General features: G+C 43.2%; 5 protein-coding genes and 1 long non-coding RNA gene across 10 annotated transcripts; 1 reads left to right on the top strand and 5 right to left on the bottom strand.

The window, feature by feature from the left end:
- Window positions 1–10,114: 10,114 nt before the first annotated feature.
- Window positions 10,115–45,929, bottom strand: LOC123997149 (epidermal growth factor receptor substrate 15-like 1). The gene is given in 25 exon segments (XM_046301242.1): window positions 10,115–13,118; window positions 13,723–13,865; window positions 16,436–16,644; window positions 28,604–28,697; window positions 28,914–29,068; window positions 30,693–30,765; window positions 30,877–31,034; window positions 31,658–31,714; window positions 32,194–32,299; window positions 34,401–34,565; window positions 35,981–36,178; window positions 37,490–37,651; window positions 37,841–37,913; window positions 40,362–40,450; window positions 42,062–42,091; window positions 42,093–42,219; window positions 42,301–42,458; window positions 42,573–42,818; window positions 42,982–43,167; window positions 43,353–43,415; window positions 43,611–43,733; window positions 43,853–43,900; window positions 44,430–44,519; window positions 44,701–44,742; window positions 45,856–45,929. Coding segments are annotated over 25 exon segments (2,859 nt in total). The 5' UTR covers window positions 45,883–45,929; the 3' UTR covers window positions 10,115–13,081.
- A 2,372-nt stretch (window positions 45,930–48,301) lies between these two features.
- LOC123997150 (UV excision repair protein RAD23 homolog B-like) lies at window positions 48,302–58,722 on the bottom strand. The gene is made up of 10 exons (XM_046301243.1): window positions 58,465–58,722; window positions 56,849–56,930; window positions 56,646–56,725; window positions 56,000–56,391; window positions 55,862–55,908; window positions 55,631–55,758; window positions 55,123–55,312; window positions 49,194–49,423; window positions 48,836–48,982; window positions 48,302–48,707 (listed from the first exon to the last, which is right to left on the bottom strand). The coding sequence occupies exons 1-10, from the start codon at window positions 58,531–58,533 to the stop codon at window positions 48,594–48,596; spliced, it is 1,479 nt and encodes a 492-aa protein (XP_046157199.1). The 5' UTR covers window positions 58,534–58,722; the 3' UTR covers window positions 48,302–48,593.
- A 588-nt stretch (window positions 58,723–59,310) lies between these two features.
- On the bottom strand, window positions 59,311–63,638 carry LOC123997151 (calreticulin-like). The gene is made up of 9 exons (XM_046301244.1): window positions 63,442–63,638; window positions 62,585–62,686; window positions 62,088–62,291; window positions 61,747–61,841; window positions 61,436–61,645; window positions 60,987–61,100; window positions 60,603–60,746; window positions 60,431–60,523; window positions 59,311–60,287 (listed from the first exon to the last, which is right to left on the bottom strand). Exons 1-9 carry the CDS (start codon window positions 63,626–63,628, stop codon window positions 60,090–60,092), a joined length of 1,347 nt encoding a protein of 448 aa, XP_046157200.1. The 5' UTR covers window positions 63,629–63,638; the 3' UTR covers window positions 59,311–60,089.
- Window positions 63,639–64,624: 986 nt separating this feature from the next.
- LOC123997193 lies at window positions 64,625–68,018 on the top strand. Of its 2 annotated transcripts, XR_006832099.1 has the most exons (4): window positions 64,625–65,196; window positions 66,100–66,762; window positions 66,842–67,209; window positions 67,375–68,018. It is a non-coding gene; the product is annotated as an uncharacterized LOC123997193 (long non-coding RNA). The 2 variants fall into 2 exon arrangements; XR_006832098.1 differs by lacking the exon at window positions 66,100–66,762.
- A 5,688-nt stretch (window positions 68,019–73,706) lies between these two features.
- On the bottom strand, window positions 73,707–88,713 carry LOC123997366 (calcium homeostasis endoplasmic reticulum protein-like). Of its 3 annotated transcripts, none has more exons than XM_046301511.1 (18): window positions 88,538–88,713; window positions 84,582–84,755; window positions 84,276–84,314; window positions 83,416–83,579; window positions 83,023–83,160; window positions 82,644–82,795; window positions 82,340–82,451; window positions 80,224–80,313; window positions 79,798–79,993; window positions 79,372–79,532; window positions 77,146–77,602; window positions 76,680–76,930; window positions 76,424–76,557; window positions 76,252–76,338; window positions 75,771–75,908; window positions 75,412–75,567; window positions 74,904–75,184; window positions 73,707–74,769 (listed from the first exon to the last, which is right to left on the bottom strand). In XM_046301511.1, exons 1-18 carry the CDS (start codon window positions 88,560–88,562, stop codon window positions 74,732–74,734), a joined length of 2,793 nt encoding a protein of 930 aa, XP_046157467.1. In that variant the 5' UTR covers window positions 88,563–88,713; the 3' UTR covers window positions 73,707–74,731. The 3 variants fall into 3 exon arrangements, with proteins under 3 accessions (XP_046157467.1, XP_046157466.1, XP_046157468.1); XM_046301510.1 differs by having other exon boundaries at window positions 76,680–76,936; XM_046301512.1 differs by lacking the exon at window positions 84,276–84,314 and having other exon boundaries at window positions 76,680–76,936.
- An 8,487-nt stretch (window positions 88,714–97,200) lies between these two features.
- On the bottom strand, window positions 97,201–107,847 carry LOC123996402 (retinal homeobox protein Rx1-like). 2 transcript variants are annotated; one of them, XM_046299790.1, is made up of 4 exons: window positions 107,543–107,847; window positions 105,353–105,747; window positions 102,045–102,298; window positions 97,201–100,815 (listed from the first exon to the last, which is right to left on the bottom strand). In XM_046299790.1, exons 2-4 carry the CDS (start codon window positions 105,624–105,626, stop codon window positions 100,375–100,377), a joined length of 969 nt encoding a protein of 322 aa, XP_046155746.1. In that variant the 5' UTR covers window positions 105,627–105,747; window positions 107,543–107,847; the 3' UTR covers window positions 97,201–100,374. The 2 variants fall into 2 exon arrangements, with proteins under 2 accessions (XP_046155746.1, XP_046155745.1); XM_046299789.1 differs by having other exon boundaries at window positions 102,045–102,307.
- Window positions 107,848–132,295: the final 24,448 nt, after the last annotated feature.

The following is a 132,295-nucleotide window of genomic DNA, read 5'->3' on the forward strand; positions in this document are numbered from 1 at the left end:
AAAAAGGGGGGTGTGGTGCCACTATTTGCCTGGTGAAAACACTTGTGTTGAAATATGCTGCTAGTGACAACATGACTATATGTGCAACCTTTCTGCTCATAAAATGTCAAGTGCTTGCTAAGAAAACATGTCAGTTCAGTCACTCTCTTGGTAAAAGTAAATGTCAACACTAGTAAATACCCGAAAAAGAACGCACAAATATGGATACAAACACTGAAGGGACAATTTGTGAGGCGATCATATCTTCAATAAGTCTCCATGACCCATTTTCCTTCATTTCCACACTACCATTAACATAAGGTAAATAAAAACGTACCTAGGAATTTCCTGTTATTTCATACGGACACAGTTAACATTCCGAACACAGGACTTGCTTAGGTTTCAAGTAATATGTCCAAAAATGTAGTCTGTCGACGGAGAATTATTTTCACACTTGCAGCTGTATCCTTGAAATATAGACGACTGTAATTCACTGCACATTTTACTGCCTGGTGTTGCTTTTTGGCAGGTCTGGCGTTTGGGGGACCATCAATGAGCATCTTGTCTGGAGCTTCAGATGTAGTATTTAGTAGTTTGAGGGAGTCTTAATTCAAAAGGTCAGGAAGTATAAACCAACACACCTGGGGGGGTAAATAAAGTCTATGAACCTTTTGTTTGTTTATGTAGATTTACTGTACATACTGGTACTAGATCATAGCAGACTGCGGTTGACATGAAACAGCAACCATTGGAGTCATATTTAAGGCTATTATTATTTATTATGGATCCCCATTAGCTGTTGCCAAGGCAGCAGCTACTCTTCCTGGGGTCCAGCAAAATTAAGGCAGTTTATACCATTTTAAAAACGTTACAATACATCCACAGATTTCACAACACACTGTGTGCCCCTACTCTACTACTACCACAGATCTACAGTACAAAATCCATGTGTACGTCTATATATAGTGCGTATGTATCATCAAATCAAATCAACGTTTATTTGTCACGTGTGCCGAATACAACAGGTGTAGGTAGACCTTACAGTGAAATGCTTACTTACAGGCTCTAACCAATAGTGCGGAGGAAAAAAAGTATGTGTGTGTGTGTGTGTGTAGGTAAGTAAAGAAATAAAACAACATTATGTATGTGTATTTATGTGTCTGTGACTATGTTTGTGTCCCCACTGTTCCATAAGGTGTATTTTTATCTGTTATTTAAATTAAACTTTACTACTTGCATCAGTTACTTGATGTGAAATGAGTCCCATGTAGTCATGGCTCTATGTAGTACTGTGCACCTCCCATAGTCTGTTCTGGACTTGGGGACTGTGACGAGACCTCTGGTGGCATGTCTTGTGGGGTATTCATCAGTGTCCGAGCTGTGTGCCAGTAGTTCAAACAAACACCTTGGTCGATTCAACATGTCAATACCTCTCATAAATACAAGTAGTAATGAAGTCTATCTCTCCTCCACTTTGAGCCAGGAGAGATTGACATGCAAATTATTAATGTTAGCTCTCTGTGTACATCCAAGGGCCAGCCGTGCTGCCCTGTTCTGAACCAATTGCAATTTTCCCAAGTCTATTTTTGTGGCACCTGACTAACTTATTCCTTGCCATCTACTCTGAAACTAACTGCAGATTTTTGTTACGTGTTAAGGGTCATTTCAGTCACTGTAGTAGCTGGCATATATAGTGCTGAGTCATCCGCATACATTTACTCAAAGCCAGTGGTATGTCCTTAGTAAAGATTGAAGAAAGCAAGGGGCCTAGACAGCTGCCATGGGGAATTCCTGATTGTACCTGAATTATGTTGGAGAGGCCTCCATTAAAGAACACCCTCTGTGTTCTGTTAGACAGGTAACTCTTTATCCACAATTTAGCACGGGGTGTAAAGCCATAACACATACATTTTTCCAGCAGCAGACTATGATCGATAATGTCAAAAACTGCACCGAAGTCTAACAAAACAGCCCCTAGAATATTTTTATGATCAATTTCTCTCAACCAATCATCAGTCATTTGTGTATGTGCTGTGCTTGTTGAATGTCTTTGCCTATAAGCGTGCTGAAAGTTTGTTGTCAATTTGTTTACAGTAAAATAGTATTGTATCTGGTCAAACACCTTTTTTTCCAAAAGTTTACTAAGGCTTGGTAACAGGCTGATTGGTCGGCTATTTGAGACAGTAAAGTTGTTGAAATTATTCTTAGGTAGCGGAATGACTTTTGCTTTCCTCCAAGCTTTGGGGCACACACTTTCTAGTACACTTAATTTGAATATTTTTTAAATATTTTAATTTCATCTTTATTTAACCAGGTAGGCAAGTTGAGAACAAGTTCTCATTTACAATTGTGACCTGGCCAAGATAAAGCAAAGCAGTTTGACACATACAACAACACAGAGTTACACATGGAGTAAAACAAACATACAGTCAATAATACAGTAGAAAAATAAGTCTATATACAATGTAAGCAAATGAGGTGAGATAAGGGAGGTAAAGGCAAAAAAAGGCCATGGTGGCGAAGTAAATACAATATAGCAAGTAAAACACTGGAATGGTAGATTTGCAGTGGAAGAATGTGCAAAGTAGAGATATAAATAATGGGGTGCAAAGGAGCAAAGTAAATAAATAAATACAGTAGAGGGAGAGGTAGGTGTTTGAGCTAAATTATAGATGGGCTATATACAGGTGCTGTAACCTGTGAGCTGCTCTGACAGCTGGTGCTTAAAGCTAGTGAGGGAGATAAGTGTTTCCAGTTTCAGAGATTTTTGTAGTTCATTCCAGTCATTGGCAGCAGAGAACTGGAAGGAGAGGCTGCCAAAGGAAGAATTGGTTTTGGGGGTGACCAGATATGAAGATATGGCAAATATGAGTGGCAATATCGTCCGATTGTCACGCCCTGGCCTTAGTTATCTTTGTTTTCTTTATTATTTTGGTTAGGCCAGGGTGTGATATGGGTGATTTATGTGTTTTGTCTTGTCTAGGGGTTTTTGTAGATTTATGGGGTTGTGTTCAGTTTAGGTGTCTAGGTAAGTCTATGGTTGCCTAGATTGGTTCTCAATCAGAGGCAGGTGTTTATTGTTGTTTCTGATTGGGAACCATATTTAGGCAGCCATATTCTTTGGGTATTTTGTGGGTGATTGTTTCCTGTCTTTGTGTTTTATGCACCAGTTAGGACTGTTACGGTTTTCACGTTTATTGTTTTGTAGTTTGTTCATGTTTGAGTTTTCTTATTAAAGAACCATGAACTATAACCACGCTGCGTTTTGGTCCGCCTCTCCTTCCCAGGAAGAAAGCAGTGACAAAATCACCCACCACAACAGGACCAAGCGGCGTGGTGACAGGCAGCGGCAGGAGGAGCAGCGATGTCAGGATTATTGGACTTGGGAGCAGAATCTGGAAAATACGACTTGGGAAGAGATAGACAGGTGGGCGGTCGACCCAGGGAGAGAGTGCCGGAGCCCGCCTGGAATTCGCTGGAGCAGTGCGAGGAGGGTTATAGGAGAATGGAGTTGGAGAAACGAGCACGGCGGCGCGGTAGGAAGCCCGAGAGTCAGCCCCTAAAATGTATTGGGGGGAGGGGAAGTATGGCGAAGCCAGGTAGGAGACCTGCACCAACTTCCTGTGCTTACCGGAGAGCGAGAGAGACCGGGCAGGCACCGTGTTATGCTGTGGAGCGCACGGTGTCCCCAGTGCGGGTGCATAGCCCGGTGCGGTACATACCAGCTCCTCGTATCGGCCGGGCTAGAGTGGGCATCGAGCCAAGTGCCATGAAACCGGCTCTACGCATCTGGTCTCCAGTGCGTCTCCTTGGGCCGGCATACATGGCACCAGCCTTACGCATGGTGTCTCCGGTTCGCCTGCACAGCCAAGTGCGGGCTATTCCACCTCGCCGCACTGGCAAGGTGACCGGTAAGGTTGGGCAGGCTCGGTGCTCAAGAGCTCCAGTGCGCCTGCATGGTCCGGTCTATCCAGTGCAACCTCCACGCACCATCCCTCCGGTGGCAGCCCCCCGCACCAGGCTTCCTGTGCGTGTCCAGAGTCCAGTATTCCCTGTTCCTCCTCCCCCCACTCGACCTGAGGTGCGTGTCCTCGGCCCAGTACCACCAGCGCCGGCACCACGCACCAGGCCTTACAGTGTGCCTCGTCTGTCCAGAGCCGCCAGAGTCTCCCGTCTGTCCAGAGCCGCCAGAGTCTCCCGTCTGTCCAGAGACGCTAGAGTCTCCCGTCTGTCCAGAGCCGCTAGAGTCTCCCATCTGTCCAGAGCTGCCAGAGTCTCCCGTCTGTCCAGAGCCGCCAGAGTCTCCCATCTGTCCAGAGCCGCCAGAGTCTCCCGTCTGTCCAGAGCCGCCAGAGTCTCCCGTCTTTACAGAGCCGCCAGAGTCTCCCGTTTGTCCAGAGCCGCCAGAGTCTCCCGTCTGTCCAGAGCCGCTAGAGTCTCCCGTCTGTCCAGAGCCGCTAGAGTCTCCCGTCTGTCCAGAGCCGCCAGAGTCTCCCGTCTGTCATGAGCCGCCAGAGTCTCCCGTCTGTCATGGAGCCGCCAGAGCCGCCGGTCAGCATGATGCCGCCAGAGCCGCCAGTCAGCCGGGATCATCCAGAGCCAGCCGCCGGTCAGCCAGGATCTTCCAGAGCCGCCGTTCAGCCAGGATCCGCCAGAGCCGCCGGTCAGCCAGGATCCGCCAGAGCCGCCAGTCAGCCAGGATCCGTCAGAGCCGCCGGTCAGCCAGGATCCGCCAGAGCCGCCGGTCAGCCAGGATCTGCCAGAGCGAGGGTCACCACTCAAAGGACGCTAAAAAAGCGGACAAAGACTATGGTGGAGTGGGGTCCACGTCCCGTGCCAAAGCCGCCACCGTGGACAGAAGCCCACCCAAACACTCCCCTATGGGTTTAGGTGTGCGGCCAGGAGTCCGCACCTTTGGGGGGGTACTGTCACGCCCTGGCATTAGTTATCTTTGTTTTCTTTATTATTTTGGTTAGGCCAGGGTGTGATATGGGTGATTTATGTGTTTTTCACTTGTCTAGGGGTTTTTGTAGATTAATGGGGTTGTGTTCAGTTTAAGGTGTCTAGGTAAGTCTATGGTTGCCTAGATTGGTTCTCAATCAGAGGCAGGTGTTTATTGTTGTTTCTGATTGGGAACCATATTTAGGCAGCCATATTCTTTGGGTATTTTGTGGGTGATTGTTTCCTGTCTTTGTGTTTTATGCACCAGTTAGGACTGTTACGGTTTTCACGTTTATTGTTTTGTAGTTTGTTCATGTTTGAGTTTTCTTATTAAAGAACCATGAACTATAACCACGCTGCGTTTTGGTCCGCCTCTTCATCCCAGGAAGAAAGCCGTGACACCGATATTATCCTCATTAATTTTCCATCCAAGTTGTCAGACCCCGGTGGCTTGTCATTGTTGATAGACAATAATAATTTGTTGACCTCTTCCACACTCACTTTACGGAATTCGAAATGACAATGCTTGTCTTTCATAATTTGGTCAGATAGACTTGGATGTGTAGTGTCGGCGTTTGTTGCTGGCATGTCATGCTTAAGTTTGCTAGTCTTACAAATGAAAAAATCATAGTAGTAGTTGGCAATATCAGTTGGTCTTGTGATGAATGAGCCATCTGATTCAATGAGTGATGGACCAGAGTTTGCCCTTTTTACCAAAATGTAATTTAAGATGCTACAAAGCTTTTTACTATTATTCTTTATGTCATTTATCTTTGTTTCATAGTGTAGTTTCTTCTTCTTTTTATTCAGTTTAGTCACATGAATTCTCAATTTACAATACGTTTGCCAATCGGTTGTGCAGCCAGACTTATTTGCCATTCCTATTGCCTCATCCCTCTCAACCATACCATTTTTCAATTCCTCATCAATCCACGGGGATTTAACCGTTTTTACAGTCATTTTCTTAATGGTTGTATGTTTTATAAGTAACTGGAATTGTTATGCAGGTGAATGAGGACCCAAAAGCGACTTAACGGAAAACAGAGTCTTTATTCCAGTCTTAAACAAAAGCGATAATCCTGGATATTATCTAGGTAAATGCAAAAACAGGAAAACTGAAATCCACTCGTCAGTAGAGAGGAACGACTGGAGACGCGACCACAGACTGCAGGTCGCTTCGGGAAGGCACCGGCCGTAGCTGACATTGACACCTGCTCACACGCAGCATCTGAAGAAGGTAAAAACACGACAGGGCGGAACAAGGACACAGAACAGCGAACATCAAACAAGGATCCGACAAGGACAGAAGCGGAAAACAGAGGGAGAAATAGGGACTCTAATCAGAGGGCAAAATAGGGGACAGGTATGAAAGAGTAAATGAGGTAGTTAGGAGAATGAGGAACAGCTGGGAGCAGGAACGGAACGATAGAGAGAGAGAGAGAGAGAAGGAGAGAGGGAGGGGGAGAGAGAGGGATAGAAAGAGGGAAAGAACCTAATAAGACCAGCAGGGGGAAACGAACAGAAGGGGAAGCACAAGGACAAGACATGACAATATATGACAAAACATGACAGTACCCCCCCACTCACCGAGCGCCTCCTGGCGCACTCGAGGAGGAACCCTGGCGGCAACGGAGGAAATCATAGATCAACAAACGGTCCAGCACGTCCCGAGAAAGAACCCAACTCCTCTCCTCAGGACCGTAACGGGAGACGATGAAAAAAAAAAAAATAATAATAAAAAGATGGAATCTAGGGCTATTACTCTTATAAAAATGAGACACGGGTAGAGAACTGTAAGCGTTAGAGCAATCAGGACCAAACAGGCCAGGAGAGTAACAACTAGGGACAGACTGAGACACAGCAAGGCTAAGACCAGGAACAGGAGAGAGGCGGTGGCTGTGGACAGACTGAGACACAGCAAGTGCAGAAGCAGAACCAGGAGAGATGCGGTGGCAGGGGACAGACTGAGACACAGCAAGGGCAGGAGAGATGCGGTGGCTGGGGACAGACTGAGACCCAGCAAGACCAGGAGCAGAAGCAGAAAAAAAGTTACCAGACTTATTCTGCGCGCAGTCCGAACAAGCAGCCACGAAACGGCGCGTGTCACGCTCCTGAGTAGGCCACCAAAACCGCTGGCGAATAGAAGCAAGCGTACCCGAACGCCGGGGTGGCCAGCTAACTTGGCAGAGTGAGCCCACTGAAGAACAGCCAGACGAGTAGAGACAGGAACGAAAAGAAGGTTACTAGGACAAGCGCGCGGCGACGGAGTGTGAGTGAGTGCTTGCTTGACCTGTCTCTCAATTCCCCAGACATTCAACCCAACAACACGCCCCTCAGGGAGAATCCCCTCGGGATCGGTAGACGCTACAGAAGAACTGAAGAGACGGGATAAAGCATGAGGCTTGGTGTTCTTAGTACCCGGGCGATAAGAAATCACGAACTCGAAACGAGCGAAAAACAACGCCCAACGAGCTTGACGCGCATTGAGTCGTTTGGCAGAACGGATGTACTCAAGGTTCTTTTGGTCAGTCCAAACGACAAAAGGAACAGTCGCCCCCTCCAACCACTGTCGCCATTCGCCTAAGGCTAAACGGATGGCGAGCAGTTCGCGGTTAGCCACATCATAGTTACGTTCCGACGGCGACAGGCGATGAGAAAAATACGCGCAAGGGTGGACCCCATCGTCAGTATGGGAGCGCTGGGACAGAATGGCTCCCACGCCCACCCCCGACGCGTCTACCTCGACAATGAACTGTTTAGTGACGTCAGGTGCAACAAGGATAGGAGCGGATGCAAAACGCTTCTTGAGGAGATCAGTACAACAATCATACGACCGGTGAGGAGGGAGGGAGGTGGCTCTAGACCGACTGAAGACCGTGCGCAGATCATGATATTCCTCCGGCCCTCCTGTCAAATCACCAGGTTCCTCCTGTGAAGAGGGAGCAGAAGAAACAGGAGGAATAGCAGACATTAAACACTTCACATGACAAGAAACGTTCCAGGATAGGATAGAATTACTAGACCAATTAATAGAAGGATTATGACATACTAGCCAGGGATGACCCAAAACAACAGGTGTAAAAGGTGAACGAAAAATCAAAAAGAAATGGTCTCACTATGGTTACCAGATACTGTGAGGGTTAAAGGTAGTGTTTCACATAATATACTGGGGAGAGGACTACCATCCAAGACGAACATGACCGTGGGCTCCCCTAACTGTCTGAGAGGAATGTCATGTTCCCGAGCCCAGGCTTCGTTCATAAAACAGCCCTCCGCCCCAGAGTCTATTAATGCACTGCAGGAAGCTGCCGATCCGGTCCAGCGTAGATGGACCGGCAAGGTAGTACAGGTACTTGACGGAGAGGACAGTGTAGTAGCGCTTATCAGTCGCCCTCCGCTTACTGATGAGCTCTGGCCTTTAACTGGACATGAAATGACAAAATGACCAGCGGAACCGCAATAGAGACAGAGGCGGTTGGTGATTCTCCGTTCCCTCTCCTTAGTCGAGATGCGAATACCCCCCAGCTGCATGGGCTCAACACCTGAGTCAGTGGGGAAAGATGGTAGTGTCGGGGAGAGGGGGGACACAGTTAACGCGAGCTCTCTTCTATGAGCTCGGTGACGAAGATCTACCCGTCGTTCAATGCGAATAGCGAGTTCAATCAAAGAATCCACGCTGGATGGAACCTCCCGGGAGAGAATCTCATCCTTAACCTTAGCGTGGAGTCCCTCCAGAAAACGAGCGAGCAACGCCTGGAAGACAGGGACCAGGAAGCTTCTTTCCCAAAAACAGAACGATCAAAAACCCGTATCATCTCCTCTTTAAAGTTCAGATAATCGTTAGTACACTCAGCCCTTGCCTCCCAGATAGCTGTGCCCCACTCCCGAGCCCGACCAGTAAGGAGTGATATGACGTAGGCGATCCGAGCTCTCTCTCTTGAGTATGTGTTGGGCTGGAGAGAGAACACAATATCACACTGGGTGAGAAAGGAGCGGCACTCAGTGGGCTGCCCAGAGTAACATGGTGGGTTATTAACCCTAGGTTCCGGAGACTCGGAAGACCAGGAAGTAGCTGGTGGCACGAGACGAAGACTCTGAAACTGTCCTGAGAGGTCGGAGACCTGAGCGGCCAGGGTCTCAACGGCATGACGAGCAGCAGACAATTCCTGCTCGTGTCTGCCGAGCATCGCTCCCTGGAACTCGACAGTAGAGTAGAGAATCCGTAGTCGCTGGGTCCATTCTTGGTCGGATCCTTCTGTTATGCAGGTGAATGAGGACCCAAAAGCGACTTAACGGAAAACAGAGTCTTTATTCCAGTCTTAAACAAAAGCGATAATCCTGGATATTATCTAGGTAAATGCAAAAACAGGAAAACTGAAATCCACTCGTCAGTAGAGAGGAACGACTGGAGACGCGACCACAGACTGCAGGTCGCTTCGGGAAGGCACCGGCCGTAGCTGACATTGACACCTGCTCACACGCAGCATCTGAAGAAGGTAAAAACACGACAGGGCGGAACAAGGACACAGAACAGCGAACATCAAACAAGGATCCGACAAGGACAGAAGCAGAAAACAGAGGGAGAAATAGGGACTCTAATCAGAGGGCAAAATAGGGGACAGGTGTGAAAGAGTAAATGAGGTAGTTAGGAGAATGAGGAACAGCTGGGAGCAGGAACTGAACGATAGAGAGAGAGAGAGAGAGAGGGAGAGAGGGAGGGGGAGAGAGAGGGATAGAAAGAGGGAAAGAACCTAATAAGACCAGCAGGGGGAAACGAACAGAAGGGGAAGCACAAGGACAAGACATGACAATATATGACAAAACATGACAGAAATAAGCAATTTCATAAATGTGTCAAGTGCAGCATCTCTTTGCTCCTCATTACACACCATGGACCAACAAAGATTCAACAACATAGGAATCACTACACTTGCAGCACTGATGGAATCCTTAAGATTCATACTAAAGAAAAAACACAATTTCCACTGCCTGTATGCTATGTATACCGGTTCAAATGAACACAAAGGAGATTTTAAACACAGCCTAGACAGACAGGGGTTTGTGCATTTGTATTAAGACTATGAATCATATGATATAATCTATAAAACATGTGAAATTAAATGTGATGTCCTAATATAAGTACAAAAGCCAAATCAATGGAATTAAGAGAAAAAAAACACAAACCCGAGACCTATCAATTTAACTGAAATGTTTATTCTAGTAAACAATGACCATGTACAGGGGATTAGCATTTCAAATAAATCCAAGCGTCTGTATTTTTGCATATATCCTGTTTCAAGTTACACACATTTTTCCACTTCTCATGAAACAAATATAACAGACATAATATACAGTTTGTGTACATCTTATACAATGCAGAAAGACAGCTGGATTATTTCTTATTTTCATCTATAGAGGGACAGTCAAAGGCAGGCCAAATGGAAAAGGAATGCACCAAGCTTTAGAAGTCAGATCAGTTGTCAGAAAACCAGAAAACCAAAAGAAAAGCCCTCTACAATCTGTTTGACTTGTACAATAGATATACAGGCCTCTGCATGTATCCCTATACACATGATCAAACTCGAACACCCGAACAACGAGAAAATAAGAAATTAAATCTATTGCACAATGGTGGTATCAAAGACAAAATACAGCATGAGTGGTAAGTACGTAGAGAACACTAGGTAGTGGATGAGAGAACACTTGGGCCCTGTTTCAATACTCTCAAAATGCATCCTTCCATCCTGCCTCCCTTCTGTAGCTCAGTTGGTAGAGCATGGCGCTTGTAACGCCAGGGTAGTGGGTTCGATCCCCGGGACCACCCATACGTAGAATGTATGCACACATGACTGTAAGTCGCTTTGGATAAAAGCGTCTGCTAAATGGCATATATTATTATTATTATTATTAATCTGACATGATTAGATGGGTGGTTGGGATACATCATGGAACCCTTTCTTTCACCGATCAATGATAACTTCAAAGAATGGAGTAAGAAAGGATGGATGGATGTTTAAGGTATAAAAGGGGCATGAAGTGACCAATGAACAGAGAGCTGTGGCCTGGTCTACGGCCAACCAAGCACACTCACTGTGGATTTCCCCTAACCCGAGGACACATTACAGGGGTTCTGACACAGAGCATTCTGGGTAAGGGCGGGAGTGTTGGCATTCCAAGCTTCGGGCGTCTGACCTGCGATTAAAACACCACAGGTTTCCTCAGCTATAAACAGCAGCCCGATTAAAGGTCAGATCTGTACCAGAACAGGTTCTTCTCATAGAAAATTATTACACTGTTGTAACCACTACAGCAAAGAAGTTTGATATGTAAACATAAACAAATAAATATCAGGGAGAGATGGTTGCAATTTCCACCTAGTGGCAGTGTTAATGGTCCATACCGCAGAATTGTAACTTAAATCATGTCCTTCCCCAACCCAAAGGACAACGTAGCTTTAATAATACATTTTCACAACATATGGCTCAGGATAGGTCTTTTCACTCAGGCTACTCCAATAGTAGGGGACAACAATGGCATTACATGGAAGCTTATTAAAGGTAATGGACACATGTACAGTAGGACACATATAGTTCAATACAACAGGAGAACATAAAACAAAGGGGAAATGAGTGCAACTGTCATTTTCATATGAGCTACTATTATCATCATCTCTATTCAGTTCAATTCAAAGCTTAAAGGGCAATTCTGCCACTTTTCAACCTCATATTCATTATGACCAGCACCATTGTCTACATATGTGAAAAGGACGCGTTTCTATGATCTGTGGTTAAAAAGATAAGAAGAAAGGTCCTAAAAAAAGCTTCTCTGTAGTTAGGTTTCCATCCAATTAGCGACCGATTTTAATGCGAATACTCAAAAATCTGCATAAAGAAAATATGCGCATTTTCCCACTAGGGGTGTGTTTCCACCAAACGGACTTGTTGTGGTCACATAAAATGTCATTTTTCGTTTTAAGTGTACTGAATAAAAATCTAAAGTTGAATGTGTTTCCATCGCAATTTTCAACTCTTCAGTTTTGTCACAAAAACTGTTGCGTTCCATAGCACATTTTCCCACTCTGGTCTTGGCCCGCGAGCTCTTGGCCCGCGAGATCACCGTGGCGTGCACTTTCACCACCCTGCGAAGTTCATCGTGACTTATTTCATCTGTAGTGCCGTTTTTACACATGTAAACACTGTTGATAATGAAAATGAGATTGAAAAGTGGTGGAATTGCCCTTTGAGTTTGAAAGTGAAGTAAGAACCACAGGTTTAATGTGCTAGGCAGTACCATCAGCAAGAAAATCAAGTAAAAGTAAAATAGTAAAATAAAATAAAAGTTGTAACAAACTATGACACACTGTAACGCAAACCGTTGAATATTCACGTTATAGCTGTGAAACTTACGTGACCTAATGAATTTGCATATCATTGATGGTTAGCCCGAAGAAAACCACAGGCCATTCCTTACTTTCTTTGACCTCTCTGCAGGTTTATCCATTTTTGCAGTTCTTACACCTAGAATTGTAATTAACAATATTGTTTCAGTCCTTTAACAAATACTACATCAAATAATAAAATAACACTTACCACATAATTAAATTAAATAACAATCGTACAAATCTGCAATTAAACCCTCTATAATAAAACATAGTAAAAATTTAAAGAATTTCCCTCATCTAGTCTTTTTTTGTGGTTGTTTGATGTAAATCACAGCCTTTTGAACTTACTTAAACTGTCAGAAGAGGCACAACTAAGTATCCATTCCTTCTCCCTATGTTCGCTGAAGAAGCACTGAAATATTGTAAAAAACAATGCATCTACTATCTCACACTCGGCGAGAAAGAAAATATATCTGTACAATTTGTTCTGGTCCAAGCAGATCTCTCTCTCACACAACACTTGCAGTAACCAGTCAAGGAAGCCTCCAGCACTCCTCCCATGGCTCACCACATTCACATAATAAACCAATACTAAAATAATATCTCGATCTTCAAAAGCATCCCGCCATAACCTTTAGCTATTCCCTTCTTCACATCTGTCAGGGCTCTAGTCGGTCAAGTGAGGGGATCCATGCTCCCTCACCAGACAGACACATATTCTGCTCACCTTTACATGTTAAGCCAGCCTCTATAGTGCATTTAAAGAGCGCATCACCTCCTTCACAAACCATGGGCCATCATCCGTTCCCCTCCACACCTATCAATTAAAAAGAGTAAGAGAGATTGTGATTGCTGGCTCCCACCCTCCACTCCAACCTCCCACCGTAAAGTAACATCCAGTTCCGTTTCCACATAGGGTCCAGGCCGACCCCAAAAGTTCTGTTTTGCTATTGTTTTGCTTTGAGAGTTTGTCAGTCTGAGGAATGTGTATCTGTGTGTGCGTATCAGGTGGCGTGTGTATGTGTGTTGTAGCGGTGGTCTGTGTCTGCATGCGTATGTCTGTGTGTGTGGTTGAGGAAGCGGTCATGTCTTGGGCACATCGGCCCTGAGGGAAATGGCCAGCTATGTGTGATTCACAGTGTGTGGGGTACGGTTTGTGAGTTGTATACGAATGTGTTATGCATGTGTGTGTGTGTGTGTGTGTGTGTGTGTGTGTGTGTGTGTGTGTGTGTGTGTGTGTGTGTGTGTGTGTGTGTGTGTGTGTGTGTGTGTGTGTGTGTGTGTGTGTGTGTGTGTGTGTGTGTGTGTGTGTGTGTGAGTGTCTGAACTAGTAACGCTAGTAAGAGTTTGTCTATGTGTGCGTTTGTCTATTTGTGCATATCTCTATGTATGTGTGTCTGTGTGTGTCCAGTCCAGGTCACCCGTGGGACATCTCGGCCTTGCTGAGAGCGATGGCGAGCTCTAAGTCCTCTTGCTCCTGCTGCCGGAGCCTCCTCAGCCGCTCCCGCTCCGCTCGCTCACTCTCTCGCTTCGCCCACTCCAGTTGCTGGGCCTCATTTCCAAACTGCAGAGAGAAGAGGAGAGGAGGCATTTCATCCGTCACACCATGTCCAAAACACATATTAGGAGGTGTTTTGCCAGAGTATTAGATTTCAATGAACCTTATCCTGTACATTAAGAGTAAACTTCCATTTCTGCCTGGCTACCGTAAGAGGACATAGATGACTGTAGTTTACTATTATATAACTAAATCATGTACATTCACAAAAGCATCAACACACACACAAAATATACCCACTACACAGACAATCTAACTGCCCCTATCCCTATCGGTACTTTAATGTTCAATTTATGTATGTTCTGCTGTTGAAGGAAAGGTGCTTCTTTTTTGTTAAACCTGAGTGGTTGTGCTCCGAGCCTAAAGTACGTGAGCGAAATACAAAAACAAAGCACTTTTCAATTTGACCGCGTTATTAAACATTCTTACCTTAACTTTTTCTGGCCCTGCGAGAGAAAAATGAATTACAAAACACCAAACAAACAATTCACTAATCGTGTATCACACCATCCATTTTACACCGAGCACATTACGAAACAGCATCACCACAAGATACAACTAACTATGAGAAGGCGACATGGAGGACCATTTCAGTTCGTTTCCCAAATGAAAATGAACGAGCAACTAAAAGCATATTTGAACAACATGCAAAGACGACATGTAGAGAGAAAATGGGAAGGACAGAAATGACCATTTTTGATTCTCTGTTAAAGTGATAGTATGAGATCTGACCTAAGTCAAGTATAGCGAGGAACTCTCCCATGCATATCAGAATGCACACACATTCTAAGATACTGCTTTGCCATCCTTAGATCTGATTCAAATGTCAGGGTCAAATGAGGCCATTCAATTCTTGGAATCATGCTGACCAAAATAAATATGGAACAGAGTCCATTGAGGCATTTAATAGCTATATTTGTTTCCTTGAAATATTTATAATTCAATTCAGGGTCCAAGTTCATCTGGTATTTTTCTAGATAATATCCTCAATGTGGAACATAATACCTCTTTAGTTGAAATAAAGTATGAGCAGTGGACTCTGTTAAAATAGATTTGGCAACTTTGGGAGTAGTTGTGGTCCTTCTGTAGCTCAGTTGGTAGAGCATGGCGCTTGTAACGCCAGGGTAGTGGGTTCGATCCCCGGGACCACCCATACGTAGAATGTATGCACACATGACTGTAAGTCGCTTTGGATAAAAGCGTCTGCTAAATGGCATATATTATTATTATTATATATTATTTGGTACAAGTCCGAGATGGTAAAGCAGGATCTATGCTACCGATGTCATGCGGCAGACCAACACTAAACAGATTGAGCAAACTAAGCCTAAAGAAAAGACAAAACACTGATACACACTAATACTCTATCTAAACACTAGTAGGACATACATGACTGAAACACAACATAGACCTGAAGGGTAAGAACTCAGGACTGAGAGCTGAGTAGTGATACTACTGCTTCCCGTGTCAACAGATCCCACAGCCAGACCAGTGGCTTGGAGCTGTCAGTCACTAAACCACACAGGATGGGCTCCCCTTTACGGCCTAGCCTGGCCTTGGGTATGCACAGATTGAGTGACTGGCTGACCGCCTTACTGAGTGGCTGACTGTCTGACTGGCTGACTGACTGATGCCGGGAGCTGAGATGGAAAAGGTCAATATTCAGATAAGAAGATCCTGAATACATCCTGGATTATAGCTACACTGTGTGAGACACCCATTGGTTGGTTTAGACAGACAGCCCAGGCCATAGCACCGCACTGGCTGGATTATTCAACCCTAACCTTAAAGTGCCGACTGGCTAGTTGAATAATACTTCACACTGCCAGAATCCACTTATTGGACTGCTAGAGGTGATGGAAATAATTACTTCTCATTTGTGCTTGTTTTGGGAAGCCTCTAGCATTCTACACAACAACAACCCCCATGGCAAAATATAGATATAGATTTTTTTGAAACCACAAAAAGGGCCGACACCCTTTCCTGCACGAGCACCGGGGACCACTTCTGCAATGCAGCTCTGCACTTTACTGCACAATACCGAATGCATTGTAGGTGGTGTGCAACCAACTACAAAGCATAGGTTGAGAACCCCCCCCCCAACCAAAATCATTGCACAGTATAGATAAGTGAGTCTTGTGGAACCTTTGACAGGCTTACACTCAGAAAACAGCTAGACGGCAAAAAAGTGTGGGAGTTCAGTTCATCCTCTTAGATATGAGGTAGGGTTGGATCACACAATTAATTCAAGTGATGATCAGATGATCATGAACAGCAGTTATTGCTAGCGATTATGCCATAAGTCAACAGTTAGCCTACATGGTGGTTAATTTGCCATGGGTCTGAGCAGGAAGATGCCTGGCTCTGGTCTTTGTGTGGATTGATGGTGGGTCATTGATTAACATAGATGTCTGCACAGTGAAGGGAGGCCAGGACACAGAAAGATGAGTTGATAAACAGCCAGGGCCTCCGCTCTAGATCCTTCAGTTAACATTGTGGGAACTTAAGCAGAGGTATTGGCTAGGTATATAAAGACTGGTCTGGACAGAGACAGAGTATCACTGAGCTCAACTTACAGAACTGAAGTCTGCAAAACCCAAGGAACAGTCTTTAGAGGCTTTACTTGAGGCAGATGGAGCAAAAGGATCTTTGCCACTAAACGGGTCTCCGAGCCCCTTTTTACTCTGAAAGGGGTCGATGCCGTCACTGCCAAACGGCTGGAAGGGGTCGCAGGGCTTGGTCGAGTCGCCCGATCCTCCAGGCATGTTGACGGGGGTGCTTTTACCTAAGGACATTAAGACAGTAAGGACAGTCATTTCCCCTGCAGAAGAGACCACAGTGTGTGTGGTTATGAAGTCAAATACAATTATTAGGTGATGGTTTGATCACTTTCACCACGGAAATTTGACATTTTTCCTTATCAACGTTTGCTCGCAACAGCCTTCCAACCCCCACAAATGCTGCCCCCCCCCACCCAACACACACTTCTCGTCTCACGAGAATTAGAGCATTCTATTATGAAAAGCTTTGAAAACCACAGCAGTTTCAGCTACACTCGTGGTGCACCAAAACCACACGCAGCTCAACTTAAACAAAATATAGAGCACACAAACAATACAGATACAAAAGTGTGCTGAAACAACATGCCAGCATGGTATGAATTAAACACGCATTTAATGACATGGGCCAATATACTGCATAAAGCCCATATCAAAAAAATGGCTAGAGCTATTTTCTCTTTTATGTTGGGTTTTATGGTGAGCAGATGGGTAGAGTTCATGCCCACTTAACCAACACAGGATTCAGTTCACAAGTTCATCAGATCTCTCCTCAGTGGGTGATTTTAGAGTTTTTGTCAGGCCGAGATGCTACATGCCTAGGGCCAGGAGTTTTTAATGACCACATGACCTGCCCAAGAACAACTAACTATGGCCCAGAGTTATACCTGTTTGTCAGGAAAAACTCCTGGCCTTAGTTATGCCAACTCATTGTATTCTCTATCTTAATTTCCACATCGCTTAAATACCTAAATTATTTAACTGAACCGTGACTACTCTAAAATAAGCCCATGTTAACATGGTAGAGATGTTTCCAAGCTGTTTCTCTGTAGGCCTGTCATTGCTGGCAGAGTCTGTGGGCCGTGGGAATGTAGTACTTACTGGTTGTTGTTGCTTCTGAAGGTGTTAACCACGTTGTCAATCGAGCTGTTATTTATACCAGGCCTGCCAAGGTTAGCAGTTCACAGGCCCACTGAACAGCCAGGCAATCAGTTTCTCTCTTTCAGTAAATGGCACAAACTCTGCACCACAAACCGTCAGCTCCACCCTGCTCCAAAATACCAGCACATTATCAATGCTGTCTATCAATGTGATGCACAAGGCACATCTCAGAGCCCCACAAATAACGATTATTATATTAATCTCACAACATATATCGTATGTCCTATTCATGATTGACTGTATCTCGCAGCACAAATTTAAAGTATTGATATGTAATGAATTCAGAAACTACCTAGAAAAACAAGAGATATCTACATCAAACTATCATTCTATGTCGTGACCTTTCACTTGTTGCAAATTCTGCTCAACACCTCTAATTTGGATACATAAACCCAGGTGTGAAAGCAGTTTAGATATGGCATTGGCCAGGGCACAGAGTGTGACCAGAGTCGGGCAAGAGGTCGCCAGAGAAGCCACACTGCTCACCCGAGTGTGTGCACACAGTGGAAACAGAGGAAGTGGGGAAGGGTGGAGCTGAGAACATTGGGCGATCTGGTGTCAGCATGGCCAACCACAGATCATCTGTGTATTCCTGGGGCATGTTGCTCTGTGTTCTCACTGCAGCCTGGCATCAGGGCTGAGCTCTCAAGCAACAGTCATACAGTCATACAGTCCTACTCATCTAACACTAATCTCAGGCAAGGATTTTACAGATAGGGGATGATTAGCGACAATTCATTATTATTATATATATATTTTTTAAATCTAATGGATCAAAGTCGCGACTACTATGCTATAATGTGTACAGTGTACCTAGGCTACAGTGAAATTACACTGCATCTTGCATACATGGTTTAACCATAAAGCAGGGCACCTTTAATAATAATAGGTGGTGAAATCTTGATTAGCGTGGCCCATTCGACTTCCTTTGTGAGGTTTAAATGGTGAAATAAGACTTTCACTCAGTAACTTTATGGCTAAAAAGCACATTGAGTCGCTTCTATGTGGAGCAGAGTTACCGCATAGGCAACTGCAAAACAGTTCTGTTGATTCAATCTTCAAAAGGAGAATGAAAAGGACACTTGTTTGGCAGAGATGATGAACGTATCTGTACCCATGAAGTGCTTTTCCTGTTTACAACCTAGTAGAGCTCACGGTGGAGAAAAAAAGGGGTTTTCAGGCCAGTCAAAAACAATGTTTCTGAGCTGCAGTGAGCATTGCTGTTTGATCTATGACGAGCATATTCTACTTTTATCATGCAGAGGTAAGAAGGCAACACCAGCTGAGTTGAGGCTTCAAAGATTATACAGGTCCCTTACAACAGCTTCTAGTGAATTATGTTCTAACAGTCAGAAGATACAGTATTCAGACCCCTTTTTCCACATTTTGTTACGTTACAGCCTTATTATAAGATGGATTAAATACAACGTTTTCGTCATCAATCTAGACACAATAACCCATAATGACAAGGCAACAACAGGTTTTTAGAAATGTTTGCAAATGTATTACAAATAAAAAACTGAAATACCTTATTTACATAATTATTCAGACCCTTTGCTATGAGACTTGAAATTCAGCTCAGGTGTATCCTGTTTCCATTAATCATCCTTGAGATGTTTCTAAAACTTGATTGGAGTCCACCTGTGGTAAATTAAATTGATTGAACATGATTTGGAAAGGCACACAACTGTCTATATAAGGTCCCACAGTTGGCAGTGCATGTCAGCGCAAAAACCAAGCAATAAAGTCGAAGGAATTGTCCGTAGAGCTCCGAGACAGGATTGTGTCGAGGCACAGATCTGGGGAAGGGTACCAAAAACCTTCTGCAGAACACAGTAACCTCCATCATTCTTAAATGGAAGAAGTTTGGAACCACCAAGACTCTTCCTAGAGCTGGCCGCCCAAGAACCCGATGGTCACTCTGACAGAGCTCCAGAGTTTCTGTGTGGAGATGGGAGAACCTTCCAGAAGGACAACCATCTCCGCAGCACTCCACCAATCAGGCCTTCATGGTAGAACGGCCAGGCGGAAGCCACTCCTCAGTAACAGGCACATGACAGCCCGCTTGGAGTTTGCCAAATAGCACCTGAAGGACTCTCAGACCATGCAAAGCAAGATTCTCTGGTCTGATGAAACCAAGATGGGATGTTTTTTAGCGGCAAGGACTGAGAGACTAGTCAAGATTGAGGGAAAGATGAACGGAACAGAAAGTACAGAGAGATCCTTGAGGAAAACCTGATCCAGAGCGCACGGGACCTCGGACTGGGGCGAAGGTTCACCTTCCAACAGGACAACGACCCTAAGCACACAGCCAAGACAACACGGGAGTGTCCTTGAGTGGCCCAGCCAGAGCCCGGACATGAACCTGATCGAACATCTCTGGAGAGACCTGAAAATAGCTGTGCAGCGATGCTCCCCATCCAACCTGACAGAGTTTGAGAGGATCTGCAGAGAAAAATGAGATTAACTCCCCAATAACAGGTGTGTCAAGCTTGTGGCGTTATACCCAAGAAGACTCAAGGCTATATTCGCTGCCAAAGGTGCTTCAACAAAGTACTGAGTAAAGGGTCTGAATACTTATGTAAATGTCATATACTTGTTTTTGCATTGTCATTATGGGGTACTGTGTTTAGACTAGAGGTTGACCAGTTAATGGCTGATTAATCAGGGCCGATTTCAAGTTTTCATAACAATCGGAAATCTTTTTTTTTTACACCTTTATTTAACTAAGCAAGTCAGTTACGAACACATTCTTATTTTCAATTAAGGCCTAGGAACGGTGGGTTAACCTGTTGAGTGTAGGGGGCAGTATTTTGATGTTTGGATGAAAAACGTACCCAAATGAAACTGCCTATTTCTCAGGCCCAGAGGCTAGAATATGCATATACTTGTCAGATTATGATAGAAAACACTCTAAAGTTTCCAAAACTGTCAAAAGATTGTCTGTGAGTATAACAGAACTGATATTGCAGGCAAAAACATGAGGAAAATCCAACTACGAAGTGCCTCTTATTTTGAAACCTCCCTGTTCCATTGCATGCCTTCCCTCCATTTAAAGGGATATCAACCAGATTCCTTTCCCTATTGCTTCTACATGGTGTGAACAGTCTTTAGACATAGTTTCAGCTTTATATTCTGAAAAATGAGCGAGAACGATCATATCGCGTCAGTGGATGGCTGGGTGCCAGCAGAGTTTTGCATGCGCCAACAGCTTGGAGCAGACATTTTCTCTCTGTCTCCTATTGAAAAAGCTATGGTCCGGTTGAAATATTATCGATCATTTATTGTAAAAACAACCTGAAGATTGATTATAAAAAACGTTTGACATGTTTCTACGAACTTTACGGATACTATTTGGAATTTTTGTCTGCCCCGTCGTGACCGCTCGAGCCTGTGGATTACTGAACATAACGCAAGGCATTTTGGATATAAAAATAATCTTTATGGAACAAAAGGAACCTTTATTGTGTAACTGGGAGTCTCATGAATGCAAACATCCGAAGATCATCAAAGGTAAGCAATTTATTTTATTGCTTTTCTGACTTTCGTGACCAATCTACTTTGCTGCTTGCTGTTTGTAATGTTTTGTCTGATGAGAGAGATATCCTTACATAAACGCTTGGTTTGCTTTCACCGTAAAGCTTTTTTGAAATCTGACACGCCAGGTGGATTAACAACAAGCTTAGCTGTGTTTTGCTATATTGCACTTGTGATTTCATGAAAATGTAATATTGTTAGTAATTTAATTTGAATTTGGCGCTCTGCAACTCAGCGGATGTTGACGAAAATGATTCCGCTAACGGAATGGGTGCGCCAAGAAGTTAACTGCCTTGTTCAGGGGCAGAACGACAGATTTTTACATTGTCAGCTTGGGGATTTGTTTTTGCAACCTTTTGGTTACTAGTCTAACGGTCTAACCACCTGCCTTACATTGCACTAAACGAGGTGCCTGCATGGCAGGCTGACTACCTGTTATGCGAGGGCAGCAAGAAGCCAAGGTAAGTTGCTAGCTAGCATTAAACTTATCTTATAAAAACAATCAATCTTAACATAATCACTAGTTAACTACACATGGTTGATATTACTAGTTTATCTAGCATGTCCTGTGTTGCATATAATCGATGCGGTGCCTGTTAATTTCTCATCGAATTACAGCCTACTTAGCCAAACGGGTGATGATTTAGCACTGTCGTTGCACCAAACCTAACCATAAACATCAATGCCTTTCTTTAAAATCAATACACAAGTATATATTTTTAAACCTGCATATTTAGTTAATATTGCCTGTCAACATGAATTTCTTATAATTAGGGAAATTGTGTCACTTCTCTTGCGTTCCGTGCAAGCAGTCAGGGTATATGCAGCAGTTTGGGCCGCCTGGCTCGTTGCGAACTATGTGAAGTCCATTTATTCCTAACAAAGGCCGTAATTAATTTGCCAGAATTGTACATAATTATTACATAACATTGAAGGTTGTACAATCTAACAGCTATATTTAGACTTAGGGATGCCACCCATTAGATAAAATACGGAACGGTTCCGTATTTCACTGAAAGAATAAACGTTTTGTTTTCGAAATGATAATTTCCGGATTCGACCATATCAATGACCAAAGGCTCGTATTTCTGTGTGTTATTATGTTATAATTAAGTCTATGATTTGATATTTGATAGAGCAATCTGACTGAGCGATGGTAGGCAGCAGCAGGCTCGTAAGCATTCATTCAAACAGCACTTTAGTGAATTTGCCAGCAGCTCTTCGCAATGCTTCAAGCATTGAGCTGTTTATGACTTCAAGCCTATGAACTCCCGAAATTAGGCTGGTGTAACCAATGTGTAATGGCAGGCAAGTTAGCGGGGTGCACGCTAATTGCGTTTCAATCGGTGACGTCACTCACTCTGAGACTTGGAGTAGTTGTTCCCCTTGCTCTGCAAGGGCCGCGGCTTTTGTGGAGCGATGGGTAACGATGCTTCGAGGGTGGCTGTTGTTGATGTGTTCCTGGTTCAAGCCCAGGTAGAGGCGAGGAGAGGGACGGAAGCTATACTGTTACACTGGCAATACTAAAGTGCCTATAAGAACATCCAATGGTCAAAGGTATATGAAATACAAGTGGTATGGAGAGAAATAGTCATATAATTCCTATAATAACCAAAACTTCTTACTTGGGAATATTGAAAACTCATGTTAAAAGGAACCACAAGCTTTCATATGTTCTCATGTTCTGAGCAAGGAACTTAAACGCTAGTTTTTTACATGACACATATTGCACTTTTACTTTCTTCTCCAACACTTTGCGTTTGCATTATTTAAACCAAATTGAACATGTTTCATTATTTATTTGAGGCTAAATTGATTTCATTGATGTATTATATTAAGGTAATAGAAAAGTGTTCCTTCAGTATTGTTGTAATTGTCATTATTACGAAAGTATTTTATTTTAATTTTAAATCGGCCGATTAATCGGTATCTGATTTTTTTGTACTCCAATAACCGGTATCGGCGTTGAAAAATCATAATCGGTCGACCTCTAGTGTAGACTGATGAGGGGAAAAACTATTTAATCTGTTTTAGAATAAGGTTGTAACGAAACAAATGTGGAAAAAGTCAAGGGGCCTGAAAACTTTCAGAATGCACTGTGTGTGATGATAAGCCATGCCATGCATACTCACAACGTTCTTCTGTGTGTTTTACTAGAAGAACAAAACAAAAGAGGGGAACACTTACAGTGAGGTGACAAAGATCACAGAGGGGGAAAGACAAAGGGATAGTAAACCATTACAATTCTATAACACAGATGTCGGATCATAATTTGATCACTCATTTGTTGCTGAGAATTTTCCTGCACAACAGGAAATACAAACTTGTAGTGTATTTGAGTTAAAAAAATATTCTAACGTTTTTAATTCCCACTTAGAAATTTCAGACTTGATTTGCCCTAACGGAAAATGTATCAACCAGTACAAAAATGTAAATGAAAGGGGAATGGAAACACTTCTGGAAGTTAAGCTGAGCAAAGTGATGTATTCAATCCACTAATAACAAACATGCTTGAACATAGAAACATCTCTATTTTAAAGTAATTTGATCTGAACAATGTTTATTAGAGGTATGGGTAGCTCCATCTTGAATTGCCATAGTAACGACCGTTACTAGAAGTGAGCAAACTGAGTTTTGTCATGGAGACAAAGTGAATGCTGCCACCGGGAGGCCAAAACGAGGCAAGGTAACTAGCTAGCCTACTTGATTTAACTCTTCTCTTGTCTTTTTGATGTAAATGTTTTCATTGATAAGTGTACAAAATAAAATAGAATAGCATTTATCATTTGGTATGAGCTAGACCTAGCTAAAACAAACTGGCTAGGGATTCGAATTAGCTAGCCAGCCAGGCAGAAGAGAGGGCTGCTGCAGGAGCTAGGATCCCCATATAGCTAGGTAGCTACAGTAATTATTAGCTAGCTAGCTAACTACATAGCTAGGTATCTTTGATATATTATGAGTCTTTATATCTGTGATAGCTATGATTCCTAAAAATAGAAAGCCTTCTGGCTGTTGATTGCAAGAATGAATGTACCTAAGCCTGAAGCCTAACCCCATAGCTAGCTTTAATAACCTTTTGCTCAGACTGGTAGTGGGCTTGGTAAATTATCTGGGTTCTTTGCTACTTACAGGCATGCATTATAATATTATTTCAGTTATTTGACATTTTCTCAAATGTGAGTGGAAACCTTTGGATAATAAGATATTACTTTGTCACCTTGCAAGCCGATTGATAACTTGTACAATTCCCTTCCAGTCATATCACCCTTTTTTATTTGCAGAAGGTTCATCGCTACTTGGGGAAGACAAGGACAAAGAGGATGACATTGAAATGGAGGAGCCAGGGGAAGTTGGAGCCACCACGTGATGCTGCTGCCTCTCAACCCAGCGTTTTGACTGGACGGTAACTGTCAATTATGTATTACTGTTATGTACTAATAGGCCTATAAATGAGATATTTTAAATACTCTCCCTCTCTCTGTCTCTGTTTGCAGGACACTGTGGTGGACTGTCAGTGCTCAGACCTTTTTGAGAAGATTGTCACCTGTGCACCAGGCAGTCAATAGCTGCCACCACAGTGGCTGCAAACACGGCTGCGGGGAAATCACACCATCATCCTCACATGACACAGAAACTCAGCAAAAAAAGAAGTGTCCTCTCATTGTCAACTGCGTTTATTTCCAACAAACTTAACATGTGTAAATATTTGTATGAACATAACAAGATTCAACACCTGAGACAAAAACTGAACGAGTTCCACAGACATGTGACTAACAGAAATGGAATAATGTGTCCCTGTACAAAGAGGGGGACAAAATCAAAAGTAACAGTCAGTATCTGGTGTGGCCACCAGCTGCATTAAGTACTGCAGTGCATCTCCTCCTCGTGGACTGCACCAGATTTGACAGTTCTTGCTGTGAGATGTTACCCCACACTTCCACCAAGGCAAATGCAAATTCCCGGACATTTCTGAGGGGAATGGCCCTAACCCTCAGACCAAACAGGTCCCAAACGTGCTCAATTGGATTGAGGTCTGAGCTCTTCGCTGGCCATGCTAGAAAACTGAAATCCCTGTCTTGCAGGAAATCACGCACAGGACCAGCAGTATGGCTGGTGGCATTGTCATGCTGGAGGGTCATGTCAGGATGAGGCTGCAGGAAGGGTACCACATGAGGGAGGAGATTGCCTGCAATGACGACAAGCTCAGTCCGATGATGCTGTGACACACCACCCCAGACCATGACGGACCCTCCACCTTCAAAACGATCCCGCTCCAGAGTACAGGCCTCGGTGTAATGCTCATTCCTTCGACGATAAACACGAATCTGACCATAACCCCTGGTGAAACAAAACCGCGACTAGTCAGTGAAGAGCACTTTTTGCCAGTCCTGTCTGGTCCAGCAACGGTGGATTTGTCCAAAAATGGTTTACAGACAGATTTCACTTATAATTCACAGTATCACAATTCCAGTGGGTCAGACGTTTACATACATTAACTTGACTGTGCCTTTAAACAGCTTGGAAAATTACATACAATTATGTCATGGCTTTCGAAGCTTCTGATAGGCTAATTGACATCATTTGAGTCAATTGGAGGTGTGCACCTGTGGATGTATTTCAAGGGTCTCCTTAAAACTCAGTGCCTCTTTGCTTGACATCATGGGAAAATCAAAAGAAATCAGCAAAGACATCATTTTTTGTGTAGATCTCCACAAGTCTGGTTCATCCTTGGGAGCAATTTCCAAACGCCTGAAGGTACCACTTTCATCTGTGCAAACAATAGTATGCAAGTATAAACACCATGGGACCACACAGCCGTCATACCGCTCAGAAAGGAGACTCGTTCTGTCTCCTAGAGATGAATGTACTTTGGTGCGAAAAGTGCAAATCAATCCCAGACAACAGCAAAGGACCCTGTGAAGATTCTGGAGGAGAATTATCTAAATCCACAGTAAAACGAGTCCTATATTGACATAACCTGAAAGGCCGCTCAGCAAGGAAGAAGCCACTGCTCCAAAACCGCCATAAAAAAGCCAGACTATGGTTCGCAACTGCACATGGGGACAAAGATCATACTTTTTGGAGAAATGTCCTCTGATCTGATGAAACAAAAATAGAACTGTTTGGCCATTAACGACCATTGTTATGTATGGAGTAAAAAGGGGGTGGCTTGCAAGCCGAAGAACACCATCCCAACCGTGAAGCACGGGAGTGGCAGCATCATGTTGTAGGGGTGCTTTGCAGCAGGAGGGACTGGTGCACGTCACAAAATAGATGGCATCACAAGGAAGGACAATTATGTGGATACATAGAAGCAACATCTCAAGACATCAATCAGGGAGTTAAAGCTTGGTCGCAAATGGGTCTTCCAAATGGACAATGACCCCAAGCATACTTCCAAAGTTGTGGCAAAATGGCTTAAGGACAACAAGGACAAGGTATTGGAATTGCCATCACAAAGCCCTGGCCTCAATCCTATAGAACATTTGTTGGCAGAACTGAAAAAGTGTGTGTGAGCAAGGAGGCCTACAAACCTGACTCAGTTACACCAGCTCTGTCAGGAAGAATGGGCCAAAATTCACCCAACTTATTGTGGGAAGCTTGTGGAAGGCTACCCAAAACATTTGATCCAAGTTAAACAATTTAAAGGCAATGCTACCAAATACTAATTGAGTGTTGTAAACTTCTGACCTACTGGGAATGTGATGAAAGAAATAAAAGCTGAAATAAATCATTTGCTCCACTATAATTCTGACATTTCACATTCTTAAAATAAAGTGGTGATCCTAAATAGCCCTAAAACAAGGAATTTTTACTAGGATTAAATGTAAGGAATTGAGTTTAAACAGAGTTTAAATGTATTTGGCTAAAGTGTAGGTAAACCTCTGACTTCAACTGTAAGTACTAGTAATGGGTCTCTATGTCCTCACCAAGTAGATCAGAGTGTCACTGGTCATTTCCCCTTCCTTGCATCCTTTTAATTGGTTCCTATCCTGACTCTTTGTGTATTAGGCTATAGGCCTAGTGGAATGTGAGAGTATGATGTAACTTGCACCTTTTTCAGGCTTGAATGAGACAATGTATTATCCTAACCTTATTCTTTCAATAAAGTTATTGATTTATTGATAATATATATCTTCTGCATGTCTTTCCTTAAAAATGTAAGACTAAATGCTATTTGTAATATGTTTTTGTGCATATATGTGTTTAATATACTATCCAGATGAGAACGTGGCCGATCACAGAACATTCCATAGAATTCTAGAAAAATACTAGTGACTAAAATGGCTGTAACTCATTCACAGTAAAAGGTTTTACTATTCTGATCTCAGATGATCAATCCTTATAAAATAAGCAAAACTCAATATGCTCTAAGTTGTTCTCTATCTTCATTAGGAAGTTGTGTAAATGGCAGTTGTTTGAGAAAAATGTCACGTTTACACCCACCCCCCCACTCCGGCGCTCAACATCGCCAGCTGTCTCATCATTACGCACACCTGCCACCATCATTACGTGCACCTGTGCCTCATGACACGCACCTGGACTCCATCACCTTCCTGATTACCTCCCCTGTATCTGTCACTCTCCTTGGTTCTTTCCTCAGGCGTTATTGACTCTGTTCCTGTTTATATGTTTCATGTCTGTACACTATTCGTGTTTAAATTTACTCCCTGAACTTGCTTCCCGATTCTTAGAATACAAGTGACAAAAAAAAAACATTTATGATACACATCTTCACAGGTGTTTTTTCTTGACTGATTACGATTTGATTGATTGATGTGGTTCTATTGAATGAGATATCATTTGAAAGGGTCATTTCTTATCTTTCAAAATATGTACCATGTTTTCATACATGTATATGGTTTGAAACGTGCAAAGTATGCTCATTAATGTGTGCAGAGGCATTCGTCTCAGTAAATTCAGAAATTCTAAAACTCTCCCACCGATGATGCAACAATGCCAATATGGCGAGTTACAGTTAGCCGTTGTTCTAAAGCCTAGTGTTTCCATTCCCTTTCATTATAATTCACATAATATTATTATTTTTTTTTTTTGCTGCAGGATTATTATTCTGATTTAGCAAACTGGCTCAAATTAAAATCCTACATCTGTAAAATGAAATGGACCTATATTGCAAAGAGTAATGCTGCTACACTAATTCATGTAAAATAGTAAATTAATCTATATGATGACATGGCACAGTGAAAGTGGTAGCTGAATCACCCAGTGGTGCAGGGCGTTGTATTATTCATAGTGAAACCTAGGTTGGTGGCATTATATGTCCTTGGTTAACCCACTACCTCCCCCTCATAAAAAAAGATCCTTTCCCTCTCTCTGTTTCTCGTTCTCTGTCTCTCTGTGGCACAACAATTCTCTTTGTCTCTCTCTCTCTCTCTCTCTCTTTTCTTGTACAATCACTCTCCATCTCTATTCTCCCACTTACTCCCCCCCTCCACTTCTCCCTGTTTTCCCTCAGGCCTTACTCACCACTGGGTGGTTTGGGTCTGGGTGGAATGCTCTTCTTGGGCGGCAGAGCTGGGCCGTCCTGCTTCCTACTGAAGGGGTCGTCTACGAACCCAGACTGGAGAGGGGGAGGAAAGGACGGCGGGAGAGAGAGGGAGAGACAGACAGACATTTCACAACTGTCAAGTGCCAACTCATAACAAGACTGATGTATGTGCATTGAAGACGATGAATCAGGAAATTAGTAAAAATACACAAACGGTTCTTTGTGCACCCCTGGGTAGGAAAATTAACAAATAGATGCTATACAGTTCATAGTCCTTGGTAGAAGTACCTGTTGGTATTCTGGAAAGCCTCCTCTTCCTTCCATCGGGTCTCTGACCTTTGCCATTTGGCTGAAGTCTGCGAACCCACTGTTACTGCCAAATGAGCTGTTACTGCTTCCAAAGGCAGTACTGCTTCCAAAGGGGTCGAGCGTGCCAAAGAGATCTGAGAAAATGTCAACATGAAACATTCAAGGATGTGTAGGTTATCGAGAACAAATACACAAATATTCAAAAGGATTCTCCATGATACATGACTGATATGAGCTGTGCTTCCGGAGTCATTGGGGTGGCAGGGTAGCCTAGTGGTTAGAGAGTTGGACTAGGAACCGGAAGGTTGCAAGTTCAAACCCCCGAGCTGACAAGGTACTAATCTGTTGTTCTGCCCCTGAAGAGGCAGTTAACCCACTGTTCCTAGGCCGTCATTGAAAATAAGAATTTGTTCTTAACTGACTTGCCTGGTTAAATGAAGGTAAAATTAAATTGCTCAAAGTTTGACTCCTGAGTGTATATAAACCCTTTACAGTTTCAGTCAAGAAAAAGGAGAAGCTTGAAAATAGGCTAGATAAAATGAGCTGGTGAAAAAAAAGAGAGAATTTGAAGTAGTTGGCATGACACCTTTTCACTCAGCTCATAATTGATCCTACAACATGTTTACATGTACATTGTTTTTACATTTAATCTTTATTTAACTAGGCAAGTCAGTTAAGAACCAATTCTACCCTGGCCAACGCTGGGCCAATTGTGCGCTGCCCTATGGGACTCCCAATCACATCTGGATGTGATACAGCCTGGAATCGAACCAGGGACTGTAGTGACACCTCTTGCACTGAGATGCAGTGCCTTAGACCGCTGCGCCACTCGGGAGCCCAAACATCCTGCCACAGTCAACCCAGTGTTCTAGCATGGCTATGGGACTTCAACACTGCATGGCGTAATGTGTTTATATGGACTACAGCAATTTCCTAGGGAAAATAAAGAGAGGACTTTCTTGTGCAAACCAGTAGAAATGAAGAGTTGATTGAGAGTGGGACGTACACACTTACAGTTGCAGGTTGCCCTGTCCAAGGCCTCTCTAGGCTACAGTATTTCCACCCTTACACAGTTGCAGATTACCCTGTCCAAGGCCTCTCTAAGCTACAGTACTTACTAACTTACACAGTTAAAGATTGCTTTGTCCAAGGCCTCTCTAGGCTATTTCAGATGCCACAAGCCATCCTCTGGGCCCAAGCCACAATGCATCTCCTGTTTTCACTGGGACTGTTTCAAGTGAATTTTAAGTGATCCATGTGCTGCTTAGAATGGGAACCTTCGTAAAATATATATATATAACATCACACAAGAACCTCAACTGTTTCCCAATCTTAAAACCATTCAGGGCCATTATTTGACCCATCTTATCCATACAAATTCTATCTGAGGCATTGATGTCTTTGAAAACTGACATTTGTTAACCACCACACTTTCCTGGCATTATGGGAGATATTTTTTTTTACTGAGGTCTACACTAAAAATGTGAGAAAAACAAGGATTCAATGATTGAAAATGGATGATATTACATGGGAACTCTTTTCACAGCTATTTGACACCTGCTCACCAGCCCACAGGCCTATAGGCCGATATAGTCAAGACAGCAGGCTTGAGCAAAAAGGTGTGAAAAGAAAACAAATGCATTGTGCAACTGAAACAACCTATTCTCTCTGAATACAAAAATCAGACTTTTACAAGTCATGCCTGAGAAAAGGGAGATGGGGGGTAGAAGAATAGGAGAAAGACATCTGAGCAAGTACCTGGTCCTGGGCCTCTGATGGGTTTTGGGCTAATGGATACGAAAGGGTCTGCACTGGTTGTAAAGTGACTTGTCTTCAAGAACAAGCAGAAAGAAACAGTTACATACATATACACCCATATATAAACTGAGTTTAATATAAATATATACAAACACATTCCAAGGGTCAGAAAGTGCCACAGTACCTTGGTGGGGAGCGTGGCACTTTTACTGAAGGGGTCGGGGGTGCTGAAGGGGTCTGCCTTGACGGTGGTCTTCCTGAAGAAGTCTTCCGACGTAGCTTTGAAGGGGTCCGTCTCTTTGAATGGGTCCCCCCCAAAGGGGTCTGGATGGTGAGAGAGATCTAGGACAGCTCAGTGTAGCAGGCTGTGGATCAGACTTGACCTTCCCTTCACATAGGCTAGTCTGACGGTACCCTATCCTTCGCACAGGGACGCGATGTGAATTAGGTTCACTGTGGACTGGGGCATCCGGACCGTAAGCCATGTAGTAGCTGAGATAATGCGAGTGCAATTTGGTTAACCTCTTCAGTAGGAATCATATCACCCAGTTAGTCACTATGTTCAATGTTCATTCCCCTTATGACAGTTCCATTTATTGTTGGTAAGGAAACTGTTAGGAAACAATGCATATTCTTTTAATCAGTTTTAAAAACGCTGGGTGTTCCAACTGTCCGTGGCTTTGCTATTGTCAACATTGAGAATGTAGGCATTCTCCATTGCGCCAGACAAATGCAAGAACTCAATCACCATTAAGATAAACATTCAACAGCCAGCAAATATTTTCTATGGAATGTATGTCGTATATTACAAAGAGAGAGAAGTGGGACGTTGAAGCAAGCCCGGTTGGACCCTGTTTTTCAAAGTTCCAGAATGTCATCAACTTAACAGGAGGATGACATTGTATGGAAGTCCATGTATTTGTTTAATTGTGTATGGCTCTTTCTGGTTATGAATAAATAAATACCTGCAGGCGCTGGGACTGATGGCTGCTTTGCAAAAGGGTCGTTTTGGAAGGGGTCACCTACAGGAGAGGAGTTGAGATGAGGGATGAGGGGGAGAAGACAATCAGAGGCTATGGCACAGAGGACAACAGCTAAAACGTTGGAAGGGGGAATCTAAACACAGAAGGATAAAAAACAAATTATAGAGCACACTTAAGGAAAACAAAGGCAGAACTGCAAAAACAACGTCTTAGCCAAGCTACAGAGGAGTCCACATTGCTTCTGGTGAAACTACAAATCATGTCGGGATAGGGAGGATGAGAGCCCTGTGGGAACATTTGAGTGAGGAGGAGAGGAAACTCAAGCAGGACTATCTGAGGAGAGGACAGAGGGATAACGGGGAGAGATGAGCGATTGCAGAGGTCGCTGAAAGAGAAGGAGAGGAAAGGGAGAGAGTGAGAGGAAAGGGAGAGAGTGAGAGGAAAGGGAGAGTGAGAGGAAAGGGAGAGAAGGAGAGGAAAGGGAGAGAGTGAGAGGAAAGGGAGAGGAGAATCGGCACCTTTGAACGGGTCTGTCTTGAAGGGGTCTTCGGAGTGGAAGGGGTCTGTGTGCATCTCCTGAGGGACGCTACAGAACCCAGATGTCTTCACCTTAAATGGGTCCTCCTGAGAATGGGAGAAAAACACATCTGTCTGTTTGGTTCTGGAGAGCCTTGGTTTATTTACACTTACAACTGTGACACCATCTCCAACCATTTTCCCCTCAGACAGGCATTAAGGAGAAAAACCAACGCACGCCGACTCGATTGTTTATTCAGTCGGCCGATAAGTCTCGCCGAGCTGTCAAACACGACAGCTATCGAATCAAAATACTTCATATTTCAATAAGGGCCCACTCAGGTTCAAGTGGAGGAATGTGAGTTAAACAACACTAACAGAGACCTCGACGAGAGAGGAATGTGAGCCTGAAGAAAAGCCTCCACTGTTGCTGCTTCCAGACTTGACCAGACCAGAGAGCGCCCGGGGCTTGAGTTTCACTTTAATAACACAAAGGGAATTTTCATTCTTCTGCAATTTGCCCATTCTGTGTTTGCTGCGCCCCACTGCACTCAGCTGGTCCCAATGAAAAAAGCCCCCAGAGTCCGTAGGAAACAACCATCTGTTAGGCCCCACATTCTTCAGGGTCTCTGGTTTCTCTAGAAAACCTGCCTTCACGTGCCAGGCGAGCCCTGGCTATGAAAACGCTAACTTGTTATGTTTCATTAGCAGGACTTCTCCTCGTTTCAATAAGAGGCCTGACCGTGATCCCTGTGTTCACTCCGCCATGACATCCAACGCCGCCCAGAATTAGGGCCAAGAATAAGCGCTAAGTGTCCGAGCCCTTTCAAAACGCACAGGTAATAAAGCTTAAGACGGAACAACAAAGAGGGCTGCCAGGTAAAATAACAGAGTATTTAAGCAGAGATAATCACATTAAACAAGATATAACCAAACTATGGGATTAATATAAACCACTTAAGATGCTGCATGCCCCGGACCCGCTCGTTTGAACGAAACATTTCTGACACTAAACTAGGGAAGTGATACCTCTTTTCTTTACAGGCAAAGGTTTAGCATATGCCACATATCTTTTCTCTTTATCTGACCATCTCCGGTGACACACAGGTCAATTTCACACCCAGGCCAGCAGCCGACAATGACTCATCATGTTACCATGATCTGCAGATGTGGCTGAAATGAACTACACCTTCGCTGCCATCCGTTGTTCAAGTCCAAATGTACCAGATGTGTTCAGTAGAGTCCTGCCTTTCTAGGTTGAACCAGGTCTCCACTAGACACCAAGCATTCAACCTCGATTGACCACTTTTATATACACCACGTGGGCAGTAGTATGTGGACACCCCTTCAAAATGACTGGATTTGGCTATTTCAGCCACACTCATTACTGACAGGTGTATAAAATCGAGCACACAGGCATTCAATCTCCATAGACAAACATTGGCAGTAGAATGGCCCGTACTGAAAAGCTCAGTGATGTTCAACGTGGCACGTCATAGGATGCTACCTTCACAACAAGTCAGTTCGTCAAATTTAGACCCTGCTAGAGCTGCCCCGGTCAACTAGAAGAGCTGTTATTATGAAGTGGAAACGTCTAGGAGCAACAACGGCTCAGCCGCGGAAATGGTAGGCCACACAAGCTCACAAAACGGGACTGCCGAGTGCTGAAGCGAGCAACGGGTAAACGTCCTCTGTCCTCGGTTGCAACACTACCGAGTTCCAAACTTCCTCTGGAAGCAACGTCAACACCAGGACTGTCCGTCGGGAGCTTCATGAAATGGGTTTCCATGGCCGAGCAGCCGCACACAAGCCTAAGATCATCGGGCGCAATGCCAAGCGTGGTGTAGAGCTTGCCGCCATTGGGCCCTGACCTCAACCCCATCTAACTCCTTTGGGATGAATTGGAACGCTGACTGCGAGCCAGGCCTAATGGACCAACATCGGTGCCCGACCTCACTAATGTTCTGGTGGCCGAATGGAAGTCCCAGCAGCAATGTTACAACATCTAGTGGAAAGCCTTCTCAGAAGAGTGGAGGCTGTTATAGCAGCAAAGGGGGAACAAACTCCATATTAATGCCCATGATTTTGGAATGAGATGTTCGACATACTTTTGGCCACGCAGTGTATTACCTCTACATGCTCAGGAAAAACTCTGGGTCGTAGTTACAGGGCCCAGAGTTCAACCTCCTGAGCAATGTGGTCTCCTCACCATGGCTCCGAAACCTCCATTCTCGCGGTCGTGGAATCCCTCGCTCATGTCAGCCAGGTTGGTCATGCTGCCTCCGTGGGTCCCGTTCAGGTTGCTGTTGTACTGCTCAATGCTCTTAGTCATCTCCTGCTGGCTGTCCTGGATCTGAGACAGCTTACTGCGAGCCTGGAGGAACAGAGCAGCACAGCACAGTAGGTTAATGTAGGGTTTCATTCAACACAGAGGATGTTAGGGCTGTTAAGGGGAACAACCGTTATATGTGAACGCATGTGTTTACACATCAGATTGTGATGACTTTCATGTGAATGTGTCTTTGAGAGATTCCATCAAAATGAGCCACCCTCCCAAAAGGATCTCTTTCCGTTCAATATAGTGGCCGAATAGCTTTCCTAAGGAACGGAGAGTGAGTGCATATTATTGCAGGTGATCGCCGAGGAAATGATCAACCGGCGTGGCTCTACGACCACTCAATGGCCTTTTGACCGCGGTGTTTCTTAAGATAGAACGCACGGCTCCGACAAGGCCTGAATGGGACCAGTCATTTGGGAAGAGAAACCCTCTCACACTATGGCCTCGTGCAGGGCACCCTGGGAGGAGAGTCTCAGCGCAGGCGTCACATGGTTCCGTTCACATTGCAGTGGCTACAGCTGATTGCGGGTATTCCCCATAGCTCCTCACAGATGGTGGTCTTGGACTACAATACTGTAATCTCAGTATGGTTTGAATTCAATGAGAGAAGAGTGATGAATGAGGATATTAGTGAACATGATTTGGCGCTGCAGGTTATGGAAGTAGCTAGGCGCTGCTATTTGTTCATAATGAGAGTAGATCGGAATGGATTTTCTCTCACGTACCTCAACGTAACGTCTCTCACTTACACCCCCCCCCCCTATAAAAGAGAACACAGCCATCTATGTCTCAGCATCCTTTCTCAGGGTGATGTGAGAGTGTGATGTGAGATCGGAGGTGTGGGCTGTGGATGATTAGTGTGGTGCAGAAAGCGGAGGTAGTACATTTGACACTGAAACTGCCACACCCAAATTTGACGGAGGGCGGATATCTCCAGATGAGGGGTTAACGATGACGACATGCACTTTAAAAACAACTTCACTAGAATTTCACTAAAAATGTATTAAGTACTTCTTCATTTCCCAGTCTGTGCTGAATATCTCCCAGAAGAGAAGACCAAGCACATATTGAATCTGGTCATTTTCATCAATTTGTGACACAAAAACTCCCCCTGGTGGTCACACTAGGAAGTGTCTTGCAACAGGTCCTGTCACATCCCAGACACATTAGCCTGATTCACACTCACAATAGGACAAAACTGAGCCATGCTGAGCTGAATTGGGCTGGCTTGGTTATGCATCCACCATAGCTGTGCTGGAACCATGCTGGAATGGACAATGTGACAATAAAATATCAAATGCCAGGATAGCTCGGGTTGGCCTTATAGCGTGAATCAGATGTGATGAGTCGCTGTACCTAACCCTAACCGCAACAGGTGTCTGGGACTTCTGCATATCTGACTGGGGGCATGTCTGTTGCCTCTCCTCTCCCTCTACCTGGTTCTCTCTCACCTGGTTGATCTCGTCCTGGGTGGCTTTGAGGGACTTGATGATGGTCTCCAGTTGGAACTTGCCAGCCGTTAGGCTCTGTTCCAGCTGGCTCTCCTCCAGCTGCAGCTGGTTCAGGTCTGCCTTGGCTCGACTCAGCTCCTCTTCTTGGCTGTGCAGGTCAGTCTCCTGGGAGTGGATCTGATTCTGCAGGGATGAAATCTGGGGTAGAGAAAGAGATTGACAGCAAGAGACAGTGGGGGGGGGTGGGAGAAAGTGGAGGATGAATGCGATGCCTACCAGATTGATAGTGTAGGCTGTAGGGCTGTAACGGTACAACACATAAACATATGTAACAGTAGGCCTACAGCCTATGTCTACACTGCATTGAAGGCTATGCCTCTTGAGTAAATCTGAGCTGAATTCTTTCTCTCGGGCTATTCCGTTCAAACAAATGGATGCAAACATTGCAATCAAAATTCAACTCCTAATCGGGGCACTTCAAACTGTTCTTTTGTGAGGTCGAAGCCCGGGAACTACCACTGAACAAAAATAGAACCGCAACATGCAACCATTTCATAGATTTGACTGAGTTACAGTTCATATAATGAAATCAGTCAATAGAAATAAATAAATGAGGCTCTGATCTATGGATTTCACGTGACTGGGCAGGGGCACAGCCATGGGTGGGTCTGGGAGGGTATAGGCCAACCCACTGGGGAGCCTGGCCCAGCCAACCAGAATGTTTTTTATATTTTTGATTCAGAATAGTTCTGTACGATGGCGATAAACCAGAATTGGAGGATCCTCTATCTTCCGTTTGGGAACGTTATGGCTTCCCTGTAGATTCCAACAACGGCGGTGGACAGAGAGTTGTGGATCAAACATTAACGGTATGATGCCACGCTCAATGACAATAGCCTACGCAGCTGCCAACATCTCAAATACGTTGACACGTTCACATCGACATCGTCCCAGTATGCCGTAACGAGCAGGAGACGCTAAGCTAACACGACGACGTCTCCCCTCTGCATTCGGGCCGAAGAAATTACAAGAGCGGAAGCTCGGCTACGTTGATATTTTGTACAGTCTTTGGTTTCTATGTGCCCATTCTCTGTGGTTGATGATAGTTGGTTTCAGGCAGCGCCTTGTGAAAGTCCTCAAGCCGCGTTTACGAACTTCCCTCTTGCACCCTTTTCAGCAAACAGCAAACAGGTAGCAGCCGCTCTATATGAGCAAGCCAAAGGCCAAGTTTCAAATGAATGTCGCGCTTACTAATTAACAGTGACATCACCCCATCACACACTTCTCCCACATGCTGACCTCTTGATGTCACCTACTAAGGAAATGGCCTCTATAACAGCATTTTCGGCAGTTAAATCCAACAACAAAACATTATTTATCAAAAGCAATCTATTCCTGTGTTTTTTTTAACTCTATAATTTTTCTACAAGCACGATCGCTATATTGCTTCCATGATTACTACCAGACCACTGTCAAACTCCTCTGCTTCCCATTATCCCTTATTCTCACCATTTGGGACTCCTCATTGCACTTGATCCGGACGTCGTTGAGCATGTCCTCCAGCTTGGCCTTCTGCTGGTCCATCTCCTCCAGCCGCTCCTGGGCCTCCTGCTTCTGGGCCTCCAGCTCCTGCAAGCTGCACGTCTCTCTGTCCAGGTCGTTCTGCATCTCCTGACGAACACGCAGACACACATGTAATCAGCACAACAATGACAATCTGGGAAAAGAGAAGGGAACTCTGGACACGGTGCTGCACAACCTCGTTCCATTTGGAGTAGCAGTATACGGCATTAAAAAACACATGGTGTGTCAAAAACCCCCAATTCCCTTTTTTCATGAGGAAATGGTACGCCTGCTGACCTGCACCTCCGAGGACTTGTGTCTGATGGCCTCCTCTGTCTCTCTGATGTCCTGCTCCAAGGTATACTTCTCCCTGAGAGAGAGGGAAACACCCCCCCCCCCATCAACACACAGCGCCACAGGGGAGAAAAAGCCAGCCGCCCCCCTCCTCCTCCACCTCCCTCTCCTCTTCCTCACCCCTCTCTCCCTCAAGACACAAAATGACGACAAAAGAAAAAGGACAGACTGGGACAGCCAAGAGAGGGTTACCTGAGGGCACTCCAGTGTGTAAAAGCAAGAGTGCTGACGCAGCATGAAGAGTAAGTGGTGAAAACAAAAGATTGATCAAATACACACATTTTTAAAAAAGGGTTGGAGTGGGGGATGAGGCGGGATGAGGTTGAGAGGGAAGGACTCATCCACACCCGGCTGTTACCATTCTTCTCCTTTTGAAATGTCAATTTGATCACCTACTCTACTGTGTTCCACATGGAGTATCTACTAGTGTTGCACGGTATACCGGTACCACGGTAATATCACGGTACAAAAACGCCACGATACTTATGCAAAACGTTTTAGAACCCCGTTTCGTATGAGCCTATCATTTCTCGGCCATACAGATCTAAAGAACCCGCTTGTGCCTGTTATAAAATGTTTATAAAGTCAGTTTGGTTGACAAATTCTGTTTAAAAAAATGCAAGTGTAACCGATGTGAAATGGCTAGCTAGTTAGCGGTGGTGCAAGTGTAACCGATGTGAAATGGCTAGCTAGTTAGCGGTGGTGCAAGTGTAACCGATGTGAAATGGCTAGCTAGTTAGCGGAGGTGCGCGCTAATAGCGTTTCATCCGGTGACGTCACTCGCTCTGAGACCTTGAAGTAGTGGTTCCCCTTGCTCTGCAAGGGCTGCGGATTTTATGGAGCGATGGGTAACGATGCTTCGTGGGTGTCAGTTGTTGATGTGTGCAGAGGGTCCCTGGTTCGAGGCCAGGTTGGGGCGAGGAGAGGGACGGAAGCTATACCGTTACACAAGCAACAGCAACTAGTCTCTTGTATGCGCAGGTTCAATAACGTCTACTTCACATTCATGTGAAGGTCACGTGTGGCAACTGTAATCAGCCAGCCTCAACCCCTTCCAGCCATCACTCACCTGCTTCTCTGCATCCACTCTCCCTGCACATCTGTTCCTCCATCAGTTTTTTTAAATATCATTTTGGCGTGGTGGCGAGCAGGGATGCAGCTCAAACGCTTCAAAAAGAATATGACTCATATTACTAAAGCTACCTCTTTTTCCATCCACTGCGATAGGGCGAGCATTTGATATCATTTCACAGGCAGAGAGTGTGTGAGGGAGAGACAGACAGAGAGTGTGTGAGGGAGAGAGGGAGAGTGTGTGAGGGAGAGACAGACAGAGAATGTGTGAGGGAGAGAGGGAGAGTGCGTGAGGGAGGGAGAGTGTGAGGGAGACCGAGTGTGTGTTAGGGAGACAGAGAGTGTGTGAAGGAAACAGAGAGTGTGTGAGGGAGGGAGAGTGTGTGAGGGAGGGAGAGAGTGTGAGGGAGAGAGGGAGAGTGTGTAAGAGAAAGAGAGAGTGTATGAGGGAGACAGAGTGTGTGTGTGAGGGAGACAGAGAGTGTGTGAGGGAGGGAGAGAATGTGTGAGGGAGAGAGTGTGTGTGTGAGGGAGGGAGTGTGTATGTGAGGGAGGGAGGGAGGGAGTGAGGGAGTGAGGGAGGGAGGGAGGGAGGGAGGGAGGGAGGGAGGGAGGGAGGGAGGGAGGGAGGGAGGGAGGGAGGGAGGGAGGGAGGGAGGGAGGGAGGGAGGGAGGGAGGGAGGGAGGGAGAGTGTGTATGCGTGTTAGCTGAAGAGTAAAGGTTTCATGCAGTGTTTTTCCCTTACTGACACAATGACATGCAGATCATTATGCATGTATATCCCTTCCTCCCAGTCCTCCAGCCAAATCACAGTCAGGCCTTTATGAAGTGTGAATATCCATGACAGGTTTTTTGTATAGAACATGCACATAATGTTTGGAAAACGGGGCCGGGGGCGAACCGGACGCTAGGACACTGGCGTGGTACCGCAATACTACCGTGATACAGTACTTGGCCTGCAATCGTATCGTTAGTAAAATGACTGGCATCATGACGAACCTAATATCTATACTGTGCCTGTTTCAAATGGAATGCTTACTTTAATCTGTTTAGTAGATAGTCGATTTATTTATAGAGTATAGTTGCTCTGTTTATTCCATTTAGGTTAAACTATTGCTAAAACTGCACTGACTTAATCAAGTTGTTGAGTGATGATTGACGAACAAGGAAATGAAAGGTGGAACTCATACAGGGTGATATAAGCTAGAAAAAGTTGACAAAGAAAAATGACTAGACATCTGGAAAACCACATCCTTTAAGACTCTCTGTGATATTGTGTGTTTTAATATTCTGGATTTGCGGCATCTTTGTCAGTAGCACAAACAACAGTGAATAAGTTCAACCAAAACCATCTTGTGATCACTTTGAAAGAAAATTTGTGTTGTGAATCACCTCTGCAGCTGAGCGATCTCTTGACTGATGTCGTCCAGCTCCTTGATTCCAGTGAACTCTGACCCTGACCCCACAGAACTGGAGCTGTCCTGTGGATGAACAGACAGAAAGAGAAAGTGAGCCCCTTTCTTCAGCTGACCTGAGAGAGAGCCAGAGTTGCCACGACACCAAACCATCCAGACCAAACCATGGTAAAGAGACGGAGACAACAGGGAAGGAAGCACCACAGAGGAACAGGTGACAGGGCGAGGGTGAAAAAGGCCTGAGGGGAGTTGTTCACCGCCGCCACGGTCAGAAAACTCAGGAGGTCAAGTCACACCACCGTTCACAGTCACTGGGTTCTCACAAATGCTTTGCATCTCTTTGAGATTCTGTCTAGCGAGCCATCGAAAGCATTTGTCGGGTTTTTTCGCCAGTTACCTACCCAGAACTTGAACATTATTTGCTGTTACAGAGATATAACCCAGAAAGCGACATTCAGCAGCATTTAGGTTTGGGTAAAGAAGAAAACAGTGTGCGGTAAGCTCTTGGTGGGGTCTAAGCACCAGACTAGAGCAGGACAGCAGCAATCAACGAGGTTTAGGAGCCTCCAAAACACACAAAGCACATCACTTCATAGAGCTCCAGGTTGCAAACCACATACAAACCACGTAAATATACTTTCATACCAAATCAATCAATGAATAGTTATTGTCCATCAAGAAGGTACTCTCTCCACAGCACAATACTTTGTTATCAGAGTGTCTCAGATAGTAGGATCTTAATTTGATAATCATCCTGCAGCAACAGGAATTGTGAATTATTATGTGGATTATAATTATTGTACCTTTTTTGTAGGGGTCGATACATTTCTCGTTAAGGCCGAGATTCCACAGTGGAAATCACAAGGTTCAGAAGCCTTTTTACTGCGTTTTAAATGTCCTGCATTGCAGGAAAGTTCTCCTGCAACAGGGTGATGATCAAATGAAGATCCTACAACTGTATTGTCCCTTCCATCTTTCAAACCAAGCACCTGTAAGCAGGACCATTGGGAATTCAGACGCATTTTCAACAAGCTAAACATGGGACTCACCCGCCTCATCTCAGACAGAGCGGCCACCTCAGAGCCCACGGGAGTCATGTACCCAGACATACTCTGTGGATAGAGACAAGGGGATGAAGAGCTACTACTGAACACAAGAATGATTCCTAGCCATGAGATACACTGAGTGTCAATCCCAGACATTAACACACGATTAGATCTCCCTAAACTGTCATTTGTCTCAAAGTGTATGAACAGAAAGGAAGTTGTACTCTATATTTGCTCCCAACAATTGAACAGGTAAACCTGATAACCGCCATCACAAAGTGGAAATACAAGCACTTTAAGTGTGTCTGCGCACGAAAGTAGAAAGTGTGTGTGTGTGTTTTCTTACATTATCAGGACCAAAATGTTCCGACAAGGTAGAAAAACAATAATAATCCGTGTTCTGTATTTGTTTGAATGTTAGGTTAGGCTTAATGGTTAGGTTTAGGGTTAAGATTAGTGTCAGGGGATTTTTTTTTTTTTATTAGGTTAAGGGAAAATAGGATTTGGAATGGAACTAAATGTTTATTCCCCCTAAAAGTTTTGAAAATTCATATAAAAGCTCTGTGTGTGTGTGTGTTCTTGAACATGTGTGTGGTGCGTGCATGCGTACATGGGAGGGAGTGGTACACACTGGCACGGGAGTGCCCCTCTCTGAAGGGGGGGATCATGTCAGGGGTCAGGGCCTGAGGAGGGTCCATGCCTTTGCTGACTTTCTGCTGGATGAAGTGCATGGCCAGAGCAAACTGCTCCCGCGTCAGCATCCCCATCTGCCTGGTGTCTGCCAGGGCCCTGGACACACAATAACAACAACATGAGTAATACAGTCAACTTCAGTCAGGGAATCAGGTGGCATCAGTCAGTCTCTCCTACCATATGTGTGCCAGTAAATTCTGGGGAAGCCCTGAGTGCATGAAGATGTCCTTGACTTCCATGCCGCTGACAAAGCCATCTACATCCAAGTCTGTCTTCAGGAAGATGTCATCATAGCGCCCTCTGTCTGTCACCGGGACTACCCAGTTCACTGAGTGCTGACGTTCACGGGGAGGGAAATGACATATGTTAAAACACATTACACACTAACAAGTTAAGAGATTGCTTTGTCGCCAATCAAGACAGCTTGCTCAACGTATGTGTGTGTTTACCTGTGCAGATTTTAGAGAATATTTGGGGGAGAGACTCCCGGCGCTGTTGAGGGAGTTCATGCTACCGTGGGAAGGCGTGGAGCGCAGGCTGTCCTTGGGGGAAGGGGGGCTGGCGGGCAACATGGGCACCATGCCAGGAAGGGAGCCCACCAATGACTTCTTTCTCTTGTTTGGAGGGATGAGAGAGGAGGGGAGAACAGAGGGGACCGGTTCCTTCTCCAAGGCCCGGTAGACCAGGTGCATGGCCTGGAGAACAGAAGGCAAAAGATGGGGATGGAAGTTACACTTATTACTAGTGATAAAGAGGCGGTACGATCTCATACACAGGCAAATATGAGCTGTGAAACATTTGTTTATTCAGATCTATTCATTCCACAATCATTCCACGATTTACTGGCGTAAACCTTACCACCGCAAATTCATCTCGATCCAGATGTCCATCCTTATCAATGTCACTGAGATCCCAAACCTTTCCTAACACGTCCAGAGGTAGTTTTGAGTTGGTTAGAACTGGTTTTACTTTGTCACCAGAGAGGAGTCCACTGACTGGTGCAAGGCTTTCAAATATGCCGTCGAATTTGCCCTTTTCTTCAGGCTGGAATAGGAAATGAACCAAAAATAACAATAAGCCATTGACAAGCAAAGGTAAACTCATGATTCTCTGAATTCTGTTCTGTGTTTTTGCACAATAAAATACAATTGTTCTAATATACAAAAACTCATTTTAGTATGCTCTCATCAAACAAACACATAGTCCAGGGTGATTTCTACATGACTCACCCTCACAGCCCAGTGGGGTTCACTAGAGACGGATGATGTGCTGAGAGATGGGCTGCTAGTGTCCTTCTGTACCCCAACAACCAAATAAACAACCTTCAACTTTAACACCTTACTTCACAATCTCCCAACCAAACATATCAATCAAATCCAATCAAATGCTACTGGTCCCATACACATGTTCAGCAGATGTTATTGAGGGTGTAGCTAAATGCTTGTGTTCCTAGCATAAATCCCCTCATCCTAAAACTATCGTGAAACCTGTGTGTAGTGAGGATTGTACTCACAAATTTGGGGGGGAGGGATAGTGAGGTTCAAACTCGAGAGGCTGACGTCTTGTCCGCTCTGTGCACAGGCCACCAACCGCAGAGCTACATAGAACCCCTATAAGAGAAGACGGGACAATGGCATTGTTTATGGGTGTACAAATAGCAGCTCAATTCCCCTCAAGGGTCCCAGTATCAAAGGCGTCGCACACATAGAGGAAATGATTCATTTTCTACCCGTTTGTCCAAGAACCCTTTCCCATCTGGGTCTGCCAAATCCCAGATCTGAGGGGAGACAAAACACAAACAAGAGGATTAGGCCTAACTTAGAAAACATCAGGTAAAGCCTCAATGTGCAATAATCATTAGGGAAAGTGTACAAAGGAAATAACAAGCAATCTGCATAAAATTCCCTTTGAACCAGCTGCATAAATGTGGATCAGTGCAGAGCTAGAATGACAAACAAAAGGTAACAATACAACATCTGGATACAAACGGAGCTGAAACAACTGCACTCCCCAAAGGTTCTGATATATAAAAGACATTGATCTGATCAGACCAGGCAATGACGTAAGATGTGGACATCTATTCCAGTAATATTCCTCTGGGGCTACTGAATGAGGCAATGCGCGCATGTATGTCGACGGTCGTATTACTCCTCGATGACATAGACAACTCTAATAAACATGATTTCCTGCTGGTCACTGTCGGCTGCTTTCAGAGCAGTTTATCAGTCTAAAGTGTCAGAGACTGTTCCCTTGGGTATGCCGCTGCCCAAAGCTTTCAGTGGCCAGCAGCACCACACAGTACCTACCTTTCCCAACGTGACATCAGGAAGACCCGATTTCTTCAGGAACAACGCAGCTTCCGTGGGCCCTACTCTCCCCGTGTTTCCTGGGTCCACCTTGCAAAACCCACACAGCAAATCAAACTGTTAACATGTTTCTATCTACACCTCCACTGTGCTGTTGAATGCGTTTAGTGTTGTCTAATGCAGCCATTGAACAATAAAGAAGTTCAATTCTCCTCAATCTATGTTGATATGACTAGCCTATGTAATAACCAAACTATAACATGTGTTTTACCTGTCTATAAAGGTTCTCGTACACAGGGTTCCCACTTGACAGCTGATTGGGGGAAAGGTTTTTCAGATTAGTCATATCATTTCAAATAGCTGCTGGTAACCATTGTCTTGAGTCAAATAGCGTGACACACCCCACAAAACCTATTACTGACATCTGGACTTCCCCTTTAAAAATCCACTTAAGGGTTTATCACAACCAAAAGTCAGAGAGGGATTTCCTGTCCCATGTCATCAAATATTAATGTCATCTAAAGGCTTTAAATCTTTTGAGTACCTTTTGAGGAGCTCTTTAAAGCATAATGTAACTTGTAAGTTGGCAAAAGGCCTATCTATGTCATTAGATGAAAAACTAGAAGCATCATGTAGCTAATGTGATTGAACCAAAATTGGTCCTCTGTGACTCCTGGTGCAAACTCTTGAGATTGTGATTCCCAAAATTGGCTGAAACAACACATAGCTTGTGTTCTGAAAAACGATCTACAAGTTAGGACAATACATTGCGGCATCTTACTGAAGCAAAAAAACAGCCAATGTAGCCAGCACCGTAAACAGATAACCTGATCAGTCATCATCCATCATCCATCATCACATAACCACGTTATACCCTAGCCACCTGGTTTCACTACTCACTAACGTTACACACCTATCGCCTTTTAGTACATTCTTATATAGCTACAATGGTATTACATGAACTGTTCGTGTGACTGTGTTATTACACTGATGCCCTAGTAGTCAGACCGTTTAGCTAGCTAGTTTTGTTTAGCACTACCGTTACAATACGTTGGTCTTTCCTGGTTGCATAACTCTTGCGCCTTTGTCTTGTGTCAAAATTGAAATGTTAATTAAAAATTCCTATAATTATATTTCATCTAACGATCATTAGCTAGCTAGCTAACTTGTTCATTTTGCAAGTAAGCTAGCGGTAGCTAGCCCACTAGCCAGCTGGCTAGTCAACCGTACTATCTGCCAGCTTATCGTTACTGATAAGGCCTTGTCCCATCCAGCTAATACTCTAGTAGCAAGCTAGCTAAACACCCCCTTCTTCCTTTCAAATTAGATTAAAAGCACACCACTAAAAACTGCAGCTCATTCATCGGCATGCACAACAGCTTGACTGAATGTCCTCCGCATATTTACTTAATTCCTGTTACATTACCTGGGTGAGAGATGCGAGTGCAGCCATCTTCCCTGTTGCTGCGGGAACGCACACAGTACACCCTCCAGCTCGTAGACAACACCACCACCTAGTGGACACGCTTGCGACGTGCAAGGCCCTGATGAACGACGTGAATTAATTGACATGACAGTCTCATTCAATGTGTGGAAATTGTCATATTGTTTCCAGACACAAGGCCTTTTGTAATCAATGACACAATTTTAAAGCTCTGTAAAAAGCTATTTATTTGACATAACGCTGAAATAATAACCTTAAATAAACCTTCAAGTGGTGCATTTAAGTCTAAAACCCTTTTGCTTTATTGTAGTTTCAAAGAAAACAAAACAAAAAAACTAAAACTTAGATGCTGAAATCATCACTCCTGTCGTTCCACAGCATGCCATAGCTCAGCTAGAGCCTCTGTTATACACTCATGCAATTATCCAACCCTACATATCTCAGAGCAACAGTCTTCACATTAAAGTGCTTCCTTTTGCAAAAGCATAAATCAACTCCACGTACAGTCAGAAACTTTGCTGGGTCAATCTTTCCCATCTACACACAAGAGAAAAATGAAAAGCCAAGGCCAGTTTTGTGGGATGTTTACTTGTTTTCTTTTGGCTTACAGGACTTCCAGGACTTACCTTCACTCTAGCACCTTTTATGAGATGGGTGTTTACTTTTGATAGGCAACGTAAATCCTATAGCACTCATCTATGCAAAAACAAAAATACATATCGACTAACGATAGACCTTTGAAAGCTGTACATGACTTTGCACAAACAAACAATTACTCTTCAACAAAATGAGACAAACCACGGGTCATGAAAGAGCAATTACATGGTTAAAAAACTTGCAGCATGATTTCTTTTGATATAATACATTAAGGATCAGGGGCCATCAAAACACACACACAAAAAGTGTCCAGAGAGAGCAGAATCTTGTTATATGCTTAAAGTGATGACATGGCTCAATTGACTTTCAGCTTCAACTAGCCTTCAACTGTTGAGCAATGATATCGGGAAAAAAGAGAAAACAAAAACAATGTGGCTAAAACTTCCTTTTGTAAAATCATTTGGTACCTTACAGTGAAAATACACTGGGGCACATCTGGAACCAAATCCAGTATTCCCTACCATCTACCATGTCTCATTTTACAGTGTTATAATATTTTAATACGATGACACATCAATCACAGAACATCCTTCTCTTCTACAAAGAAATGTTCCCTTTGTAACAGTCAAATACAGTCAAAAGTGACAAAGCAACTCTCCAACATTAATAGGACACTTCATTGGCAAAATATCCCAAACATATTGGAAAGGTTGGACAGTAATGATCAGCTGAAAGAAATAAGAAGCGTTGTGGAGACAAATAATAAAACAAACGGAGTGGCTGCGGATTCTGGACCCCTCTTCCCAACAGCTAAAGGTCCCGAAGCTTCTGCACATTCTCTACTTTACGTACAGTCTCCGCTCTACTCATAGAGAACAGGCTACTCTCTGCTCTGGTGAACCAACGGGGCTTTATTACTAAAGTTAGATCAAAGCTGAATCGAAGTCTGCAACGTCACATAATGATAGTGTTCAACATAACAGGACCAAATATAATAGCATAGTATAACGTTACTGTAAGACAACAACAACAACAAAAACACCTAATTCCGTATGAGATTTTAAGATGATTGTGTGAAGGGTTGGACTTTTCTCTCATGTGGCCAAAACACAAGTGTGCTCCACTAGGCATAATATTTGCTTTGATTGAAACTAAGTACCGTCTGCTCTAAAATTCAATCACTCTACATAATTCTAAACAACACTGTAGGCTATTTCTAAACAACACTGTAGGCTATTTCTAAACAACACTGTAGGCTATTTCTAAACAACACTGTAGGCTATTTCTAAACAACACGGTATAAGAAGATCTAAATGCATGTCCCCATGAAACTGATTGAGATCACAAGGTTGGTATGCAGATTGTGCATGGGCATTTCACCGGTAAAAATGAAAGAATTATCATTCACGATGGACAGTGAGAAAGGTGAAGGGGGAGGGGGGGGGTTCTGTATTAGAAGAGCAGAGACTGTGAGTAGAGTAGAGAATCACACACATGCGCAGAAGCTTCGGGACCTTTAGCTGTCAGAACGGAGGGTCGAGAAATGTCGGATTCGCAGCCTCGGGCCTAGAAAACAAACAATACATTTGAGTTCCGTGGCCATTTTGCTGGTTTTGTCATTTTATCACAGGACACTCAAGTATATGGTGAGGGCAAGCTGCCCACTGTAACTCTATAGATGGACACGGCACAAGGAGCAGGTATAGCAGCAGTGAGAGAGAGAGAGAGAGAGAGAGAGAGAGAGAGAGATGGACAGAGAGAGAGAGAGAGGAGAGAGCAGAGAGAGAGAGAGAGAGAGAGAGAGAGAGAGAGAGAGAGAGAGAGAGAGAGAGAGAGAGAGAGAGAGAGAGAGAGAGAGAGAGAGAGAGAGAGAGAGAGAGAGAGAGAGAGAGAGAGAGAGAGAGAGAGAGAGAGAGAGAGAGCCCATGGAGATCTAACACTCAGAATGGAGAAGGCCTAGCTGACAGTAACAACACATCACGTCTTTGTCCAATGAAAAGCATCCGGGAAGACCAGTCACTTTGGGAAACTTTTTCCACTCCTTCCTTCAAAAGCACATTCTGGAGCACTATTATTCATTCTCTAGCCCTCCATTCTTCCCCTTCATGCCAAGGCAGGCACGTTCACTCGTCATCAAATGTTTGTTGGAGCAGAAAATTGGCAGCTAGATTCTCGTTCTTCTCACATGCAAAATATGCTTGAATGACAAGTCCCTCTGGAAATCCCAAGGCTTTCAACTGTAACGAAAACACATTGGCAACAGTCAGCTCAGAAACACATAACCAATAACACACAGGGAGCATACCAATAGATAACGTAATATTTCATGAGTTAAATCATAATTAGTAACCATAAATACTCCTACCCTCTCGATGGCCTCCTTCTCTTGTGGGGTGACCTGGATGTAGTTAGTCTGTGGCGCCCCCTGGGCCTCAGCGCCCTCCTCTACCATCTCTCCTCCTTGAGGCTCATTCAGCATCTGCACAAACCTCTCCTGGTGCTGGGTAATTTGCTGCAAAGAAAGAACATCTCCCTACTAACCCTTACGAATAGAAATAGGATTTCCTTTTTAGTAGGCTAAAACAAAACAGAATCTAAACCACAGAATATCCCCAGCCTTCCATCAGTCCAGCTTGTGTCTGGAAAGCTAAGCTGATAAGCAGGGCTACGTGGATGGAGAGAGACAGCATGCAGACACTGGGATGTCCGGTCTCCCCACTAACCTGCAGCAACTGGGGGTTATCTCTGCCCAGCTGCTGGAGCAGGGCAGGAAGAAGAGTTGGGTTCTGCTGGATGATCTGTCTCATCTGCTGGAATTGTGGCTGGTTCCTCAGGAACTCCAGAGGGTTCCCACCCCCAGTACCTCCACCAGTAAGCCCACCAGTAAGCCCACCAGTTAGCCCACCGGTCAGCACACCAGACGAGGGGGGCTGCTGGGTTGAAGACACTGCGCCTGTTCCAAAACAAGAATGGGCACAAAGTTCAAAAACTTCTATGAAACAGAGTAATGAGCAGCCTAGGGTGGTAGATTGACGAGTGCTGCATTTTCCAAACTAAACTGACCAAGACACACCTCGAACAACACATAACACCATACATAATTCTGCCTAAAAACAATGAAAACGTATATATGGTGCCTTCAGAAAGTATTCATACCCCTTGACATTTCCCCCAAAATTGTGTTACAGCCTGAATTCAAAATGGAGTACTTTTTGTTTTACCCATCTATATATAATACCCCATAATTACAAAGTAAAAACATATTTTTAGACATTTATGCAAATGCATTGAAAATGAAATAGAGAAATATCTAACTTTGCATAAGTATTCACACCTCTGAGTCAATTCGTTGTAGAATTACCTTTGGCAGCGGTTACAACTGTGAGTTTTTCTAGGTAAGTCTCTAAGCGCTTTCCACACCTAGATTGTGAAACATTTGCCCATTATTATTTTCAAAATTCTTCCAGCTCTGTCAAATTGGTTGTTGATCATTGCTAGACAACCATTTTCAGGTCTTGCCATAGAATCACTTCTGTGAGCAGGCCTTTCTAATCGACCTGGCCCGGGTATCCTGGAAGGATATTGACCTCATCCCGTCAGTTGAGGATGCCTGGTCATTCTTTAAAAGTAACTTCCTCACCATTTTAGATAAGCATGCTCCGTTCAAAAAATGCAGAACTAAGAACAGATATAGCCCTTGGTTCACTCCAGACCTGACTGCCCTCGACCAGCACAAAAACATCCTGTGGGGGACTGCAATAGCATCGAATAGTCCCTGCAATTAGGCAACTGTTCAGGGAAGTCAGGAACCAATACACGCAGTCAGTCAGGAAAGCAAAGGCCAGCATCTTCAGGCAGAAATTTGCATCCTGTAGCTCTAACTCCAAAAAGTTCTGGGACACTGTGAAGTCCATGGAGAACAAGAGCACCTCCTCCCAGCTGCCCACTGCACTGAGGCTAGGTAACACGGTCACCACCGATAAATCCATGATTATCGAAAACTTCAACAAGCATTTCTCAACGGCTGGCCATGCCTTCCTCCTGGCTGCTCCAACCTCGGCCAACAGCTCCCCCCCCCCCCCCCCGCAGCTACTCGCCCAAGCCTCTCCAGGTTCCCCTTTACCCAAATCCAGATAGCAGATGTTCTGAAAGAGCTGCATAACCTGGACCCGTACAAATCAGCTGGGCTTGACAATCTGGACCCTCTATTTCTGAAACTATCCGCCGCCATTGTCAAAACCCCTATTACCAGCCTGTTCAACCTCTCTTTCATATCGTCTGAGATCCCCAAGGATAGAAAAGCTGCCGCAGTCATCCCCCTCTTCAAAGGGGGAGACACCCTGGACCCAAACTGTTACAGACCTATATCCATCCTGCCCTGCCTATATAAGGTCTTCGAAAGCCAAGTCAACAAACAGGTCAATGACCGTCTCGAATCCCACCGTACCTTCTCCGCTGTGCAATCTGGTTGCCGAGCCGGTCACAGGTGCACCTCAGCCATGCTCAAGGTACTAAACGATATCATAACCGCCATCTATAAAAGACAGTACTGTGCAGCCGTCTTCATCGACCTTGCCAAGGCTTCAATCACCACCTTCCGGAGACACCTGAAACCCCACCTCTTTAAGGAATACCTAGGATAGGATAAGTAATCCCTCTCACCCCCCCTTTTAGATGCACTATTGTAAAGTGACTGTTCCACTGGATGTCATAAGGCGAATGCACCAATTTGTAAGTCGCTCTGGATAAGAGCGTCTGCTAAATGACTTAAATGTAAATGTAAATGTAAATGCTTTCGACTCTGTCAATCACCATATTCTTATCGGCAGACTCAGTAGCCTCGGTTTTTCTGATGACTGCCTTGCTTGGTTCACCAACTACTTTTCAGACAGAGTTCAGTGTGTCAAATCGGAGGGCATGCTGTCCGGTCCTCTGGCAGTCTCTATGGGGGTGCCACAGGGTTCAATTCTCGGGCCGACTCTTTTCTCTGTATATATCAATGATGTTGCTCTTGCTGCGGGCGATTCCCTGATCCACCTCTACGCAGATGACACCATTCTGTATACTTCCGGCCCGTCCTTGAACACTGTGCTATCTAACCTCCAAACGAGCTTCAATGCCATACAACACTCCTTCGTGGCCTCCAACTGCTCTTAAACGCTAGTAAAAACAAATGCATGCTTTTCAACCGTTCGCTGCCTGCACCCGCACGCCCGACTAGCATCACCACCCTGGATGGTTCCGACCTAAAATATGTGGACATCTATAAGTACCTAGGTGTCTGGCTAGACTGTAAACTCTCCATCCAGCATCACATCAAACATCTCCAATCGAAAATCAAATCTAGAGTCGGCTTTCTATTCCGCAACAAAGCCTCCTTCACTCACGCCGCCAAACTTACCCTAATAAAACTGACTATCCTACCGACCGTCGACTTCGGCAATGTCATCTACAAAATAGATCCAACACTCTACTCAGCAAACGAGATGCAGTTTATCACAATGCCATCCGTTTTGTTACTAAAGCACCTTATACCATCCACCACTGCGACCTGTATGCACTAGTCGGCTGGCCCTCGCTACCTATTCGTCGCCACACCCACTGGCTCCAGGTCATCTACAAGTCCCTGCTAGGTAAAGCTCCGCCTTATCTCAGTTCACTGGTCATAATGGCAACACCCACCCGTAGCACGCGCTCCAGCAGGTGTATCTCACTGATCATCCCTGAAGCCAACACCTCATTTGGCCGCCTTTCGTTCCAGTTCTCTGCTGCCTGTGACTGGAACGAATTGCAAAAATCGCTGAAGTTGGAGACTTTTATCTCCCTCACCAATTTCAAACATCTGCTATCTGAGCAGCTAACCGTTCGCTGCAGCTGTACATAGTCTATCGGTAAATAGCCCACCCAATTTTACCTACCTCATCCCCATACTGTTTTTATTTATTTACTTTTCTGCTCTTTTGCACACCAATATCTCTACCTGTACATGACCATCTGATCATTTATCACTCCAGTGTTAATCTGCAAAATTGTAATTATTTGCACACAATGTATACACAATAGACTCTTTCTTTCTACTGTGTTATTGACTTGTTAATTGTTTACTCCATGTGTAACTCAGTGTTGTCTGTTCACACTGCTATGCTTTATCTTGGCCAGGTCGCAGTTGCAAATGAGAACTTGTTCTCAACTAGCCTACCTGGTTAAATAAAGGTGAAATAAATCAAATAAACATTTGAAAAAATGTCAAGTTGATTTAAGTCAAAACTCAGCAACTCAGGAACATTCACTTTGTTATCGGTAAGCAACTCCAATGTAGATTTGGCCTTGTGTTTTAGGTTATTATGCTGCTTAAAGATGCATTCAACTCCCAGTGTATGGTGGAAAGCGGATCGAACCAGGTTTTACTCTAGGATTTTTCATGTGCTTAGCTCGATTCCATTTATTTTTTATCCTGAAAAACTCCCGAGTCCTTAACGATTACAAGCATACCCATAACATGATGCAGCCACCACTATGCTCTAAAATATGGAGTGGCTACTCAGTAATGTGTTGTATTGGATTTGCCCCAAACAAAACATGTATTCAGGACAAAATGTTAATTGCTTAGCCACATTTCTTGCAGTATTACTTCAGTGCCTTGTTTTGTAATATTTTGCATGTTTTGTAATATTTATGTACTGTACAATCTTCCTTCTTTTTACTCTGTCAATTAGGTTAGATTGTGGAGTAACTACAATGTTTTCGATCCATCCTCAGTTTTCTCCTATCACAGCCATTAAACTCTGTAACTGTTTTAAAGTCACCATTGGCCACATGGTGAAATCCCTGAGTGTTTTCCTTCCTCTCCGGCAACTAGGTAAGGGAGGACACCTGTAACTTTGTAGTGACTGGGTGTATTGATACACCATCCAAAGTGTAATTAATAACCACCATACTCAAAGGGATATTCAATGTCTGCTTTAAAAAAAATAAAAAAAGTTTTATCCATCTACCTATAGGTGCCCTTCCTTGCAAGGCATTGGAAAAACTCCCTGGTCTTTGTGGTTGAATCTTTGTTTGAAATTTGATTGAGAGACCTTATAGATAATGTGTAGTCAATCAGAAATCATGTTAAACACTATTACTGCACACAGAGTGAGTCCATCCAACTTATTTTGTGACTTGTTAAGCAAATTTTTACTCCTGAGCTTATTTAAGTTTGCCAATACAAAGGCGATAAATACTTATTGACTCAAGCCATTTCAACTTTTCATTTGTAATAAATTAGTAAACATTTTTAAAAATCTACCCCTTTTTCTCCCCAATTTTGTGGTATCCAATTGGTAGTTAGAGTCCTGTCTCATCGCTGCAACTCCCGTACGGCCTCGGGAGAGATAAAGGTCGAAAGCTGTGTGTCCTCCGAAACAGAACCCAACCAAGCCGCACTGCTTCTTGACACAATGTCCACTTAACCCGGAAGCCAGCCGCACCAATGTGTCGGAGGAAAAACTGTACACCTGGCGACCGTGTCAGCGGGCACTGCACCCGGCCCAGCACAGGAGTCGCTAGACTAGACTAACAGTGAAATGCTTACTTGTAGCCTACAAACTGGAGACCATATTCATGAAAAAGTTATGGGACAGACCTTTTTTTTACATCATGCATGTCTCGGATCAAATAGCCTAAATGGTGCCCTATCAAAAAAATGGGGGGGGGGGATTTGAACATTACTTTGAATGGTAGCCCTTTCCTGCAGTCAATGACCAAAAGTGCCCTCTTTGGTCTCATGGGTGGAATATTATTCAGATTTTTCATAATTTTATCATTAATAAATAATTACTGTAATTTTATCATTAATAAATAATTACTGTTTTTTACGACAAAGGTTTTGCTATATTTCAGTCTTCTGTGATGTATATAAAGTGTAATATCGGGATGCAAACTCAAAATGTAATACATTTCAACTCTATATCTGACATGGTACAGGTGTCTTATCTTTTTAAGCCCATAACCATATGTGTGAGGTGAATACTTTTGTTTCAAAGTCGATTTGTTTACGACTACCGAGAAACACTCTGTATGACCCTGATTTTCGCCCCCTGCAGTAAAAGGTTAACAAACACCACATCCTAAAAACAGATCAGGTCAAAATAAAATGGACAATATGGAATAAAATGAAGCTATTCACGACTGCAGTCCGAGAGTTTCACTCTGTGGGCTAAATTGTAACGAATCAGTCATTTCAACTGTAGGCCTATTCGTCAATTGTTTGACGAGCTGATCATAGCGAAGAAAATACTTCTGCGTTTCCCTCTGTGTAAAGTGCAAAATAACTCCTGATAAACTTGGATAGATGATATGCTGATCTTAAATAGACAATATTATGGGTTTTTAATAAGCGTTGATCAGGAATCAGGACTAGGCTAAATAAAGTAAATGCTGTTTTACAAACGGTACGACATGGATGGGCTTTCAGAAAATTGCATTGTGGGCCGACACCGTAAGCTACACTATTCTATTTTTGCGGGGAAAGGAGGGCATCACCTCTTTTGTATCGCCTAAGGCGGCAGAACAGCCAGGACTCGGGCATGGCAGTGTGTGTCCAGAGAAATGATTGGTTGGTATGAGAGCGACATAGGCCTGGTAAAAGTGGGGGGGGGGGGGTCTCACTGGTGGCTGCTGGTGGGGGCTGGGCTATATCTGTGGCTGGATCAGGAGCTGGAGCAGAGGCTGGAGCAGAGGCTGGAGCAGAGGCTGGAGCAGAGGCTGGGGCAGGAACTGGGGCAGTGGGATTGAGGTTGGCCAGAACTCTGTGTTGGAGCGCTTCCACTGGCTGAAGATCAGCTTCGGACGGAATCCCCTGGAGGATGTGGAGAGAAGAATTGATGATCCCTCAGGAAAATGAAGTAATACTAATGAAGTGCATTTATATTGCTCTTTTGCAAGTGATCAAAGAGCTTCTCATTGTAAGGCACATAGATGGATAAACATACCGTGAACTGTGTACAGCTTTGGGACTGAAAATCCTTTTGTATTATGTGTGCATACTGCTTTCAGATTGTCAGTACTGGCAGAGTCTGGCACTGAGTTTTCAAATGTAACATTGGAATTGTCTCCACTGCTTACAGGTAATAATACACTAATTTACCATTAAATCACTGATAGGATAGAAATTCACCATTAGCAGGTACTCCACGGCTCTGTCTGGGTTGTTGTAACTGGCTCGCAGCGCTGCAATAACCTGCTCCCTTTCATATCCCATAGACATGATTTCAGACACCAGATTCTCATACGCTTGTCCTGTCACTGGCTCGCAGCGAGAAAGGGGAATAGGATACAGGGTCATAAATCAACGGGAAGACGAAGCATGATATTGTGATGTGAAAGATTAGACTAGTCTCTTCATTACCCAGTATCGATGCTGCTTCTTCCAAGAGACTTAAGTCATCAACTAGGCTGTTGAGAGAAAAAAACATAGATTAAAACAGACACAGTTATGAACAGAAAATATGGTAGCCATCCAAAATATGTTATCATATGTCAATACCTAGAGGAGGAGAGGGCTGGCGTAGTGGCGAGGGGCAGTTCGGGGTGCTCCCCGTGAGGCTTGTCCTCTGAGGGTGAGACAGGGACGGGGCATGCTGCTGCGGCAGGAGCTGGGGCTGCATTGGCCCCCAGAGCTTCAGGGGGAATAGAAGCAGGGGCTGGTGCAGGGGATGGGGGTGTGGAGGGCTCCACTGATTTTGTGGGGTTTGAGGCAGGGGCGGGTGTGGGTGTAGGGGAGAGGGTTGAGTTCTCCATGGGGGCAGGAGAAGTAGAACAGGTAATGTCTGACAGGGACAGCCCAGAAACAACAGGAGGTGCAGGGGCGGGAGCAGGGCTAGAGGCTGGGGCTGGGGTTGCCTGAGGAGAAATCTGTTGAGGAGCTGGAGGTTTGGGCTGTAGGGAGACAATAGAAAGGACTGCCCAGAGATGACCACAGTGACGACAAACAACTATCTCATCTTTAGATAATACAAATGATAAACTCTTGCTTCTACTATCATTAACGATGTAATGACAGTATTATTATCACATTAATGGCTGTCCTGTTTGTCCTTTATTCAAGTTTTACTATAAAGGAATCATTTCCATATTATCCTCACATATGAATGGTTACCAACCAATTCAGTAAAACAGTGTTGAAATCTTACCTTTGTAACCATGACAACCACAAAGTTTTTCTCATCAATTTTGTAGTCTTTTAAAGGTATGTCATCATTCAAGATTTTGCCTATAATAACCCAACAAGAAGAACCTGTTAAAATAAATATATAGGCTACAACATTCCAGATGTGTCGGATTGATAGTCAAGATTACTCCAACAATGCAGTTAGAGATAAGATGCCTCGCTTACCTGCATAGATGAGCTTTTGCCCTGCGGATGGATAGCCAACCTTCCCTTTCTCAACCTCAATCTTCTCCTTCAGGGCTTTTACCTGCCAATAACAGAATGACAGAATGACAAGCTGTTAAACAGGACTAGAGATAGAGCCCATTTAGTTGTATCTCTATGGGCAGGACATTCTGACCATCTCTCCGGAACGTAACATGGTGACACATGATATGTCTCATCTCAGTCATAAAGCAGAATCCTTGAGGATTATGGGATTTGGAGTGAAAAAAATTGTCATTCACATTCAGTCATTACTTCACCTTGCTGTGAGTTCGTTCGAGGAAGTATACAGATACACTTATAGACAGATGCATTTCAATCGATCTACATTCCCTTATGTGATAAGCCATTATTAATGTATTTTTAAAGTTGACACTCACTACACGAGTTAATGATACAGTAATAAACGTTCCCGTTTTAAAACGGAGCTGTGGAGTTGCTAACCACAGTGTTGTTGCCAGTAATGTAACCAGTCAATCAGCACTATAGGCCCAGAGAAAGAGTTTATAAAACAGATATCATAGCTTGTGCACAGTCATACTTAAGGCCTTTAGTGGGCACTTTCAGTACTACTATTTACATCTAAAGGTTACACTAATGCAGCGTTGCTCAATTCTGGTCCCGTGGACCCTCGGGGTATGCAGGCTTTTGTTCAAGACCTGTGCTAATGCTAACACACCCGATTAAACAAATCAGGGTCTTGCTAATCAGGTATATGTAGCTACACCTTTTTACCAGGTGAGTTGACAGGGAAAGCATTCTCGTTGACAGCAGTACTATAGTAGAACGCAACTCTTAAGGTAGAACCCTAGAGGTTACTGCTATGTGAGGTATTCTGGTAGTTGCCTTCTAAAGGGGAAACATCACCTGTAAATTAAGCCAGATATATAGAGCAGATGAATATGCAAAGCAGACTGTGTTGACACTAGAAAAGTATTGAAAACAGCAATCAGTCATTATATGGTGTAATTATCTTTTTTTTTAAATATAAATTGTAATAATCGATAGCCCACTAATAGGGTATGGCGTTATTTCTATAGAGAACATGAATAGTTGTAATGTAGATGATATCAAATGCATATTTTTATTCATTATTACTATCATTATTATTCTAATATTATTATTATAAGTCTACTCATTTTCATTTGCTGTTATTGCTAGAGGGGGGTAATTTAACAGCCTCTTTTATACAAAACACAAATTCGATGTAGGCCTAAAGTGTATAAACAAATACACACATTTGTCATAACAAATGTACAGAACGCCCCCCTCCACCCAATTCCTACAGTCCAGAAAAAGGGGTACACGAGTGCGCCTCCGTGGTACCTATACCAGGCTCGTGAAATCTTGCATCGTCATTCACGAGGATACAGCCAAGTAATCTCTCAAGCGCAACGAAAATCGCGATTTGACACCAACACCCAACAGTTACAATGTAAACAAGGAAAACATGATATAAAATAGCACCCCCCTCTCCTGATTAGATCGCATTGGCCAAGGCCCTGGTTGCTCCAAGCCCCTCTCCCCCGGCCTCAAGCGTATTTACCAGTCACTAACTTCCACTACTCAGTACTCACGGTTAGTTCTGGATCTATTTCGATTTTAAACGTTTGCTGCTGAAGAGTCTTCAACGTTATGGACAACATCTTCAAGACGATTCCCGATAATTGCCAGGTGCTTCTATAACCGTGTTCACACCCGTTTCTGTACCGTTGCTTTTTCCACAGTAGCCTACCTAGTTCTGTGACTCAGCTATCTCGCTGTATTGGTTGTGTTGTAGTGTAGTCAGACGCCATCTACTTGCGGCCTGAGACAAGACATACTGCTAGGGGCTAGGGGGTATACTGTACCTCGTGGATCTAAATTCATCGATGGCACGTCATGTCATGGTTTACCCAATATCAAATGCCGTCTAGTCTCACCTCTTAAAACAAAATGAGTTAGTAAATTATTTTGGGGGATTTAAAAAAGCATTTAAAACAAGTGACAAATATTCATTCATAAAAGTATCAGTCAAGGAATTGTAAACTTATAATGGAAACAAAGAGTTATATGTTGAGTAATGTCAAAATTGCATGCATTTAAGTATCCGTGTATGGATCGTCCCAGAATACAGTTTAGGCGAAAAGGCCCATCGCCTTCGGAGTGTCCTCAGGATGGGAAAACACACCCAAGCATGGTCAAGAGTGTCTCTACTCATGTAAATGTTGTTCTACTGTGTCAACTTTGATTTGCCTTAGTAGTATCTCAGCCTTCAAGGTAACTGTCCAGATCAGCATCGCAAGACACGTTTAGAGACTTCCACTTCGATATTGTTTGACAGCGTGTCTACGGTAGGTCTTCAACCCCATTTTAGAAATGCTAAGACCAACCCATATCACAAAATCAGGAGCTAACTTTACTAGAAATACTTAACAGTACTATTGAAAGAAAAAGCTTCATTTATTTACTGAAACTCAAAAGACAGTGTGCCATGGGGACAGTCGCATGTTTTGAAAGAAAAAAAAAGAAAGACAGTCACAGTTTAGATCCTTAAGTCTCATACAGTCACTCTGCAGCTGCCATACAACTAAAGCAAGGCCTGTGGGGCAACATGTACAACACAGAGCATGGGAATGGTTGGACATACAGAGGATGATTGTGGGAATAAATTAAACAGATGTTAATAATAATAATAATGTATAGTACAGTAATGCATACAACTGTATAAAAATAAATCATTTAGAGAAAAATTATAAAGAAACAGCAACTGATATGCCCCTGATTTGTTTCCCAACATAGACAACATCTGGTAAGATTGATGACAAATATGGGGAAATAATCATTTTCTTTGACACTGAAGGGATGAACTGATGGTAGCTGATGATAAAAGCAAGGGAGCCGGTGGCAGCAGCACCTAGAGCAACTGTAGGACACATGGACATGATAGACCACATTCTGAACAAAGGGGAAAATATCTTAAATTAAACTGACAGAAACTAAAAACTTCAACCCAGTTCTTCAACCCTCAACTCTTTCAAAAAAAAGTGGACCTCTTAAAAAAGGCAAACATTGCCTGCCCCTTTCCCACCCCTACACCTGAAAAATAGGTTTTCACAGGAGTGCCAAGTCCATAGGGTATTACTCAATGTGATGATGCACAGCAGTCACTCCATCGGCGAGGAGATCGGGCAGGACAGACACGTCCTCTATCCGTTTTCATTTACAACTCGTCCTTGTCCTTCTTGGGATCTTCCCCTTCCTCCTCTTCCGTTGGGCTGTCATCGTCATCATCCTCTGGCTCATCATCCTCATCTTCATCCCCCTCATCATCAGCAGTGTCCTTCTTGCTCTTCTCCTCCTCCTCTCTTGCTTTCCTCTCCTCCTCCTCCAGTGCATCCTTCATTTTCTTTTCTGGTGCCTGTTTTGCAAAGGAAAATGGGTCATTGAGAGAGAGAGTGCTGTGGGACTGGTATATTTTTGTCTTACATTTTAAAATTATATCAAACTGAACTCATACTAAGTTATGAAAAACAGAAACATATGATAATAACAAAATCCTACCTTTGTAGCTCCCCATGTCTCGTTTCCAAACTCCTCAGCCTCTTTTATATCATCACCAATCAGGAAGTTGTCAAAGATGGTGCCAGACTTCACCTATAAAATGAGGTAACTTTATCATCAAGCTCATAATTACCCTTCAACAACAACATTCACTGTCTGAGGTCTAACATACCTGCCACAGGTCCAGACCCAACACTCCAATGTTGCCAAACTTGTAGATGGCGGCATCGGCTGTGTACTCAGGGTTATCGATCTCAGGGTGCACCCAGGCACCTTTGTAGTCAGGGTTGTCAATCTGCTTTGCCTTCCACTCTCCCTGGAAAGATAAGGCCAGTTATAAGACTACCTGTGGTGCACTAGCTGTATAATGCAGATTTAAATCATGGAAGGAAAACACTGATAAATAGTTAAATTTCTATTTAATAAGTTATAAGTATATGCTATGCATACATGCGTATTCTAGAATATACTAACAAAAGTTTTATAAGCATTTATAACTTATTCATGAAAGTTATATTTAAGTGTTATCAGCAACTGGTACAAACTCAGTCTGTACCTGGTACTCTGGGTTGGGGATCATAGGAGGCTCCCACTCGCCATCCATGTCCACATCCCAGTCCTCAGGGATCTTAGCATCAGGGTCAGGGATGTTCTCAGGCTTCTCCCAGTCCTAGGGAGAAAGTTCAATATTAGTTACAACTTGGTCAGTGACAGAACTAAACAATGTGCTTTGACAAAAGAGATCACTCCTGAAACTAAACCAGGACCAAATAAAGCTTGTGCTCATTGGCCTTAGTCCTTTTACTGTTAAATGCAGGAAGAGCATTTGTTAAACACAATGGGTCCAAAAAAGTACCTCTTCATTGCCTTGTCATTCCCAGTAGCAGTACCTCTCCTTATATGTTACTGTAGACTTTGCATAACATTTCTCAAACCTGATTCTGATAGGACTTATATCCATCCTGGCTTATGTTCGATCAAATCTCTTCATTCAAAGAGGCTCACCTCTGGCTTGGTGTCGGTAGGGTCGTCGATTTTGGCCCTGTCGTCCCAGTCCTCTGGCTTCTTGGCCTCGGGGTCCTTGACAGTCTTTGGGGGCAAAATGTCCCAGTCATCCTCCAGAGTGCCTGACTCCACCTTCTCATTGTTGATCTTCACCTCGTATGTCTGGTCCGGGTTCAGGATCAGAGTGTACAGATGTGTCAGCTCGTCATCCTGAAAAGACAAAAGGGGAGAACAGCAGAGGTTAGAGGTCAGACCTGGCAGGTAATATGCAGTAAAGGAATGCAATGCTGAGGGATTTTAAAATGGCATACCTTGCATTTGATTTCTTTTTTGATGAGGTGGTTCTTGCCTTTGTAGTTGAAGATGACATGAACCTTCTTGGTGCTGTAGCCACAGATGTCAGGCCCTGTGGGATGGATGGTTAAATAATTTAACCTATTGATTGTTAGGTACAGAATATTGATTGTAAAATACAGAATCTACCAGTAAAATCCAGGCATTTATAATAAAAAAGTCTCACTGAATGAATGTCTCTGCTAAATGACAAAAATGTAAATGACCGAGGGTCACGAAAATAACAGAGAGGGATTCATCTCGGACTAAATGTCATTCCTCAGTCAGAAAAACTTAGTGGTGCTCTGCACACACTCACCAAACATGATGTAATACTGTGAGTCCCCGTGCATAGCTGCCTGGTCTAGGTCTGCTGGGAAGATTTTGACATATCCGCCCCCACAGTCAATCTTCTGCTCGTGTTTGACAGTGAACTGGACCACCAGGGACTTTCCCTCGTTGCTGAAGGGTTCAAAGCGGCTGGAGAGAGCATAGAAATGGGCATCCTGGCTGGTCTGGAGACCTGGAAGACAGGTAAGAAGACACATTAGCATTAGTAGGTTTAATTGAACCCAGGTATAGGAGGTGAGTGATGCATAGTGATACTGTACTGTGTCATGTGGATTACATTTGGAATAGGGTTGGAGACCAGAGAACACATTTTATATATTTGCATTTCAAACAATCCACAATCTAAGGAGCCATTTGCAACCATTTGGCATATGCAAACTCAAGACTTAGTGAAGGATCTGGCAAAATCTCCATAATGAAACATCCTGCCGTGATCAAACTACAATATATTCCCATTCAGCTCACCTTTATCGGCCTCAGCGTCACCATAAAACTTCCCAGCAGTCAGTTTCCACTCGCCATAGTCTGACTTGTGCTCTGATACAAGCCAACGACTCTTCCATGCATCTGAAAACAACATTTACAATCTCATTAGTCCGGATCTAGGGAAGTATTTCGAGTGGCGCAGCGGTCTAAGGCACTGCATCTCAGTGCTAGAGGAGTCACTACAGGCCCTGGTTTGTTCCCGGGCTGTACCACAACTGGCCGTGATCAGGAGTCCCATAGGGCAGCACACAATTGGCCCAGCATCGTCTGGGTTAGGGGAGGGTTTGGCCAGGGTAGGCCGTCATTGTAAATAAGAATAGTTAACTGACTTGCCTAGTTAAATAAAGATCACACGATTGAATAAATACTGCAGGCTGTCAAAGAAGCCAAGTGAAAGAACTTCTTATGATCAGATCAGTGCACTGCTGAATTATATATTTTGAGGGGGGGAAAACAATTTATTTCCCTTTGATACTATTACAAAATGTATTTTTCTTAATTTAAAAAAAGGTGTGTTTTCTACACAGTGATCAGTGTAAAAAGGCTGACCATAATGATATGACATCCATTCACTTTAAAAATGCACTCATTTAAAATGGACATGGCGAACAGGGTGTAGAGCTCATGTTCCACATTACAGAAAAGTTGTTTCAACAATAGAGATGACATAATGGAGTCCATAATCTGGATATGGACTATTCCAGGTATAAAGAACATAAATGGTTGATTAAAAATTGACCTAGAAAAGAGGTACGTATGGGCCCTTGATCCCCAAACCATTTTCTATCATATAGAAACATTTTAAGAATGATCAGAAAAACAAAAGGCACGTTTACCTCCATCCTGAAATTGTTCCTTGAAGTATACAGTAGCGTCAATGGTGACAGCTACCGATGCAAAAACTGCTAATATTGCCACTGCGACCCTCATGGTTTTACCGTCCCGCTGTACAGGTAAACTGTGTGTGCTGCTTTTCACTGAAAGTCGGTTATAAACGCTGAAGGAAACAGGTAATATGATCATTTCTAACTCCCTATTCCTGCACAGATGGCCGTGGCTCATTGGACGAGATCTTGTCCAATGAAATGAGACCACGATTTATCTTTCGGAAGTGCTCGGATTACACATCGGCTCGAGGCCGAAGTAGTCCCTCACCACAGGTCTGGCATCAGATTGCCCAATCCCAAAGCTTTAACTAACCCCTGACCCTGGACCAGCGGTTAGAGGCAAATTCTAAAACTCCTCCACATCGAGGAGCGGGCCATATTTGAAATCATATCTCTGAATTTGCGAGGAGCAATGATTGTGGACAGAAAATATTGTTTTATTTTGTGGAAATTTGTAAGATTGTGGATGAACATTAATTTATTTTTGGAACCAAGTGTGATTATTCAAATGTGCATTATGTCCAAATGTTTCCCTAAAATCCTAATAAAACACAACTTTCCACACCGCAATTAAGTAAATTGATCATCATACACCCTTGCTCAAGGTTGACACACACCACGAAATCATGTTACACAATAAAGGATTTCTTGGTCACTAACCATAAAACTCAAGACGTCATGACTCCATAGGGATAATCTCAATTGCATCCTCGTATCCTCTCTCCTCGCCCCCTTCTTAAACACAAAAGTCAGAGGTCCCGCCCCTCTAACCTTCCCCTCTAATGGGCGAGGCGAGGAGAAAGAACGCACGCAATTTATGAAGAAAAAGACCCTTTTCTTTTATTAATTAAAAAAAAATCTGATTTGGAAAACGATTTAGAGACTTTAAAACGTATACAAAACAAAATGTAAAAAAAATGTATTCGCTATATGTCTGTATTTGAATTGATATAATATGGATTATTTTTTCATTTTTCTAATTTATTTGTGGAATCCCTCTGGCTGCTTATGTTTATGTTTTGCATGTTACTGTTAATAAATAAATAATAATTAAGAAAAATTAACTGCCGTTTCTCAAAGATGACGTTTTCCATGCAGGTTTCCGTAGAACGTGTCGACGCGTACAGATGACCCATTATTTTGACCAGATACTCTAGGGGCCGCTCTAACAATGAAATGTATATGAAATAATGTATTAAAAAATGAAAGGCAGTCGGGAGGAGGCAAGATCAGGTGGCACCATTCCAGCCAAGGAGAGGGAAGACACGCGTGTAAACAACAGGCACAACAGTTTCCACAGCCACAAAGTCCAAATTGGCTTGGCCTATCGTAAAAATGAATGAAAACAAAAATGTGGTTTTTGGTTTTGATTTAAGGTTAGGCATAAGTTTAGCACTGGTTAAGATTAGGTTTAAAATCAAATTTTATTAAGAGAAACGATAGAAACTGGCGTGTTTCTGACTTTATGGCTGTGGTAACTAGTGACGACCAGGCCCAACTCCGATATAAAGTGTTATATCAAATTCGACACTCTTTGACCTCCATACAAAAATCGCCACCTGCTGGAGAAGACAGATTTTGGGCCCAATTATCCCTCTGGTAAACCACGACTAGTCCCATGGGTATGAGGGTCTCCGTTTACGGCGAAGTTGGACACAGTGTAATTGCTACAAGGTTCATCTCAAAACGGATACATCTAATCAGGTGGATACATTGTAACTGCGCAATTGTGTACGTGTTGTAGTCTACATGACGTTGCAACAGAGCGCTCTAGCTGACCAGTGTACTGTACATTTAGGCTTCTTAGTAGGCTAAGTAGCTAATTTACTGGATTTTTTAAAACTGCCACGATAAGCATAGCTTTGATGTTTCCAAAACTCTCGACTCATGCATTTATTATATGATCAAAACGATGAACAACAACTAAAATGATTAGCAGACAAAATGTATTATTGAATAGTTAGCTAGTAGAACCGGGTATACATATATATATATATATATACCTATATATACCTTAGCCAAATACATTTAAACTCAGTTTTTCACAATTCCTGACATTTAATCATAGTAAGAATTCCCTGTCTTAGATCAGAAAGGATCACCACTGTACTTTAAGAATGTGAAATGTCAGAATAATAGTAGAGATTTTTTTTTAAATTGAATGATTTATTTCAGCTTTTATTTCTTTCATCACATTCCCAGTGCATCAGAGGTTTACATACACTCAATTAGTATTGGGTAGCATTGCCTTTAAATTGTTTAACTTGGGTCAAACGTTTTGGGTTTCCTTCCACAAGCTTCCCACAATAATTTGGGTGAATTTTGTCCCATTCCTCCCGACAGAGCTGGTGTAACTGAGTCAGGTTTGTAGGCCTCCTTGCTCGCACACGCTTTTTCAGTTCTGTAAAAAAGTCAGATCTACAGCTGTTGTATTCGGCGCATGTGACAAATACAATTTTATTTGATTCAAATGTGGCCAAAAGGACAACCAAAAGTCCACCACTTAATACACTCAATGCTTGGTAATTTAGCTACCTACGCCAAAATCCAAGAATCGTGGCCAGAAAGTATACACAGAATGTTTGACATTATTGTTCTCTCCCCAAGATAACAATAAGCCAGACAAACCCCATTCCAGGACCTGAGAGACCTATTGTTATCCTTAGAGGACTCGGTGAGTGACCAACCCAATGACGTCATCAACAAAAAGCTGCGGAGGAATGACCCACCACCAGAGGGCTTTCGAGGGGGTGGGGGGAGCAGGTTCTCCCTCCACCTGCTGCAGCTACCAGCCAACCTCCAGCCCTGAGCTGGACTCAGACAGTCAGTCGAGTCCACATCACAGAGCGCGGCCCTGAGCCGACTGGATGTCATAGAAAACCGCATCCGAAATCGTCAACAGGCCAGGGACGGACCAGCGCTGTTGGCTGATAGGCGTATTACCAACAGCCCCCCAGGAGAAGGAGAAGCCCCTGCCTGCCCAGTCCAGCAGTGACCTCAGCATGAAGGGGAAACGCTTCCTGAAGAAGAGACATGTAAGAGACACAGCATGTATCACCTGCTGTAGCGCCTAAGGAGAAAGGCCTGGATCTTGATGCCACGCCATAGGGTAGTTCCAAACCCGGTACTTCAATAAGGGTGGCCGGTAGAGGTGTGACTCTGGACAGTGATGAGGAGGATATGAGGAAACTCCTGGGGGGCTCTTTTGAGTCGCCAGAGTATAGCCTGCACAAAGAAGCAAGAGAATCTTCACAGATGACAACTAGAAAGGTAGCTCACAATAGTAGCAATTTAGTACCAGCAATGTGTAATCTAACCACCCATCTGTCCTTTTTCTTATATTCCACAGTTGTTCATCCAAAGCAGCCAGGTTTCCCCGTCACCTCCACTGGCAGACCGATCATCTTCAGTCAGAGCCCAGTCCCGCTCTCCACCCTCTCCTCCGTGCAGCGGATCACCCAGTCGCTTCTCCAGCCGAGTCCTGGACCAGCGCAGTCCTTTTCTCTCCATCCGCAGTGCCTCAGTAGTCCTCGCTCCATCACCCTATCCCCCCTACGCCCCCTCCCCAGGCAGTCAGGGATCCCCACGGGCCAGGCACCTCAAACCCTCCCGTTCCTCAGTGTCACCCCTCAGTGAGATGTGCTCCCTGGTCGAGCTCTTCCCTGAGGCCCTGGACGCTCTGGCGGAGCGTCAGTGAGAGAAGTGGAGTCTCTGATGGTAAGCCAGGTCATTTGTCGAATGTCTGTAGAGTTGTAGTGAAAAGCAATGCGAAATGAGAAACTTTCTTCAAGAAAATGTTTTGAGTGCTAGTTAACCAGAGCGAGTGTTTTTGATATAATTTACTCAGTCCAGTTGATTCATGAAGTCATGTTTTCTCTGCAGAATTCAACATTAATATTATGACACTGGACGACCTCGCACCGGTCACGCTTGGAATGTCGGAGAAAAAAAAAGAAAAAAAGTGTGTGATAATGACAGCCAGTGGTACTGGAGGTGTGAGGAGAGGATCCCATCAGAAGAGAGTGAGATAAAGACTGAAACAGACCGGAGTAGTGTCAGCGAGATCTCCGAGCACCTGGGAGACAGAGACGGGGACAAAGATGCGTTGGGAGGTCAGCGAGGTCATGGACTACAGCGTCTCAGACACATCTTGGAGCGACAAGTACTCCAGTGTCTCAGAGAAGGACAATCAGTCCCACATCAACCACAGACTACAGTAAAATCGCTGATTCATTCCGTGGCAGCAGGGCTTTCTATTCCAGGTCATCTCGCTCCCACTCTGTGGCTGAAACTATCATGCCGTCTCAAGTTTTGAAGAGACACTCGCCCAGGTGTGTGAGAGAGGCCCCAGTGCAGACCCAACCAGACTGACTGGCCTTCACCTTGTCCGAGATGCAGACCCAACCAGACGGACTGGCCTTCACCTTGTCTGAGATGTAGACCCAACCAGACGGACTGGCCTTCACCTTGTCTGAGATGCAGACCCAACCAGACGGACTGGCCTTCACCTTGTTCGAGATGCAGACCCAACCAGACGGACTGGCAGACCCAACCAGACGGACTGGCCTTCACCTTGTCCGAGATGCAGACCCAACCAGACGGACTGGCCTTCACCTTGTCCGAGATGCAGACCCAACCAGACGGACTGGCCAGACCCAACCAGACTGACTGGCCTTCACCTTGTCCGAGATGCAGACCCAACCAGACTGACTGGCCTTCACCTTGTCCGAGATGCAGACCCAACCAGACGGACTGGCCTTCACCTTGTCCGAGATGCAGACCCAACCAGACGGACTGGCCTTCACCTTGTCCGAGATGCAGACCCAACCAGACTGACTGGCCTTCACCTTGTCCGAGATGCAGACCCAACCAGACGGACTGGCCTTCACCTTGTCCGAGATGCAGACCCAACCAGACGGACTGGCCTTCACCTTGTCCGAGATGCAGACCCAACCAGACGGACTGGCCTTCACCTGGTCCACCGGTTTGTCCACTAACTAAGTACAGTAACATTTGCAACAAAGAAAAACATTTGCATTTTAGTCAGTGTAATTTATACATGTCTACCCGTCTGTCATTCCCCTGTCTGTGTAGGTATGGCAGCCCAAGGGCCAGCGGTTGGGATGGCCTATGTGGATCTAACCCATGGCGAGTCAGTGCAGAGCCCGTGGAGGGTGTGTCTTTACAGCCACGGTTCAGATGATAGAGGCAGAATTCTCGCTCATAAAAAAACAACAATAAACCCATATAATAAAATTCCTCAGTTGAGCCTCAAACTTCTAAAGTAGTTTTGGGATTTTATGCTACAGTAGTTGATGCACTGTTTCAACCAGTGATTTATATATACACTAGATGATTGACAGGTGGCGCTGTTTTGAAGCCACTGTGCCTATACCATCTTGGCACTCCCCCACCATTGTAATTTTTTTAAAGGGAGCGATAGAAATGCATCTAATATCTACATTTGTTTTTGCCACATGCATACTATTACAGACACCTTAATGCATACTTTTAAGTTATATTATGCGAGCTAACCATAAATCATTCAATATGGTTACTGGGCTATCTGATCATAATCTGACACTTATAGCCAGAAAGCTAAGAGCAGGTTTAACCTCTCTACTGTTAGAAAGCCGGATCAACTAAGAATACCTAAGAGTGAATTAAGCTATTTTGAAAATGCAATTAGGGGAATTAACTGGAATGATCTCTTGTCCTATACAGACGTGGAAGCTGATAGTCAAGTTTTTCTATCCACAATCCAGACTACAATAAATAGTTTCCTAAAGAAAATCAAATCCAAACCTGGCCAAAAGAGAACTCTTCCTTGGCTAAATGGAGAAATCAGGAAATTGATTGTAAGAATGAGATTATGCTCTAAAAATAGCTCTAAGATCCAAATTAGAGCATGACAGACGTAGGTTTACCATGTTGAGAAATAAGGTGTTGAAAGAAATCAGACAGGCCAAGGCAAACTTTTTTATTAACATAATTGGTGAAGCAAAGGGAAATTCTAAACTGATCTCGGAGAATCTAAAAAAGTTAACAGTTACCATAGTAACACTGCAAAAAGACTAGAAATCATGGTGAATAACAATCCAACACAGGATGCAGTCGAAATAGCAATAGCCTTCAATTCCTACTTTATTGACTCTGTCAGGGTACTGACACAGAACCCCTCCACTGGTATCTTGGGATCAGTGCTAGTAAATGATGCTCAACCTGTCTTCATCATAAGGGAGGTTTCTGAGTCAAAGGTGAACAAGGTGATTATCTCACTAAAGAACTCTAAAGCCAAAGATGTGTTTGGGCTGGACTCTACCTTTCTTAAAAACTACAAAGAGTCACTCATTGGCCCCATTACTAAGGCCCCATTACTATTACCAACACATCTATTTGTCTCTGGGTGTTTCCAAGGGTATAGAAGTCGGCCATAATAACGGCCATCTTTAAATCAGGCGACCCTGCTGACGTGAGTAACTACAGGCCCATTAGTATACTACATGTGGTGTCAAAGGTTTTTGAAAAGTGTGTAGCAGAACAACTGATTGCCCACCTCAACAACAGCCCCTTCACATTCCACTCCATGCAGTTTGGCTTCAGGGCAAACTCTCCACAGATACGGCCAACTGCTTTCTTCTGGAAAATGTGTCCAAGTCCAAGATGGACAAAGGGGGTGTTGATGGGGCTGTGTTTCTGAACCTAAGGAAGGCTTTTGATACTGTTAACCATGAGATTCTCATCACAAAATTGTCCAAGTTCAACTTTTCCCCTGATGCCTTGAGATGAATGAAATCATACCTTGAAGGCAGAACTCGGTGTGTCAGAGTGAGAATGAGCTGTCACCCACTCTTAGCTATGCTGTGGGTGTGCCCCAAGGGTCAATACTGGGGCCCCTCCTGTTCAGCCTGTACATTAATGATCTGCCCTCTGTCTGTACTGGGTCTGAAATTCAAATGTATGCAGATGATACAGTGATATATGTGCATGCAAAGAGCAAACAACAAGCTGCACAAGAACTCACTACTGTAATGGTCCAGGTTACAAAGAGGCTCAGTGACTCGTGTTTGCATCTCAATGTGAAAAAAACTGTTTGCATGTTCTTCACAAAGAGGGCAACAGATGCTACTGAGCCAGATGTCTATGTGTCAGGGGAGAAGCTCCAGGTGGTATCTGATTTTAAGTACCTTGGCATCATACTTTATTCCAACCTCTTTTAAAAAGCATGTGAAAAAAGTAATTCAAATAACCAAATTCAACCTAGCTAATTTCCGATTTATACGAAATTGTTTGACTACAGAGGTAGCAAAACTTTACTTCAAATCTATGATACTCCCCCACTTAACATACTGCTTGACTAGTTGGGCCCAAGCTTGCTGTACAACATTAAGACCTATTCAGTCTGTCTACAAACAGGCTCTCAAAGTGCTTGATAGGAAGCCCAATAGCCATCATCACTGTTACATCCTCAGAAAGCATGAGCTCCTGAGTTGGGAAAATCTAATGCAATACACTGACGCATGTCTTGTATTCAAGATCCTAAATGGCCTGGCTCCCCCTCCACTCAGTATTTCTGTTAAACAGAAAACCCAAACATATGGCAGCAGATCCACAACCTGCCATGAGAGGTGACTGTATAGTTCCCTTAAGGAAAAGCACCTTTAGTAAATCAGTTTTCTCTGCCTGGAATACACTGCCATCAGACACACATAACTGCACCATATATCACACTTTCACAAAATGCTTGAAGACATGGCTAAAGGTCAATCAGATTTGCGAACATGGTTGTCTGTTATCTGTTGTCTGTAGCTTGTGAGGTGTGGAAACACTGTTGCTTTTATGAATTTTGTCTTTCTGCCTTTTGTTCTATGTTGCTCTGTCTGTATGATACGTCTTGCTTGTCCTATGTTGCTATTGTCTATATTGTAATTGTTTTTAATAACCTGCCTAGGGACTGCGGTTGAAAATGAGCTAAAACCGGCACTTTTGATGAAACGTTGATTAATGTGCACTGTCCCTGTAAAAATAAATAAACTCAAATAAAAAATGAAAAAATATATAAACCATTTTCCATAAATGCATGTAATTTTGTCCTTGAAACATTGAATTGACGTACTATAGAATTCCAATCATTCCTATGGAGGTCTCCTTCTGGGGAGTCAGTGGCTTCAAAGGCCGTCATTGGCCAATACACAGCATCAGCAATCCAGGGTTTCTATACACTGAACAAAAACATAAATCCAACATGTAAACTGTTGGACCCATGTTACATGAGATGAAAAAAACAATCCCAGAAATTTTCCATAGGCACAAAAAGCTTATTCCTCTCAAATGTTGGGCATAAATTTGTTTAGGTCCCTGTTAGTGAGCGTTTCTCCTTCACCAAGATAATCCATCCACCTGACAGGTGTGGCATATCAAGAAGCTGATTAAACAACTTGCTCATTACACAGGTGCACCTTGTGCTGGGGACAATAAAAGGCATAAAATGTGCAGTTTTGTCACAACACAATGCCACAGATGTGTCAGGTTTTGAGGGAGTGTGCATTTGGCATGTTGACTGCAGGAATGTCCACCAGATAATTTAATGTTAATTTCTCTATCATAACAACGTGTAACCATGTCGTTTTAAAAGAATTTGGCAGTACATCCAACTGGCCTCACAACTGCAGACCACATGTATCCACGTCAGGTCAGGAACTCCACATCTGGCTTCATCACCTGCGGGATCACCTAAAGGTGGTGGGGGCTGAGGAGTATTTCTGTCTTTAATAAATCTCTTTTGTGGGGAAAAACTCATCCTGATTGGCTGGGCCTGGCTCCCCAGTGGGTTGGCCTATGCACTCCCAGACCCACCTATGGCTGTACCCCTGCCCAGTCATGTGAAATCCATAGATTAGGGCCTAATTAGTGTATTTCAATTGACTGATTTCCTTATATGATCTGTAACTCAGTAAAATCTTAGAAATTGTTGCACGTTGCATTTATATTTGTTTTCAGTATACATCATTGGTTTTGGTGACCTCATGGTCACCATTGTTTAACACAATGCCTGAAGCATAATCTCTTATCTAAATAGGAAAGGCTCAGCTCTTCGTCCTACTGGCCACACCTCTATTGTCTCTCTCATCCCCGGCCCTCAGTGCATACAGCCCTGCTGTGTTTGCACTCAACATGCTGAGGCAGCAGCTGGCTCTCACCACTTTGTCCAGACCAGCCGCCCCTCCACTCCCTGCAGACTACACATACACCACCCTGGAGGACACCAAGGAGGTAGGCTACTCTAATGCCCAATCATAAATTAATCGCTACACACTCGTGAAGTACTGAAGGAATAATTGATAGTCAAACGCCGCTCCTTGTCACTCTTATCTGAGGGACTGTCGACCATATTTGCTGTGGACCCAATTGTGTTCACACTTCTGTGCATTTGTAGTCATCATGATCCAAGACAAAAATGGACATTTTCAGAGTTTTTCCACTTTTCCTGAATTGACTAGATTTGTAGTGGGATTGATTTGTTGTAGTTCATTGGCTGTCACAAGCCTCCCAAACTGACCACGGAGTCGGCCTTGGAGGAGATTCTTCAGGAAATGATGGAGCTCCACTACATCTGACACTGAGAATATATGGATACTTTACCATTCTCTATTAAAAACATGTAATGTGTTGGGGCTTGGGAAATTACCTAGATCAAAAAGGACAATCTATTCAAATGGGTCATACTTTCTATAGACGTATCAGTGGCGACCCCCGTTTTGAGCACCCCTATTTTGGCATTAATAGTGTCTCACATATGTTTGCAAACAATGTAAAAAATATATATATCATTGAGCTAATAAAGACACATACAAACATGGTCTCCTGTTTTCTTGAGTAAGGCAGCTCCAAAATGCAGGTTTCAGCCTAGCTCAGTGCATTCTGTGGTGGTGGGTCAAGCCTGAAAAAAATATGGAGCTTGCACTGTGATTGGCTCAGTGTTCTGACACTCATAGGGATGCTATGTCACCCCAAGTCTAAGGCTAGACCCCGAAAAATCTAGCCCTTTGGGTGCTGCCATAGTTACATTAGAAGAGCCCATCCACAAAGGCTTAAGGTCATTGGCCACAGATAAAATGACATATCAAGTTATATGTACAGTAGCTTTGATTGGACTGATCATGTCAAACTTTCATAATCTGGGCCAGCAGTCATCATGAATCAAGTCAACAATCTACTGGCAAATCATTTTTAATCCTTGTCATATGAAGAGAAGTTATAGATAAAACATCGGTGCTCATCGGCAATTGGACATCAACATTACACAAGTTGGAAATCGCAAATTCAACAATGACTGGTTTGGAAGGAATCAGTGACAGAGGTCCCAAATCTGTGATTAAGGGGCTCTTTTCCAAGTTAAAAATTCTAAACATTCAACATTGGCCATGCTGTCACTGAAGCATGATTTGTGCCGCACTCAAAACAACTTAACTCGGCACTGAGACTTCAGTGAGTTCAAGACAGCTGGGAAGTCGTGAATAAACGAGCTCCGACTGGGAAAGGTCATCCAACTAGGAATAGTAAATCCGGCCTCTTTCTAGAGCTATGACCTGAAGATCAATGACGTCATGATCCGACCTTGTTTCAAATTTTATACAGATCAATGAGGATATGAAATTTCTCAGAGAATTATTTTCTTATCTAGGTTGAGGTTAACTAATTGTGAGTGCATTTATCCAAACAGAATTTCAAAACAAGTATTTAAAATGCTTTATTTCTCTACAGTATGTGGTTAGTTGCCTGATGACTTAAACTTCATTCTTCCGCTGCTCTATCGTTCAGCACACTTCATAGCAGAGAAGAAACTAACGACCGTGGGCGGAGCATTTGTCCGGAGCAAGGAGTTTAGGTAGCCAGGTAATGTGGTTAGTACAGGGTAAACTGATTCACAATTATAGCTGACATGCCATTGATTCCATGTGCACTCCTATGTTTTGTGGGATTTTCTTTTTGTTTCAAAAGAGCAACACAATATTATTTCTGTCCATCTCCAAGTCTTGATGACTTGATCCTGGAACATGAGAAGAATACATGAACAAGTTCCACAAGAAAAGCAACATTAAAACTAAAAAGGACCCCAACTTTCTGGTATTTTGCAAACGGATAGAGGGAAACATACGGTTAAAACCATTATTCTGTACAAACAACTAATTATGAAGAGGTGTGTTCTGGGTAGGGGTTGCTTGCTTTACGATGCACGTCATTCAGCGGGAGGGGGCTCCTGTGGTTCCCGATTCACTGAAATAAACACACATTGGTTATTTATACATTTTAGTTTGTCATATCACCTACAAATACACCTGTCCACAATGTCAGAATTTCATTGCAATATTTTCAAAAAGACCTACAGAGATCACTTGATAAATTCCTACCTTCCTCCCTTGCTTTCATGCGAGCTACAAAATTGTAACTCTTGTTCCTGCGGTAGTTCTCATAAGGGTCGTCCAGTGACACCCCCACTCCTTTATACTGGTCCCACTTGTCCCGGAGTTCTCCCCCCTTGATGGGGTCCTGGATGCCCTGCTCCTTCGCACCAAGCCCCCCTGAACCACTCCAGCCCATTTTCATGAGCAGTTGATGGCCCTTGTTCTCCTCTCCCAGCCTGCTGTCTGGAGGCAGGATAGAAGGGGCTGCTCCAAGCCCAGAATTAGTGCTGTGGAGATCACAACCAATACATTCAGTAATCTACAGCCTTCAATGCTCTGCTTTAAAATGTTCAATGTGATAGTGACTGTCTCCATTATGTCAATGGCATAGTTACGGTCTCGACCCTCCCCAAGCCCCTATTCCTATGATATGCACCAATTTGTAAGCAATATGCCAGAGGCGATATGATGTGTTAAGAGCAGGATACATTGCACACCGAGATGAGGGACTTACGGGGGGGAGGGGCTACGGGACTTCTGGGAGGCGATGGCGGGGGCGGGGGCAGAGGCATGTCCGGGCTTCTCTAGCCGTCTCTTGTCAGGAGAGCGAGATCTGGAGCGAGACCTGGAACGAGAGCGACTGCGGGACGACCTGGATCGGCTCCTGCTCCTGTGGAGGGGAAAGATAAACAACATGATCCGTCAAACTTGACGTTCACTCCACAGTGTTACTTAACACCACCTAACCGCCAACCAAATGAGGAAAACGGTCTACCAATACATCTCCACTGTATCGTACAGGCGTATCTGATAGTATTCCTGACTAAATCTGCAATTCCTGTTCAAATCAGGAAGAATCCCATCTGCGTGTACCTGGAGCGTGACCTGGAGTAGGAGCGAGAGCGGGACCGCGAGGAGGAGCGGGAGGACTTGGAGGAGCTGGAGCTGGAACGAGATGAGGAGCGGCCCCGACTACGAGAACGGCTGTGTGAACGACTACCCCCGTGGGCACTGGGAGAGACAGAGAGAACACACACTTCGTTAGAGCACTCATCTCTCATATAGTACTTACAGATGGGAAACAGAGAGCCAGACTAACAAAGCATTTGTATTTTGCCTGTGGATTTCAAAAAGGCACATTTATTTTTTAGGTTAAGTGGTACCTAAAGTCTCCTTCTACTACAGATAAGTCTATGAAATGTGTGTGTGTGTGTGTGTGTGTGTGTGTGTGTGTGTGTGTGTGTGTGTGTGTGTGTGTGTGTGTGTGTGTGTGTGTGTGTGTGTGTGTGTGTGTGTGTGTGTGTGTGTGTGTGTGTGCGAGACATAAGGCTGGTTAGCAGGCAGACGGTCTCACCTGTTGTGTTTCTCCTGGCCCTTTTTCCTCCTGGCTCTCATCTTGGCTCTGAAGAACTCATACAGGCCGTTCTGTTCCCAGCCCTCACTGACCAACAAAAGACATTGCAATCAATAGAGCAAACATTGCATTGATCACTCAAGCACATAAAGCGAAAATGTTTGTGTTTTACCTGTTCCTGGGTCTATCATGGGATGGAGGGCTGTAGAAGGCCTCCACAGCAGCGAGCAGGCGATCACTTGGTGGCATGGGGGGAGGAAGGCGGATGTCTTTGGGATCCAAGGCTTTGTATTCATGGTCTTCAAGCTTACGCATATAAAACAGGTGGAAAAACAACCGTTTAAAATCACTGGGGCCCGAGAAATACAGTGAGATGTGGAAAATGTAGCCTTGAAAAGCAATAGACATCTTCATCCCGTGCTACTCACTTTGACTAGTGGGGCCATGAGTCCGGCGGGCAGGTCGAAGTAAGGGACGTTGGGGACCAGGCTGGGGTCGTCCTGGTTGACGTGAGCCGGGGACAGCCGCTGCCTCATATGGGGGGAATGTCCGTTGAAGCCGTGGGGCGGGGGGCCAAAGTCAGGGTGCTGGTTACCCCCCCAGGGAGGGTGCTCTCCTCCCCCCATGCCCGGAGGAGGGATCCTCTGGCTGGGGTGGTGGTGGGGCGGGGGGCCCATGTCTTGGTCAACACGCAGGGGCAAGGGGAGCGACTCAGTTAAATTACATGTTTTAGATAGAACGGTCAGTCCCAAATGATCATGTAAATCGATATGTGTACTGTCACTATGGATGGTGGTCAGGAAAATCAGCCAGAAGGGTGCTTATACAATAGTCATAGAAAAGTTAAACAGTGAATAATGAGCTCCCATGGTGGAACCTGTCCTGGATTCTTACCTCCGGGAAAGTCTCCCTGTGGGTAGTCAAAGCGGTGTGGAGGGTAGGGTGGCCTCTCAAAGTGGTGTCTGGGTGGGAAGTCATCCTGCATGAAGCGTGGAGGAAACCGGCCGAAGTTGTGGGGAGGCGGGGGCGGCTGGTTGAAGGGAGGGGGCCCTTGCTGGTGGGGCGGGAAGGGCCCTCTGAAGTGGGGAGGCCTCTGCATGCGAGGGAATGGGGGCTCTCGCTGGCCCCAGGGGGGCTGGTCAGGTCCCTGGTTGCTCCAGGGGGGCTGGTCGTACTGACCACTCCAGTTGGGAGGGGGCTCGTTCTGTCCTCCCCCTCCGCTCCAGGGACCGCCCTCCCCCCTTGGAGGGCCTCCGCTCCAGCTGGGGTCCCCCCTCTGTTCGTTCCACATGCCTTCGTGGCTGTTCCAGGGCGGGCAAGGCGGGGGCGCCTGGGTAGGGTCAAACGGAGGCTGACAGGGGACAAAAATAACGGGTGTTTAAACGGACACTCATCTTCCATGTTACCGTACCTTCACCACTCACTCATCCATCAACTCAGTTTGTTTGCATAGGACTGATTTGATAGATAGTTGAACAGATTGACTGTAGTTCCTATGAAAACAGTAAACCTGTAAATACAATACCAGTAAAAAGTTAACACCTAACGATGCTACATTGTAGAATTATAGTGAAGACCACAAAACGACGAAATAACACATGGAATCATGTAGTAACCAAAAAGTTGTTAAACAAATCAAAATATATTTTAGATTCTTTAAAGTAGCCACCCTTTGCCTTGACAGTTTTGCACACTCTTAGCATTCTCTCAACCAGCTTCACCTGGAATGCTTTTCCAACAGTCTTCAAACAGTTCCCAAATATGCTGAGCACTTGTTGGCTGATTTCAATTCACTCTGCGGGTCCAACTCATCCCAAACCATCTCAATTGGGTTGAGGTTGGGGAATTGTGGAGGCCAGGTCATCGGATACAGCACTCCATCACCCTCCTTCTTGGTAAAATATCCCTAACACAGTCTGGAGGTGTGTTGGGTCATTGTCCTGTTGACAAACAAATGTAGTCCCACTAAGCACAAACCAGATGGGATGGCGTATCGCTGCAGAATGCTGTGGTAGCCATGCTGGTTAAGTGTTCCTTGAATTCTAAATGAATCACAGACAGTGTCACTAGTAAAACACCCCCAATACCATTACACCATCTCTTCCATGCTCCAGAGTGGGAACCACACATGCAGAGATCATCCGTTCACCGTACTCTGTGCCTCACCAAGACACGGCGGTTGGAACCAAAAATCTCAAATTTGGACTCATCAGACCAAAATACAGATTTCCACCGGTCTATTGTCCATTGCTCGTGTTTCTTGGCCCAAGCAAGTCTCTTCTTCTTATTGGTGTTTTTTTGTTGTTGCAGCAATTTGACCATGAAGGCCTGATTCACGCAGTTTCCTCTGAACAGTTGTTGAGATGCGTCTTACTTCAACTCTGAAGCATTTATCTGGGCTGCAATCTGGTGCAGTTAACACTAATAAACTTATCCTCTGCAGCAGAGGTAACTCTGGGTCTTCCTTTCCTGTGGCGGTCTTCATGAGAGCCAGTGTCATCATAGCGCTTGATGGTTCTTGCGACTGCACTTGAAGAAACTTTTTAAGTTCTTGAAAATCTCCATATTGACTGACCTCCATGTCTTAAAAGTAATTATAGACTGTTGTTTCTCTCTGTTTATTTGAGCTGTTCTTGCCATAATATGAAAATGATCTTTTAGCAAATAGGGCTATCTTCTGTATACCACCTTACCATGACACAACACAACTGATTGGCTCAAACGCATTAAGGAAAGAAATTCCACAAAAGTACTTTTAACAAGGCACACCTGTTACTTGAAATGCATTCCAGGTGACTACCTCATAAAGCTGGATGAGAGAATGCCAAGAGTGTGCGAAGCTGTCATCAAGACAAAGGGTGGCTACTTTGAACAAACTCAAATATAAAATACATTTTGATTTAATTCCATGTGTTATTTCATAGTTTTTATGTCTTTACAATTATTCTACAATGTAGGAAATAGTACAAATAAAGAAAAACCCTGGAATGTGTAGGTGTCCAAACTTTAGACTGGCACTATATATCAACAGACTATTCCTTATATCAGTTTGAGAGTTGTACATTATAAAAAGGGAAGAGTGACACAGTGCATATAAACAACACAGTAGGACCAGCTTACAGGCTGATTGGGGTTCCAGCCTCCAGGCATGTGTTGTGGGTCGAACCAGGGTTTGGAGGAGGAGTTATCAGAGTGGCCAGTGTTGTTAGCACCGGGGTCTGATCTGGGCGGGGCTCCGTCATAATCACCAGGAGGGCCAGACATGGATGCCTTTACCTCTCCTGTCGACGCCACAAGACAGAGAGAAGGATATTTGGTTAAAGGGTAAATATGGCTAAAGATATATAATCAACATGTAAACGAAATAACATGAATTGCTTAGTGTGTGTGGGTCTGTATGCAAGAGAGACAGACTAAAAAGTCCAATCAAACCAGTCACCTGCATCTCTACAGTGATGTTTTGCTGACAGACCAACAGCCTTATCAACATGCAAACGAAAGTGTTTATGCGGGTGTGTGCGTGAGCATGTTTCTCTCTCCCCTCACCAGGCTGAGTGGTGACTGCCTTGACGTCGGGCTCTGCTACAGCTAGCTGGCTCACTGCTGCTGCGGCTGCTGCAGTCTGCTGCACCGTCAGGTTGGCCACAAACTCCTCGTGCTGAGTCTTCAGGGTCTGGATCTGCTGCTGGAAGGCCAGCTGAACAGGCTGCACCACCGCAGCGTACTCTGTGATCAGAGAGGCCTGGGAGAGGGGAGGGCCACCGCTAGTGTTATACAGAGAACACTCGAGTAATGACTGGCCTAGCCATGGTAAGTCGATTCAATTAAAAAAAATAAACGTTATTCTATTTTGATGGAACTAGGGGTATGGGGTAGGACGTGTATATGTGGTTGACCTCAAAGTCCAATCCTTTTAATGGTCAGCCGACTTGCAGTATTTCACTTTACTATGCCACTAGCCTCAGTCCTCACCTGATACTGGCCCAGGCCCACAGCTGGACTCTGTAATTGCTGGATCGTCACCTCATCGAAGTAGCCATTCTTTTCCCAGAGCTGCAGGAGCTGTGAGAGAAACGAGAAACAGAGGGTGTCATTCAGACCACAGGCAACATCTAAACTCAGCAACAAAAAAAGAAACGGTCTCTCACTGTCAACTGTGTTTATTTTCAGAAAACTTTTAACATGTGTAAATATTTTTATGAACACAGGATTCAACAACTAAGACATAAACTGAACAAGTTCCACAGACATTTGACTAACAGAAATGGAATAATGTGAACAAAGGAGGTCAAAATCAAAAGTAACAGTCAGTATCTGGTGTGGCCACCAGCTGCATTAAGTACTGCAGTGCATCTCCTCGTGGACTGCACCAGATTTGCCATTTCTTGCTGTAAGAAGTTACCCCACAGGCCTCCCGGGTGGAGCAGAAGTCTAAGGCACTGTATCGCAGTGCTAGCTGTGCCACCAGAGACTCTCGGTTCGAGCCCAGGCTCTGTCGTGGCCGGCCGCGACTGGGGGGTGCATGGGGCGACGCACAATTGGCCCAGCGTCATCCGGGTTAAGGAGGGTTTGGCCGGTAGGGATATCCTTGTCTCATCGCACACTAGCGACTCCTGTGGCGGGCCAGGCGCAGTGCACGCTGAGCAGGTCGCTAGGTGTACGGTGTTTCCTCCGACACATTGGTGCGGCTGGCTTCCGGGTTGGATGCACGCTGTGTTAAGAAGCAGTGCGGCTTGGTTGGGTTGTGTTTCGGACTATCGACCTACGTCTCTCCCGAGCCCCTATGGGAGTTGTAGCGATGAAACAGGACTGACTACTAACAATTGGATTCCACGAAATTGGGGAGAAAAAGGGGGTAAAAATAAGTTACCCCACTCTTCCACCAAGGCCCCTGCAAGTTCCCGGACATTTCCGGGGGGGAATGGCCCTAGCCCTCACCCTCCGATCCAACAGGTCAATGGGATTGTGATCCGGGCTCGTCGCTGGCCATGGCAGAACACTGACATTCCTGTCTTGCATGAAATCACACACACAATGAGCAGTATGGCTGGTGGCATTGTCATACTGGAGGGTCATGTCAGGATGATGTCATCTTGACATGTCAGGTACCACATGAGGGAGGAGGATGTCTTCCCTGTAACGCACAGCGTTGAGATTGCCTGCAATGACAACAAGCACAGTCCGATGATGCTGTGACACACCGCCCCAGACCATGACGGACTCTCCACCTCCAAATCGATCCCACTCAAGAGTACAGGCCTCGGCGTAAAGCTTATTCCTTCGACGATGAACGCGAATCCGACCGTCACCCCTGGTGAGACAAAACCGCAACTCGTCAGTGAAGAGCACTTTTTGCCAGTCCTGTCTGGTCCAGCGACGGTAGGTTTGTGCCCATAGGCGATGTTGTTGCCATTGATGTCTGGTGAGGACCTGCCTTACAACAGGCCAACAACAGTCCAGCCTCTCTCAGCTTATTGCGGACAGTCTGAGCTCTGATGAAGTTCCTGGTGCAACTCAGGCAATTGTTGCCATCCTGTACCTGTCCCGCAGGTGTGATGTTCGGATTTACTGATCCTGTGCAGGTGTTGTTACACGTGGTCTGCCACTGCAAGGAGAATCAGCTGTCCGTCCTGTCTCCCTGTAGCGCCGTCTTAGGCATCTCACAGTACCGACATTGCAATTTATTGCCCAGGCCATATCTGCAGTTCTCATGCCTCCTTGCAGCACGCCTAAAGCACATTCACACAGATGAGCAGGGACCCTGAGCATCTTTCTTTCTGTTTTTTTCATAGTCAGTAGAAAGGCCTCTTTAGTGTCCTAAGTTTTCATAACTGTGACCTTAATTGCCTACCGTCTGTAAGCTGTTAGTGTCTTAACGACTGTTCCACAGGTACATGTTCATTAATTGTTTATGGTTCATTGAACAAGCATGGGAAACAGTGTTTAAACCCTTTACAATGAAGATCTGTGAAGTTATTTGGATTTTTACAAATTATCTTTGAAAGACAGAGTCCTGAAAAAGGGACGTTTCTTTCTTTTGCTGAGTTTATATGGAACAATGTCTCCATTGAACAGGCAGTCCACTTACCCGCGTAACCTTCTGCTGCTTGTCCTCCTCTACAGCCAGGAAGCTGGTGCAGTAGATGGGCACCACCACCTTCTGCAGCGCTGCCAGCAGGTCCCTCTGCTGCTTCCTCTGACTGGTGGGACAACAAGACAAGGTTCACTTAACTAACCACGAATACAATGCATGACATAATTACTTCCATTATCGAGAGCAAGCAAGTTAGTTTTGTTTGAGGAGTTTAAAATACAATATGAAAGAAGCGCAGTCGGTGTATGTGTGGCATTCTGAGAGTAAAAACAAAGCCTAATTTTCATCATGCTTCTACCAGTGATGGAGGACATCATTGGTGAGATAGATGAGGTGAAGGCGGAGTTCGAAGTGGGCTGCATCAGCTGTGATGCGGTTCCGGAGGTGTGAGCACATCAGCTCGCAGTGCAGCGGGCCCTTGGCGTTGTTGAACATCCAGTTCTTACCAGCCTGGGAGGAAATAAAGACCCGTTTCGGACTGGGAACTTTAACACTGTGCGGGCCTTGTTGATCTATACTAGTGTTCTTTATTAGCCCTGTTTATGAAGATGTGCGTATGACCACAAACCTTTCTACAGAAGGAACCGGAGAGAAACATACAACTGACTACCAGAGCATTCTCCAGTTCATCTATTGTTCATGTCGTCATGAAAGTCATGACAAATTCATGAACGTACCGAGATGGCGTCTTTAGTGCAGGTGTCAATGATGGGCTGCAGCAGGTTGTCAAATTCAGAGATGTCCTGCTGAGTCTCCGCTAGCAGTTTCTGGGTCTGCTGCTCCATGGCCAGAGCTATGGCTGCCGTCACTTGCTCCTGGAATCAAACAAATGACAACCATTTCAGTCTGGACATCTAGGGAAATAAACAGCAGCTGTAAAATGTATTTGCTTGGAAACTTTGTGTATTCTGTCGCGCACATTTTATGACCAGAGAATATAGGATATGGTAGCGATGGTCAGTCTGTGACATTGGAGGGCCAGTGTGTGCAGGTTTTTGCACCAGCTCAGCACTAACATATCTGCCTCAACTAATCAAGACTGACTGACCCTGGGGTACGGTGACCCGTACCTGTCTGAGAGTGAGCAGGTGCTGTTCTTGCTGCTGCAGATTCCATTGGCTCTGCTGGATGAGTTCATCCAGAGAGGGCGTGGCAGGGGCAATGGGGGGCGGAGCCAGGATCGTGATTGGCGGAGGGACATCTGGGACTTCCTTACCGGGTGGATTATAAAGATCTGCAAAATAAGGCCAAAATGTCAGTGATTAAAGGATAAAAAGCATGATAAAGAAAACATTTTCATTGTACTCTCGATGCTTTGTCATTTGCACAGGTACTTGACAAGGTGGCCTAAAAAAAAACAATGAAATAAAATTCCTTAAAAGAAAAGCTAGTACTATAAAACAAGGGCATTTTACATGCAACTAGCTTCATGAAAGGAATGTCCTCATCTTCATTTGTACTCAATTGCTTTATACTTCAAAGGAATTGAGATCGAAAAACCATGAAGCATTTTGCAGTATCTCTGAAACCTAATTTTGTAACAGGAGAGCATGTGGATTTTTAAGTCAAACTTTGCAGCAGCATAGAATCACACGCAACGAACAAAAACAAATCTGCATTTGATATCAACAAGCATCAAGAAAATCAAAAACTCTTAGCAAACTGACATACTTAGGCCTTGCAAAGTCCAAACTTGAACTGTGGTTGAAAAAAATCTAAAACAAGAATGTTTTAGACAATAACGAAAATAGAAGGAATACGATCTACACCAGTAGTCGGGGTATCCTCCATTTTAAAATGATCATGATTGAAAAATACAAACATGATAAACAATACAAAAACAAAGCCTTCAAGCACCGGTGATGCAAAAACACCAGATGAATGTCGAGTAAAATGTGCAAGTTGGGACTTCTATCATCCCAGTAAATACCTTCCAATTTATACTCCTCACACTCGTGGGTAGTAGGATCTACGTGGGGAGAAGCACACATTACAATACAGTGGCATACAAACAGCCACAGATATAGCCTATCTATTATATAGAAATAAATTCAGGTCTGGTCTTCTTCCTGCAATGAATGAAAACGCGAGCAGATGTCACAAGTTAGGCTACAATATCTGCACGTGGTGGTTGTGTTCCAAACCTGCTGCAAAATGGGATAAAAAAAATTAAAGACTGTTGGCATTGGAATCTAAGATGAGACAAGTTGAATTGATAGCTATCTGAACTACATACGTTGGTGGTGTTCCATAGCAAGCTTGCACCGGTAATAGGTGAAGAAGTCCCCACCAAACAGAAAAGAGAATTTGGGATTGTCCTTCTGTTTCTCCATTGTCATCTTCTCAAACTCGGGGCCATTTCGAGCCACAAACTGGGCCAGTTTGTCAATGACATTTTTCAGCTCTTGATCTGTGGAGAGAGAAACTTTTTGGTGAGTCACATGATTTCTGACAGCTTGACATCCATTTAGGGGTTATATTATTGTTAAGTTAGCTAACTCGGCACATAATTTAAAGCAAAGCAATCTTGATCAGGTTATTATGAGACCCTGAAACCTGGGGCACCCCTCTTTACGTACTGTGCAAGGTAACTGTGTCAAGGTGGGCAGAAAAGTAATCGTACACGAGGGACAACATCGACGCTAGGGCTGGGCGGTATACCGTATTTTACTACACTGAACGAAAATATAAAAACGCTGGTCCCATGTTTCATGAGCTGAAATAAAATATCCCAGAATTGTTCCATATGCACAAAAAGCTTATTTCTCAAAAATGTTGTGCACAAATGTGTTAACATTCCTGTTAGTGAGCATTTCTCTTTTGCCAAGATAATCCATCCGACAGGTGTGGCATATCAAGATGATGATTAAACTGCATGACCATTACACAGGTAATGAGGACAATAAAAGGTCATTTTGACTTGCGATTTAGATCAAAACACTTGGGTAAACTAGTCTAATTAAATAATTGGAATATAATATTGGGTACTTTGAATAAAATGTTTGACATGACAATGAATGAAAATGTCAGGGTGGAGTTATTGTGACAGGGTAGGAACCAAAGTGTTGGTCATTGTTTCCTATGGGACCAACGCCTTGCTCAAATCAAACAAAAATCTGCACTGCTCGGTTGTTGACGTCAACAAAAAATATAACTGGTTTGCATTGGCAAGGCATATAAAGTGTTTTTATCAAAAGCAATCACTTTTGCATGTGAAAACACTGAATCCTACTCCGCGTGCCAACCCAAATCACTTTAGTGGGCCAGACGACTCATGCACGGGAGGCAGCCCGGTTCAGGATATGAATTTAATCACCCGCAGGACCCCCCTTCCCTAAACCAAGCACTGAACCGAGGTACTGTCACCCCACACACTTTCTCCCTCATCACCAAACAGCAACAAAGCAGACAGTACCTATGGTTCGGCCCGCTTGTTCTCTTATACTGTTTTAACTGTTTGAGTGCATGTCAGTGTGTGTGTCTGAAAGAGAGGTTTGTTGTATTATGTTTGTGTGTCCTTCCTTTCCCCTGCTCTGTACTCCTGTCCCTTTGTAGATGAAATTGGTCCTTCCTTTCAGTGATGTGAATGCACACCTGGGGGGGGGGGGGGAATCGTGTTAGGGAGGGGGAATGGGGAGAGGAAAGGAGCCTTTACTGTTTGTTAGGGCCCTGCACTGTTTTGATGCTAAGCACAAGCTTTTGTACATCCTGTTTGAAAGGTGTGTGTATGGAATTGGGTCAATCTGCATGGTTAGATGGTAACAACGGCACACACCACACATTGAGCACAGGTGGATATGTTCAGATGGACCCTTTAGTTTATGGATTCAAAGCTCAAGAAGTGGACACGTCAATGATTTGAAAACGATCATTGATGAACATCTTTTTTTTTTAGATGCATAAAAAAAAACTTTGAATTAGTTTGGAAGCCGATGATTAATGAACCCTTTATTTAAAATATTCCATCACACTGTTCACCTCACCATTGCGTTGCGATTTGTTTATATATTAAACACCTCTACCCCACATGTCGAACTCATTCCACAAATGGCCGAGTTTCCGCTCCACCCTTGTACTTGGTGGATGAATTAAGGTCAATAATTAGTCATGAATTTCAGGGCTCCTGAGTGGCGCCCGTCGGTCTTAAGGCACTGCATCTCAGTGCTAGAGGCGTCACTACAGACCCTGGTTCGATTACAGGCTGTATCACAACCGGCCATGATTGGGAGTCCCATAGGGTGTCGCACAATTGGCCCAGCGTCGTCCAGGTTAGGGTTTGGCCGGGGTAGGGTTTGGCCGGTCATCGTAAATAAGAATTTGTTCTTAACTGACTTGCCTAGTAAAATATAAATGGCTTCATTTGGTACAAACTATGCATAACAGGGCCATCTTAATAGACTCCCATCAGTATATCTAGAGTAAAGTATAATTACATCAACTTTTCAAAGCACGGGTAGACTGTTCTGGTAGATCACCTGAGGCATGTGCACAAGATGAAAATACATGCACAAGACGCACGCATACTTGCCGAGCTCGAGTTTACATGGTTCTGCACACGTTTCAGGTGATGGGAATCTGAACACACTACCAGCGCTTTGAAAAGTTGATGTATTTATACTTTCCTGTGGATATATCGTCTCAGATTACTACATGCAAAAGGACCAGCCGCCCAGACAATCAGTAAAGTTTGACTGAAATAAACCTGCATCTCGCAAGTGGTTTGAGAATGATCTGTTGACTCATCTGTATGTATGTATGCATGCATGCATGTATGTATGAGCTTGTATAGATTAGCTTGTTAAAAAGCTAAAATATAAAGTGGGATTATTTTTTAGAAATAGATCTTGCTTCTCCCTAAATAACAGGAAGCAGATTGTACAGCCAACTTTCCTGCCAGTTCTTGAATATGGTGACACTTTTGACCAGATTGCAGCAGCAAGTACTCTTAAACTTTTGGAAGCCGCACTTCGCTTTATCACAGGTGAAAGTTTTAATACTCATCACTGCATCATGTATCACAAGGTTGGCTGGTCCTCATTAAAGTCCAATAGATCACTTCATTATTCCCGTTTTGTTTACAAAGCTCTACTACACAAGCTACCAACTTATCAAACTTCGTTGCTAACGTGGAACAGAATGAGCTACCAAACCTACTCACAGGATTGGTCACTCTGGTCTCGACGAATTTAGGTAAATCCTCCTTTCATTTTTAGTGCCACCAATTGTTGTAATAACCTACACAATTCCTTGCATCTTGATTCCCTGGTGCCGCTAGGACAGTTTAGGACTCTGGTGTTGAATTAATTAATTGAGGATTGCAGTTGCTTCGATTGATTGTAGTGGTTTATTTGTTTAAACTGTTGTGTTAAATCATTTTTCTTATTTTATTTGTAATGTAAATTTTTCTCCCAGTTTGAGAAAACGTTTGTACCACAAGGCACCATTGGGAATGAGAACCTGGTCTCAATTTGGCTGCCCTGAATAAGTTAATAAAAAAATAATAAAGTGTGTATTTTTTTATTTAACAAGTCAGTTAAGAACAATTATTATTTACAATAAAGGCACACCTGGCCAAACCCGGATGACGCTGGGCCAATTGTGCTCCGCCCTATAGGACTCCCAACCACGGCCGGTTGTGATACAGTCGGGAATCGAACTAGTGACGCCTCTAGCACTGAGATGCAGTGCCTTAGACTGCTGCGACACTCGGGAGCCCACATGTTTTATTATATTCAACATTCTGGCTTGTAGATCTCGTAAGAGGGACATTTCCTGATACAAAGGCTAATTCATGCACAACGTTGAATCCAATGCAATAATGCCGCATTCAAAACAACTGGAAACTCCGACCTGAAAATCACTGACGTCCTGATTTGACCTCGTATGTTTCCGAGTTCCCAGTTGGTTTGAACGCTGTATTATATGCAATTCAATGTCGGATTCTCCAGGCTAAATCGACGCATGCGCGATTATACTATCGACGCCAGCTAGCTATGTAGTTTAAAAAAAACACTGTCCATGAAGGTTAGGGAGCTAGTTTTTAAATCATTCATTAGTTAATAAAAGCTAGCTACTAAAAAAAACTATTCTACATCAGTCACGGCAATCATATGCCTAGCTGGGTTTTGCATGCTAACTAATTTAGCAAGGTAACATTAGCATTAATAGCTAATCAAAATGAAAGATACAAACCCTCAGGAGCTGTAGGAATATCCATGTTTGTCTTCAATCAAGTAACAGCGAGACCGAAAAACCTTAAAGACCCACGGAGGGAATTAATTTGTGAAAATTCTACCTAGCTGTGTGGTTAAAAAATACAGCAGCATTACAAAATGTTAGATACTCTGGTACCGGAAGTACTTCGAGGACTTTAGGGCGCCACTGTCCAGAGGAAAGCAGCTACCATGCTACAGCGTCCCCCAGTGTCTTAACAAGCACTGGGAGGACTGAAAGAGTACACAGGTAAGTCCAACCTCAGCGTCATTAAAACTAGGTATGATGATTCACTACTTTTCACCATCCCAAAATATGATGACTCCTATTTACATTTAACTATTTCTTGTGTATAGCCTCACATTTTTTTAACTTTTTAACAACATTATTGGGAAAGGGCTAATAAGCAAGTGTTTCACGGTAAAGTCTACATGTGTTGTATTCGGCGCATGTGACGAATACAATTTGATTTGATTGGAACTAGTCTACCACACTATCCTGTGGATTTGTATTTGTATTTATTAAGGATCCCGATTAGCTGCTGCCAGTGTGTCTGTACGTGTGTGTGTGTGTGTGTGTGTGTGTGTGTGTGTGTGTGTGTGTGTGTGTGTGTGTGTGTGTGTGTGTGTGTGTGTGTGTGTGTGTGTGTGTGTGTGTGTGTGTGTGTGTGTGTGTGTGTGTGTGTGTGTGTGTGTCTCTCTTTACAGTACCCACGGTTATATTTGTTTTAATCTGTTTTTTAAATCTGATTCTAATGCTTGCTTCAGTTACCTGATGTGAAATAGAGTTCCATGTGGTCATAGCTCTATGTAGTACTGTGCGCCTCCCATTGTCTGTTTTGAACTTGGGGATTGTGAAGAGACCTCTGGTGTCATGTCTTGTGGGGTATGTATGGGTGTCCAAGCTGTGTGATAGTAGTTTAAACAGACAGCTCTGTGCATTCAGCATGTCAATACTTCTTACAAAAACAATTAGTGATGATGTCAATCTCTTCCACTTTGAGCCTTGCGAGATTGACATGCATACTCGGGCTCCCGAGTGGCGCAGCGGTCTAAGGCACTGCATCTCAGTGCTTGAGGCATCACTACAGACAGCCTGGTTTGAATCCAGGCTATATCACAACCAGCCGTGATTGGGAGTCCATTAGGGCGGCGCACAATTGGCCTTGCTTCGGGCCGGGTTTGGCCGGTGTAGGCTGTCATTGTAAATAAGAATTTGTTCTTAACTGACTTGCCTAATTAAATAAAGGTTAAATATATATATATTTTAATATGTTAGCTCCCTGTGTACATTTAAGGGCCAGCCATGCTGCCCTGTTGTGTGCCTATTGTAATTTTCCTAAGTCCCTCTTTGTGGCACCTGACCACACGCCTGAACAGTAGTCCAGGTGCAACAAACTAGGGACCGTAGAGCCTTGTTGATACTGTTGTTAAGAAGGCAGAGCAGCGCTTATTATGGACAGACATCTCCCAATCTTAGCTGCTGTTGCATCAATATGTTTTTACCATGACAGTTTTACAATCCAGGGTTACTCCAAGCAGTTTAGTCACCTCAACTTGCTACATTTCCACATTATTCATTACAAGTATTAGTTGAGGTTAAAGGTTTAGTGAATGATGTGTCCCAAATACAATGCTTTATGTTTTTTAAATATATAGGACTTACTTATTCCGTGCCACCCATTCTCAAACTAACTGCAGCTCTTTGTTAAGTGTTGCTGTTGTTTCAGTCGCTGTAGTAGCTGACGTCTATAGTGTTGAGTCATCTGCATACATAAACACACTAACATTACTCAAAGCCAGTGGAATGTTGTTAGTAAAGATAAACAAATGTGAAGGGCCTAGACAGCTGCTCTGGGGGATTCCTGATTCTACCTGGATTATGTTGGGGGTGTAAAAGCCATAACCTATACGTTTTTCCAGCAGCAGACTATGATCGATAATGTCAAAAGCCACACTGAAGTCTAACAAAACAGACCCCACAATCTTTTTATTATCAATTTCTTTCTGTCATTTGTGTATGTGTGGGCTTGTTGAATGTCTTTCCCTATAAGCGTGCTGAAAGTCTGTTGTCAATTTGTTTACTGTAAAATAGCATTGTATCTGGTCATTTTTTCCAAAAGTTAGTTAAGGGTTGGTAATAGGTTGATTGTTCGGCTATTTGAGCCAGTAAGGGGGATTTTACTATTCTTAGGTAGTGGAAAGACGTTTGCTTCCCTCCAAGCCTGGGGCACACACTTTCTAGTCGGCTTTAATTGAAAATATGGCAAATATGAGTGGAAATATCGTCTCTATTTTCCTCAGTAATCCATCCAAGTTGTCAGACCCCAGTGGATTGTCATAATTTTTTCACATCTTCCACACTCACTTTACGGAATTCTACATTAAAATTAGTCAGATATACTTAGATGTGTAGTGTCAGTGTTTGTTGCTGGCATGTCATGCCTAAGTTTGCTAATCTTGCCAATGAAAAAATTATTGAAGTAGTTGGCAATATCAGTGGCTTTTGTGATGAATGAGCCATGTGATTCAATGAATGATGGAGCTGAGTTTGTCTTTTTTCCCAAAATGTCATTTAAGGTGCTCCAAAGCTTTTTACTATCATTCTTTATATCATTTATCTTTGTTTCATAGTACAGTTTCTACTTCTTTTTATTCAGTTAAGTCAAATGATTTCTCAAGTTGCAGTATGTGTTCCAATCGGTTGTGCTGCCAAATTTATTTGCCATACCTTTTGCCTCATCCCACACAACCATAAAACTTTTAAATTCCTCAGAAATCCAAGGGGATTTAAGTTTGTACAGTCATTTCCTTAATGGGTTCATGCTTATTAGTAACTGGAATAAGCAATTTCAGAAATGTACAGTAAGCACATTTGTGTCTGTATTGACTAGTTGTAGGCCATACATTGATTATTGGGAATCTCAGGAAATTAGTTGAATGTAGGAGATGCGTTTTCAAATGCCAACGATAGGTGGTGTTAGGAGTCTTTTGGGGCCAGAGCAAGTACCCTTGCCAATTGCCATAGTTCACAAATGTTAATCATTCAAGTGGAGATAAAGTGGAAAATGCACAGATTTAGGAAAAGGTCTTTGATAATCTAGTTATGTGACGTGAGGACAATGCATGTGGATTATATTTTGGGATTTACTGTAGGGATGGCTTGTCTCGCTCCTACCCCGTGATAGATTATAGTGTAACAAGATTATACAAACACAATGAGCAGACTGATTATACCAGGTGTGTCTCCCCTAACAGCTCCTGCATGGCGGTGTGTGGCTGACATGTCCACGAAAAATATTGTTTACGTGTGTGTACGTCATCTACATTAGTAACGATCTGGGATTATCGAGGGTGTTGTCCACGCACTATAATAATGGTTTTAAAGTAGCAGAACAGAAGTCACAATAATCTCACACTGAATCACAGGAGGTTGGTGGCACCTTAATTGGGGAGGACAGGCTCATCATAATAATAATTGGGTGGGTGCTTGTATTTGTCCTATTTCACACATGTACAAGTATGTATTATACACATGTGTGAATTGGAAATGTTTTTTTTTTTTTTTTGCATATCCCAACTTCCCCTGAGAGACCCTTGGACAGTAGGGTCACAGTCAGGGTCTGCCATTATCAACGGAGCAATTAGGGTTAAGTGCCTTGTTCAAGGGCACATCGACAGATGTTTCACCTTGTCGGCTCGGGATTCGAACTAGCGTCTTTTAGACTACCTGCCGCCCTCATAGTAATGGCTGGAATGGAATGGTATTGAACTCATCAAACACAGTTTTTATTTTGGGGGGTAGATTAGCTTTAATATTGCAGATAGATTGTGGCTTCCGTCAATGTAATTGTCTGCATCATTTCCAATCCCCCATAAATACTTTTGGTAAATATATATACAGATGAAGTCGGAAGTTTACATATACTTAGGTTGGAGTCATTAAAACTAATTTTTCAACCACTCCACAAATTTCTTGTTTACAAACTATTGTTTTGGCAAGTCGGTTAGGACATCTACTTTGTGCATGACACAAGTCATTTTTCCAACAATTGTTTACAGACAGATTATTTCACTTATAATTCACTGTATCACAATTCCAGTGGGTCAGAAGTTTACATACACTATGTTGACTGTGCCTTTAAACAGCTTGGAATATTCCAGAAAGTGATGTCATGGCTTTAGCTTCTGTTAGGCTAATTGACATCATTTGAGTCAATTGGAGGTGTAGCTGTGGATGTATTTCAAGGCCTACCTTCAAACTCAGTGCCTCTTTGCTTGACATCATGGGAAAATCAAAAGAAATCAGCCAAGAACTCAGAAAAACAACACCTGAAGGTACCACATTCATCTGTACAAACAATAGTACGCAAGTAGAAACACCATGGGACCACACCGCCGTCATACCGCTCAGGAAGGAGACACGTTCTGTCTCCTAGAGATGAACGTACATTGGTGCGAAAAGTGCAAATCAATCCCAGAACAACAGCAAAGGACCTTGTGAAGATTCTGGAGGAAACCGGTACAAAGTATCTAAATCCACAGTAAAACGAATCCTATATGGACATAACCTGAAAGGCCACTCAGCAAGGAAGAAGCCACTGCTCCAAAACTGACATATAAAATTCCAGGCTGCGGTTTGCAACTGCACATGGGGACGAAGATCGTATCTTTTGGAGAAACGTCCTCTGGTCTGATGAAACAAAAATAGAACTGTTTGGCCATAATGACCATTGTTATGTTTGGAGGAAAAAGGGGGAGGCTGTTGCAAGCCGAAGAACACCATTCCAACCGTGAAGCACGGGGGTGGGAGCATCATGTTGTGGAGGTGCTTTGGTGCAGGAGGGACTGGTGCACGTCACAAAATAGATGGCATCATGAGGAAGGACAATTATTTGGATATATTGAAGCAACATCTCAAGACATCAGTCAGGAAGTTAAAGCTTGGTCGCAAATGGGTTTTCCAAATGGACAATGACCCCAAGCATACTTGTGGCAAAATGGCTTAAGGACAACAAAGTCAAGGAATTGGAGTGGCCATCACAAAGCCCTGACCTCAAACCTATAGAAAGTTTGTAGGCAGAACTGAAAAAGCGTGCGTGAGCAAGGAGGCCTACACACCTGACACAGTTACACCAACTCTGTCAGGAGGAATGGGCCAAAATTCACCCAACTTATTGTGGGAAGCTTGTGGAAGGCTTCCTGAAACATTTGACCGAATTTAAACAATTTATAGGCAATGCTACCAAATACTAAATTAGTGTATGTAAACTTCTGACCCACTGGGAATGTGATGAAAGAAATAAAAGCTGAAATAAATAATTCTCTCTAGTATTATTCTGACATTTCACATTCTTAAAATAAAGTGGTGATCCTAACTGACCTAAGACAGGGAATTTTTTGTAGGATGTCAGGAATGTCAGGAATTGTGAAACTGAGTTTAAATGTATTTGGCTAAGGTGTATATAAACTTCCGACTTCAACTGTATGTGTGTATGTGTATATATATATATATATATTGTTTCCGTGTGTTTGATATCCTTCCATTCACTCCGTTCCAGCAATTATTATGAGCCGTCCTCCCCTCAGCAGCCTCCTGTGCATTGAATGCATAGCAGGCCCTCGGACACGCTATCCCAATGCGTTTTTTCTGGTGATTGAGCCTATGGAGGTTTACAACACGAGACACACACCATATTTCTCTACAAGTGTGAGGGGGGAGGACACCAAACACTGGCGCCAGCCTACAAATCCTCCACTCACACCCCCCTCTCTCACTGACCTCCAATTATGTCATGCGAAAAAGCTGTGTCCCATTGAAAGGCTCTCTTAATCAAACCCAATTAATTCCGCTCCTTTCCCTTACTATCCCCACTGAGGAACGCGTCCTCCCAATCAGCCTGTTAACTCCAGCCCGGCCCCTTTTAGAGGCACCGGAATAGGGAACAAAATAATAGATTATGCAATTAATTAGTCGTTAGAGACTTTGTTGTTGCTACTTACAAACTTATTGTATTAATTGACAATTGAGTGAGTGATTCATGGAGTAAGCCATTTTTATTTTTTGCACTCTACTAATCTTGCTGGTCAGCCACCTTCGGGTTTCCCATCTTTATTTCATTGCAGTAGCTCTGACCTTTTAAATAAATGCTTTGTTTTGTGTTTACAGAGCATAAGAAATGGAGAAAACTAGGGTGGAGGGAGAGGGGATCCAAAACACACAAAACAACTTTGTTATACTGTACCTCTCTGTTAAAGGCCCAGTGTAATCAAAAATCTGATGTTCCTGTGTTTACTATATATTTCCACACAATGAGGTTGAAATAATACTGTGAAATTGTGAAAATTATGACAATGTCCTTTTAGTGTAAGAGCTGTTTGAAAAGACCACCTGAAATTTCAACCTGTTTTGGTGGAATGGAGTTTTGGCCTTCGATGGTTACATCACCAGGTGTTAAATTAGTTAATAGACCAATAAGAAAGAGAGTTCCAAACCTCTCTGCCAATAGCAGCTAATTTTCAGTTTTCCCCTCCCCACTCGGACCCCTCCCAGACAGCCCTAGCAAAATTCTTGCTTGAGAAATTGACATTTGCTAAGAAGCATTTTATGTTGTTGTTGACAATTTTAATACAAATAAAATACTTAATTGTTACCCAAAAATGATTTGATATTGAGAAACAAATGGCTGCATTGGACCTTTAACATATGATTGGACCTTTAACATATTTAACAAATAATCTCTAGCCGTCCTTTCATTGTCTCTGCTTATTGGACTACGGTTCCATTTCTTTGCTTATTCACTGACAAATGAAACCCCTTCCCTGATAAAGGGAGGTGAAAATTATAACACTGTGTACTCTAGCATGAGAAGACAGTGAGATGCTCAGCTTCAATCTTCTTAGCAGCTGGCTGAGACTAGGGTCAAGGATTAATCTCAGGTTAGTGTGTCTTGATAGATGTAGGACTCTAAGCATTCGTGACATCTTTTTTAATTCATTGTTCATTGCGAAGCATGTGGACAAGATGTTTTTTTTTTAAAGAAATCCAGATGTTTGAGGATTCTTTATGTACTGATTCAATGTAGAAACCATCAATATTGCAGACTGGAGAAATAATAATTTTGACACATTTTTGGATTTCTGATGTCAATATATAAGATACTAGACATTGATGACTACACTAGACTATTATCAAGAATCCATTAACTCATAAATGTTTTGTCGCCGACAATAAGAATGAAAACAATGTTTTTATGGGTTGCTGGGGGTCAATTTGTGAAGCATTCCCAACACCGTGTGTGGACAACATAGCATGCTGACTATAAATCACAAACACACTGTGTTGGCCCTGATTCAGAATGAGAATGGAATTGGAGGAGATGGTTGGATTTCGCACAGCGAGCCCAACAAAAGCTTCTATGTTGATCTGCTGCTCTTTTCCCATGCTTTTCTTTGTGCCACTCACTCCAGCGCAACGCATGCCTACCCCGGCCCCGGCCAAGATGTCCAGCAGTCAGTGTCTGCTCAGGCCCGGCCTGGCCCAGGCACTAATCCCTGAGCTGTCAGAGGACCCTGCTCTGAACTCATCCTGGCCCGCAGGAAAAGGCTCTAATTGGGGGATTTTCTACATCATTAACCCTGATGAGCAGCCATCCCACCCTCACTACTCCCACCCTGCTCTCGCTCTCTCTCTTGCTCTCTCTCTCTCTCTCTCTCTCTCTCTCTCTCTCTCTCTCTCTCTCTCTCTCTCTCTCTCTCTCTCTCGCTTCCACACTAACATTTTGTCTCTGTGTCTCTCTCTCTCTCTATTGCTAACACTCCCTCTCTCGTCCCCCACCCACCTACCCCCTCATGATTAGGATGTCCATGTCCTCCCATGGCAATCCACACAGAGTGCTGTTTGTTTGGCTCTGGGAGAACACTGTTTAGATTGGATCTCCAATAACAATATAGCAGCACGTGTGCTTTACTGATGAGAGAAAATATTTTCTGAAGGTTAAAGGGTGATTGCTTAATTGTTTGTCTGCCAAAACCTTTTCTCCAACACAGTTTAGTTTATAATCTGTCATTAAATGACCTCCACACAAAAACACCAGGTAGTTACAAACACCCACAGATCCAAAAATAATATTCAGATTAAAATCATGTTTTTGTTTTTACATTCCCCACACTGTTGTGTTCACTGTTCACGCTTTGGCCCCAGATGGCCCCTGGTGAGAGGTCCTCCCGGGCTTCCATCTGTCCGGGAGTGTGGTTCACATGCTGGAGAGGCAAGCGCGGCAGGTACAGCCCACTGTGAACATGTGCTGCAGCGGCAGCGCCCAGGGGCAATTAGCGAGCAGCGGGCCCTGTGGCCGGGCCCCCCCCCTGGGAGCCTGATTGATTGGAGCCTCATCTTCCTAACGGGCTGGCACCATGCCACCAGCCAGGGACCAGGGGAGAGGAGAGGAGGGGCTGGGACGAAGAGAGGCTACTTCTCCACTGTGTCAGATCTCTATCCCTCACATACTACAGTAGGCCTAATAATATACTTCAGATACCGTCCTATAGCCATCCATTTATATTCAGAGATTTACAGTAGATAGATATTCACAGTCAGTGGATTTATAGAGTAGATAGGATAAAGGAGACAGAAGACAACAATTCTATCAAACTATATTTGTTTATTTTTTTAAGTAGATATTAAAGTTTTCTACAACATGGACATCAACATTTCAGACAAAATAAAAGTAAACAGTAACAGAACTAGATAGAACATATAACAAATAGGACGTCTATATGGGGATATAAAAAGTGTCCTGTATATTTTCAGATATAAACCTAAAATAAACTTCCCAAGTTTCTAGTGCATTTTAAAAATATTTTTTATATCTAAACTTTGGCTTAATCTTGGTCCCAGTATCACACGAGGAACAAACATTTCTAAACATATTGTTTAATGTTCAAACTAACTCTGTCTCTATGTTGGGTGTGAGGTCCTGAAAATACCTGACTAGAGTTAACAGCTAAAGAGTATGCACTGATAACATAAAAACTAGACAACTGCAATTCAATTAGAAAAAAAAGAACAGCCCACGTAATTAGCAAATCAGCAATGTTGAGCGTGAGAGGTGAGCATAGAATCCCCATAATACATCAGTTAAACAACTGAATATTACTTTGTGTATTGACCAATGGGGACTTTTACTGTCTATGACAAAGAAACATATTTATATCTGCAGTAACACAGAACTAATACTTTGTAAACTCCAGTCAAACAGTAAGTTGGATGAACTGACAATTCTGTGGAAACTTTTAAAACCGTTCTACTCTGTTACTCTGAACTAATCATATGTCTGGCAGCAGAGACATTTTCAGTTTCCTTTCAAAACAAATGCTACAACATTTCCACTTTTGTGTCATGGAATTTCTTTCCTCCATATTGTGATAAGTCTACACACTATCACTGAAATAATAGTAATTAAATGTTACCCCTTGCACATTGCAATATGATGAATAATATTTACCTGGTAAAAGTATTGTCATACTCAAAATGCTAAATTATTTTACATCAGAAATGTTTAATCCTATGTAGCCCTTGATATGACACGTTAACAACGTGGTTGAAGATGGTCTTTTTTACCACACATAAACCATATGAAATATGCATATAGTCATTATCAAAACATTATGCCACAATGGACCCGTACGTACACCCCATGTAGTATCTCTTCGACATATGCCAGAATAGACTATTCATGCTCTTTTTTTCATTCCCGGGGTCTCGCTACAGAGGCCTATTTAGTGCAGTCTGTGACCGTTTTCCCCCTCGGACTTTAGACAAAGAAGATGGCTTGGATCAATTGTGCCGAACAAAGAGGAAACTATGTAGGGTGACACATCAGACCGTTCTCCTTCTGCTGCTCTGCACGTACACACAGTGACGGAAGGCCAAGCTGCCAACACGTTTTCTTCTCCAACAGCCACTGAGGCAAAAAAAAAGGTTACTTCAGTGGCCTCTTTCGCTCTGTCCCCCTGTCCTATTCCCACCCCTTCCGTGTGATAGGGAGGTCTCCTGGCTTCCCTTCTCACTGTCGGAGGCTTACGCCATAGATCACTCTTTTCGACTGACCCAAACATGTTTAGCAGCTCTCCAAAATAATTACTAAAACAGTTATTGCTTCCTCAGAGAATCCAGATGTCACACACTGAGGATGCCATCAAATTCAGAGATTGGCTTTTAACATGTAGCACTCCTCAAGAACAATTCTCAAGAAAGAAGAGCCTTACATTGTTTGGCCTACCAGATCATGAAAGAAGGTGTTGATATCAGTGTGTGTGCAGTCTATGGTGTGTATATCGACATGTGTGTTTGCAGTCTGAAGTTAGCCTCAGGGCAACCATCAATCTTCCTCAAGTCAATGACGACTAGGAGTAAATCACTTTCATAGATGTTAATTGGGTGTTAAAAGGTGTTCATGTCTTCTCAAATGAAATAGCATGACAGCTTGTTTTACGCATCCCCAGCTGAAAGCTCCCTGAACGCCTGAGCCAGGATATCTCAACCATGACCCCACAACCCACGGTGTGGACAGAGGCTCTCCACTATAAGTGCAGTCGAGACAGACAGAAATGTAGTGTTTCCCCTTCATCCGAGGTGGCGGTGGTATCCTTCTTCTCCAGGTGTTGAAATAACCTGACCATCATAACTGGATGAATGATTCTGTGTTTCAGGGTCATAGACATAGCGATTCATACTGCCGCAACCTTCAACTACTATTATGGGAGACATGGCATGGCCATTCACAAATACTGAGAGAATTACTGGTTAATTGACCTGTAAAATTCATGATAAATTAGACAATTGGATTAATTAGGAAAATACACAAACCTTAATTTGCAGAGTTAAATGTGACCGTGTGTGAGCACTCTACAGAATGTATTTTATGAAAGGATTTGGAGGGGACATGAGTTGGTGTATACTTATTATTAGATTCATGGTTAACAGCAAAGAACAAAAACATTAAAACTACTCTTGCAAAAAATAAAAGACTATTGAGTAACAAAATTAACACATTGACAGGCTGTGTGATTTGCATTACAAACTTAAAATACCCAATACTCTTTGGGATTTTCTGTGTCAATTAGCTCAGTGGCTGGACAAGTTGTGGTCTGAGCTATATAGACATTGCATTGTGCTTTGTCATAAGCAAGAATGGTTATAGATCTTTAGCTAATGCCACAATTAGGCCTGGCCCAAAACCTGACTAGAGTGTACACAGTGTTTGCATTTTTATAGAATTACTGAGAAGGAAGTATTTGTTGCCTTTTATATGAAATCCAAACTATTAGATAAGGAAAAAAATCTAAAAGTTGCCATCAAGGGCAATTTGTGTCCAGTGGAATCCTTGTTCCAGTTGCTTCATAAAAGTTCATAAAAACAAAAAAGTATTCTATCATAACCTTGTTAATTTGAGCAGTCTTTGCAGTCCTTTTAGAAAATGGATGTTTGTGTAGTTACCTTTGCGAGGCCTTTCTTGACATTCTGTGTCATAGGATCCAGATTAAAAACCTTTCTGAATAGTGGCACACAAAATACGCATCAACTTCCAATCCTTCACATCACTAGTATGGAAATCAAAAAAGAGACCAAGAACCATTCTAGTGCTGACAAAGGGTAGAAATGTCACTGGTGTTGGAAATCTTAGAAATATCATCCGTCGTAACTGAGCATTTGTTGGTGCCATCACTGCAATCCTGTTGTATGAAAAATGCCATTATCATGGCCCAAAACCCCAATCATGACTGGAAACAGTTTCAATAGCCCTCCTCAGACCATCACATGGGCTGCCAGGTTTTGTCCATGGACTGGATGTGTTCCTTGGCTTTCATCCTCAGTGCGGCGATGCTGGAGCTCCTCTGGTCCACGTCCTCCATTGGGTATTTGTCGGTGAAAGGACCGGAACACTGGTATGGGGGTGGTGCCATGGACTGCATCCCCTGGCCCATGGGTGGGCTGTTGAGGAAGCTGTGACTGGGGTAGCCACCCTGCAGGCCCTGTCCTGGGCCCATGAAACCCGGGATGCTGTGGACTGGGGTGGCGCTGGACAGAGGGGAGGTCAGCCAGGGGTCCAGGGGGAGGGCGTTGCTCATGGGCCCCATGTTGCTGTGCATGGGTGGCCGGTTGAAGGAGAGCATGGGCGAGTCATGCAGCTTCATGGTGCTGGCGTCCATCTTCTCCTGGCGTCTCCATTTGGCTCTGCGGTTCTGGAACCACACCTAGAGGAAGGCAGAGGGTTCGGATTTATAGTCTAGAGTATTTACAGCACCGATCATTCCAATTGGTACCAAATGGGTTTAGAATCGTGCTTTATCAAGCTACCTATTTTGGTTTCTTAGTATCCTCATAAATAAAGAATCATTGAATTGAATTGTTCCGAGACCTTCAGTGTTGTCCGTGTTTTGACCTGCTCTAAGACTTAGCCCCCTTTGCACTGCTGTCTTGCACAATTGCTGGGATGTCCCTAGAGAACCTGGGACCTGAGCCATTGTCAGCAAGGTTTGGACAGTGACACTTGTCTTAATTTAAAGTTTGGTACCTACTGGAGTCTCAGAGCACCTATGGGCATAATCTACTGATGTGGAGCATGTTCAGGCCCTACAGTAAAACGTCATCCCTCAGCAGGTCAAATCCATAATGTCAATGTTTTAGCTGCATCCGTCTCTATTCAAGTAAACCATCTAAATAAATAATCATCAACTAATTGAACAGTGGTATTCTTGAATGGTTAGTATTTTGGATTTCTACATTTTGTTGGATTGGAAAAATAAGCAATTGCTAATTGCAATGCACTCCAATCAATTGCCCTGGGCGCTTCGTGAACAACAGCTATAGTTGTATTGACCAATCTTAATCATTTCGACCTTCATCCATACCTACTGTGTCATTTTGTTGTGCTTTAAGACTTTGCCCTTAGATTCTGCTATAAGACCTTGCCCTTTTTTCTGCACTATGCCCTGCTAAGACAACCTTCTTATGTCTGCCCTCAGACAACCAGAGACCTGAGCTTGTGTGGGCAGGACACAGCTTGCTTTGTTACTTGTCTGTATTTATAGTGTAACGCCTGCTGTGAGTGACCTTGAAGCTCCTGAGGATCTAGAAATCGGCCCAACAGTAAAGATGTCCTATCGTCACTCACCATTATCATCTAAAGATTCAGAGAAGGTATTTCTGACCCACTGAGGTTTTTCATTAGAAAACACAAGCCCTTTAACCATTTAACTCACCTGCTGATGTAAAAAGGGCTTTATAAATACATTTGATTGATGATTGATATTCAGCTTCAATCAATTTACCTGGGGGCTGAATTCACATTGGATCAAGGTTGCACCTGATCAGAGATGTTAGTATTTGAGTCCACTCCTAGTCACAATTATTGGCAAGAAAGTCAGAGGAGTTGACCAGGGCAGAGCACAGTACCAGTAAAAGTGGTGGTGGACAAACCTACCTGAACTCTGACTTCAGGCAGGTTAACCTTCATAGCCAGCTCCTCACGGCTGTACACGTCGGGGTAGTGAGACTTCTCGAAGGCACGCTCCAGCTCGTGCAGCTGGTACGTGGTGAAGGTGGTGCGGTTGCGTCGGTGCTTCTTCTTGGGCTGCTCTTCCTCGCAGGGCTCCGGACTTTTCCCTCCATTGCTATCCACACTCTTCCTCAGATCACTAATTTCCCCGTCACACTTGTCCGAGTACAGTCCTGAATCTGTAGAGCCCATAGCGAGAGAGGGAAGAGATTCACATTAGATGAAACCATCAACAAAGTGACTTGGACGCATTTTGATTTAACCAAACAAGCTTCTTTGGCTTTCTTTGCAAAGGTAAGTCGTTCATTCTCAAGCTTTGCGTAGTTAAGTATCGTTAGCTTGTGAGACAAATGTTGGTTTCAGGCTCTCCTATCATCAATAGCCATATGTTATGTCTAATCAACATGTCTGTCTTCGCTAGACAGGGATTCTTCACAATTAAAAGGCCAATGTGAATGAAAAATCATTGAAATGGGAAAAAGACAGTGAAGAAAGGTCTAGCTGTTGTAGAGTTAGGGGTTGACAAAAGCTGAAAACATGCCATATTCAAATGAGCTCCACAACCCCTTAATAACTTGTTTGTTCTGAAAACGTCCCAGGACACATTTGACACCTGCAACAATAGGCTACTGTAGGCCAAATAAAGCTGAAGTTGTGCCTTACTCTACGCATGTAGAAAGACATGTAGATTGTCCTCCTGCCTTGTAACGAAGCATACATGAGCAGCATACACAGCGCTGACTCACTAAGGCTTTCACTGCAGGTATCCACTAATCCTCAGGGGGAAACAGATGCAGCCTGTTAATTCCTCTGATAGCTTCCATGTATTCTTAACTGTAATCTACGTAGGACCTTCATTTGTATCAGTCCCATAATCAGGAAAATACTGTAAACATTACAAGGTAAAGCCATAAAACGCTGTCAACGTGGTTGTTGAATTGGAATTATCAAAAGGGTAATCAAATTATATTGGGCACAAAGATGACCATCAGATCAGTTGTCTACGCTTCTGCCATCATAGCAGTGATCTGTGCACTAGTCCTGTACGGTATAATTCATTGTTGGTAAACACATTATCTATCGGGACACTTTATTGGGAGAGCCTTTATTGACACATTTGAAATATTACTTCATAATGGTAACATTACTCTCTTGTCAATTCTGTAATTTGTCCCTCACATAAAAGTAATAGGTTGTCCAGTTTGGGTTGGTATTGTGGGTGATATTCATGACCAGTTCCCAATGACCACATAACTGTATAGCACATGGAGAGATAGGGACTCTTTGGGTGTTTCACTTTACAGCAGTGGTATTCAAACTTTTTCGCCAGAATTTCAGAATTTCATTTTTTCCCCCAATCATTTCTCGAGACCTCACCCCAACCAAGCACAATCTTAAAAATCTGTACATTTCCATTTTTACATCAACAAATAAACTTCAATTCATTACATTTTCATATTTGTTCAAATTATTTTTCTGAAAAACGTTTGTACATCGTCCCATACAATAATCTGTACTCTTTGTTAAATTATAAATAAATAAAATATGATTTAAATTTTGGCGACCAGGTCGCGACCCCAACTATGGATACCATTACGTTACAGTGTTTAGCAAAAACTTGATGAAAGAAACCTTATTGCACAATCATCAAACTAAATATGGCTAACCCAACCCAGTTCAAACCCATGACGAGTAGGAACTAACAAACCCAAACCTTGCTAAATGGATCTTTATATCAAACCAGTGCTTGATAGAATCAGGACAGAAAGCCAATAAAAACCTTCAATTCCCAGACAGGGGCAGCGAGGAGGATTTTGGGGTCCATTGATCTATCTCTCATTAACAGCCTACGACAATGCCCATAGTGGCACAATGGAGGGGTCAGGCTGGGTTCAGTGACCAGCTCCCTGCCTGTCGGCCTGTCGGAACCGCCCGTCTAAAGACCTTGTCATGTTTACAGTCCAGCAGAAAACCTCAATGTGGAGGGGACAAAGTGATGCGATGTAGTACAAAATGCCCATTCAGACGGAACAGGGATGACTAACAAGTCAGTTATGTGTTAAGGACATGTAAATTAGTGCTGAATATTAAGTGGAAACAAACAAGAATTTAGCCATTGCTGTTGCACTGGTTGAACAGTGCTTATGATCATATGTTATAATAACCAACACTGTCATAAGACACTTCCAATTACGTTGTAATTTCATGAGTCATCCAATGCTGGTTTGTGCTACGTGTTTCACTAAACCTTTTGTTTTTATGACCCCATAGATAGTAACCAGAATGTAAAAACTACCATAGATTAAAAAAACGTCACATTTTATGCAGAGTTGAAATGTTCATGAAATGAAACTGCACCACTGTAAAATCTCATCTGTGTCCAAGAGAAGATTAGGGGAATTCCACAAGGGGATGGGATTTGGGATGAAACCCCCTCACCGTCTTGTTTTGTGATTTATCTCTCAATCTCAGCATGATTTCACAGTATTTACAAGGTACAGACACATGTCATCTACTGCCCCCCCCCCCCCCCTAGAGATACAATATAATGTTCTATTTCATTCTGTGAGCTGTTGAGAAACGACCCGGACTCTCTGCAAGGCTACAACCAATGCAGCCATTGAGGTCATTGTCGCCTCAACGCATTGATGCAATGGAAATAATCAAGTCTTAATGACTTAAGTAAAGCTGCTAATCATTACATCACATAAAGACAAATGGAAGTGTGCAAGTTCAGGCATCATAGACAGGATCCTCCGACACACTTTGTGGTCCACTTAAATTAAATGTTGGTATGAAAATTAGAATTAAATGAAAAATACACATTATCATGTATTTGTTTGTTGTCTTCCCCTGCCATCTAGATTGCATGTGATTGTGTGTGTTTTAATGCCACACTTTAAGTCTGTAATGTGCCTTATTGTATGACTGTGACAATAAAATGTCCCCCTTGGTAATCAATACAATACATTTAATACAATCAATCTTCTGTCTCCTTGACCTCATCTTAGCTGCTTCCTACATGCAGTATGTTCCTATCAAATGCAGCAAAGCTTGAAGTGAGAGGGCTTGATTAAACACCAGCGAAGCGCTAGTCGACGTGTCTTAATGTGTTTTGGCCTCAAACATATACTGTACATGTAGAGAGTGGGCTGGCCATAAATGCCCCAGAATCAGAACAGTGATTTACAGTATGCCCAGTGGAGTGTTTATCTCACACCTAAGAGACTCACCATGGTAGGACTGCTGCTCTGAGAGTTGCCCGTAGGGGTGTGCTGGGTCCTGCTTCCCAGGGTCTCCCAGGCCATCCACGCCCACTTTGTGAAGCCCTGGGCCCCCAGATGGGCTGAGCAGGGGGTCCTGGTCTTTGCTGAAGCCCAGGATGACATCAATGCTGTGGACGCGGCCCCCCATCGCCGCCCCCCCTCCTTTCACCATCTCGTGGAAGTTACTGGGTGAGAGGCAGCTGTCGTCCACCATGCTCATGGTATCCAGTGATAAATGCATTTGAACGTTTGGACGCTCTCTCTCTATCCTTTAGCGGGGGAAAGTAGACTTGGCTCAGCTTTGTGAAGGAACAGGTCCAAGGATGAGTTTTAAAGAGATGTCCTCCACAAGTTCTGTGCACCTGCAAAACAAAGTCACAGTCATCACATGATCAGAAGCCAGTCTTGAGTCTTTGCCATTTAGTAGTGCCACATCAGAATTCTCAAACACTCTCATATACTACTAGTACTACCTACCACCACTATAACATACAATCAATAATTGTATTAACATCATCTATTCAATATCAACAAAATATCAGCAAACATTTTGGGGGGCTAAATCAATCAATCAATCAAAAGTATTTCTAAAGCCCTTTTTACGTCAGCTGATGTCACAATGTGCTATACAGCAATAGTTAAATGGTTTTATGGTATATGAGTTGTCTATCAGAACATGGATCTGTCACTGAGGTTTATCTTTTAATGAGCCATGATATAATTATAAAGCGGATGATAAAAGACAGAGCTTCCTTATTCTATTGCATAAACTCATTACCAAGCACATTGAGTGCAATGAAATTGATAGACGTGATTGACGTGGTAGACTTTAGTATATTATACAGCATTAACATCAAATCAATCTGTATTTGTATTTATTATGGATCACCATTAGCTGCTCCTGGGGCCAGCAAAAATTAAGGTATAATACATTAGAATAAAAATGGTAAACGTTAAAATAGATTTTAAAACAGATTTCACAATCCATTAAGTGTGCCCTCAAGCCACTACTCTACTACAATACACAATACAGGTGTACGTGTGTGTAGAGTGTGTATGGTATGTGAGTTTGTATGTGTGTGTTTGCTGTTCCATAAGGTGTATTTGTATCCGTTTTGTTTTATCTGGTTTTACTGCTGGCGTGAGTTACTTGATGTGGAATAAAGTTCCTTGTAGTCATGGCTCTATGTAGTACTGTGTGCCTCCCAAAGTCTGTTCTGGACTTGGGGACTGTGAAGAGACCTCTGGTGGCATGTCTTGTGGGGTATGCATGGGTGTCCAAGCTGTGTGCTCGTAGTTTAAACAGACATCTTGGTGCATTCAACATGTCAATACCTCTCACAAAAACAATTAGTGATGATGTCAATCTCTCCTCCACCTTGAGCCTTGCGAGATTGACATGCATATTATTAATGTTAGCTCTACGTGTACATTTAAGGGCCAGCCGTGCTGCCCTGTTCTGGGCCAGTTGTAAGTTTCCCAAGACCCTCTTTGTGGGATCTGACCACATGACTGGTTATCTTATTTACATAGATATATTTAAGACGTTTATAATGACATAGACAGGCCCACAGCTTGAAATTTAGGGCAAAAGTTAAATTTGACAGGAAAAAAACATTGCTTTGGAGCAAAATCTTGGTTAACATGAATTTATAAAATATTAACCATGAAATTGTAATACGCAGCTTTATACAGTAGAGGTAAGAAACCCTTTACTGAATAAATATACATAAACATAAAAGGACCAAATGTGAAATTAACAAAATGCAATTATGCCCTACATATTATACATTTGCATAGTTGTATTGTATTGTACTCTGTTGCATTGTATTCTATGATATTCAATATAATATAGTTGAATGATATTCAAGAGCACATGTTTAAGCACTAGGCATATCATTATTGCATTAAAATATACAAAGTACAATGCATAGTCCTTAAAATGCAGAATCTTTGTATTTTATATTTAACTGATACTGTAATTCTATACTTTATGGAAAACAAAAATGGTTTCCAATACTAACAACATTCTCACTTTCAGTGTCCATCTCCTCAGATTTAAATGTCATACAGACACATGTTAGACTAATAAAACGTCAACCTTTATTTTATAGTTGCCTATTTGCGGTGGTAATAGTAATAGCGGTTTGAACCTACCTTTGAAGAAATGACGTGCTGAGCGCATGAAGTTGAACTGTCAATATTCCACCTGTTTCCTCCAACACTTCACTTCAACTACTGAGGTTGTTCACGCCCCTTGTCCGGCTGCTGCACACCAAAGCCGCGCAAATCTCAAGCTCTGTCTATTTTACCTTGCATCCTCTCTAGCCTTTCTTCAAAAACAATGTGCATAATACGCTGAAAAACACAACAAAACGTGTGTGCACAAAACAAGCTTGACAACTAATGTGGTTTTGTTGCAGGCTATAGTCTTTTCAAAGTGCAGAGAGAGAGTAGCCTAGTGCTGGTGAATGGAAATAAAATGAGCGGATTAAAGAGGTTATTAATTGGAATCCTTCCCCTTTAAGAATGATTGACAGTTGTTTTCTAGTCAAGTAATTGCAGTAAATGTAGCTTACATTCACCCCACAGGAGGAGGCTGGGGCTAATGAAGCCATGACAAGACTTTCTTTCAGAAATCTATTGTTTTAAAGACAAAGGTCTGACTGAAAGTTTTCACTAATCCCCTCATTATTCCAGAGAAAGACTACATAAAAACTCTGGTAGGGACAAGTTATACATGGTGCATGAGAATGGAGAACAGCATGAAGACCTGAACTCATGTTGACACATTTTAAAAAACATTTTGAAAAGCTTTCAATTTTGAGTAAATATTAATTTAACGTATTATATTAAAAAAAGTTTAAATATTAAACTTAAATCAGAAGTCAAAGTAAATATCCAGCTACAACGTATTTCAAATGCATTTATGCAACATGAAAAGTGACATATAATATAATTAGCAATATGTATTTCAAATCAGTTTGTTCGTTTGCAATAGAAAAACAGAAAAGCAAATGACAGTCATCAGCATGGAGCTTTTACTTCTTGAGGCAATTAGTATTGCAAGTAGTAAATCAAGCAATGACCCATCACTAATGAGGGGAATTAAACATGGGGGAAAACTAATGCAATTAAATGCAATTAACACTTAGAATCAAAATAAATGGAGAGTGGTTAAAAACAATTAAATTAAAAATGTACCTCAATTAACAAATAGTCATGTAAAAAATAATGTTTTCAAATAATACACTGGATGTATTACATTAATACACTGGATGTGGTCATACTGAACTTGTAAAACGTCCAATTATACACATCTATAGCACACCTATGTAATGAGGCATAATTAACATGAAGTAACATGTTTACAACCTGTAGCTATAAAATGTATGATGGCTAGCGGACATAATATGTCCAATAAAGAAAATAAACAATTAGTGACCAGATCAATTCAAGAGGAGTGATCTCAGACCTGTTTAACAGCTCATTAAGGATTTAAACCGAATTGTGTCAATTGGCTTGGACTAATTGTTGCAAGTGTTCATTACATGATCATATCATGGTCAATCCACATATACTAAATCACTATGACACATAGAAACAATGAATGGAATTTTGTCACATAACACTATTTGAATCAATTTTCTGTGGTTTATTTTGAATAAATCACGGTGATAATGCATTAGGAATCTAAATTAAGATTAGCATATGACTAAAAAGGTTAGAAAATACATTAAACAAAAACAATTACATTATTTACTAACATATTTCATATTGGCCCATCTATAACTTTTTGTCACATAAACATGTTCCTGTGTCGATGGAGGTATTTGGGAGGATGCTGTTGTTTTAAGAGAGTATTTGCACCAGTTGGCCACTCTGAAACCTTGCCTGGGCTTGGAGAGATGAGTGCCACAGAGATCAACCCTGCCTTTAATGAGATTAAGGACTTTTCCAGAGATTTCCGCTGACCTGTACGGAAGTCCAGAGAGAACATGTGAATTAAAACATTTTTAAAAATTGTTTTATCGATATGCCAAAATATATTTTTTTTGTGGTCACAACATATCAAAAGCTGTTTTGTCGAGATCACATGATAATTTTCTCATGATCTGTCACGTCCTGACCTTAGTTCCTTCTTTATGTCTCTATTTTAGTTTGGTCAGGGCGTGAGTTGGGGTGGGCATTCTATGTTTGGTGTTCTATGTTTTCTATTTCTATGTGTTTGGCCTGGTATGGTTCCCAATCAGAGGCAGCTGGCATTGTTGTCTCTGATTGAGAACCACACTTAGATAGCCTGTTCCCACCTGGTGTTTGTGGGTAGTTGTTTTCTGTGTCTGTGTTTTCACCATACAGAACTGTTTCGATTTTCGTTGTTTCACGTTTGTTATTTTGTGTTCAGTTGTAATAAATTTAACATGGACACGTACCACGCTGAATATTGGTCTGATCCTTCCTATTCCTGTTCCTCAGATGAAGAAGATCGTTACATGATCACAACATAACAAACATTTTTTGTAGAGAGCACAAGATAAACTCTATAAATAGGAGTGGACGTATTGATGATACATTGACAGTATGGCTGAGGCGGCAGAGCCCATGGTGGATCAGCACATCCGTTTTTATTTTGATTGTGGATTAACCCAGGCAGAAATTGTTTTATGTATGTCAGTTATAGATGGCATCCAGTGTTGGCTCCAATGAAATCCAATTTTAAAGACGTGAAAGTGTGGTTGCGCAGCTATTTTAATTGAATTGAATGTGGAATGTTCAGTGAAAGAAGAGTTAACATTGAGGTCTCTGGTTGTAGACTACCAATGAAAGTTTAATTTAATCTCTTTAATAGTTTTAACAGGAATGTTGGCTTGTCAATGGCAGCAAAAACAGTCACAAACAACAATTAAAAAGTAGAAAAATTGTCACGTTCTGACCTTTATTTCCTTTGTTTCGTCTTTATTTAGTATGGTCAGAGAGTGAGTTGGAGTGGGCAGTCTATGTTTTTTTTTCTATGTTTGGTTTCTGTTTCGGCCTAGTATGGTTCTCAGTCAGTGGCAGGTGTCGTCAGTTGTCTCTGATTGAGAATCATACTTAGGTAGACTGGGTTTCATTGTTGGTTTGTTGGTGTTTGTTTCCGTGTGTGTGTTTGTCGCCACACGGTACTGTTTCGGTTTTTGCAGATTTCACGTTATTGTTTATTGTTTTTGTTCGAGTGTTCATTTGTCTTTATTAAAAACATTATGGACACTTACCACGCTGCATCTTGGTCCGATCCTTACTCCTCTTCAGACAAAGAGGAGATCTGCCGTTACAAAAATAAAATACAACTAGTAAAACAGGTGAAGTGAATCACATTTTGAGATTTCTAAATACTCCAGCATTTCATGTAGGCTACAGTTTATTTTTAATTTCAGCTACAAATGGTGGGCAAAATGTCGTGGGGGCAAAATGTCATTCATCCACTCCTCAGTTTGCCATTGTTTGCATTTAATTGCTGGAGCTTTGACTAGCACATGGCTACTTACAACATATGTGCTCTAATCAAAGGTCTTAGATCTTTGTAGAGTCTTACTGCCACCGGTGCACTATGACACTGCTGTCAATCTATCATCAATATGTCCACCCCTATTTATAAAGTTTATCTTGTGATCTCGACAAAATAACTTTTATCGTAATCTCGACATAATGAGGGAATCATTTTTGTATTTATATGTCCTCTCTGGACTTCTGTAAAGCTAACATCAACACCACTTTCCCAGAAACCCTAGACCCACTCCAATTTGCATACCGCCCAAACAGATCCACAGATGATGCAATCTCTATTGCACTCCACACTGCCCTTTCCCACCTGGACAAAAGGAACACCTATGTGAGAATGCTGTTCATTGACTACAGCTCAGCGTTCAACACCATAGTACCCTCAAAGCTCATCACCAAGCTAAGGAACCTGGGACTACACACCTCCCTCTGCAACTGGATCCTGGGCTTCCTGACAGGCCGCCCCCAGGTGGTGAGGGTAGGTAGCAACACATCTGCCACGCTGATCCTCAACACTAGAGCTCCCCAGGGGTGCGTGCGCAGTCCCCTCCTGTACTCCCTGTTCACCCACAACTGCATGGCCAGGCACGACTCCAACACCATCATTAAGTTTGCTAACGACACAACAGTGGTAGGCCTGATCACCGACAACGACGAGACAGCCTATAGGGAGGAGGTCAGAGACCTGGCCGGGTGGTGCCAGAATAACAACGTATCCCTCAACGTAACTAAGACTAAGGAGATGATTGTGGACTACAGGAAAAGGAGCACCGAGCACGTCCCTATTCTCATCGATAGGGCTGTAGTGGAGCAGGTTCAGAGATTCAAATTCCATCAACAACAAACAAGATTGGTTCAAACACACCAAGACAGTCGTGAAGAGGGCACGACAAAGCCTATTCCCCTTCAGGAAACTAAACAAATTTGGCATGGGTCCTGAGATCCTCAAAAGGTTCTACAGCTGCAACATCGAGAGCATCCTGACCGGTTGCATCACTGTCTGGTACAGCAATTGCTCGGCCTCCGACCGCAAGGCACTTCAGAGGGTAGTGCGTACGGCCCAGTACATCACTGGGGCAAAGCTGCCTGCCATCCAGGACATCTACACCAGGCGGTGTCAGAGGAAGGCCCTAAAAATTGTCAAAGACCCCAGCCACCCCAGTCATAGACTGTTCTCTCTACTACTGCATGGCAAGTGGTACCGGAGTGCCAAGTCTAGGACAAAAGGCTTCTCAACAGTTTTTACGCCCAAGCCATAAGACTCCTGAAGAGGTAACCAGATGGTTACCTGGACTATTTGCATTGTGTGCTCCCCCAACCCCTCTTTTATGCTGCTGCTACTCTGTTCATCATATATGCATAGTCACTTTAACGATACCTACATGTACATACTACCTCAATAAGCCTGACTAACAGGTGTCTTTTTACTATTGTTTTATTTCTTTACTTACCTACACACACACACACACACACACACACACATACACACACACACACATACCTTTTTTTCCTCACCATTGGTTAGAGCCTGTAAGTAAGTGTTTCACTGAAAGGTTGTATTCAGCGCACCTGTTGTATTCGGTGCACGTGACAAATAAACTTTGATTTAATTTGAAGTCTAAAGATAAGTTTAAGATGCTATGTAGATTAGTTTTAGGTTGCCTAACTTTAAAGGAATTACAAAGCTGTTCAGGAACAATGCTCCTGGCCAAATCACTTGTTCTCTGTCTGCCATAACGTGACTAAATCAAATCAAATTTTATTCGTCACATCTTCCGAATACAACAGGTGCAGACCTTACTGTGAAATGCTTACTTACAAGCCCTTAACCAACAACGCAGTTCAAGAAATAGAGTTAAGAAAATATTTACTAATAAACTAAAGTTTTTAAAAAGTAATTAATCACAAGATAACACCATACATTTACATAACAATAATGAGGCTATATACAGGGGGTACCGGTACCGAGTCATTGTGCAGGGGTACAGGTTAATCGAGGTAATTCTTAAAGTGACTATGCATAGATAATAAACAGCGAGTAGCAGCAGTTTAAAAACAAAAGGGAGCGGGGTTGAATGTAAATAGTCCAGGTGGCCATTTGATTAGTTCAGTAGTCTTATGGCTTGGGGGTTGAAGCTGTTAAGGAGCCTTTTGGTGCTCTGGTACCGCTTGCCGTGCGATAGCAGAGAGAACAGTCTATGACTTGGGTGACTGAAGAGTCTTTGACAATTCTTTGGGCCTTCCTCTGACACCGCCTAGTATATAGGTCCTGGTTGTCAGGAAGCTTACCCTCAGATTTTATTTTATTTATTTTTATTTCACCTTTATTTAACCAGATAGGCCAGTTGAGAACAAGTTCTCATTTGCAACTGCTACCTGGCCAAGATAAAGCAAAGCAGTGTGACACAAACAACAACACAGAGTTACACATGGAGTAAACAATAAACAAGCCAATAACACAAACAAGTCAATGACACAGTAGAGAAAATCAATATACAGTGTGTACAGTGTGTGTCTATATACAGTGTGTGCAAAAGGCATGAGGAGGTAGGCAATAAATAGGCCATAGGAGCGAATAGATGTGTAAGTGAAAAATGAGCAGATGATGATGTGCAAGTAGAGATACTGGTGTGCAAAAGAGCAGAAAAGTAAATAAAATAAAAACAGTATGGGGATGAGGTAGGTAGATTGGGTGGGCTATTTACAGATGGACTATGTACAGCTGCAGTGATTGGTTAGCTGCTCAGATAGTTGATGTTTAAAGTTGGTGAGAGAAATAAAAGTCTCCAACTTCAGCGATTTTTGCAATTCGTTCCAGTTACTGGCAGCAGACAACTGCTGAGAAGTTGACATACCAGGCGGTAATGCAACCGGTCAGGATGCCCTCAATGTTGCAGCTGTAGAAATGTTTGAGGATCGGGGGACCCATGCCAAATCTTTTCAGTCTCCTGAGGGGGAAAGGTGCTGTCGTGCCCTCTTCACAACTGTCTTCATGTGTTTGGACCATGATAGTTTGCTGGTGATGTGGACACCAAGGAACTTGAAACTCTCGACCCGCTCCACTTCAGCCCCGTCGATGTTAATGGGGGCCTGTTTGGCCCTCCTTTTCCTATAGTCCACGATCAGACCCTTTTGTCTTCATCACATTGAGAGATAGTTTGTGGTCCTGGCACCACACTGCCAGGTCTCTGACCTCCTCCAAATAGGCTGTCTCATTGTTGTCGGTGATCAGGCCTACCACTGTTGTGTCATCAGCAAACTTAATGACGGTGTTGGAGTCGTGCTTGACCACGCAGTTGTGGGTGAACAGGAAGTACAGGAGGGGACTAAGGACGCATCCCTGAGGGGCCCCAGTGTTGAGGATCAGCATGGCAGATGTGTTGTTGCCTACCCTTACCACCTGGGGGTGGCCCGTCAGGAAGTCCAGGATCCAGTTACAGAGGGAGGTGTTTAGTCCCAGGGTCCTTAGCTTAGTGATGAGCTTTGTGGGCACTCTGGTGTTGAAAGCTGAGCTGAAGTCAATGAACAGCATTCTCACATAGGTGTTCCTTTTGTCCAGTGTAGAGTGTGATTGAGATTGAGTCATCTGTGGATCAGTTGGGGCGGTATGCATATTGGAGTAGGTCTAGGGTTTCTGCCATGATGGTGTTGATGTGAGCCATGATCAGCCTTTCAAGCACTTCATGGCTACCGACGTGAATGCTACGGGAAGGTAATCATTTAGGCAGGTTACCTTCACTATCTTGGGCACAGGGACTATGGTGGTCTGTTTGAAACATGTAGGTATTAGAGACTCGGCCAGGGAGAGATTGAAAATGTCAGTGAAGACACTTGCAAGTTGGTCCGCGCATGCTTTGAGTACACGTCCTGGTAATCCGTCTGGCCCCGTGGCTTTGTGAATGTTGACCTGTTTAAAGGTCTTGCTCACATCGGCTATGGAGAGCGTGATCACACAGTCATCCGGAACAGCTGGTGCTCTCATGCGTGCCTCAGTGTTTCTTGCCTCAAAGCGAGCATAAAAGGCATTTAGGTCGTCTGGTAGGCTCGCATCACTGGGCAGCTTGTGGTTGGGTTTCCCATTGTAGTCCGTAATAGTTTTCAAGCCCCGCCACATCCGACGAGCATCAGAGCCGTGTAGTAGGATTCTATCTTTGCCTGGTTGATTGTTCGTCTGAGGGCATAGCGGGATTTCTTATAAGCGTCCAGATTAGTTTCCCGCTCTTTGAAAGCTGAGCTCTAGCCTTTAGCTCGGTGCGGATGTTGCCTGTAATCCATGGCTTCTGGTTGGGAAATGTACATACGTTCACTGTGGGGACGACGTCATCAATGCATTTATTGACAAAGCTGGTGACTGAGGTATACTCCTCAATGCCATTGGATGAATCACGGAACATATTCCAGTCTGTGCTAGCAGTCCTGTAGCGTAGCATCCGAGTCATCTGACCACTTCTGTATTGAGCAAGTCACTGGTACTTCCTGCTTTCGTTTTTGCTTGTAAACAGGAATCAGGAGGATAGAATTATGGCCAGATTTGCGAAATGGAGGACGAGGGAGAGCTTTGTATGCGTGTCTGTGCGTGGAGTAAAGGTAGTCTAGAGTTCTTTTGCCTCTGGTTGCACATGTGACATGCTGGTAGAAATGAGGTAAAACGGATTTAAGTTTGCCTGTATTAAAGTCCCCGGCCACTAGGAGTGCTGCTTCTGGATGAGCATTTTCTTGTTTGCTTATGGCCTTATACAACTCGTTGAGTGGGGACTACATGGAGCTGTATAAGGGAAGCTGTATCGGCCGTTTCTGATTTCAAATTCTCAATTTAATGCAGCATCACTGTCCAACATGAAGTTGAAAGGTAATTTGGTTGGGTTGTTTTTAAACTGTATCTATTTAATATTTGACCTTCTTAGGTGAGTAATTACAATACCAAAGTGTGCCAAACCCCAGTACACATTTAGTTCAAGTAATTAATTGGTTGAGTCAGAGTAATGGTAAGTCACGACATACCTTAATGAAATTAGTACAATTGTCTTACCTTGTCATAATCTACAACTAAGGACCTATTACTCCATTGTTTATGTTGATGTTGTCATATTTCCTTCAAATGAGTACCACCAAGTGCTATTTTTGTTTCTTTGGGCAGTCTTACTCCGTAGAGAGGAAAGGTAGGAGAGTTTTTGTTAAAAGAGTAATGGCCGGGACTTGAACATGTGCTGGCAGCAGCAAGTTTTCTAGGGGCAGCGGCCAAGACTGCTAGACTGACCCAGGCTACTCCAAGTGCTATTTTCATGTAAAAATGCCAGAATGCAACTAACGCACCTCATACAGAGTGGCTTTAAAACTTAGACCAAAAAGGTCATTTTAATATGATCTGTGAGCAATGTTCCCTCTAAACTGCACGTGCAGAGAAGCACGAGATTGAATGTCAATCAACTTTCTAGAGTTTCTCCCCTTAGTTTAACACTATCGAATCAATGTAATACTAGCCACTTTCATTGCCAACATACCGAAACAAAATGAACTAAGCAAGTCTTAGTATGCAAAACTATCTACGTTGGAGATTTTGTTGTAGGCAGAAGGCATTGGAGTAGGATTCTATTGCATTGCACCTTTTGCACCTAATACATAGCTTAGGCCAAAAAGTTCATTTGAAGATGATCCTTGAGTCGTGTTTGCTAAATTGCCATATATGAATACATTCAGAGTATGAAAAAAACTATCCCACTGAGCAATGTCCGACGTCCATGGAAGTTGAAAAGTAGTTGAAATGTGATTCCCGGATCGGACCAAATCTGAACCAATCAAAGATGTCTATGTTTCACACGTTTGGACAGCACAGTACAGCACAGCAGTGTACAGGACAGTAAATACAAATATTTGGGTATACAGTAGTTTAGTACAGTACACTACTAAGTAGAGTACAGTACAATGGAGCAAAGTAGAGTATCGTTCAGGACAGTACAGCACAATAGAGTACCGAAGTATACTAAACTAAACTCTGTCATGTATTGCACTGCACTCTAGTGTGCTTTACTGTACTGTGCTGTACTGTACTATGCTGTCTAACATGTGAAACATAGACGTCTATGATTGGTTCAGAGATTGGTCTTGTTTTGCTCAAAGAAATAATACCCAGTGTGCTTTGCAAGTGTTCATTTTCTACATTTACATTTTGGTAATTTAGCAGACGGCTTTATCCAGAGTGATTTACAGGCAGTGCATTCAACTAAGGTAGATAAACAACCATATAATTATATTATTTTATATTAATACAATTGCTCAGAGAAAGAGATTTGTTTAACAAGTAATACTATTTTTTCTCAATAACGTAGGGGTCAAAATGATTGACGCCCTTAAAGATTCTTATAAATAAACTAGTCAAAAGTTTAGTATTTGGTCCCATATTCCTAGTATGCAATGACTACATCAAGCTTGAAACGTCTTGGATGCATTTGCAGTTCTTTTTTGTTTGCCATTCATTTCCATTTGTTGAATGCTGACATGGCAACAGAGATGCTTGACATATTCAACAGTGCAACGGCGTGTTAGACGGAGACGTAACCAGGGGACCTTTTTAAAACAACACCGACAATCTCTACTTAGAAGAGATGAGAAAACAGTTACAGCATTATTACGCAACACCAGTGCAACAACAACAACAATGTTCAGTGCCCCGTTGAATATTTGCCAACCCAGGGCACTTACATTAGATTTGGGTGTTTATGTTGTATCTTTGACCTTGAAGGACAAGCTAATCTGAGGATGAGATGACTAGAGAAACCAACAAGCTTCACCATCGTCCTGTTAATCTGAGGAGATGTGGTAATCAGAGACTGGGAGCTCACTCTTAATGTCTTAATGACGTCAAGAAATGACCTATTAAACAAAGCAGATTGAATAGACAGGTGTCCTACGTTGCCTATCCAAATAGCCACAGTAAAGCATGGTTCTTCTAGGAACAGGCTTAGTATTCTTCAGAGACTTCTGCAGCTACTAGATGTTGGAAATGTTGGAGGTCAAAATTTCACCTTCAACATTGGCTTTGCTAACCGTACAAATCTGACCATCTGCTTCATAATGCACAATAACCATTTTGCTGGATGATAATTGTAGCGGGGTGTGTTTGCAGTCTGCAGGCATAGTCATGAGAATGTGTTGGCCTGCTCTCTTCAACAAGACCTGCATTCTGCAGAACATGATCATGATGCAGATTTCTGAGGGTTTACAAAAACCTGAAAGGTTGCAGGTCTGATCATAACTTGAGTATGTTGGCGTTTGAAACGCAGCATACCTTGTTGAAGACAGCTTGTCCGTCGAAACGTTGACTATACAATTATTGCATCTGAGCTCCTAGAGTGTGAGGCTCTCCTTTTCTTTTGCAGGTGTTTGATATAACCAGCTAGCATCTGGAATGGCCCACCAGCCATATGTGTCACCTCTTTGCATCTTTGGTTACAGGTGAGAGCGGCCTTGCCCTGTGAAACGTGACGCTAATGGCTAATGGACTTAGTGAAACGATACCTTCATTCTAGGAAGGAATCATCCTGTCGGTGAGAAGCTTTTCAGGAAACTCCTTGCAGAGGATGCTCATTGGGACTGCTGAACGCCACAGGGAAAGGCTCCTCACGTGTGGACAGGTATGGACATGCTGCAGACTGCAGGTACCTTTTCCTGGCAACGTCCAGAGGGTTGAGGCCAAGAGGATGATATTGAAATCCCTGGATCACCCGATAAGCACTTTACCCATTACCAGTAAACAAACATGGTGACAACGCTATTAAGTGCCATCTTAATCATGTTAAAGATATTGCTGAACATATTTATATTGTTCATGATCATAACCATATCATGATATGATGGATAGATCCCAGTTACAGATTTGACTTCTTTGGGGTTTGGGGGCTCAGTTATCTGATCAGGTTAATACATTTTTGGCCCGTCCTCGCTTGTTTCCTCATTATCCTAATTGAGTACAAATTGGTTAAGAAGGAGCAGCGCAGATATCAAGCTGCTTAGTTTTATCAGATGACAATGTAAGTCTGCTTCATCCTATTAGAGACAAAGCAGCTAACGCTTAAACGCGCTGTGTCAGCTTACTGAGGAGATGGATGGGGGATGGAGAGCTGGGTTGGCAGTAAAGGGGGTGAAGGGGGTGTGAGGCCAGGGGAAGTGCACGTGATACTCCCTCCCTCTCCTCAGTATTGAACCATTTTAGCATTTCCCCGAAAACCCTCTGTTTCTAAGACTGTTTGGCTTGGCTTTCCCCTGAGCCTCATTCCCATCCAACTGACAGAACTACCAAGAACTAGAAAAACTCCCGAATTAGCCTAAGAACAGTAGTCAACTCCTTACTGTAAAGGCAATGGGATTGGGGATGCTTGGGATCCAGAGCAATTAAAGGGCAATCTGCAGTTCAAACAACAACAAAGCGGACACCCCACCAGTGTAAATAGCTGAGGGATGGGTCTGGAAAAATGTAATCACTTTGAAATTCATAGGCAGAGGTATGGAAGCAAAGACTGACCATCCGTGAGATACAAAATTATAGTTTTAACTATGTTTTCAGGCTATACAGTGTTTGTTTACAATTTCATTGTTTACAAAAAAAAGGAGTAAAACAAGCTTATATTTTGGGTTCTGATTGGGTATGACAATTGAGCTAAGCTCACAAGGTACACTACTGTACATGACCAAAATCATTCCAAAATCATGGGCATTAATATTGAATTGGTACCCCCTTTACTGCTATAAATAACAGCATCAAATCTTCTGGAGAGGCTTTAGACTAGATGTTGGAACTGATATTGGGTGATTAGGCCTGGCTCGCAGTCAGTGTTCCAATTCATCCCAAAGATGTTCAAGGTTGAGGTCAGGGATACGTGCAAGCCGGTCAAGTTCTTCCACACCAATCTCGACAAACCATTTCTGTATTGACCTCGCTTTGTGCGCGTGGGCATTGTCATGCTGAAACAGCAAAGGGCCTTCCCCAAACTGTTGCTATGCATTGGGGCAGGTAGCGCTCTCCTGACTTCTGCCAAACCCAGATCCATCTGTCGGACTGCCAGATGGTGAATTGTGATTCATCAATCCAGAGAATGTGTTTCCACTGCTCCAGAGTCCAATGGCGGCAAGTATTACAAATTCAAATAAAATGTTGTCACATACACGTTTACAGATGTTATTGCGGGTGTAGCGAAATGCCTGTGAAGAAGAATTGCTTTGGAGCTAGAAGCAGAGCTGCCCTATCTGTCTTGCATTATTTATTTATTTGTTAACGTTTTTTTCATTGCGCATGGTGAACTTAGGGTTGTGTGCAGCTGCTGGGCCATGGAAATTAATTTTATGAAGCTCCCGACAAACATGTATTGTGCTGACGTTGCTTCCAGAGACAGTTTGGAACTCGGTAGTGAGTGTTGCAACTGAGGACGGATTACTTTTACATGCTACATGCTACACGCTTCAGCACTCGGTGTTGCCATTCTGTGAGTTTGTGTGGGCTACCACTTCCTGGCTGACCCATTGTTGCTCCTAGACAATTCCCTTTCACAATAACAGCACTTACAGTTGACCGGGGCAGATCTAGCAGGGCAGACATTTGACAAACTGACTTTTTGGAAAGGTGGCATTCTATGATGGTGCCACGTCGAAAGTCACTGAGCTCTTCAGTACGGACCATTCTTTTGTATATATATTGTGTTTACTGTTCTCAGATTTGTCATTAATAGATTTGCGATGTGTATGAAAATTAGATTTTTGCAATATTTTTGTATATTTGACTGTGATATGTGGTTGTCACCCCTTACTATCTTAATGCACTTACTGTAAGTTGCTCTGGATAAGTGCATCTGCTAAATGACTAAAATGTCAAATGTAAATGTTTACAAACAGATCTCATATTGAGTTATATATCGAATGTGTTTAAAAAATACACTGCTCAAAAATAAAGGGAACACTGAAATAACACATCCCAGATCTGAATGAATGAAATATTCTTATTAAATACTTTTTTCATTACATAGTTGAATGTGCTGACAACAAAATCACACAAAAATTATTAATGGAAATCAAATTTATCAACCCATGGAGGTCTGGATTTGGAGTCACACTCAAAATTAAAGTGGAAAACCACACTACAGGCTGATGAGGTGGCGGATGGTCTCCTGAGGGATCTCCTCCCAGACCTGAACTAAAGCATCCACCAACTCCTGGACAGTCTGTGGTGCAACGTGGAGTTGGTGGATGGAGTGAGACATGATGTCCCAGATGTGCTCAATTGGATTCAGGTCTGGGGAACGGGCGGGCCAGTCCATAGCATCAATGCCTTCCTCTTGCAGGAACTGCTGACACACTCCAGCCACATGAGGTCGAGCATTGTCTTCCATTAGGAGGAACCCAGGGCCAACCGCACCAGCATATGGTCTCACAAGGGGTCTGAGGATCTCATCTCGGTACCTAATGGCAGTCAGGCAGTCCTCTGGCGAGCAGATGGAGGGCTGTGCGGCCCCCCAAAGAAATATCACCCCACACCATGACTGACCCACCGCCAAACCGGTCATGCTGGAGGATGTTGCAGGCAGTAGAACGTTCTCCATGGCGTCTCCAGACTGTCACGTCTGTCATATGTGCTCAGTGTGAACCTGCTTTCATCTGTGAAGAGCACAGGGCGCCAATGGCGAATTTGCCAATCTTGGTGTTCTCTGGCAAATGCCAAACATCCTGCATGGTGTTGGGCTGTAAGCACAACCCCCACCTGTGGACGTCGGGCCCTCATACCACCCTCATGGAGTCTGTTTCTCACCGTTTGATCAGACACATGCACATTTGTGGCCTGCTGGAAGTCATTTTGCAGGGCCCTGGCAGTGCTCCTCCTGCTCCTCCTTGCACAAAGGCGGAGGTAGCGGTCCTGCTGTTGGGTTGTTGCCCTCCTACGGACTCCTCCACATCTCCTGAAGTACTGGCCTGTCTCCTGGTAGCGCCTCCATTCTCTGGACACTACGCTGACAGACACAGCAAACCTTCTTGCCACAGCTCGCATTGATGTGCCATCCTGTATGAGCTGCACTACCTGAGCCACTGGTGTGGGTTGTAGACTCTGTCTCATGCTACCACTAGAGTGAAAGCACCGCCAGCATTCAAAAGTGACCAAAACATCAGCCAGGAAGCATACAAACTAAGAAGTGGTCTGTGGTCACCACCTGCAGAACCACTCCTTTTATTGGGGGTGTCTTGCTAATTGCCTATAATTTCCACATTTCCAATTCCATTTGCACAACAGCATGTGAAATGTATTTGAAATCAGTGTTGCTTCCTAAGTGGACAGTTTGATTTCACAGAAGTGTGATTGACTTGGAGTTACATTGTGTTGTTTAAGTGTTCCCTTTATTTTTTTGAGCAGTGTATATTGCAGTCACACATGTATTGTCGTGGAAATTCTTACACAGGGACACTCAAAGTCAATCTTAAAATATTCATTGTTTATTGTCAGCGTGCCGGAGAGGTTCCAACCAACTCAATGCACCATAGCACACATATCAATCAGAAGCTCTGCCTGGGCAGACGCAGCAGTTGTCTTATATATGGCTATACACAGACAAGTTATATTTGCATGATTTGGCATAATTAATTAATCATTACCGTTTTGTTTCCTTCATGTGACCCACCAATACTGTTTCATAACATGTTACAGACCAACAACTCACGAGGCTTCTCCTCTCTAAGCTGAAACTGAGATATCTTTAGTTTGTTTCTCAAAACGTGGTCGTTTGTTCTCAAAACACGGTCGTTCGTTCTCAAAACATGGTCTGGGCGTACTGCCACTGATAGGTGTGATTTGTACAGTCAGCCACTTGTTTTGTTACATTTGACTGTGTAAAGCCTAGCAGTACTACTGAGTGAGGTGGATATATAGCATTTTGTAAAAAAACATGATTATTTGTCTCTCTGAATTTAAACTATCAAATGATTTTAAACAAATACATGTCTGTCATTGAACAGCCCCATGCCATGATTAGACAGTGAAAAAACACACCAATCTCTTTCAGAATTTCTTTAAACAATAAAAGCTCATTTACCAACATTTCTGAAAATGGATATATAGCGTTTTGGAATAAAATTCTTCAAATGTTTTTGGACAGGGACTGCTGAACTGCAAGTTTATCTGCAGTTCCTTGACCATTGGTCAAATTCCCTCAACCATTTCCTGTACATCATACGAGTGGATAAGAACATAAGAACATTTAGGGTCCTACCCTAGATACTAATAGTGGTTCCAAATCAGCGGTGCGGAATGCAGAGCTCTTTCACCATCTTGCAATGCTAACTGAAAGAATCCATTTCTATTAGCATTGCTGCATTTTCTGAAAATGCTGGCGAGGAGATTTTGGAGGTTGCTAAATAATCAGCAAACAAATAAAACAATTGTTTGTAGGAAATTACAACAGTCTAGGGAAGTTGAAAACTAGCTAAAAATGAATTCACTTTAACACTGACCTTTTTAAAAATATTTACAAATCCATTTCACTTCTTCCTATTGGTCAATAGTGTCTAAGGAAAATGGATTGCCAATGTTAATGATCTAATTTAAGCAACTGATTATTTCAGTTGGGGGGCTGTACTGCAGCGCCAGCTGTGCCACCAGAGACTCTGGGTTCGCGCCCAGGCTCTGTCGTAACCGGCCATGACCGGAAGGTCCGTGGGGCGTTGCACAATTGGCCTAGCGTCGTCCGGGTTAGGGAGGGTTTGGCCGGTAGGGAAATCCTTGTCTCATCGCGCACCAGCGACTCCTGTGGCGGCCGGGCGAAGTGCGCGCCAGGTGCACGGTGTTTCCTCCGACACATTGGTGCAGCTGGCTTCCGGGTTGGATGGCGCTGTGTTAAGAAGCAGTGCGGCTTGGTTGGGTTGTGTATCGGAGGACGCATGACTTTTAACCTTCGTCTCTCCCGAGCCCGTACGGGAGTTGTAGCGATGGGACAAGATAGTAGCTACTAAAAACAATTGGATACCACGAAATTGGTGAGAAAAAGGGGTAAAATAATATATATATGCTTAAATTATTTTACTCCTTTTTCTATATATATATATAAATGCAACATGCAACAATTTCAACGACTTTACTGAGTTACAGTTTATACAAGGACAACAGTCAATTGGATCTATAGATTTCACATGACTGGGCAGGGCCGCAGCCATGGGTGGACCTAGGATGGGCATAGGGCCACCCACTTGGGAGCAAGGCCCACCCACTGGGGAGCCAGGCCCAGCCAATCAGAATGAGTTTTTCCCCACAGACAGAAATACTCCTCCGTTTCATCGGCTGTCTTGGTGGCTGGTCTCAGACAATCCCGCAGGTGAAAAATCTGGATGTGGAGGTCCTGGACTGTAGTGGTTACACATGGTCTGTGGTAGAGAAATGAACATTCAATTCTCTGACAACAGCTCTGGTGGACATTCCTACAGTCAGCATGCCAATTGCACGCTCCCTCAAAACTTGAGACATCTGTGGGATTTTGTTGTGTGACAAAACGGCACATTTTAGAGTGGCCTTTTATTGTCCCCAGCACAAGGCGCACCTGTGTAATGATCATGCTGCTTAATCAGCTTCTTGATATGCCACACATGTCAGATGGATTATTATGGCAAATGAGAAATGCTCACTAACAAACAAATTTGTGACCAACAGTTTAGACAAATAAGCTTTTTGTGGGTATGGGACCAACACTTTACATATTATATAGTATGGTTGCATAGCAGGAGTCAATAAATACAAGATAAACACGTAACGGTTGCTTGTTGTCTGACCCATTTAACCTTCGCTGACATAGGATACCTCATCCGCCCAGACCAGTCTCTGCCTAAATGTAAATTAAATTAAACTGGTCTAATGAGCAAGCAGTAACCATCTAGGCTTAGAAGCATCCCCATGTTACTCCACAGATGGTTGTTTGTCAGTGTACAGTACTGTATCTAATGAAATCACAAATCTTTGTTGTCTGGTGTACAATTCCGCCTCCTTATAGATGCCATGGGCAGTAAGCAATTTCTTGTGGGAGGCTCATTGAAAATATACTAAATATAATATATGCCATTTCGCTGACACTTTTAACCAAATTAGTAATGCATGCAAACATTTTCATATGGGTGGCCCCCGCAGGGATCATACCCACAATCCTGGAATTGCAACCGCCATGCTCTACCAACTGGGCCATGCCATATTGTTTATAATAATGTCTTAATCATAACAATATAGACTGAGTGTTGGCCTTAGGACAGAGAGGTAAACAGTGCTGTGAAACATCCAGAGGCTAAATGCTACATCACTGTTGGGCATTAAGTCACATATCCACTTAAAGTGTATACTGTAAGTCATGCACCACCTATCTAAATCCGTCTTGTCCCTTCATCGAACCATCAAAAATGGAGCATTCCATATTCTTTAATACCTGCAACATGGTGTAATACTACCGTAGCAGCTATTAACTCTCACTGATGCAGGTCTTATCCGCAAAAGGGTCGGTGAGTGCAAGCTTTTCCCCGCCTCCAAGTAGTGTCACGTCTGATTACATTAATCAATATTCAGTAAATACTTTGATTAGTTTATTGAATTAGATGTGTTACTTCTTGGCCAGAACAAAAAGCATGCACCCACGCCGGAACCTTGTGGATATGGCCGGTGACCCTTTCCCTTCACGCTGCAGGAGTCAGGATGCTCTCTAGCGCCATGCAGAGGAAAGAGCCTATGGCTGTTTCCACCGCGACTGGAGCCTAAATGTATGGGGATAACAATCCGTCTTTAGCACTTAATCTAATACTCTTTAACTTCAGTAAGCATGGGCTGCCCTGGAAAAGACTACTTTGGCATTTAATCTGCTGCTTAGGTGCTTCACTTTGTCACTCAGGTGCCTCTTCCTCCTCCGGCTCTCAGACTGCCTGACCCTCCTTAATAGCTTCTGACCCCTCTTGACCCACACCCCCTTAATCTCTCCTGACTCTTTGTTTCCAGGCTTTGACCCTATCTATCAAACACTGGCCCTTACCCTCTACTCACAAATCACCCAAATCAACAAGTACAGTAAGTAGCTAGCTCTTCAAGTCATTATCTATTTACTCATTGATACTAGTCTCCAAGTGTAGAGTGCTGTGTTGAGGCATTTGCCACAGGAGAACTATTGTAGGATCATGATTATCATCATAAGCTATAAGTCACTGCTGACCACATGACCTGACCAGAGAGAACTCTGGGCCTTGACGAAAGTCTACATACCACTTATGGAACTATTACCTTAAAGCCTCTAAAGGGAGTGACTTATGAGAGGCCAAAAACACCAGCACAAATTATGCCTGTAGCGTTAACAGAATTAAACCAGTTATAGGGTGCTCCAGGAGCAGGCCATGTCATATTCCATTTGATTTGATTTGAATTGAACCTTTATTGAAGCAGGAAGTCCCATTGAGACCAACGTTGATTTTGCAAGGGAGCCCTTCCTCCTTTGCCTATTTCAAGGAAGAGTGACACCTCTTATCTTCATGTACATTTGAAAGCTGTCCTGTAAATACACATGTCAGTCAAAAGCAGTGAAATAATGTAGATATTGGAAGGACCTTGCTCAACTTTTCTGTCCACAAATCTTTACAGACACCAGACACAGACCTTCAAGAGTGTTAGGCAACTTGAAATCCAGCGTCATAACACATTATGACACGGCCATAACCATGTCATAATAGCTGACATAACCTGACATAATATGGTCATAACACTGTCATGACCCATATATTTACATCTGTTGTGACATATTGCGTTATTTTATGGCTTGTTATGACATCTACACAAGAGTGTAAAAAACGACATTTATTCAAATGTGTTCTTTTTCCTGCCAAGAAGTTTCCTTTTGTTTGAAAGTTTGTTTCTTAAGTCTTATTGCTGTTGTTGTTGTTGTTTACAGACATGTTTTCTTCCCCATCATGTTTTAAATAACTTATAGAAAATACACTTTGTGACACTATCAAAGAAGCATTATGACCATCATAATCATATAAGCCAGATAGACCTATCAGGTACATGCCCGTATGTCAGTCGTGACTCACAAAGAGGGCGTCTTGTCCTGCCGCTGAAATCTGTTCCTACATTCATCCCAGATTAAAAAACATGAGCTCTGGCACGCCCAGAAAAAAATGGTTTGTGTGGCGGTGCTGACGGCGAATAAACTATAAACTATCAAAATGAAGAAAGTCGCACCCTCCATATATGAACTTCCAGTAATTTATTGGGTATTTACCAACGTTTCGGCATCACTGTGCCTTCTTCTGGGTTATCGCAGACATCAGAAAGAGAGCATTGGGGTAAGACATAAATGTGTGCTCAATTACAATGATAATATAACATGGTCAATTTCAGAAAAGTTTATATAACATTACATAACATACTGTTGACAAGTAGGCTCGTGTAAATGTTATACCTAGCATTAAAATAATGCAATATATGTTACAACAGGTCTGAATGTGTCATGACACTGTTATGACCATGTTATGACGTGTTATGACATTGACAGGGTTATGACCGTACCGTAGCGTGTTATGACATTGACAGGGTTATGACGGTACCATAGCGTGTTATGACATTGACAGGGTTATGACCGTACCATTGACAGGGTTATGAGCGTGTTATGACATTGACAGGGTTATGACCGTACCATAACGTGTTATGACATTGACAGGGTTATGACGTGTTATGACATTGACAGGGTTATGACCGTACCGTAGCGTGTTATGACATTGACAGGGTTATGACCGTACCATAGCGTGTTATGACATTGACAGGGTTATGACCGTACCATAACGTGTTATGACATTGACAGGGTTATGACCGTACCATAACGTGTTATGACATTGACAGGGTTAACGTGTTATGACATTGACAGGGTTATGACCGTACCATAACGTGTTATGACATTGACAGGGTTATGACCGTACCATAACGTGTTATGACATTGACAGGGTTATGACCGTACCATAACGTGTTATGACATTGACAGGGTTATGACCGTACCATAACGTGTTATGACATTGACAGGGTTATGACCGTACCATAACGTGTTATGACATTGACAGGGTTATGACCGTACCGTAGCGTGTTATGGCGCTGGGTGTCAGGTAAAGTGTTAGTGTTCAACTCATGAGAGCTGCTGGGGATGATAGTACAGTCTTTTAGACACTTCAGTACATACACATTTGCCCATACAGGACTCAAATACACAACCCTTGAGTTGCACAACAGATTTATGAGGCCATTACTGGGCCTCCGCAGTCCAATAAAATCTGATCTAGGATCACTCATAGGACAAATCTGCATGTTTTAGAACGCTAGTTCACCAAGGCTCAATCTCAATGTCATGACAACAAATCATGACCAAGAAGTGCACTAGAGAATAGAGGGTCCGTTATGATGGTGCTGGTCTGATCAGTTCCTTCTGGACCGGCTTTATGGCCCGAGATTACAGGACCCACTGGGGGGATTAGGCATGCAGGCCCAGATCAGTAAACACACACATACACAACGATCAAAATCACGGCAAGAGCACTCCATCTTTCTTAATCTCTCAAGGCATAATATAGGTCATAGGACGTGGGTTTTGGTCTATAATAATACCATTCTTTGTGCAGTCGGTTTTTAATTAATCATTTCTTTCTATCTGTGGGATTTTGCATATCGTTCCAAGAGTTTTAGAAAATGTGTAATGTGACAGCCTATTTAAATTAACCCTAATGTAAGATATATAAAAAAATGTTTTAAAAAATGACCTGTTGGAAAACCATATAACTACAGCATGTACCTCAACTGAGCATATTCAACATTAGTAGAAAGAATACACTTGCTGATGACTTTCACCTAAATTATGAAAATAAAAATGTAACTTCCGAAAAGATTATTCGCAGAGGGATTAGGTTCTACCAATAACCATTTTCATCTGAAGAACCCTTTTTGGAAGACAAGGGTTCTTTGTAAGGGAAAGGGTTCAACCTAAGAACCATAGGTTGATTCTTTAGAAGGCAAGATGGGTTCTACATAGAACTCTTGAATCTGAATAAGCTTTTAAAATGTTTAAATAGTGCCTGAAGAGTATAAGCATTTAAACTCTACATACATGTACAGGGCCTTTGGAAAGTACTTAGACCCCTTGACTTTTTTCCACATTTTGTTACGTTACAGCGTTATTCTAAAATTGATTAAATATATTTTTTGCAATCTACACACAACAACCCATGATGACAAAGCAAAAGCAGGTCTTTATAATTTTTTTGCATATTTAAAAAAATAAAAAATTGAAATACCTTATTTACATAAGTATTCAGACCCTTTGCTATGAGACTCGAAATTGAGCTCAGCAAAGTATAGAGATCCTTGATGAAAACCTGCTCCAGAGCGCTCAGGACCTCGGAAGCTGAACCTTCGCACCAGTCTAACAGGACAAAGACCCTAAGCACAAAACCAATAGAAAGCAGGAGTGGCTTTGGGACAAGTCTCTGAATGTCCTTGAGTGGCCCAGCCAGAGCCCGGACTTGATCCCGATCGAACATCTCTGGAGAGACCTGAAAATAGCTGTGCAGTGACGCGCCCCAGCCCACCTGACAGGACTTAAGAGGATCTGCAGAGAAGAATAAGAGAAACTCCCCCACACACAGGTGTGCCAAGCTTGTAGCGTCACACCCACGAAGACTCAATGCTGTAATCGTTGCTAAGGGTGCTTCAACAAAGTACTAAGTAAAGGTTCTGAATACTTATGTAAATGTGATCTTTTTTTACATGCTAGATTAGCAAACATTTCTTAAAACCTCTTTCTGCTTTGTCATTATGGGGTATTGTGTGTAGATTAATGAGGGGGGAAACGATTTCATCCATATTAGAATAAAGCTGTAATGTAAAATGTGAAAAAGTGAAGGGGAATACTTTCCGAAGGCACCGTATATTTGGCAATATCTGTACACAGTAAACTGTGTTACCTAATGTTAATTTCTCAGTGTAACATTTCTGGAGTTGATTCAGGAGTTAAATTATGTCTGTAAAGAGGTAAATTAACACTCTGTGGTGTAAAACCCAAGTGTTTGTGTTAAGAACCAGAAGTGAGTGTAATTGTATAATTGTTACTCTGTGAAGAGTAAAACTCTAAAAACCACACCCATCATGAACATATTTCTCAGCTTACTCTACAGCAGGTGGATTTTTAGAATTGTTTGTTTCAATCTCTTTGTTTTTGCATGTACATTGATTGACTGATCCTATGTTACACAAAGATAAATTACATGCATGTTTCTAAACAAATTGACTCTTGTTCCAGTTTAGATGGTTTAGGTTGTCAATCTTCCATGCCATGGCAATCATTCTGAATGCAGATTGAAGGTGATTCAAAATTCCAATTGTCTGACATTTGGCTATATTCCAATAGGAATTACACATCACTTTGTAGGCCAGCAAAATGTGACATGCAGACCTGATATGGCCTGTAAATCAGGAGTTTAACTAGGCCCTCAAACAAAGGATTTATGATATATGTAACGTATTGTCATATTTAGAGTTATATTTTAAAGGCTAATAAGGCTGGTGGAACTGCAGAGGGTTCTAGGAAGAATCATTCATAAGGTTCTAGGTAGGGGTTCTAGAAGGAACCCTACATAGAGGGTCCCGTACCTGACAAACATGGCTGGCCTTGATCCCTTGTTTCATAATTGAATTGCTGTTCCTCCCTAACCACTTGCGTGCACAGGGCCGGCTCCAGGCATAAACAGTCGCTTATGGCCCCCAGCCACTAGGGCTCCGAGTTACAGTAGTAGAATACACAAGGAGCCCAGGGCCCCTGACCTCCAGGGGGCCCCCATTGATTAGATAATTGCTACATTTTCTCTCCGCCCCATGGCAAAATCTATGCATAGTCCCTTTACCTCTACCTACATATACACATTACCTCAATTTACCTCGACTAACCTGTACCCCCTCACATTGACTCGGTACCAGTAACCCCTCTATTTAGCCTCATTATTGTTAATTTAAATTAACTTTTAAAATGTACATTTTTCTCTCCCCCATCAAAAGGGTAGCCACAAAGCCCCCAAAAGGCCATAGCCAGCCCTGGCTGGGTAAGCAGTATTATTGTGTAACTGTGTCCAGCCTGTAGCATGTGTCCTCAGAGTGTAGCTAACTGATGTAAACAATGGCACTGGGGTAGGAAGCCTTCACTATCAACTGGCTCTCATCCTCATTAACAATCACACATGTCAGTAACCAAAGGCCAGGTGAGCTTTGATTGGGTTCACCTGGTACTTTTATAAAAGAAAAACACCTGGAAATCCAGTAGCTGACTCTCAGTTCACTCGGTGTTAACTCAGTTTCAAAATCCTACTGAAGTTGGAAGGGTATATCGTTCTGACCTATCACTACTCCGGAGCATCACCTCACGGTTACGGTTAGCCCTCAGATCAACTTCCTCCTTCCATTTTGAGTTAACTGCATCACAGACAACAACAAAAAAACGCACAGGATAATTGGCTAATGAGAGCCTAAAAGGAACTTGTTCATATTCAAATATCACATTACCTTTCTAACGCCATGCATTGAAGGAGAGCTCACCCCAGTATCTCACTCAATTTGATTCAACAGAGCATGAGGAGGGGCTAAAAAATATTTCAGAGCAGCTTAGAGTGTCAAAAGAGCAGTTTCCATTTTAACTGTAAGCCTGGATTATAGGAGTCTGATAACTGTGTCTGCTTAATTAGTAGCCAATAATTATACCAATGCCACCCTGGTTGTGGCCTGCTGCTTCTATAAGGCTCATAGAAGGCATCCAGGGTTTTTTCTCCATGTTGGCCCAACACTACTTATGGCCCAGTCCAACAGTTCCAGCACAGGCTTGATCAACATGATCTTTATTTCCCAGTCAACTTTAGGTTAAGATCAGCCTTGGCCACAATTATCAACGGAGCAGTCCAAGAAAGGCCTGGCCAACGTAACTAATAATGACCCGGTTGACGACAAGTCAAACACCAACATGGTCTCATTAGAATGTCTAAATAGTAGCATTTAAACACGCTTTCAAAATAGATTATTTTTAAATGCTCCCTTGTCCACTCTGACACCAGACTTCTCCGGTCTTATTGGAAGATCCATAACTATATACTGTAATATGTTATTATAGTAACATGTGTAGTGTTCATACACTTATGCCATGTTCATACGATACTTGGGTGACTAACAAAATCAATGGAGGCCCCCTGGGGGTCGGAGTCTCCCTGGAGGTTAGGGCCCCTGGGGACGTGCCCAGGAGATGAGGTTTAGATAGCCGGCTAGACTTAATTACCTAAGAAATCTTATAAACTGTTAGTGAACATGGACTA

This window comes from Oncorhynchus gorbuscha, linkage group LG15 (genome assembly GCF_021184085.1).
Source record: "Oncorhynchus gorbuscha isolate QuinsamMale2020 ecotype Even-year linkage group LG15, OgorEven_v1.0, whole genome shotgun sequence".
NCBI lineage: Eukaryota > Metazoa > Chordata > Actinopteri > Salmoniformes > Salmonidae > Oncorhynchus > Oncorhynchus gorbuscha.

Excerpts from the sequence above, each read along its gene's own strand:
- LOC123996402 (XM_046299789.1), bottom strand. The coding sequence starts at position 105,626 with ATGCATTTATCACTGGATACCATGAGCATGGTGGACGACAGCTGCCTC. Across the intron at positions 102,308-105,352 it reads AGAGCAGCAGTCCTACCATG|GCTCTACAGATTCAGGACTG; the intron begins GTGAGTCTCTTA and ends CTCTCGCTATGG. Across the intron at positions 100,816-102,044 it reads TGCCTGAAGTCAGAGTTCAG|GTGTGGTTCCAGAACCGCAG; the intron begins GTAGGTTTGTCC and ends GCCTTCCTCTAG.
- LOC123997150 (XM_046301243.1), bottom strand. The coding sequence starts at position 58,533 with ATGTTGTCCATAACGTTGAAGACTCTTCAGCAGCAAACGTTTAAAATC. Across the intron at positions 56,931-58,464 it reads AAATAGATCCAGAACTAACC|GTAAAAGCCCTGAAGGAGAA; the intron begins GTGAGTACTGAG and ends TGTTATTGGCAG. Across the intron at positions 48,983-49,193 it reads ATAACCCCCAGTTGCTGCAG|CAAATTACCCAGCACCAGGA; the intron begins GTTAGTGGGGAG and ends CTTTCTTTGCAG.
- LOC123997151 (XM_046301244.1), bottom strand. The coding sequence starts at position 63,628 with ATGATCATATTACCTGTTTCCTTCAGCGTTTATAACCGACTTTCAGTG. Across the intron at positions 62,687-63,441 it reads GGAACAATTTCAGGATGGAG|ATGCATGGAAGAGTCGTTGG; the intron begins GTAAACGTGCCT and ends TGTTGTTTTCAG. Across the intron at positions 60,524-60,602 it reads TGGGTCTGGACCTGTGGCAG|GTGAAGTCTGGCACCATCTT; the intron begins GTATGTTAGACC and ends CTCATTTTATAG.
- LOC123997366 (XM_046301510.1), bottom strand. The coding sequence starts at position 88,562 with ATGGATATTCCTACAGCTCCTGAGG. Across the intron at positions 76,937-77,145 it reads ACAGGGAGACTTTCCCGGAG|ACCAAGACATGGGCCCCCCG; the intron begins GTAAGAATCCAG and ends CCCTGCGTGTTG. Across the intron at positions 76,558-76,679 it reads TCATGGCCCCACTAGTCAAA|CTTGAAGACCATGAATACAA; the intron begins GTGAGTAGCACG and ends TATATGCGTAAG.